The sequence below is a fragment of the Pelodiscus sinensis genome, chromosome 5, assembly GCF_052426305.1.
Source record: "Pelodiscus sinensis isolate ZL-2025 chromosome 5, ASM5242630v1, whole genome shotgun sequence".
NCBI lineage: Eukaryota > Metazoa > Chordata > Testudines > Trionychidae > Pelodiscus > Pelodiscus sinensis.
Genome location: NC_143056.1, coordinates 38,804,221 through 38,948,399, shown reverse-complemented (window position 1 = coordinate 38,948,399; position 144,179 = coordinate 38,804,221). Strand labels below are relative to the sequence as shown.

The window sequence follows — 144,179 nt, the reverse complement described above, 5'->3', positions numbered from 1 at the left end:
TAGTATTTAAAAAAGAGTTCCTGCTATATCCTGGCAATTACAGACTAGCAAGTCTAATGTCAGTAGCAGACAAATTAATTGAAACTATAGTGAAAAATAGAATTGTCAGACACATAGATGAACATAATTTGTTGGGAGAAGTCAACATGATTTATTTAAAGGGAAATCATGCCTTACTAATCTACTAGAGTTCTTTGAAGGGGTCAACAAACATGTGGACAAGGGGGATCCCTAGTTAAAAGGCAGGAAAAAAAGAGTAGGAATAAATGGTAAGGTTTCAGAATGGAGAGTGGTGTCCCCCCAAGGGTCCTTACTGGTATAAATCCTATTCAACATCTTTTTAAATGATCCAGAAAAAGCGGTAAACAGTGAGGGTATGTCTACTCTATCACCCTAGTTTGAACTAGGGTGGTAATGTAGGCAACCGGAGTTGCAAATGAAGCCCGGGATTTGAATTTCCCAGGCTTCATTTGCATCTCGCCGGGCGCCGCCATTTTTAAATGTCCGCTAGTGCGGACTCCGTGCCGCATGGCTACACGTGGCACGGACTAGGTAGTTCGGACTAGGTTTCCTATTCTGAACTACCATTACTCCTCGTTTCACGTATCACGAGGAGTAACGGTAGTTCGGAATAGAAAGCCTAGTCCGAACTACCTAGTCCGTGCCGTGTGTAGCCGCGTGGCACGGAGTCCGCACAAGCGGACATTTAAAAATGGCGGCGCCCGGCGAGATGCAAATGAAGCCCAGGAAATTCAAATCCCAGGCTTCATTTGCAACTCCGGTTGCCTACATTGCCACCCTAGTTCGAACTAGGGTGGTAGTGTAGACATACCCTGAGATGGCAAATTTTTCAGATGATACTAAACTGCTTAAGATAGTTAAAACTAAAGCAGACAGAGAAGAGCTTCGAAAGGATGTCACAAAACTAGGTGATTGGGCAACAAAATGGCAAATGAATTTTAATGTTGATAAATACAAAGTAATGTATATTGGAAAAAATAAACCCAGTATACATACTGTATGATGGGAACTAATTTAGCTACACCTGCTCAAGGAAATGTCTTGGAATCATTGTGGGTAATTCTCTGAAAACATCCACTCAATGTGCAGCAGCAGTCAAAAAAGCAAACAATGTTAGGAATAATTTAAAAAGGAATAGAGAATAACTTATTGCCCACATATAAATCTATGGTATGCCTACATCTTGAATACTGAGTACAGATGTAGTTACCTCATCTCAAAATGCTGGCAGTGAAAATGCTTAAAAAAAGGGCAACAAAATGATTAGGTTTTGGGACATGTGTTGTATGAAGAGAGATTGAAAAGACTGGGACTTTTCATCTTAGAAAAGAGGAGACTAAAGGGGGATATGATAGTTAATCATATATAATGATATAAAATGATATAAAATCAAGATATGTATGGAGAAAGTCAATAAGGAAAAGTTATTTACTTGTTCCCATAATATAAGAACTAGAGGCCACTAAATAAAATTAATAGGTAGCAGGTTTAAAACAAACAAAGAATTTTTTCTTCACGCAGTGCGCAGTCAACCTTGGAACTCCTTGCCAGAGGATGTTGTGAAGACCATGACTTTAACAGGGTTCAAAAAAGAACTAGATAAATTCATGGAGGTTAGTTCCATCAATGGCTATTAGCCAGGATGTGTTGGGTTTTGTCCCTGGCCTTTGTTTGTCAGGGGCTAGAAATGGATGACAGGAGAGGGATCACTTGATGACTGCCTGTTCTGTTCACTCCCTCTGCGGTATCTGGCATTGGCCACTTTTGGAACACAGGTCACTGGACTAGATGGACCTTTGGTCTGACCATTCTTATGTTCTAGAAGGTTGGTTTCAGTTGTTAATTGAGAATAAAGCAAGAATGCTTTTATCTTTGAAATAAAGTACATAAATGTCATACACATGAAAAAATGTACAACTCTAGCAAAATCATAAAACCGTTTAAACATTCTTATATGGCTAGCCAGTTTTGTAGAACTTGTAAACGTAAATTATTATTTCTGATAAATTTGGGAGTAGACTTTTGGGTGAGTTATTTTCAGTAGGCAGAAATACTTCCGTTGCAATTTCATGCAAGTTTTTTTTAATTTGTACTGTTCTATTGTCTATCCTGCTTTAGAAGAACAGCATATTGTCTCTTTTCAGTTTATATTTTAAACAACACATATACCTATAAGAAATTATAGAAAATGTTTATTTCAAAGCTCAGCTGATAGAACAGTCTCATGAAAACTAGCCAGCAAAACTTGCTTGTCATAAACTGTTTTTACTGTACTTATCTAAAGATGACTAGTGCATTTGCTTATCCAGAATGGACCACTACACAGCAGTTATTCACTCTGAGGGTATGTCTACACTACAGAGTTAGTTCGAACTAACGGACGTTAGTTCGAACTAACTTTAATAGGCGCTACACTAGCGCTCTGCTAGTTCGAATTTAATTCGAACTAGCGGAGCGCTTAGTTCGAACTAGGTAAACCTCATTTTACGAGGATTAAGCCTAGTTCGAACTAGCTAGTTCGAATTAAGGGGTGTGTAGACCCTTAATTCGAACTAGTGGGAGGCTAAGGCTTCCCAGGTTTCCCTGGTGGCCACTCTGGCCAACACCAGGGAAACTCTATGCCCCCCTCCCGGCCCCGGACCGCTTAAAGGGGCACGGGCTGGCTACGGTGCCCGTGCCAGGTGCAAGCCTGCCAGCACCCAGCCAGCAGACCCTGCACCTGGCACGGATCGAGCCAGCCACCCGATGCCCCCCAGCCCTCCCCCTCTTCCCGGGACCAGGCTGGCGGCTCCCGGGAGCTTGCCCAGGACCGCAAGAGGCGGGCACCCGCCTGGGCTAGTGCGGACATCGTGGACCTCGTCCACGATCTCCGCACTAGGCACAGGAAGGTGGCCGTCTATGCCTGGAGAGCTGCCATTCTGGCCACCCAGGAGCAGGAGTGCATGAAAATCAAGGTGGTCCACTGAGACCCCCGACCCTGAGCCCTGAGCTTACAATGGCCGTCCTGGGTCAGACCAAAGGTCCATCTAGCCCAGTAGCCTGTCTGCCGACAGCGGCCAACCCTAGGGATCCTGGAGGGGATGGACCGGAGACAGTGACCAAGCCATTTGTCTCGTGCCATCCCTCTCCAGCCTTCCACAACTTTGGGCAGGGACACCACTCCTACCCCCTGGCTAATACCACTCCATGGACCCAACCTCCATGACTTGATCTCACTTCCCTTTAAACTCTGTTCTAGTTCTAGCCTGCACAGCCTCCTGCAGCAAGGATTTCCACAGGTTGACTCTTTGCTTTGTGAAGAACAACTTTCTGTTACTAGTTTGAAGCCTGCTACCCATTCCTTTCCTTTGGTGTCCTCTAGTCCTTCTTTATGGGAACTAATGAAGAACTTTTCTGTATGCACCCTCTCCACCCAACTCCTGCTTTTAGAGCAATTAAATCGAAAGAACGCGGCTTTTCTTTTGACGGCGGTAAACCTCATTTCACGAGGAAGAACGCCTTCTTTCGAAAGTGCTTCTTTCGAAAGAAGGCGTTCTTGAATGTAAATAGGGCTTCTTCAAAAGAGAGCATCCAGACTCACTGGGTGCTTTCTTTCGAAAAAGCGGCTTGCTCTTTCGAAAGTTCCGCGTGCAGTCTAGACGCTCTCTTTCGAAAGAGGCTCTTTCGAAAGTATCTTTCAAAAGAGCCTCTTTCGAAAGAGGCTTGCAGTCTAGACATAGCCCAGGCGTCCCCAAGTCAGCTGTTGCTGAACCTGAGTAGCGGCTGATTCCAGGAAGCCCGGGTCAGCGATCTTCGGCGCTAATGGACCAACCCAGCAGCACCCAATCTGCTCTGCCCCAGGCGTCCAGATTCAGCCGCTGCTGAAACTGACCAGCAGCGGCTGAATCAGGACACCTGGGGCAGAGCAGCTGGGGTGCTGCCGGGTTGGTCCAGTAGCGCCCAGAGTGGCGCTACGGGACCAACCGGCAGCGCCCCAGCTGCTGTACAACAGGCGTCCGGAGCAAAGCCGCGGAGCACGGGGGCAGCGGGACAGGCCAGACGCGCCGCTGCTGTCCTGCTTCCCGCGTGCTCCACGGCTTTGCTCCCCGTCTCCCTGGTCTGCTGGTCTCCAGCGGACCAGTAGACCAGGGAGACAGGGAGCAAAGTGGAGCAAAGCCGCGGAGCACGCCGGCAGCGGGACAGCTGCGGCGCGTCTGGGCTGTCCGCTGCCCGCATGCTCTGTGGCTTTGCTCTGCATTGCTCCCCGTCTTCCTGCTCTGTGGGTCTCCAGCAGACTAGGGAGACTGGGAGCAAAGCTGCGGAACACGCCGGCAGCGGGACAGCCACGGCGCGTCTGGGCTGTCCGCTGCCCGCGTGCTCCGCGGCTTTGCTCCCCATCTCCCTGGTCTGCTGGAGACCAGCAGACCAGGGAGACGGGGAGCAAAGTGGAGCAAAGCCGCGGAGCATGCCGGCAGCAGGACAGCTGCGGCGCGTCTGGACTGTCCGCTGCCCGCATGCTCCGCGGCTTTGCTCTGCTTTGCTCCCCGTCTCCCTGGTCTGTTGGTCTCCAGCAGACCAGGGAGACGGGGAGCAAAGCCACGGAACATGCCGGCAGCGGGACAGCAGACCTGGGAGACCAGCAGACCAGGGAGACGGGGAGCAAAGCCTCTGAGGACGCCGGCAGCGGGACAGCCGCGGCGCGTCTGGGCTGTCCGCTGCTCGCGTGCTCCGCGGCTTTGCTCCCCGTCTCCCAGCTAAAAGTTCCCTAAAATTCCCTAAGGCTGTGTCTACATTGGCACCCTTTTCCGGAAAAGGGATGCTAATGAGACAAGTCATAATTGCAAATGCCACGGAGGATTTAAATATCCCCCGCGGCATTTGCATGAATATGGCTGCCGCTTTTTTCCGGCTCTGGGCTTTGCCGGAGAAAAGTGCCAGTCTAGATGGGATCTTTCAGAAAATAAAGCCTTTTCCGGAAGATCCCTTATTCCCGATTTTAAGAGGAATAAGGGATCTTCCGGAAAAGGCTTTATTTTCCAAAAGATCCCGTCTAGACTGGCGCTTTTCTCTGGCAAAGCCCCGAGCCAGAAAAAGCAGCAGCCATGTTCATGCAAATGCCACGGGGCATATTTAAATCCCCCGCGGCATTTGCAATTCTGACTTGTTCATGCAAATGCCGCGGGGGATATTTAAATCCCCCGTGGCATTTGTAATTCCAACTTGTCTCATTAGTATCCCTTTTCCGGAAAAGGGTGCCAATGTAGACACAGCCTAAAAGTATATCTCTTCTAAGTGTGCTCCATCTCAGGGCTGAAGGAACTGAGCAGGATTTCCCTCCAATGACTGCTCTGGACCACCAGAACTGAGAACAGGGAGACAATCAGTTCTACACTGCAGACTTACATGGTATAACTGTCTCACACCAGGGTGTGAAAAATCTACATGAGCGATGAAATTATACTAATCTAGCCCCCACTGTAGATGGGAGCAGTATGTTCATGGGAGCATTTTCCACATGGGTAAAAAGTAGATTAGCTATGCCAATGGCTAGTTAGCATAGTTGTGTCTTCACTAAAATGTAACAGTAGTGTAATTGTACCATTGCTGCTTTTTAAGTGTTGACCTGCCTGATATGTCTGTATTCTTTGAGCTGTAATGCTGACTTCAGGGTAATGTAGACGAAACTTGCAGCTTGACTCAAATGTAGAAGAAACAAGAGCTAGTCTGGTGAGAGATGGGCAGATTTGGATGAAGAACTGAGGAGATCAGGAAACTCTAGAAATTGGCAGGGAAAGGAGAAAAGTCTAAGGGCTTGTTTACACTTACCTATATCTACATTACAAAATTATATCAACTTATCTTGGCATGCAGCCACTATAGTTATTAAATTGCTTGTGCGAAAGTACATTTGGCTTCTGTGCCAACAGTGAGCATCCTCAGCAGGAGCACTTGTATTGATTGTATTTTCAGCTTGGGAGATTGTAGGATAGATCCCGAAAGCCAGTAATAGTTGATGTGAGTAATGCAGCATCTGCACTGTCCCTGTTGACCTAATTACATTGCCAGTTTAATAACATCACCTCCCTGAGCAGTATAGAGGGACACTTCAGTGGGAGCCAAATTTAAGTAAAGACACTTCCAAGGTAGGCTGAAGCAAGTCAGTTTACTCAACCCTGAAGCGTAGACCACGCCTTATAGTGCTGCATTGGCACAGCAGCAGCACTTAGTGAAGATACTACTTATGCCAATGAGAGAGCTTCTCTAGTTGGCATAATTCATCTTCCCAAGAGGCAATAGCTCTGTCAGTGGGAGAATCCCTCCTGTCAACATAGCACTGTCTACAGTGAGGGTTAGGTCACTCTGGCTGTGTCTCTTAGAGCCGTACTTAATGAGCAGCTATTCAATATTTCATTTATTTTCATCATCAGTGAGTGGTCCCATATTTTATTTACTTTAGATCTTTCAGAACCTATTAAGAATGTTCTTTGTATGGTGCTCATCACTATAATATCGGAGTGCGTCTCAAAAATTAATTTATCTGCATGAACTTTCCTATGAGATCCCCCATTTTAAAAATGAGGACTTGAGGTATTGAGAGAGTAAGGATATCCACAAGTCTTGAATGCTCAATTTGAAACACCTATGGTCTGTTGGTTTTTAAAGTATATTTAGTATTTTGTAGGTCTTTGTTATTTATATTACTCTAATGTAAGAGCCCTAGTCATGGATGAGGCACCTATTGTGCTATATAATGTACACACACATATGTTCAGAACACAGCTCCTGTTGACTTCAGTGATCATTGTTTCTGCAAATCAAGCTCCAGATAGCTGAAGCTGGGCATTGAGAAAATGACAAACATGCAAGTAGTGTCCTGTCCATCTTTGAAAAATTTGATTTTAAATTACTTTTAATATCTCATAAGAACTTTATAGCTAGGGCCCTACCAAATTCCTGGTCCATTTTGGTCAGTTTCATGGTCATAGAATTTCAAACATGGTAAATTTCATTATTTCATGTATTTAAATCTGAAATTTCAGATTGTTGTAATTGTAGGGGTGCTGGTTCATAAAGGAGTTGCATGGGGGTCACAAAGCTATTGTATGGGGGTTGTGGTATTATTACTCTTGCTTCTGCGCAGCTGCTGGCAGCAGAATTGCCTTCAGAGTTGGGCAGGTGGTAAGGGATTGGCTGCTGGCTAGGAATCCAGCTCTCAAGGCAGAACTATCACCAGCAGCAGTGCAGAAGTAAGGATGGCAGAGTATGTATTTCCACCCTTACTGTTGTGCTGCTGCCTGCAGAGCTGGGTTGTTAGCAGTTGAGACTGTCCAAGCAGTTCTGAAAGTAGTAGTGACATAGGGGAGACATGGGTATGGTATTCTCACCCTTACTTCTAGGCAGCTAGTGCTGGGGAGCTGCCTTCAGAGGCAGCTAGGCACACAGCAAGCATTACAACCATAATTCTTTAGTGAGGAAAGAGTCTGCTAGAAAGAGACAGTGGGAAAAGGAATGATGATAGTCTTTGGTACCTGGTTGGATGCTGTTTTTTCCATGAATCTTTTTGATTTTGGAATGTCCTATCTATTTTATTCCCCTCACCATTAGACACATATTGAAAGGAATACCCTTTCATCAGAGACAGTAGGATGCAACTCTTCCAGAGTTCAACATATCAGTTTCAGTCAACTATCAGGAAGCAGTTTCTCATATACACCACCCAGTTAGTTCATGCTGGCTTATGGAGGTTAAAATCATGCTGATCAGCTACAGTCCAGTCTCCTTTTTGGCAGCAACTGTCCACTACCTAGACTGCTGTGTTTCCTTTCCTATGCTAAATATATAGAAGGAGACAGCCCAGGAGACTCCATGAGAGTCACCGCAAAAATTTTACTTGGAACACTTTCCTTGGAACACCTGGAACGGTTACATTGCACATGCCTTTGTATAGAGTACATACACTATATGCAATGTGTAGAGTACATACATTATATTCTCCTCTTCAGTGGATATAAACAGCATTTTAGACAGCAAGTCACTATTTAGGTGAATTGAATAAAGATATCCCTGAACCCTGTGGGTATGTACCCTGTAGGGCTCTTTACTCACCCAAACAGTGCCTCCCATCTGCACTCCTATTTTTAGTACTCTCATGTTTCACTGCCTCCTTACTGATGGAGTCTTTGTGTTCCACAAAGAGCACCTCTAGCCATGGAGAAAGTGTCCAACAGCTAATAGAATTTTTCCTTTAGCTTTAGTGATAGAAGTCTGCATTTTGGCCGTGAAAGGACCAGAGTTTTAATCTTGTTTCCATGTATGTATGTAAAAGATAAATATAGTAATCATTGCGTTAGATGCAGGGATGGATTTGTTACTCATATACCGTGAGAATCTAGCAATACTAAATCTTTAATTGCACTAGTATCAATAATGGGGAGATTGTCGTGAAGAGTAATTGTCATTACTTTGTGGCCTAAGTTGTTCAGAACTACATTGTTGAGAAATAAAACATTATTATAATCTGGTTAGTGAGTATAATGTGCACTAATTTAGTTTTATTAAAAAAGCTCCTCCTACAAAAGATTTGGGAAACCAGGCATCAATTCAAATTGCAGAAATATATAACAAACATGCTATTTAGATATTCCAATTTACAGAAGCCAACAGGCTCCAGATATACACTCCAATGCCCTGCAATACTTCAGACATTATCCATCCTTTTGTACTCTAACTCTCTCCAAAATCCTGAGAAATTGTCAGCAAAAAGTAGACAGGGAACCACATACAAATCCTACCCCTCTCCTATGCTGATGACATGGACTTCTCTACTGTACTGTCAGTAGCTTGCATACTGGCAGTGTTTTTTTATTCAAGAAAATCAGACTGTTCATACTTATGAATTCAGTCTTTCAATTCCACTCTCCACTACAAATACTGAAGTACAGAGAAGTTAAATAACTTGCCCAGTCATTGTCAGAATTGAGAGTGTAGCCCTGGAATCTTGGCTTCCACTTCCCTATCCTTTCCACTTGACAACCCTGCTTTTTTGAGAGGCCTTTTCATATTTCCACTTGTACGTTATTGTTCCGCTGGCATCAAGCCGCATACTTTTTCCACCAAGCAGTGTCTACTGGGGCCATGAACCCCTTCCCCTTTCCTTCTCTGCAGAGAATTATGGGGAGTTACTTCAACCACTTCTCAATTCCCTTTTTAACAAAGAACGTGCAGCGAGCTCAGTATCATCACTATTTTCCTGATAGGTGTGTTTTGATTATGCCCTTTGGGAGCTATTTTCTTTTAAGCTTAATAGTATAAGTGTTTTTTGGTTGAAGCATAAAAAATAAATGTATGTTCACACTGCAATTTAATCCAGTTAACTTGAGTAACAATAGTAGTGAAGCCACAGCATGTATATGCCCACTTGAGACACTTGTACCTCCTGGAATGGCTAGCCTGTACTTCCACCGCTTCACTGCTGTAGTTGTTTGCACTACCATTTCTCAACCCGGGAGTCCTGATCCAACAGATCATAAGACTATTAGGGTAGGAGGTTGCAAGATCACACACAAAAATTGTAACAACCATAAGATCCTTTGCATTTCATTATAGTGCTTAAATAGTTAACTCAGATTACCATACTGGTTTCCCCAGACGTGATCTCTTTTTTGATCCTCCAATCTCTATTCGGTTGTATTTTTGAAATATGTATTTGTGATTACAAGCAGCTGCTGTTGGGCAGGCATCAAGTTCTGAAGGTGGTGCAGCCACCAGCAGCAGTGCAGAAGTAAAGGGGGCATGGTGTGGTATTTTTGGGGAAGAAGGGGTGTCGTCATAGCCTTCAGCATCATAGATCCTGTTGTATCATTTGATTAGATGGTCCTGTGCCCATTAGAAATAGAATTAATGTTACCAGAAAGTCAAAGTCATTTACATCTTGTGCTAAGGTTTCAATATCACTTACCTCAACTGGTCCAGCACCAGTATAAGTAGTGTTAAACCAGTACAAATCTGAAGAATTAAAACCATGCCCATTGGGTCTAGTGCCAATGATCTAGCATAACTTGAAGTGACTCTGCATAGTAAAAGTGGCATGAAGGTGGATCTTAATTGAAGTATCGCTATACCCAACTCAAGAGGCAATAGCAACCTTAGATTTGTCTGAGTCAATGTAATTCAGTGACAAGATCTAATATTATTAACTTTTGATGAAGTGATTTGGTGCTCAGTATCAGCAACACTCAAATATCCAGGTTTGAACAGGAGAACTGGGTCCCATGCTGGCATCATTCACTGCCTCTGAAATGCCACTTGCCAAACAAGTATTATATCCTACATAAGTGTCACCAGATTCTCTGATGTGTCACAGATTCAGGAGAATCTCGTATTGTGATGCTTTAGGTCAAGTATAAGTAGATGAGGATTGCAGGGTTGGAGCAGAAGGTTGGAATGCAGGTGCGAGAGCACCAACGGGAGGTGAAATTGGGGATGAGGGGCACCATTAGGGGGAGGTTGTTCTAGATTTGATTTTAACAGAGAGGATATGATTAAGAACTTTGGTGAAAAGGGATCATGAAATCATAGAGTTCATGATTCTAAAGAATGGTAGAAGGGAGACCAGCAACATAAGAGGTGTGCCTAACGTAGTGTGCCTAACGTAGTGAATACAAGCAGAGAGAGGGTAAGTTTAGAAGATAGGATACACAAAGAACAAGTTTAAAAATCACTTAGGAAAGTTAGATGTCAGCAAGTCACCAGGTCCTGACGAAATGCATCCCAGGATACTCAAGAAGCTGATAGAGGAGGTATCTGAGCCTTTAGCTATGATCTTTGAAAAATCATGGAAGACAGGGGAGATTCCAGAAGACTGGAAAAGGGCAAATATTGTGCCCATCTATAAAAAGGGGAATAAGAACAACCCAGGAAACTACAGACCGGTCAGTTTAACATTTGTCCCAGGGAAGATAATGGAGCAGGTAATTAAGGAAATCATATGCAAACACTTGGAAGGTAATAAAGTGATAGAGAATAGCCAGCATGGGTTTGTGAAGAACAAGTCATGCCAAACTAATCTGATAGCTTTCTTTGATAGGATAACGAGCCTTGTGGATAAGGGAGAAGCGGTGGATGTCATATACCTAGACTTTAGTAAGGCATTTGATACGGTCTCGCATGATATTCTTATTGATAAACTAGGCAAATATAACTTAGATAGGGCCATGATAAGGTGGGTGCATAATTGGCTGGATAACCGTAGTCAGAGAGTTGTTGTTAACGGTTCTAAATCCTGCTGGAAAGGGATAACAAGTGGAGTTCCTCAAGGGTCTGTTTTGGGACCCGTACTGTTCAATATCTTCATCAACGATGTAGATATTGGGATAGAGAGTACGCTTATTAAGTTTGCAGATGATACCAAACTGGGTGGGGTTGCAACTTCTTTGGAGGATAGGGACATAATTCAAAATGACCTTAGCAAGTTAGAGAAATGGTCAGAGGTAAACAGGATGAGGTTTAATAATGAGAAATGCAAAGTGCTCCACTTAGGAAGGAACAATCAGTTCCATACATACAAGATGGGAAGCGACTGTCTAGGAAGGAGCATGGCGGAAAGGGATCTAGGGGTCATAGTGGACCACAAGTTGAATATGAGTCAACAGTGTGATGCTGTTGCAAAAAAAGCAAATATGATTCTAGGTTGTATCAACAGGTGTGTTGTAAGCAAAACTCGTGAAGTCATTCTGCCGCTCTACTCTGCACTAGTTCGGCCTCAGCTGGAGTACTGTGTCCAGTTCTGGGCGCCACATTTCAAGAAAGATGTGGAGAAATTGGAAAGGGTACAGAGAAGAGCGACAAGAATGATTAAAGGTTTAGAGAACATGACCTATGAAGCCAGGCTTCATGAACTGGGCTTGTTTAGTTTGGAAAAAAGAAGATTAAGGGGGGACATGATAGCGGTTTTCAAATATCTAAAAGGGTGTCACAAGGAGGAAGGAGAAAATTTGTTCCTCTTGGTTTCTGAGGACAGGACAAGGAGTAATGGGCTTAAAGTACAGCAAGGGAGGTTTAGATTGGACATTAGGAAGAAATTCCTAACTGTCATGGTGGTCAAATATTTGAATAAATTGCCAAGGGAGGTGGTGGAATCTCCCTCTCTGGAGATATTTAAGAACAGGTTAGATAGATATCTGTCAGGGATGGTGTAGATGGAGCTTGGTCCTGCCTTGAGAGCGGGGGGCTGGACTCGATGACATCTTGAGGTCCCTTCCAGTCCTATTATTCTATGATTCTATGATAAAGAGAATGGATTTCAAGAAGCCTGACGTTAGTAAACTCATGGGAAGCAAGAATAAGAGGAAAAACAATTGAAGCCAACTGACAGTTTTTCAAAGGGATGTTATTAAGGGTGTAAGAGCCCACTATTCTACTCCATAGAAAAGATAGGCAAGAAACCACCCTGGCTTACCCAGAAGATTTTGAATGATCTAAAAATCAAAAAGGAGTCCTATAAAAGTGGAAACTAGGACAAAGTACATAGAGAATAACAAGAAAACATTCTACAAATATGTTGGAAGCAAGATGAAGACCCAGAACATGATAGGCCCATTGCTCAAAGAAGAGGGAGAAACAAAAACAGAAAGTATGGAAATGACTAAGTTGCTTAATGTCTTCTTTGTTTTCACTAAGAAAGTTGGTTGGTATTTTCATGCCTAAAACAATGAATACTGGTGAGAATGGGGTAGGTTTAGAAATTAAAAGAGGAAAATAGGAAAAGAACGAGTTAAAAATTACTTAGAAAATGTAGCTGTCTTTAAGTTAGCAGGTCTGATGAAATGAGTCCTAGAATATTCAAGAAGCTGATTGAGGAGGTATCTGAGCTATTAGTTATCGTCTTTGAAAAGTTAAGGAAAGATGGGAGAGACTCCAGAAGACTGGAAGTGGGCAAATTCAGTACATATCTATAAAATGAAATAAGGACAACCCAGGTCACTTTAGTGCCATTTTAACTTTAGTACCAGGGAAGATAATGGAGCAAATAAATAAGGAATCCATCTGCAAATATCTGGAATATAATAGGTTGATAATTAATAGAATACATTTGTAAAGAACTAATTATGTCTAACCAATCTGATAGCTTTCTTTGATGGGATAACAAGTCTTGTGGTTAAGGAGGAAATAGTAGATGTGGTATACCTAGACTTTAGTAAAGCATTTGATATTATCTTGCATGACCTTCTTATAAATAAATTAGGAAAATACAACCTAGATGAGGCTACTATAAGATGGGTGCATAACTGGTTGGATAACTGTTCTCAGACAGTAGTTATTAATGTTTCAAAATCATGCTGGAAGGGCATTACTAGTGAGGTTCTGCAGGGATCTGTTCTTGGACCATTTCTGTTCAATATCTTAATCAGTAATTTAGATGATGGCATAAAGACTACATTTATAAAGTTTGGAGATGACAAGCTGTGAGGGGTTGCAAGTAAGGATGTTAATAAACGAGTAATTTACTAGTTGATAGGCTCTTCTGCATTCCTCCTTTGAAATGAAGAATGTGGAACTCCGTGTGCAGCCTGGGGCCAGTGGGAAGTCCTGCTCACTCCAGGCTCCACGAGGGTACTTACCCTTTGAAATGCACAAGAGCTCCTGGGGATTCTTGTGCATTTCAAAGTGGAAGCACCCTTATGGGGTCTGGGGCTAGTGGGAGACTCAGAGTCCCCCACTGACCCCAGGCTCCATGCTGCGCTGCCTCTTTGAAATGCTGCACTAGAGCCTGGGATCAGCTGGGGAGTCCCCTGCTGACCCTGAGCTCCACGCGGCATTCCCCAGAACCCAGGGTCAGCTTGGGACTCTGCAGCTGACCCTGGGCTCAGTGCTTTGAAATGCCGCTCCGAAACCTGAGATCAGCTGGGGAATTCCCAGCTGATCCCGGGCTCCACTTGACATTTCAAAGCGGCGTTGCTGCATGGGGTTCAGGATCATCTGGGGTCTCCCTAGCTGACTCTGGGTTCTATGGAAATGCCACAGGGAGCCTGGGGTCAGTAGGGAGTCCACAGCTGCTGTGGCGTTTCAAAGGGGCAGCACTGCATGGAGCCCAGAGCCAGTTCTGTGTGGCATTGCCGCTTTGAAATGCCAAGGCGGTGTTTCCAAGGGGCAGAGCCGCACAGAGCCCAGGATCAGCAGTGCAGCGCTGCTGCTTTGAAGTATCCTCTCTTCTTCCCTCCCCCTTTGTTGCCTCTATCTGATAGTGACAGCAAGGGGAGGGATCAACTAATCAACTCAACTATCTGATAAGAATGATTTGCTTATCGGATAGTCGACTAGTCAACTAGTCCTTAACCTTCTTAGTTGCAAGTGCTTTGGGGGACAGAGTCATAATTCTAAATGATCTGGAAAAGCTGGAGAAATGGTCTGAGGTAAATAGGATGAAGTTCAATAAAAACAAATGCAAAGTACTCTACATAGGCTACATCTACAGTAGAAAAAAAAGTCAAAAAATACTCAAATTGCGAACCGCAATTTGCTTATTTTTTTCCGCTTTTCTTTCAAAAGTGGCTTTTCCAAAAATTGGCATGTCTACACGGTGCCAAATTTTGGAAAAACCTCCTCTTTCAACATCCCTTCTTCCTTATAAAACAAGGTTTACAGGGATGGTGAAAGAGCACATCTGCTTTTCTGAATTTTTTTTTGAAAAGCGGACACATTTTTTGGATGTGTCAGAGCTTTTCTGGGATACCAGAGGTATCCCGGAAAAAGAGCTGCAGTCTAAATGTAGCCTTAGGGAGGAACAACTGGTTTCACACATACAAAATGGGAAGTGACTGTCTATAAAGGAGTATTGCAGAAAGGGATCTAGGAGTCATAGTGGACCACAACTTAAATATAAGTCAATGGTATGACACTGTTGGAAAAAAAAAGCAAATATGATTTTGGGATGCAGTAACAGGAGTGTTGTGAGCAAGACATGAGAAATAATTCTTCCACTTTACTCTGCACTGCTTAGGCCTCAGCTGGAGTACTGGGTCCAGTTCTGGTTGGAGCACTGCAGAGCTTTTGGACTTTATCAGAGTGTGGGGTGAAGAATCAGTGCAATCACAACTGCAATTGACCTGTAGAAATGGACCCTACTAACTCTGCCCTTCTGACAGCACAAGTGTCTGGCTGTTCAAACTGTGCATCCAGCGCTCTCTCTCCTTTTTCCACCCATGGCCAAATGCTTCCCCCTACTCTCACACAAATGATGTAAGAAACAGCAACAGCCACCGCATTGGGGATATGATCCTCCAAAAGGTTCAGCCTGTTGTAGAGACACCTACTTTTCCCTATGACTCTGCCAAAGGCACATTCAGCAACCATGCAGCATTGGTTTAGCCTGTTGTTGAACCACTCCTTACTGTTGTCTGGGTGCCCCATGTAAGGCTTCATGAGCCAGTGCTATAAAGAGTAAGCTGTGTCATCTAGGATCAGTATGGGCATTTCCACATTCCCCATTATAACTTTCTGGTCTGGAAAGAAAGTCCTAGCATGCAGCTTCCTGAAGATGAATGCATCATGTACCTTTCCAAGCCACCCTGCATTTATGTCTGTGAAATGCACTTGCTGATCCACAAGGGCCTGAAGCACCATGGAGAAGTACCCCTTACAACTGATGTACTCTGAGTCATGTTGGGGGTAGTGCTACATTGGGAATATATGTGCCATTGATTGCCCTGCCACAGTTTAGAAAGCCCCAGTCAGCAAAGCAAGCCACTATGTGATCCACATTTCCCAGTCACAGTCCTATGCGGCAAAATGTGATTTATTGTCCTGCACATTTGCATAAGTGCTGCAGTGATGGTAGACTTCGCCACTCCAAATTGGTTTGCAACTGAACCATAGCAATCAGGAGTCTCCAGCTTCTACAAAGCAATGGCAACATGAGAGAGCAGCTCTCATTCAGGTGGTCTTGCACTGCAGTTTAGGGGCCAGGATGGCACACAGCTCCAGGAAGGTTGCTTTATGCATCCAAAAGTTCTGTTCCCACTAATCTTACATTCTACACCTGCATGACAAAGTGATCCCACCACTCAGTGCTGGTTTCCCTAGCTCAAAAGTGACACTCTACTGTGCACAGATGATCTGTGACAGCCCAATGCAATGCCAAATTCAGTGCTGTCTCTGTCACTCACATTGTCGTCCACAGACAAATCTTCATCCTCTGCTATTAATTGCATTAGTAGCTCTGCTGCAATGCCTGGTATCCTAAGCACATTGAACACAACATGGGAGAGAATTCTGGAATCCATGATTTCTCACAGATGATGCTGGAGTTCATAGAAAGGACTGCCATTCAAGTGGTGTGAAAGTAAGCTGGATGCCCAGGGAGGGCTGGGAAGAAAAGAATTGGCTGATGGGACATTTTTCACATTGCAAAAATGCCTAGCACTATGTTGTGTGTACCCACACTGCTTAGCGACTGAAGGTGACTCTTGGCACTGTGGGATGCTTACCCAAGCCACATTGCTTTAGTCTTTCTGTTGACATGAAATGTTGACAATAGGTGGTAGAAAAACAGGTTTGACAAGTTTTCAGTTTGGGTGACTTTTGCATGCCAACAGCACTTTCATCACAAAACCTTTCCAGTGTAGCCATAGCATAAAGTTCTAGCCATTCATTTTATTTGAGTCTTTCCAGATGAAATTAATAGCAACATTCAATGTTTCCAGGTCCAGATTCTGACACTGCCTGGAACTATGTTAATTAGCATTGAAACCCTTCAGAATTGGGTTACAGGTTTTCTCCAGGTCCTATGGATAGTGATTTCAGTTTCCACTCGTGCGTGCTTTTGTCAACACTCCCATTGCAATACTCTAGCATGTGTAGGGATTGCTCTGTGTACTACTAGAAATATTTAAGGGGACTGCTTTGCCATCATGGTGGTACCAAAGGAAACGATTTCCTTAAATTAGTATAATTGGTCATATTGTTAATCCAAGTCTTCATTCACCCACATTTATCAGAAAGTATTAAATTAAGCTGACAGCAGTCTCAATTACAAGACTTCTGTCTCTTTTGTAGAATTTGCAAAGTAGCTATTGGAGTATTTTTGTATGTGTTCTTCACTGACATCTGATGTGAAAGAGTGAAATTGTGATCACTTCAATAGACAGACCCTCTCACCTACAGCTTATGCTTGCTTAGGTAGTATTGTAGGTCTTGTTCACCTAGAGTACCTGCACCCACTTTCCTAGGGGTTTGTAGTACTTATTGATCTACCACAATGGGAATATGTAGAGGCACCCCAAAAGGAGAGGTTACTGTTGTTCTTTGAGAGAGTTATTCCTGTGTATTTATATTTCCCACATACCTTTCTAACTGCTATGCAGAATCAGGTACATAATTCCAAAATTCAGGAAGAAACTGGAGGGCAGTTGGTGTCACTCCCCCTTTTACACTCTGAGAATCTTCTGCAAGCTGAAGGGATACTTGGCCTTAATTGACACTGCTCACTAGAAGAATTCTGCAGCTTGATGCTAATAGTGAAATATCCCTCAAATGTGAGTATGAAGAAGCAGCACTGTCAAGGAGCACAGTATTTGTGAGTAAGCATGTTCTCATTCCTTGTGGTAAGTTTACATATACTGTTGGGTGAAAAGCTGAAAGAATGTTGTTGGCCTTCATCAGAGGCCTGTCACCAAATGCCTTTGGGAAGTGAGGATGAAGGTAAATTTGTTAGAGGGTGGTGTATTCTTTTTACTAATTTCATTTCCTTTACTGTATATGGAAATTACTGTACATAGACGCACTGTTGGAAAAACACCCTTATAATATACTGCATAAGCATAAAAAGGATCAATAAAACAAATTTTAGGCTGACCTTCTTTAGAACCTGGCCTTGTCACATACTGTTAAGATGTTTTTATCTTTATCCAATGTCCTTTTAGCACAATCTGAAAAAAATGTTATGTAAGCCATGAATGTTTCATCTACTAATGTCATTTAATAGTAACAAAAAGAACTAGTCAGCTTTCCAGCAACTATTTAAACATCAACAATGTACTTCTAGGTTGAAATTATGAGGATGGTTCTTCTTTTTTGCATCTTTGATAATTAATATGCTGTTTGGATGGCTATGTCCTTTATTTGATTTCTTGTTTGCAATAATACATTGTGATTATCTACTCTAACATCCTGCATAATACAGACCATAGAACTTATTTTAATTTAATTCCTGCTTCATGCCTAATAGCTAGGGCTAAACAAGAACAGTATTTTTTAGAAAAAACATTCAATCTTAATTTTAGCATTTCCTGTAATGGAGAATATTCTACAGCCATTGGTAAATTGTTGCAGTGATTAATTAGCCTCATTATTAAAAATGTGCCTTTATTTTTAGTTTGAATTTGTCTAAATTTAGCTTTGTCTATCAGATCTTGTTATTCCTTTATGTGCTAAAGAGACCTCTTATTATCACATTTATTTTCCCATTTAAGTGCTTACAGATCATAATCAGTTTGCTCTTGATCCTTTTCTTTGATGATCTAGGTGTATAATTGAGCTCCTTGAATCTCTTCCTGTAGGGGATGTTTTCCAATATTTTATTCATTCTTGTGGCTTTCTAAATTCTGTTGAATTTATTAACATCTTGCTTGAAAAGTTGATACCAGAACTGGACACAATATTCCTGTAACAGTTGCACCAGCATCAAATACAAAGATGAATACAGCCTCCTTAGTCCTACTTGAAATTCCCTTGAATATACATCTAGAAATAATTTTAGTCCATTTAGCCATAGCATCAGACTGTAAGTACATATTCAGTGGATTATTCACCATGTCCACCACGTCTTTTTTTTTTTAAAGACACTTGCTTCTTAGGATAGAATTCCTTGACCTGTAAGTATGGTTTTCATTTTTTGTTCCTAGATGGATAATTTTACATTTAGCTACATTGAAATGCTTTTCATTGTCTTGTATCTAGATTACCAAATGATCCAGATCACTTTCATAATGGCTGTCCTCTTTTATTTATCACTCCCTCAATCTTTGTTCTTCAGTACCAAGCTAAATACCTTATGGAAATCTGTTACATCAACATTAATGTCTTTATCAACCAATCTTGTAATCCCATGAAAATATATTGCATTACTTTGATATCTAGTTTTCCATAAACCCATGTAGATTGACATTTATTATATTATAAGGGCTTAATAAAGAATTAAAAGAAAGTATCAGTTCCATTATTTTGCCTGGGATTGAAGTCTGGCTGTATGTCAAAGAGGATATGACTGTGTCAAATAAAGATGTGAGTGGTTTAACATGACTTGCTGGAGGGCAGCCTATTGTAATATGGTTGTCTGAAATGGCTTACTCAGGAAAGGTGCTTGATACTTCATTGAAAGACTATCTTGAGGAATCTATTAAAATGGCAATCTAGGACTATTGGCTTTGAATGTTAATCAGCTTTTTAGATCCATGGATCCTACACATGCCTGTTACAGCATATGGTATACCTCATCCAGTTCACTAAATTTCCTAACAACAACTATGTGGGCAAAAAAGATAATTTTTATACTCTCTAATGAACTCTCACGGGAAAATGATAAAAAAAGAAAACACTCTATTAATGTTTTTCACAAAGCGATCCTTGTATATCTGACCTGTTAGTCCTCATGCTTAAAAGAAACCTGCACAACACTTTCAAAAGATGTCAGGGAGCTACTACTCCAGTAGACACTGAAAATCATGGACTGACCAGAGACTCTGGATTTATGGTTTATTATAACACTCTGTAACCCACTAACAACTCTTACTATGCTATGTATGGCTCAGAATTTTATCCCAAACTCTCATGTGTTACTGAGCCTAGGGTTGTCAAGTTTCTAATTCCAGAAAACTGAACACCTTTGCCCTGCTCAGTGCCTCACCCCTTCCCTTTCCTGTGGTACCACTCTTCCCCACCCCTTCCTGAGGCTTCACCTCCATTCCATTGCTTGTTTCCCCCGTGCCCTCATATGCTCGTTTTTGACTGCAAGGCCCAAAGATAATGATAAGATCAAGGTTTCATTCCTTACAAGATTCTAGATCTGGTAGCAAAATAGTTAAAAAAGAGTAATTTTTTAGAAAATGAAATTTTTCAAAGGTTTTCATGATTCTTTTCCTCCTTTCTTCCCATCTTTTGTAACCATCTCCATGATTTTTTTCTACTAAAGTTGTTGTAATTTTATATGCAAAATTAGGACTATACATGATCACAGCTTTAGGCCCACTCCTGAAGCCCAAATACAAATCTATAGAGAATAACCTCATAAATGCTCACCTGTCCAGATACCTATACAAATAAATCTGTAGAAAGTAACTCCCACACCTACATGCAAATAAACATATGTATTCATCTATATACATGTCGTGTGTACTAACACATGTTCTTCTACATTATTTAATATTATAATAATTGGTTAGTGCCTAGAGACCACAACTAAGATCAGGGTTCCAGTCTGCTAGGTGTGGGACATAACACATAAAAAAAGTCTGCAACAAATAGTTGATGATGTAGTTAGAGAGGGTGACCATATTTCCCTGTGCCAAATTTTACACCTGTTAAAATTGCTTTGATTTAAGCAAGTTAAATGGCAGTCAATCAGATCAATGAAGTACAAACATTCAAAAATCATTTAAACTGACTGAGCTCACATAAAAAAATACTGCATTATTATAACATTAGTAGGTAAATTAACAGTATATACTTACAATTAAGTAGTTAGTCATATTTAGAAGTGCCTGTCTTATCCTTATCTTGATTCCTCCATTGTGCAATGCTTCTTGTTGACTTAACCACATAAGTAATTTCAATTGTCATTAGGTTAGTATATACTGACTCATGTTGATATTGATTCAAAATAAAATTTAAATTGTCCTGACTTCTTGTATTTAATTTTATTTGTAAAACCCTTCCTGGGCTAGATCTCAGTGATTAACTGTAATGAATTGTGGAATGTTGGTTTTTATTTTTTAATTTTCCCACGTTCTTTTGCTTTTTGTCAAATCTCCAAATTAGTAAGTTTCAGGAGAGTGTCTTAAATTTTAATGTATTTTTCTGGTTTTAAAAGCCCTGGTAGTTTTCAGTGTTTCTCCTCTTCCCCATCCATTTTCTCAGCCCAAAAGTGCCCTTATTGTCTCAACAAAACCAGATGTTGCTAATTTTTACTTATTATACAATTACAGGATTTTTTAAAAGTTTACTTTAGAAATGTAAAGAACCTATTAACTAAAGCATTCTGCTCCCTAATACCTGCTTCCCCAGTCAAATCCCATCTGAATTCCCTACCTGTTCTCAAATAAGCCTACTTATACTTTTTTCCCTTTTGTAAGGATTTCTTAAAAGAGACATCATGCTAATGATCTGTGCACCAAATTTAACTTACTGTAACATTTTCAAAGTCTGGGGTAAAGGCCTGTGTATCATAAATATTTTTTGTTGTTTTAAATCCAACAATCTAGGGTAGAAAAATTAAGAAACAACAATAAAGTGAAAAGGGCTGCAGGGGAGGGTAATTGTGTTGGCACTAGAAATAAAATCTCTGCTAGATTCTTCCCCTCTTGGAGATGCTCTATATAGCACAAGATTTTACCATGTCTGAATGCATGACAAAAGGCAGACTGTGACTTGACAGTTAGTATAGACTAGGACAAATCATGGTAGTGGTGTGTCTGGTCTATGCTAAATTCAAAATTGTGGAAAATATTGTATCAGCTAACTTGATTCTGCACAGCCAGGTTTGGCCACAGTTAAATTTTGCAGCAAAGTGTATGAGAAATTCTTCTGAATTCTTTCATGAGGGAAAGGGGTTTGTCCCTTTCACCTTCATCCTTCAACTTTCCCTTCTGCCAAAGATGAACTAGGGAGTTTGATCCCCAAATCCTCTGGATGTATAAAGATTTTATGAATGTTGTGGAATTCTCTAGTGGTCCTTTGCCTCTCATCTGTCATCATAGATTCCTGTTCTTCATCCCAGTCTGTAGCTGACCCTATAAGACCACTGAAAAAGGAAGGGATTTCCATAACATAAAGATGCCGTGTAAGAAAATTATACTTAATACATATAGTCTCAGACCATATTACCTTTTGTGCAGATACCCTTGCCCAATAAAGTAGGGAGACAATGTGAATCCTCTAACCTACCACATCTCTAAACCCATAAAACTCTGTGTAGGAATTGTAATAGGTAGTATGGAGTGATATTTTGATGTGTCAGGCATATTGCTCTGGAAAAAACATAAGCCTAGACTACATTCCAGATGCATTCCTGATCCAGTGAAACAGAGAGCTGATGGATTCCTTTCTTCCATTAATTCTCAAAACAGCGTGGGTATGTCTACACTGCAACTTGACAGTTGCAGGAGGAGTAAGTGGAAGGAGAGAGGAATGAGGCACAAGCCCCCAGTGGGGCAGACCAGGGAGGCTCTTAGTGATCCTCAGAGTGGAAGCTGTCCTGCAGGGCCTCCTGGATCCTAACAGCCCCCCAATGGACCTCTGGAATGGCAGCCTGCAGAAAGTGCAGCCAGGCTCGCAGCAACGTGTCCACGAGAAGCACAGGGGCAGCTCCGTCTCCGTGTTGCCGAGTGCTGTGGTGTCCCGAGTGAGGGCAATCAGAGCACGCAGACACACAAATGCTTTGCTATCCCTCATCGAGGCAGGCAAGCAAGCAGGGACACCTGAGAACTGGCTTCCCGGGGGGGAGGGGAGATTGTTCCTTTTGTTAGTAACCAAGGGTATGTCTAGACAGCATCCCTCTGTCGGCAGAGGATGCAGATTAGGCAGGTCGACATTACAAATGAAGCAGGGATTTAAATGTCCTGTGTTTCATTTGCATAAAAATGGCTGACGCTTTTGCACTTTGTCGGCAAAAAGCGGCAGTCTAGAAGGGGATCTGTCGAGATAGAAAGCCTTTTTCGACAGATCCTATAAACCTCCTTGCAGCAGTCATAAGGGATCTGTCGAAGAAGGCTTTTTTTCTTGACAGATCCCCCTCTAGACGGCCGCTTTTTGCCGACAAAGTGCCACATCGCCAAAAAGCAGCAGCCATTTTTACGCAAATGAAGTGCAGGATATTTAAATCCCACTTCATTTGCAATGTTGACCTGCCTAATCTTCATCCTCTGAAATTGATATACCACAGCGTCTTGTATGTGGTAAGATTAGCAAGAGCTGCTCTCCTGTCGATGCTCGTTACTCTTCTCATCTTGGTGGAGTACCAGGGTTGATGGGAGCGTGCTCAGAGGCTGATTAATCATGGCTAAGTAGACACGATGAATCAATGGCTGGTGGATCGATCTATAACTCTTAAATATATACCATATGGATGTGGGATTTATAAGATCTTGATCCTATAAGATGATGAGAACACTGACCTTGGTCCAGCACAGTTTGTAAGCACACATTTAAAGAGCTTTGAAGGATTAGAGCCAGGGGACTACTCTGCACTATGTAGGACAAGTCCTCATTCCAGTATCTCTTTGAGATATCAGGCTTTGACAAGATCATACCTTTTATTACATGGGAAGAGTAGGTATTTCTCCAGTATCCTATGTAGCGAAGACTGATTCAGACATCATTTAGGTTTATATTTTTCATATTTAACCCCCTTTTTACTGTTTAGCAGCTTTGAGTACTTATTCTGCAGAATACATATTATTGTTCTAAAGTTATAAATCAATGTAGGTAAAAAGTCAGTGCCAGACAGGATTTGTGAAAAATTAACCTATTTTGTAACTTGTTTGTCATAATAAAAGGAATTTTTACTAGTTTTGTGAACCAAGTCCCACACTCACATCGAGCAGTGAAGTAATTATAGTATAGTACTCTGTAAACCACTTAGCTGTTTTTTCCTTTTTCATTCAATAAGCTCAGTGTAATAGACAGCTACTGTGTGTTCTTCTGAAGTGGAATGTGCTGGGAACTTTACTGTTTAAAGGGAACTTTATTGTTTAAAGCACAACAGGCTGCAGAAACAATTTAAGATGTAACAAACCAGAATTTTTACTGAATCCATCTGTTAAATTCACTGCTGAAGTCTTTGAAAAGAGACATCTCCCCCCTTACTATAGAGTAAAATTATTTTATTAGCTCAATCAAAGCTAATAATCTCTAACTGCACAGAAAAAAATTAAAATGTGTTTCTTCTGTCTGGTCACTGCTGTCTTTTAATGATAATACATGGTGCTTTGTTTATGTTCTTTGGTTGGGCATCTGCTAGCTATCTAGTTCTCTGTCACCCAGTGATTGTGTGTAATTAAATCATGCTATGGAAATACTGTTTATATCCACTATTATATGACAGCAAATAATGTTTTTTGTTTTTGTTTTAAATGTTCCCCGAATAATCATGTGTGAATTTGTAATCATAGTTAGCACATTTTGGTCCTCAGTGTATTATATCCTCTCTTTCTTTCCCCCTCCTCCACAATAATTCCTGTGTCTTCATTTGGTCACTAATTTGGCATTTATATTTCAGTGGTGTCATAGATATTTATTTACAAAGTGCTTTAAGATCCTGGAGACTGGTTTTTATTCCAAGCTCTGACAGTAGCTAGCCGTGACTCTGAAGAAGTCACTTCACCTCTCTAAGCTTAATTATCCCATCTGTAAAATACGAATAATGATACTGATCCATCTTTGTAAAACACTTTGAGGCCAATGGATAAAACATGGTATATTAAATGCTTTGTTATTGTGTGCCCTTATTTGCACTATGAGGTTAGGAAAAGAAAGTAACATTTTTCCCCCTTGAGTGTGGTTCCACTTCGAAAAAATCACTTGATAAAAGTGACAGTATAAGTTTTTAAATGCAGAATGAACTAAAAATAATTAAATAAAAATACAGATTTTTATACAGTGCAGCACTTCTAAGGTTGAAATGCTTATGAGATGAAGAAATAGTGCTTAATTATCTAAAAGACACATATAGTTTATAAACTTGGAAACCACACTAAGTTATTTTATGAAAGGCCAGTTAATCCTTGCCTACACTGTTGGGGTAAGTCAATCTCAATTATGTTACCCCAGCTTCATATGTAGTTGGAATCGATATAGCTTAGGTTGACTTATGACAGTGTTTACATCACACTGCATCAATGGGAGACACTCCTGTTGACTAACCTTATTCTTCTTGGTCTGATGGAATTGACCAAAGATAGCGCTGCAATCAATTGAATGAGTCTTCACTAGACCCTTTAAATCAATGCCTGCTGCACCAATTGCAGCAGCGTCAATCCTTGGTAAGTGTAGAGATGCCCTGAGATTGTTAGTTTTCAAAACAGTGAAAAAATATAAAACTGAAACTTAACATCAGTGATGTTTTGAATAATATAAACTAAATATTTAACAAATTTTAAAAAGGAAACTGTAATATTCCTAAATGAAAGAGGGAGGGAAATAGGTAAATAATCCAGTGCTGTGCTTTTGCTTATCTACAGAATAAGTATATGTTTTCAGTCTAAAGTGATCTCTACTTTAGATTAAAGAAAACAGCAAGAAAAGACAAAAGGAAAGCATTCAGTACAGGAGTTGTGTGTGTATGCCACCTCTGTAAAAGGTTACAGAAGACATGAGAATAAAATGATTGCTGTCTCCACACAGTCTGAATTAGGCTTTTAAAAGGTCCAATACATACAAAACAAAGCCATCACATTTCCATATCTCTAATACATTGAATATAGGTTGTTCAAACATTGTCAGTGATGAGGAACAGTCTTCCATTTCTGAGGAATGTGATTATGAAGGGGCCCTATTGCAGTGTTACATTTGAGACTTTGTGTATGTGGTTCCCTTTCATCTCTCTTTTAAGACATATGTATTTATCTAAGACTGATGAATACTGCCAGTTTTAATATTCTCTGATTTACGTTCTCAACTCAATTCCTATTTCCTTGAATTCATGCATAAACAGTAGTTTTGCACTGAGATCAGAGACAGCATAATGAACTCTAATTGGATAGTGAACTCAGTATTTGCCAAGGACTCTGAATTGCATCTTAATTGATGTGATCTGAAAAGTTTGAAGTAAGCTACCATAGTCTGGGTCCCTCTTACTATATGTGTCTAGGGCCTGGGAAGGACCTTTATTGAAGTATCTTTTAAAAATTGCAACTATTCTATGAATAATTGGCAATTTTCTTTACCATTTGAACATTTCAGGCTCTAATTATTTTTCAAGTGTCCTTTTCCGGGGAATAAACAGCACATCTGCAAAACAATGCAATCTTCCTATTTAATGTTTAGTAGTAATTAAATGAAGACAAGCCATGATGGGCAAAAGAATGTACATCTAAATAGCCTTTTGTAACAAGGTAGCTGTCCCATTAAATGAAACTGGGCTCAGCTCTATTTTGTTCAATGGGGCCAATTAATAGGGTGGAATAACAGCTGGGGTATGCCTATAATGCAGTTAGTCACCTGCGGCTGGCCTATGACAGCTGACTTGACCTAGCAAGACTCAGGATAATGGGCAATTTAACTGCAATATAGACATTCAGGATTGGGCTGCAACCTGAGCTCTAAGACCCTACTACCTTGCAGGCCCTACAATTTGGGGCACCAAAGCTGAATGTCCACAAAGCAGTTAAACAGCTTTTGAACCTGAGCCCGTTGAGCCTGAGTCAGATGGCACAGGTTAGCCACGAGTTTTTAATGGCAGAGTAGACAAACCTTTCTCCAGATTGGCCAGATCCCTTCCTCACCAGGCATCTTAGGGTAAGAAAAGAGAGCTACAACTGATAAACTGTGGTTTTTAAGAGAAGGTTAATGTCAGGAAAATAGAAAAAGGGGTTTGCTGTCTGGTGTTCCCCAAGTCGGAAAGTCAGAGCGAGAAAGAGCTGACACCAGGATGATCAGCAGAAGGAAGTTGCCTTCTTGTTGTAATCCAGTGAGCTGGAGCCTAGGGAGAGCTGAAAGAAGGGAGAGAAGAGTAGGTGCTTACCTTCAGACAAGTCCTTGCTAGAGAGCTGGGCCCCAAAGTAACACAGGCTACATCTAGACTGCAAGCTTCTTTCAGAAGAAGCTTTTCTGGAAGAGATATTCTGGAAACACTTTTTTTCAAAAGAGAGCGCCTATACAGCAAAAGCACAACGAAAAAGTGATCTGCTTTTTCGAAAGATAGTGTCCAAATTGATTGGATGCTTTCTCGCCTATAAGACCACCTGGAACCAGTTTAGGCAGGGCATTAGGTCAGCAGTTGCTTCCAAGTGCTGTTGCCTAAGGCTAGCTGAGACACAGACACATGCTTAAAGGGACCCCCCTGGACAACTCTTCCCAGGGCCTCCCCACTAGGTGCCTGTGCCTTGCTTCCCTATACCTTTCCCACCACAACCCCTCTCTTTCCCCTTTCCCTGTATTCTCAATGAACACACCTGTTTTAAGTTGAACAAAACAAATTTTGTATATATATAATAAATAAAAATAATAAAAGAAACTGGGGAGGAGGGGGGCCTAGAACCTGGATGGGAGAGGGAGGAAGGGGGCTCAGGACTGGGAGTGGCACATGGTGCAGCTGGAAGTGCCATCTCGTGTCTGGGGACCTCAGCAAACCTGAGGTTGGGTGGGGCCTGGGACAACAGGGAAATGAGCAGGAGGGGGGGCTGGACTGTAGTCAGGTATGAGGACAGGGGGAGGAGGCATGGGAATGGCAGGAGAAGGGGGCATGGGAATGGCAGGGGGCTGGAGTGGGGACAAGATATGGGTGTGCCATCACTTCCTAGACGGTGGCACACATGTTTTCGCCCTGCCGCACAAACTGATCCCACATATGGTTCCGTCACTCAGCATCATCCTGGACATTCTGGGCCAGGGTTTGCTGCATGTCATGCAGGACAGCCATGTGCTCCCTCATGAGGTCCTGGTGGACTCTCCTTTACTTGTGGCTTTCCCGGGGTCAGGTAGCTGCCTCTGATGGTGTGGATTGCCCCTCAGCGACATCTGGTCCGGCTGTGGAGAATAAAGAGGGAGAAGCAGTTAGTCATCCAGGCAGACACTGTCCCTGAGGCTGTGCCCTCCTATGTGAGCAGCGAGCAACAGTCCTCAGGCCAGAGGATGGTGATGTCCCGGGAGCAAGGCCATGTGAGGCCTGCACAGCGGGCCCTGTCTCACAGGGGCCCCAAGGTGCCCTGGGAACCATGCTTCCTGTCTCCCTCCTTCTACATCCCACGGACAAGCAAGCAAGGGACATGTCTGGCCACATTGAGATCCCATGGATGGGAGAGGGGCCTGGAGCAGCCTGGCCTTTCATGGAGCCTGCATACACACCTGCGGCTGGCAGCACTGTCCATGGGAGTGGGTGGGGCCTCGCACATGCAGGCATGCCCACACATGTGCTGTGTGAGGCACTCCTCAGTCTGTGTGGGGTCATATCTGTGCCCTTATGCCCAGCTTTCATCCAGCAGTGGCTGGTGCTGGGAGGGCATCCCTCGGTGGTCAGAAGTGTGTGTGGCCTCCCCTGAGCCTGTGAGCAGGAGCCCGGGGGTGCTCCGGGACTGTATCCTGAGGCTGTGTGGTGCAGACTGGCACTGCACGTGCGGCTGCATGCATGGACTGCAGCATAATGTCCAGGCCGAGCAGTCCAAGCGACGATCGCATCCCACCCCCTGTGTGCCACCCTTCCCCACCCTGTGTGTGTGACAAACTGAGAGCACTCACCTGATGATCCTTCCCCACTCTCAGAGGATGCCTGGGAGACATCCAGAGCCTGGGGTACCGGCTTCTGGGTCAGGGTGACCATATTGGCCATGTCCTCCTCCTCCTGCAGCTGCTCTTTGTCCTTCTCCTCCTCAGCAGGGAGCTCCAGGCAGGTGACAACTAGCGTCTCTAGCTCCGTGTCCACCCCCACGCACGGGGAAAGAGCTTCACCACCCCCAGGATTTGATGGAGCTCCTGGTAGTAGGGGCAGTGATATGGTCCTGCCCCAGAGCGAGACCTGTGCTACCTGGCCCTGGTGTAGCCATGCCGGAGCTCCTTGACCTTGCTCCTTACTTGGTTCACTTGATCTGGGGGTGGTGTTTCCTCACAGCCAGAGCCTTGACCATCCAGCTATAAATGTCTACTTTTCACCTGTGGTAGCGGAGATCCTGCAGGGTCTCCTTCTCCCCCGACAGCTTGAGGAGGGACAGGATCTCTGCCCCGGACCACAATGGTGCACGGTATTTGCTGCTCCTGCCTGGGTCCTGGAAGCCCTGGTAGTACTCCCTGTGAGGGCCAGGGGAATTTCAGGGGGCTTGTGGCTGGGCCATTGCTGCAAATGTGGGTGGCAAAGAGGTGCAGCTCCCAGGGCCGGCTTCTTGTCACAAGGGTTGTCCCAGGTGCCTGCAGCTTTAAGATCTGGCAGGAGATAGGAACTATAGAGTTTGGATGGAGTGGCCAGCATGGTACCTATGTTATTTCCTGGAAGCCTCTTCTTTCGAAAAAACTTCTTCTTCTGTGTCCATGTATGCCTTTTTCCAAAAAAGCTTTTTTCGGAAAAAGTTTTCTTCCTCGTAGAAAGAGGTTTACCGCCATCAGAAAAACCCCTCTGTTCTTTCGACTTTCTGTCAAAATAATGCAATAGCATTGTGGACATAAGTATTGTTTTTTCCAGAAAAATGCTGCAGTGTAGATGCACCCTGATAGACTCACCCATCAGAGAGGCTGATGAGAGTACAAACTGGGACAATCAGGGTTGTGCCCCAGAAGAAACGGTGAAGGTGGCTATCCTGACAGAGGAAAAGAGGAGGATTGATAAAAGGTCTGGGTGTGGTGGATAACACTAGCATGGTAAAGCAATGATTTCAAGGACTGCTTATACTGGAGTGATGTGGACTATGCTTTGGGACTTTTGCCTTGTGTTTTGTTAATAAATTATGCTGATAGCCTTAAGGTCATGTTTCCAAATAGTTATTGAGAACACAAAAGGGAAATTGAGGTGCGGATTGCCCTAAGACTATGAGGGGGAAGCTAGGTGGAGGCAATGCATTTAAGCTTTTAAGTATTAAATAGAAAAGTACTATGGTGAACTTGGTTTACCATGAAGTATGTGGAAGCTTTGCTACGGTGTAACAAAGCTCAATGATAAATTTTAATTTGGCATAGATTGACAGGCCACACAACTGCCATCTAAAAATCCTAGATCATGGTGTAAACACTTGACATTTTGGAGAGAAAAATAAAATTTTATTGGCTTGCTTTTCAGGTGTTTTGTATTTTTGGGGGTCATTTTTTGTAGTTGTATGACAGCTGGATATTTTTAAAACAATGAGTGATTCCATGATGGTTTAAGTACAGTAAATCCTTGCTAAGCTATGTTTAAAATCCAAACTTATTTGCCTTGGGGTGGGGGAGCGTGCTAAGCCTCCTAATGCCCTGCGAGGAGCACGTAGCACTTTGAAGTGCCACATGCGCCTCACATGGCGGGGGTAGGTCTGGAAGAGGCTTCGCATGCTCCCCCCCACCCCCTGGCCAATCAGGGCCTGGGGGTGGAGGAGCTGCACTAAGCTTCCTTCACTCTGCCCCGGCCCTGTGAGGAGTGTGCAGCACTTCAAAGTGCTACGTGCTCCTCACAGGGCATTAGGAGGATTTACATGCTCCCATGCCCCCAGACCCTGATTGGCCTGGGGGTGGGGGAGCATGTGAAGCCTCTTCCAGCCTTGCCAGGGGCATGGGTGCCTAGTGGGAAGGGGGGGACAAAGGGGCTCTTAACCCCCAGACTAATCATGATCTGGGGGTGGGGTAGCCCAGAAGCATCCTGGTCCCACCACTTCCAGTTTAGGCCCTGCCCCTTCTGGCCAAAAAATATTGTGCATCTCTGGTGTAGACACACTCTGAGAGTACGTCTACACTACAACGTTAATTCGAACTAACTTAGTTCGAATTAGTTAATTCAAACTAAGCCAATTCGAACTAACAGATCCAGACTAAAAAACTAGTTCGAATTAGCGTTTTGCTAATTCGAACTAGCATGTCCACATTAAGTGGACCCGGAACCAGGCTTAAGGATGGCCGGAAGCAGTGCTGGCAGGGCATCAGAGGAGGACTTAGAGCGTGGAGATGCTATCTCAGCCTAGCCGAGGGCTGTGCTTAAAGGGTCCTGACCCCCACCCCGGACAGACAGTTCTCAGGGGTGCCCCGATGGCAAAGCAGTCCTGGCTTGGATTGCCCGGAGTACCCACACTGGGCACATCACAGCACTCGGCCATCAGACTGGCTGCACTTGCCACAGGCTGCCATCTGGGAAGAGGGAGCAATTGGGGGGCTGCAGGAGAGCTTCCACCCCCAGAAGTCCACAGAGCCAGCCCAGTCCTCCCCATCGGGGGCGTGTACCCCATTCCTTCCTCACCTCCTTCCACTTACCCTTCCCTAGCCCTCTTCTTGATGTACAAAATAAAGGATAATTGTGTTCAAAAATGGAATCTGTCTTTATTGAACAAAACTGGGGGAGACTGGGAAAAGGAGGTGGGAGAGGGGAAGAGAGAGGGTGGGAGAGGGGAGGGCAACTAAAATGATCAGGGGTTGGGAACAGGTCCCATATGAAGAGAGGCTAAAGAGACTGGGACTTTTCAGCTTAGAAAAGAGGAGACGGAGGAGGGACAGGATAGAGGTCTCTAAAAGCAGGAGTTGAGTGGAGAGGGTGCATACAGAAAAGTTCTTCATTAGTTCCCATAAAGAAGGACTAGAGGACACCAAAGGAAAGGAAAGGAATGGGTAGCAGGCTTCAAACTAGTAATAGAAAGTTGTTCTTCACAAAGCAAAGAGTCAACCTGTGGAACTCCTTGCTGCAGGAGGCTGTGCAGGCTAGAACTAGAACAGAGTTTAAAGGGAAGTGAGATCAAGTCATGGAGGTTGGGTCCATGGAGTGCTATTAGCCAGGGGGTAGGAGTGGTGTCCCTGCCCAAGGCTTGTGGAAGGCTGGAGAGGGATGGCACGAGACAAATGGCTTGGTCACTGTCTTTGGTCCATCCCCTCCAGGGTCCCTAGAGTTGGCCGCTGTTGGCAGACAGGCTACTGGGCTAGATGGACCTTTGGTCTGACCCAGGACGGCCATTGTAAGCTCAGGGCCCAGGTCGGGGGTCTCAGTGGACCCCCTTGATTTTCATGCACACCTGCTCCTGGGTGGCCGGGCTCGCAGCTCTCCTGCCCTAGCCGGCCACTTTCCTGTGCCTAGTGCGGAGATCGTGGATGAGGTCCACGATGTCTGCACTAGCCCAGGAGGGTGCCCGCCTCTTGCGGTCCCAGTCAAGCTCCCGGGAGCCGCCAGCCTGGTCCCGGGAAGAGGGGGAGAGCTGGGGGGCATCGGGTGGGTGGCTCGATCCATGCCAGGTGCAGGGTCTGCTGGCTGGGTGCTGGCAGGCGTGCACCTGGCACGGGCACCGTAGCCAGCTCATGCCCCTTTAAGGGGTCCGGGTCCGAGAGGCGGGCAGAAGACTTTCCCTGGTGTTGGCCAGAGTGGCCACCAGGGAAACCTGGGGAGGGCTAGCCTCCCACTAGTTTGAATTAAGAGGCTACACTCCCCTTAATTCGAACTAGCTAGTTTGAACTAGGCTTAATCCTCATAAAATGAGGTTTACCTAGTTCGAACTAAGCGCTCCGTTAGTTCGATATAAATTCAAACTAGCGGAGCGCTAGTGTAGCGCCTATTACAGTTAGTTCGAACTAACGTCCGTTAGTTCGAACTAACTTTGTAGTGTAGACATACCCATAGAGACCCTCTGTTACCTTCCAGGACACAAGAATCAAGTCATCACCTTAAAAAAGGTGATTTTATTATCAACAAAAGAAAAAGATATACTTGATAAAGCATACTTGATTACTAGGTGTTATAGAGCAACTAAGAACAGATCAAAACACAAAGAACAATAGCTCTTTGGGCTGTAGCTTGAATATGGTGGTGAGGTAGGGGGTGGCATAGATTCAAACAGAAAAGTTTAACTGGACAACCAACACAAAGAAAAATACCCTGATCATGACTAAATACACATTTTGTCCCTTATTTACTCACAATCCCTTCATGGTTCTGTCCACTTCCATGCCCCAAATTGTTTAAATCATTCTCTGTCTCCCAACTCCTGGCTCAAACTCACACGCAAAGAGAGCAGGCAAGGTATCTATATTCAATACAAATTTCAGCCATTGGTTCTTCGGGCCCCTTGCCAACACCCTTAGTTACTTGAGTTTAGCCTATTAGTCGCCGAGTGCTAGCCAGCACTCCTCCTATCCATTACAACAATGCATGCTTTTTATTGCATATTTATTTACTAAATTTTGTAAATTAGCATTTTAGTTATAATAGGTCTCTTGGGCCCAAATATATCATGAGATTCTAGGAGCAGAGGGCGTCACAAGCCTTCTGTTCAAACCCTGTATGCAAAAGTAGGGAGTGATGGTTCTGTGTTCTCTCACACTTTTGGAATTTTCAGTCTGTCAAATAAGTTTGAATCCTAAAAAATACAGTCTGTTCACAACTGATTTCCAAACAAATATTCCGGCATCCAGTTGTACGGCACTCCCAATAGTCTAGCATCAAAATGGCAAGAGCCTAGTGAGTGAGCTTTGGCAAAAAACAAGTCACAAGGCAGCAGTGGCAGCAGCTGAACTGAGCGAAACCAGATGAGACTAAGTCAGTCTGTCACTGGCATTGTATGATGCTGGACAGTGCTTGTGCTACAATAAAAAGGGTTAAAACACTTTCTATACAGTATATACTGTATATATATATATATATATATATATATATATATATATATATATATATATATATATATATATATATATATAGCCATTTTATAGTACCTCCTGATCGTCCAGCATATTTGATAATCCGGCACCACGTAGGTCCCAAAGATTCCAGATTATTGGACATCTACTGTAGATGGTTTTCTGTGACTAGTTTATGCATCCTTATTTCTCAGTACAACTCCAGTCTTGCAAATAATTTAATCTAAATTAATGGTCTAATACCCTAATAAATCTGTTAGTCTTTAACATGTCACAGTACTCCTTGTTGTTTTTGCTGAAACAGACTAACACAGCTACCTCTCTGACACCTATATTAATGCTGTTAATCTGATTTCCACCAAAAAAATGTAGTTTGTACATTGAACATCAGGAGAGGTAATGTGTCTCTCATACAAACTGATGAAGATTGAGAATTCTTCTAGCTGTAAGGACTGTAGGTGCTATTTAAATTAGGGACGTAAGTGAGTACAGGCAGTCCCCGGGTTACGTACAAGATAGGGACTGTAGGTTTGTTCTTAAGTTGAATCTGTATGTAAGTCAGAACTGGCGTCCAGATTCAGCCGCTGCTGAAACTGACCAGCGGCTGACTACAGGAAACCGGAGGCAGAGTTGCTCTGCCCCGGGCTTCCTGGAATCAGCCTCTGATCAGTTTCAACAGGCTGAATCTGGACGCCAGTTCTGACTTACATACAGATTCAACTTAAGAACCACAGGCGTCCCCAAGTCAACTGCTGCTGAAACTGATCAGCGGCTGACTCCAGGAAGCCCGGGGCAGAGCAACTCTGCCTCGGGCTTCCTGTAGTCAGCCGCTGGTCAGTTTCAGCAGCGGCTGACTTGGGGATGCCTGGGGCAGAGCAGCTGGGGTTCTGCTGGGTTGCTCCAGTAGCGCCGCTCCTCGGCGCTACTGGACCAATCCACCAGCACCCCAGCTGCTCTGCCCCAGGCATCCTGATTCAGCCACTGCTGAAACTGACCAGCAGCGGCTGAATCAGGACGCCTGGGGCAGAGCAGCTGGGGTGCTTCTGGGACCAACCGGCAGCGCCCCAGCTGCTCTACCATAGGCGTCCGGAGAAAAGCCTGGACTGCTGGGAGGGAGGGGCGTACTAGCTGCGCCCCCCCCCCCCCCGCCGCCCCCAGCAGACCAGGAGACGCGGGCGGGGGACCGAGACGCACCGCGGTCCTGCCACCCGGGTCCTCCGTGGCTTTGCTCCGCGTCTCCCTGCTCTGCTGGTCTGCTGGAGACCGTCTCCAGCAGACCAGGGGCACCGGGCGGGTTCCCGCGCTTCTGAGTCTTTGCCAGAGCAAAGCCTCAGAAGCGCGGGAACCCGCCCGCTGCTGCCGCTTGAGTCCCGGTGCCTGTGGTCTGCTGGGGACGGTCCGGGGTGGGGGTCGGGACCCTTTAAGCACAGCCCTCGTCTAGCCTGAGACAGCATCTCCACGCCCTAAGTCCTCCTCTGATGCCCTGCCAGCACTGCTTCCGGCCATCCTTAAGCCTGGTTCAGGGTCCACTTAATGTGGACATGCTAGTTCGAATTAGCAAAACGCTAATTCGAACTAGTTTTTTAGTCTGGATCCGTTAGTTCAAATTAGCTTAGTTCGAATTAACTAATTCGAACTAAGTTAGTTCGAATTAACATTGTAGTGTAGACGTGCCCAGGCTTCTTACTCTGACATAAGTAAACTTCATTGTATGAGGAGTAAAGGAAGTCAAAGGAAGAGTGCTCTACACAAGAGTGCTTGTTTCGAAATAAGTGCTGTGTAGATGTGCTTGGATTTGAAATAAGCTATTTTGACTTAAGCTAATCAATTTGCATAACTCAAGTTGCATAACTTATTTCGAGTTTAGTCCTGCTGTTTAGACATACCCTTGCAGGTTACTGCATGGTGCTGTACCTGTAGAGCCCTGCTCAGACACAGACTTTGTATCTGCCTCTTTAAAAATGAGCCACAGATATCTGCAGATATAAAGTAGTTATTCACAAATTTGCAGGGTTCTAGATACAAAATTTGCATCCTCGCCTGTATCTGCAAAAATGAACTGTGGATGTCTTCAAATGTGGATATAAAACAGATATCTGCAGATATTCAGGGCTCTGTTTACGGGTGTGTCTACACTGCAGTGCTAGCTTGAAATAAGCTATACAATTTGAGCAATGCAAATTGTGTAGCTTATTTTGAGCTTCTTTCAAGATTGTCTGTTTTGAAATTTGGTGCTGTTTACACAGCACCAAATTTCAAAATAGACTGCTATTCTGACAGGTCCCTTAATCCTTATATAATGAGGTTTACTGAGAGGTCAGTATACCACGCCCATTATTTTGATTGCATTTTGAAATAACAGGCATGCTGTAAAGATGCAGAAAACACTAGAGGCAGTCCCCGACTTACGCAGATCTGACTTATGTCGGATCCACACTTACGAACGGGGCTTTTCTCGCCCCGGAGCTTGCGGGCAGTGGGACCGCCCAGAGCGCAGCGGTCCCGCCACCACGTCCTCCAGGGCGAGAAAAGCTGCTCCGGGTCTCCCTGGTGTGCTGGGGGGGACTCCCCAACACAGCAGGGAGACCCGAGCAAAGCCGCACAGGTGGCGGGACCCCGCTGCCCATGCGGCTTTGCTCCTTTGCCCCGGAGCAAAGCCGCACAGGCGGCGGGGTCCCCCGCCTGTGCAGCTTTGCTCGGGTCTCCCTGCTGTGCTGGGGGGGCTCCCCCAGCACAGCAGGGAGACAGGAGCAAAGCCGCAGAGGCGGCGGGATCTCTGTGCCTCCACGGCTTTGCTCAGGTCTCCCTGGTTTGCTGGGGGGGGAGGGGACACAGATAGTGCGCCCCCCCCCCCCAGCAGACCAGGCTTTTGTTGCGGGACGCCTGGGGTAGAGCAGCTGGGGTGCTGCCGGGTTGGTCCTGCGGGGACCTACCCGGCAGCGCCCCAGCTGTTCTGTCCCAGGAGTCCAGATTCAGCCGCTGTTGAAACTGATCAGCGGCTGATTCCAGGAAGCCGGGGGCAGAGCAACTCTGCCTAGGGCTTCCTGTAGTCAGCCGCTGATCAGTTTCGGCAGCGGCTGAATCTGGAGCCAGTTCCGACTTACATACAAATTCAACTTAAGAACAAACCTATAGTCCCTATCTTGTACGTAACCCGGGGACTGCCTGTATTTCGGAATACAGGCAGTCCCCAGGCTACGTACAAGATAGGGACCGTAGCTTTGTTCTTAAGTTGAATTTGTATGTAAGTCGGAACTGGTACATATTGTAGGGGAAACTCTAGCCAAACATTTCTCCAGAGCTCAGTTTTATTCTCCCACACCTCACTTCCTTCAGTCCTTTATTCTCAAGCTGAGGTGTCTGCTGACAAAAGCCGCGGAGGACACGGACGGCGGGACTGCGGCGCGTCTCGGCGGTCTGCTGGGGGGGGGCGCAGCTAGTGTGCGGTTGCCTCACCCCGTTTGTAAGTAGGGATCCGATGTAAGTCGGATCCATGTAACCCGGGAACTGCCTGTACTGTATATATCCCAAAATAGCGCCACAGTCTAGTTGTACCCTACCTGTTTCTAGAATCAGGATTTTTCTTGCTCATTCCACCTCATGGACACTGTTGCCACCTGCAGCACTGCTCAGGCTGGGATGAATGGAGAGAGATGGGAGAACTCTAATATAGATAGAAAGTTGAGTATAGTGGTAATGGGAGGATGCCGCAAGTGCAAAGAGCAAGGAAAACAGAGTACCTATAGCAGGAAAAAGAAAAGAATGCCAGGATGCTGAAGTGTGGGCTTTGCAGTAGCTTAATTAAAAACATTTTCTCTGGCATTTTAATATTTGAGGGTATTTGGGTTTTAAATAGTCCTAGTTATTGCTATAGTAATGTGACTGTTTTAAAACCAATCAGCCCTTAATATTTCTGAGCCTATGCATTAACAAAAATTAATGCTTTCCATTTGATGGTCAGAAATTATTGACTTTGGAATGCAAAAGAAACCACATTGTCTTATGTTACACAGAAGAATTTCAGTATGGAAGAGGGCGCTGGCAATTACATTCCTGGGAACCCTTGTTATTCTATATATTGTACTGAACAAACTATCCAACACTGTCAGAGGGTTTTCACTCAAAGTTATTAGCTCTACTGTAAATGATCCCAGATGGTAACTGAGACAGTTGCCAGGGAATCAGATTCAAGGGTTCAATACTATACCCACTATAATCCACTGTAAATTTCCTATTGACTTCAAAGAGAGCAGGATTTGACCTTCAGAGAAATTCATTTTAATGTCTCAATGGCTAAACAAGAAATCTGTCTTGTTTCAGTAGGATGCCTTACAAGTCTAAATGTGGTAACAGGTGAGAAAGAAATGATCCTCTCCAGCATTGTCTGGCTTCCCTACTCTGCTGAGATTGCTAATAGCATTGTTCACTACACTGCAGTTTTTTCTTACATCTTTTAAAGCAATTTATGAAATGGAGATGGATAACTCTGAGTACAGTGTGAAATTTAATTGGCACATTTAGAGACACAAACTACTGTGTCAGCAAACATGGTTTGATTTTGTGACTTCAGAAAATCTCTAAAATTTTATGAAGTGCATAGGAAGCTTCTTTGGGAATGCAGTTATGCACCATGGAGAGACACAGGTCCAGATTTTCAGAGGTATTCAGGTGCCTAAACTCCACAGCCTAAAACCCACTTTGAGGCTCCACTATGATCTACAAAACTCCCACCTAATCCTTTAGGTACCTAAACTAACTCTGCACTTAAAGTATTGGTGCAAAATTTTTCAAGGTGCCTGTGTTGCTACCTCTCAGCATGCACACTGATGCTTCACTTTAGGCTTCTGGATCACTATATCCTGCCTAAGCCTCGGAGCTATCTATGAACCAGGGGAACAATGGTGCTTGAACATCAAGGCTATGTCTACATTGGCACCCCTTTCCGGAAAAGGGATGCTAATGAGACCGCGGCATTTGCATTTACATGGCTGCCGCTTTTTTTCGGCTCGGGGTTTTGCTGGAGAAAAGCGCCAGTCTAGACGCGACTTTCCGGAAAATAAGCCCTTTTCCGGAAGATCCCTTATTCCTACTTGAAAGAGAGACTTGAAAGTAGGAATAAGGGATCTTCCGGAAAAGGGCTTATTTTCCGGAAAATCGCATCTAGACTGGCGCTTTTCTCTGGCAAAACACCGAGCCAGAAAAAAGCGGAAGCCATGTAAATGCAAAAGCTGCGGATGATATTTAAATTCCCCGCAGATTTGCAATTCCGACTGGTCTCATTAGCATCCCTTTTCCGGAAAGAGGTGCCAATGTAGACACAGCCCAAATGCAGAGCCTGATTCAGTAGATGTGTTCAGAAGTCACCTATCAGACTGGTTCCCATTCATGACCTGATTGGAAGAGGAGGAGGAGAACCTGACTTAATAACTTTCAGTCCAGTCACTTACCTGGGATGTGGGAAATCAGGTGTCAACCCTCACCCCTTTGTCTGCTTTGAACAGGGGCTTCCCACATCTCTCAGGGGAACTAGCTATGGTATATTGTGATGGATTCTCCCCCACACCTCATAGTCTCTCCTAAAGCTTTTCTGTTTTAGATAAATCCAGTCATTGGACCAGATAGACTGACTCTAGGTTGGCAGTTAGAACACCCTCAAGGGGCTGGGAGACCGAGGGCCAATCTTTCTGTTCCAGTGACTATATATTTATCCAAATATAAAGGGAAATGCTTCAAAATGAAAGATTGAGCAGGATTCGCAAGAGAACAATCCATAGCTCATTGGTTAGAATATTCTTCTGTGTGGTTGGAGGATTGAATGTAGGTCTCTTATAATCCAAGTGAGTGCTCTAATCACTGAGCTAAAAGTTATAATTTGAGCATTTGTTGCCACCTTCTCCAGCCATATTTTGAATGGAGCCCAGTCTGGCAGGTGACCTCAGAGCATGCCTACTGGATAAGATAAGCACTCCAGTCTATACTTTTAAAGGAACATTTCTGTAACAGTTGTGAGTCTAGATGCATCTCTAACCTTTTCTGGTCTTTTGAATGTACTACTGCTTGGTTCTTAGGCCTCAAGCCACCACCCTTCTCTCAGGTTGGAATTGTGTTAGGACACATCTCCACTTATGCGCTGGAGATTGATCTTCTGATGTTCAGTTTAGCAGATCTAGTTAAGACCTGCTAAATTGAATGCTGAAGGTGGCTCTGTTCAGCACTGGTACTCCTCACAGTCCTGAGGAGTAAGGGAAGCCAATGGGAGCATTTGCTCCTGTCAACCTGCCATTGTGAAGACAGCTCCAAGCTTGGTTAAGGTAAGATGACTCCAGCTATGTTTTTTATGTAGCTGGAATTGTGTACCTTAATCCGACCCTCCGGGTCTAGTGTAGACCTCACCTTAATCTCACACTCTCAGAGTGGGATTTGGTCTGCAGTCTCAGCTGTTAATTGAAATTACCTCAGCAGGACAGATTTATATTCAGTACCTGAAGTCTTGATTCCTCCAGGATCTAATGCAACTATAACCAGTGATCAGACAGTCTTCTTAAAGCAAAGTATTATATGTTAGCACAAAAACATTTAAGAAAAAAAACAGCTCTTAAAACAATAAAACCACTCTATATGCAGATCTGTTTACCCCAAGCTCACTATCTCCGGGTATGTCTACACTACCCTCCTAATTTGAACTAGGAGGGTAATGTAGGCATACCGCACTTGCAAACGAAGCCCGTGCCGGCTAATTCGAACCCCGCGGCTACACGCGGCATGGAGTAGCTAGTTCGGATTAGGCTTCTAATCCGAACTAGCTGTACTCCTCGTGGAATGAGGAGTACAGCTAGTTCGGATTAGGAAGTCTAATCCGAACTAGCTACTCCGTGCCGCGTGTAGCCGCGCGGCATGGGGTTCGAACTAGCCGGGATTTAAAAATGGCGGCGCCCGGCTTATGCAAATGAAGCCCGGGAAATTCAAATCCCGGGCTTCATTTGCAAGTGCGGTATACCTACATTACCCTGCTAGTTCGAACTAGCGGGGTAGTGTAGACATACCCTTTATGATTAAAAAATAAAAGCTATTACTGCTCCAACCTTCTCTCTTTCTAGCTCAACTTCTTCTTCAGAGCCTCTTTGTGTCTGTGTCTCTCTGTATCCCAGACCAATCTGGGCAATTGAATTTCTGCTCCTCTTCTTGGGGGGTGAATTTTAACAGTTTTATTGTCCTTTGATCTTGGGTCCCCAATCCTAGTGAAATAAGCATTTAACATTGCAGGAGCTGGACAAATGAGCACTTCCCAATTAATAGCCCAGCCCTTGTTCCCTCTTGAGATGGTTTCCCTGGATGTATCTGATCTCTGGTCAGTGCTTCATTTCTTTTTTCTTAATGGCCATAAGTCCTTGTAATAAGGCAGAAAACCTCCTATATAAGAAATGGACAATTATATATATGTATAAAAAACATCCTGTAAAGAAATGGGCAATTATATGTATTTCAATTGATACTTGCCCCCATTTTTCACAGTTTCCTTTTGGATGGTCACTTATGTTTTAATATTAATTCCAGTTGAAATTATATTTATAATAATATTTATATCCAGCTGCTTGTTCATTGGGGGTGTGTCTAGACTACACGCCTCCTTCGACGGAGGCATGTAGATTAGCCAGATCGGAAGAGGGAAATGAAGCCGCGATTAAAATAATCGCGGCTTCATTTAAATTTAAATGGCTGCCCCGATCTGCCGATCAGCTGTTTGTCGGCAGATCGGGAGAGTCTGGACGCGATGCCCCGACAAAGAAGCCTTTCTTCATCGACACAGGTAAGCCTCGTGAAACTAGGTTTACCTGTGTCGATGAAGAAAGGCTTCTTTGTCGGGGCATCGCGTCCAGACTCTCCCGATCTGCCGACAAACAGCTGATCGGCAGATCGGGGCAGCCATTTAAATTTAAATGAAGCCGCGATTATTTTAATCGCGGCTTCATTTCCCTCTTCCGATCTGGCTAATCTACATGCCTCCGTCGAAGGAGGCATGTAGTCTAGACACACCCTGGGAAAAGTAGAGGTGTATCAAAGTAGAGAAGTTCACCCAGAATTCTGAAGTCAATATCCAAGGTATTTAGGAGCACAGTCTTCATTTATTCTTGCATTTTGAACCGTCTTTAGGGACTGATTTGGGATTTGTGTGTTAAGTTTATTCCTGTTGAAGTCATCATGCTAGGGCACTTGCAACTTTTGTTTTCTGAAAGACCTAGAAAGGAGTCTTTCGTATTGGAAGTGTATACGTATTTTTGTGAGCTAACCAAAAGCTACACTTGAAAAAATACAATGCTTTAAGAACCTATAACATTGCCCTCCAAGGATGTGATGCACAGAGCATAACAGACATCTAGGAACTGCTGTACTACAACACTCATAGCAACACTTTCTGTGGACTGGGTTAGAATTCTTCTCTACCTTTGTAAAGCACTTTGAGTTCTGTGGGAGAAAAGTAATGTAAAACTGCTTATACTCATGTTATTGTCACTCTTACCCTATGAAGGTGGTGTTCTCCAAAAATAAATTATCCTCATTGTAATCTGAGTGTTCCCCCAGGGAAACAGGAAAAGCCAGCATAACCAAGTAGTAAATTCAGGTTTTTTGAGATGAAGTACATCCTGTTTTATGGGGGACTTAGACAGACAAAAAGGACAATTAGATACCTGACTCCTAATAGCTGCCCTTTTTGCGTCTAAATTCCTTAACTTTCATGACTGAGGTGTCACTGTGTAGTGAAAGGTTGTCTTGTTGTTTCTTTTAAACGGAAACTGAATATGTTTTTCATTTACATGGAGCTGCTCGTTTCCTAGAATCTCAAAGAATTTGAGTGTAAGGAACCCAAAAGGGGGGAGGGAATTCTCAATTTAGTCCTGAGTGGTGCGCAGGATCTGGTCCAAGAGGTAACTATAACAGGACCACTTGGAAATAGTGACCATAATATAATAACATTTAACATTTCTGTGGTGGGAAGAACACCTCAGCAGCCCAACACTGTGGCATTTAATTAAAAAAAGGGGAACTATGCAAAAATGAGAAGGTTAGTTAAACAGAAATTAAGAGGTACAGTGACTAAAGTAAAATCCCTACAAGCTGCATGGACATTTTTCAAAGACACCATAATAGAAGCCCAACTTAAATATATACCCCAAATTAAAAAACATAGTAGAACTAAAAAAGAGCCACCGTGGCTTAACAACCACTTAAGCAGTGAGAGATAAAAAGACATCTTTTAAAAAGTGGAAGTCATATCCTCGTGAGGTAAATAGAAAGGAGCATAAACACTGCCAAATTAAGTGTAAAAATGTAATAAGAAAAGCCAAAAAGGAGTTTGAAGAACAACTAGCCAAAAACTCAAAAGGTAATAATAAAATGATTTGTAAGTACATTAGGAACAGGAAGCCTGCTAAACAACTAGTGGGGACCCTGGATGATAAAGATATAAAAGGAGCAGTTAAAGGCAATAAAGTCATTGAAGAGAAACTAAATAAATTCTTTGTTTCAGTCTTCATGGCTGAGGATGTTAGGGAGATTCCCAAACCTGACTCATCCTTTGTAGGTGACAAATCTGAGGACTTGTCACAGATTGAAGTGTCATTAGAGGAGGTTTTGGAATCAATTGATAAACTTAACAGTAACAAATCACCGGGACCACATGGCATTCACCCAAGAGTTCTGAAAGAACTCAAATGTGAAATTGTGGAACTATTAACTATGGTTTCTAACCTATCCTTTAAATCAGCTTCTGTACCCAATGACTGGAAGATAGCTAATGTAATGCCAATATTTAAAAAGGGCTCTAGAGGTGATCCTTGCAATTACAGATTGTTAAGTCTAATGTTAGTACCGGGCAAATTAGTTGAAACAATAGTAAAGAATAAAATCGTGAGACACATAGAAGGACATAATTTGTTGGGAAAAAGTCAACATGGTTTCTATAAAGGGAAATCATGTCTTACTAATCTATTAGAGTTCTTTGAATGGGTTAACAAACATGTGGACAAGGGGGATCCAGTAGATATAGCGTACTTAGATTTCCAGAAAGCCTTTGACAAGGTCCCTCACCAAAGGCTCTTAGGTAAATTAAGATGTCATGGGATAAGAGGGAAAATCCTTTCATGGACTGGGAACTGGTTAAAAGACAGGAAACAAAGGGTAGGAATAAATGGTAAATTTTCAAAATGGAGAGGGGTAACTAGTGGTGTCCCCCAAGGGTCAGTCCTAGGACCAATCCTATTCAACTTGTTCGTAAATGATCTGAAGAAAGGGGTAAACAGTGAGGTGGAAAAGTTTGCAGATGATACAAAACTGCTCAAGGTAGTTAAGACCAAAGCAGACTGAAGAACTTCAAAAAGATCTCACAAAACCTAGTGATTGGGCAACAAAATGGCAAATGAAATTTAATGTGGATAAATGTAAAGTAATGCACATTGGAAAAAATAACCCCAACTATACATATAATATGATGGGGACTAATTTAGCTTCAACTAATCAGGAAAGAGCTCTTGGAGTCATTGTGGATAGTTCTCTGAAGACGTCTATGCAGTGTGCAGCGGCAGTCAAAAAAGCAAACAGGATATTAGGAATCATTTAAAAAAGAGATAGAGAATAAGACAGAGAATATCTTATTGCCCTTATATAAATCCATGGTATGCCCACATCTTGAATACTGCATATTGATGTGGTCTCCTCATCTCAAAAAAGATATACTGGCATTAGAAAAGGTTCAGAGAAGGACAACTAAAATGATTAGGAGTTTGGAACGGGTCCCATATGAGGAGAGATTAAAGAGACTAGGATTTTTCAGCTTGGAAAAGAGGAGACTACGGGGGGATATGATAGAGGTCTATAAAATCATGAGTGGTGTGAAGGAAGTGAATAAGGAAAAGCTATTTACTTGTTCCCATAATGTAAGATCTAGGGGCCACCAAATGAAACTAATGGGCAGCAGGTTTAAAACAAATAAAAGGAAGTTCTTCTTCACACAGTGCATAGTCAGTCTCTGGAACTCTTTGCCTGAGGAGGTTGTGAAGGGTAGGACTATGACAGGGTTTAAAAGAGAACTAGATACATTCATGTAGGTTAGATTCATAAAGGGCTATTAGCCAGTATGGGTAAGGAATGGGATCCCTAGCTTCTCTTTGTCAGAGGGTGGGGATGGATGGCAGGAGAGAGATCATTACCAGTTCAGTTCACTCCCTCTGGGACACCTGGCTTTGGCCACTGTCGGCAGACAGGATACTGGGCTGGATGGATCTTTGGTCTGACCCAGTATAGCCGTTCTTATGTTTACAGGTGAAGTTGACACCAAGGCTGTGTCCAGACTCAGGGTTTTTTTCGAAAAAAGTAGCCTTTTTTCGAAAAAACTTCCCCTGCGTCCAGACTCAAGCCGCGTTCTTTCGAAATTAATTCGAAAGAACGTGGCTTTTCTTTCGATGGCGGTAAACCTCAATTTACGAGGAAGAATGCCTTCTTTCGAAAGTTCCTCTTTCGAAAGAAGGCGTTCTTCAATGTAAATAGGGCTTCTTCGAAAGAGAGCATCCAGACTCACTGGATGCTTTCTTTCGAAAAAGCAAGCCGCTTTTTCGAAATTTCTCCGTGCAGTCTAGACGCTCTCTTTCGAAAGAGGCTCTTTCGAAAGATGCTTTCGAAAGAGGCTTGCAGTCTAGACATATCCCAAGTAATTCTTCCAATATATGTATTTTATTTTTAATATACATTTCCATTCTACAAAAATATACATTCACAATATATACAATAATATACATTTTCATTGTACAAAAAGCCAAATATAAAACCTCTCAATCAAGTAGTAGAGTTTACATAGCCTCTTTGTAGATTCAATATTTTTTAAACAGAAAATGATTTGCATTGCACAGCCAATATTGCATTCTATATTTTGTTATATTGTTACACAATTGTATATTATATTACGTTCTATGATTGTTTGCATATTTTCCATAAGGCTTATATCTGAAATATATAACTGAAATATAGCATCACATTCCCTCCATTCCAGGTTCTCCCCTCCCCCATATGTTACTTTTATGTGATCATAAATACTATATGTACATTGGATGTAACATTTGTTATTGCTTTATTTTTGTTTCCTTCTGCTTTTCTTCTAAATTACTTTATTACTGAAATAAAATGTTATATCTATACTGCATATATCTAACCCCTTCCAGCATAAGTATAGATAGCAGTCTAGAGAGTGAGGCGTGGCTTAGATGGGTAAAGACACATCTGAAGCCTGTGGCTAGATACTGTAACAGGGCTGGTGCTGGTGCCTCCTGCTGGCTGCCTTGAGGTTTAGCTTTGTGGATCGGTACACCCTTCCAGATGGTGTCTCATACCCTTTAACTGTGTCATGATCTGTGTTCCCCCTTCTGGGGGAGAGGAGTGAATGCTGCAGTACCAACTGTCTCAGCCACTTCCCTAGTGGCAATTTTGGGAAGATCCAGGCCCTCTCACTACTCCAGGTTCCCTTCCTTCCCCCCCCACACAATATAGAACAGAGGCTTAAAATTCAGATAGCCCATGAAAATGCAACATACAATTTGTTTCTGCTGTTAATCTAATTTCACATATTAAAGTAATAGGTACCTTAGAAATGCCCTAAATAGAAAATGACTAATTCTATATAGGCTGACATTGTTAGTACTATTAATTAATTCCCTAAGGGTATGTCTACACTACCCTCCTAGCTCGAACTAGCGGGGTAATGTAGGCATACCGCACTTGCAAATGAAGCCCGGGATTTGAATTTCCTGGGCTTCATTTGCATAAGCGGGGTGCCGCCATTTTTAAAACCCCGCTCGTTCGAACCCTCATTCCACGAGGAGTAACGGTAGTTCGAACTAGGAAGCCTAGTTTGAACTACCTAGTTCGTGCCCCGTGTAGCCGCGCTGCACGGGGTTCGAACAAGCGGGGTTTTAAAAATGGCGGCGCCCCGCTTATGCAAATGAAGCCCGGGAAATTCAAATCCCGGGCTTCATTTGCAAGTGCGGTATGCCTACATTACCCCGCTAGTTCGAACTAGCGGGGTAGTGTAGACATATCCCATGTGTTCAGAGATTACTATCTAGATGAATGATGCATGAGTTCTTCTTACTTAAAGATAGGAAAGTGAGCACCAAAACTAGCTGGAATAATTTACTACTTACTCATATATAAAGTAATTGACAAAAATGCACATTGGTTATCACTGTTAATTATTAATTTGTAAATTAATAATTAATACAATAGTCTTGTAAAGAAAAAAAAACATAATGTAAATCTCACTTGGCTTTTACATTGTCAGTTTGAATTATGAAATGGAGTAGTTACTAACTTGGACAATATGGCAGAGTTTTCAATTTGAATACCAGAACCACTGTGTTTGACTTTCTTTTTCTAATACTAATTTAATGTAAATACCTAGCAATATCTTATGGAATGCTTGTTTGTTTGTAATTAACTGCTGAGTCAGATAAGGATGATATCTGGTTAAATGCAGGAAAAATGACAGAACTTTAATTCTGAGAGTTTTGAGTTTCCATTCTGAATGGCATGTGTTTAGTAATACTGACTTTGGACAGCAGGTGGCAGCAGTCTTCTGAAACGTGTGTGTGTGTGTGTGTGTGTGTGTGTGTGTGTGTGTGTGTGTGTGTGTGTGTAAGACAGAGAGAGATTTCTGGGAGAATTCTGTGCAAAAATCATTTAAAATTTTGCACAAAATATGTTAAAATTTGGCATGTTATTTGTCAAAATGACACATCAATTTGTTATTTTCACAGTTTATTTCAAACTACTTGTCAGCAAGCAAATCTGTAACAATAAAGACCAAAAATAAATAAATAAAAATACCTCAGGAGTAGAGAGTTAAAGAAATTCCTTCAATAACCTATTTCCTGTTTCTGTTAATATTTTGTTGGATGCCTCAGTTTAGGTATGTAACACATGCCAGCTAGGCACATCTTGGGGGAAGTCTCAGACACCAACAACCCTCCACCCCCAAACCCAAAACTGGAGCATCCTTTGGAGCACCCCTGCTGTTCAGACACTGTATCCCCTAATTCACAGAGACCAGCCACAAGGCAGTCGTCCATACACTCGTACCTCTGACTGCAACAGCTCAGCTGCAGGACACCTCCCCATCCCAGCTCAGATGCCAATATGCTCATCTGTGGTGTGTAAGACCACCCTCGTGAATTTAACTGAATCAGCTTAATAAAGTAACATATTACTATATTTATCAGGGATCAAAGGCATATTGGTATTATTTGAGTACCCTCTAGTTTAGCTCAGGGTGAATTGTGTTGCATGATACACTGTCCATCAACAAATGTACTTAACTTTTCAGCAGCTGCTAGAAAATGAAGCTCCATTTTATTACTAATATGAAGTTACTAGACATCACTTATTGTTTCCCTTTTTAGGACTATGGGGTGCTCCTGTGTCTTAGGCTACGGCTACACTAGAGAGCTTACAGAATCACAGCTGCATCAGGGTAGGGGTGTGTCTCCTCCTTTCAGCTCCTTCCTCTCTCCCCCCCCCCCCCATGGAACTGCCCCGGTTAAGTTGCATTGTCTGGGAGCCTGTTTTCTGTCTGCTATGCAGAGTGCAGGTGAGGGGACTAATGTCGGGGGTCCCCTTCAACCCGGTTGACGCTAAGCTGGGCTTGAGGAACAGAAAAAGCTCATCTGCTGGCTCAGGAGGTGGGCTGACTTTAGGTGTGGGCTGGCTGGACCTCTGCCCAGAGTGCCGTGTTCGGGGGGGGGGGGGGGTAGATCTTGAGCAGGTGTCCTGCCTTGTCCTACTGCTCTGCTGCCATTGACAGCCACTTCTGCTTCACTCCCCCTCCCTTAGCCTTGGATGCACCCCTTGCTAAGCTTCTTAGAACCAGGAGCCTGTGCAGAATGATGGGAGGGGGATGATGTTGGGGTATCCCTATCTTTCCACCCATATACCCCTGGTTTCTCCTAAGCTGGTTTGGGATCACAGGGAGCTTGTCTGTGTTCCACTCCTCTGAGTCAGGAGTGGAAACAGCCTGTGACTGCTGCTTTCTGAACAAACATACAGGCTGGTGAGAGCTCCGCTTAAATAGATAGTGCATTCTGTCACACACACTCCCCCCCCCCCCCCACACACACACTCTAAAGCTTCCTCTCAAGAAACAGACACTTCTCACCAACATTCAAACATATTTAAATAATTGGTATTTTATTATTGTTTAACATTGTGGTTTAAAACTGCAATTAATCTCAAACATGCAAAATTATTACTAATTTTAAACAATTTGAACTTGTATCTAAGATATCTATTCTAAGGATGCTATACCTTGCCTGTAGATTTGAATGACCAAGGGGCAAAGCAGTGGGTGGGGGTGGAGAGATGCCAGTCCTTTGCCAAACAATTGCAGATTTTAGGTAGCAAATTCTACTCTAAACCAAACAGTACAGAGTTCGTTCAGTTGTCCCAGAACTGAATTGAGGAGACTTATTCATAATTTTTCTAACTTTATAATGCATATTGAATTAATGCAATAGTAATTATAAATAGTAATTTGAATGCTAATGATGTACTCCGCTCTCTACAGAACAGAAAGCAGATGAGGTCCCAGTTCTGGTGATTTTATAATGTAGTACAGTAAACTTCTGATAATCCGGCACCTTTGGGACCCAGGGGGAGCTGGATTATCGGATATGCTGGAGTATCAGGAGGTACTCCGGAAGGGGGGCTATGAAGGGTTTGGGGGGGGGAGGTGGCAGGGGAAGCCCCGTGCAGCCGCCGGTGACAGGTCAGCTGGGGCTGCAAGCGGCAGCGGCGATTTAGGGAAGCGCCGGGGCAGAGCAGCTGGGGTGCTGCTGGGTTGGTCCAATTGTCCGGCTGGCCAGAGCACTTCCGGGTTCCAGTTGGTGCTGGACTATCAAGAGTGCCGGACCATTGGATGCCGGACAATTGGAGTTTTACTGTATATGGAAAAACATGCTTAGGATTGCTAACATTCATAGTTTAAATTAAATATTCTTCTTAAAATACTCCATTTTCAATGAAAATTTCATAAACAACTTTACTTTCTTGATTTTTTTCTGCTGACAGTTTTAACTGAGTCATATGGAGGGGTTTTCAAAAGCAATGTTTTAAAATTATTTACATTTTTAAAATGATTTGCAAAATAAAAAATATATAAATATTCTGTTGAAAATGGCAAAAAACCTGAAATTCAATAAAAAAAAATCCCTAGCAGACTAATTAAAAAAAATGTTTGCCAATATTTTTAAACCATCCCTGTCATTCATTATTTTTAAAGTGCTGTAGTGCACCTTACTTTTCTAATTGATAAGGCTATGTCTACACAGCAGCATTATTTCGGAATAAATGATATTATTCCAAAATAACAAAAAGCATGTCTACACGGCAAGCCATTATTTCGAAATAGTGGCGAGCTGGAGAACTTCTTACTCCGACTCCTGTAACTCTCATTTTATGAAGGGTAAGAGAAGACGAAGGAAGAGTGTTCTTCCATAGACTTCCTGCTGCGTAGTGATGAAGCTCCTATGAAAACTCGGTGAGTCCTGTGCTTCTTGGAAGATTTTTCTTGTTCAGAGGCTCACAGCAGCCCATAGTTTTAGGCACGATGCCTGGGGCTTTAGTTTGCTGTTTGTTGAGCTCTTTTCATCATTGGCCAGCATATTGTAAAATAGAGAATAAACTCCACAGTCATTTTTCTTGAATGGAAATGGGGTGGTGGGTGTTGGCAGGGGGGAGCCTGGCCCACTGTCTACTCCATGTTCCAGCTTAGGGCCCTATAAATAGTAGCTGCCTGTGTGAATCCCCAACACCTGCTATAACACAGCTCCAAGACCCCTGGGCTACTTGCCCATACCTTCCTTCTTTCCAGTTCATCCTCCTAGTGTTCAGTTGTTGTCTCCTTTCCTCTTACTCCCAGTGGCATGCTCTTTCATCCTCTCAGATACACATGCACCCCAGCTGTAGACAAAGCTTCTTTTATAGCCAGTCTGAACTGGTTTTCTTAATTACCCCAGGTATCCTAATTAACCTAGCCTATTCCACTGCCACTGATTGCCTCTGCTGGTTCTAAACCCACTCCTCCCTGTTACTCTGGGAACAGAGATCTCCTCAGTCTGAGGCTTATCTATTTCACCTCTGCTACTTTTTATAGCCTTTTGTTCTGACCCGGTCAGAGTAGACAGCACCAAAAGCTGAATTAAGCTATTTCAACGTAAGCTACGCAGTTGACATAACTCAAGTTGCGTACTTTAATTAGACTTTTACCCTGCTATGTAGACATGTCCTAAATGATTAATTCTAGTTGCCTTGACCCCAAATTCTCCTCACGTGGAATTTATGTTTTATTATAGTAATAGTGAGAAATAGAATTGCAATGGGTGATTGAATAAAATTGACAGGCTTTACAAAATATAATTATTTATTAGTTTTAATCATAGATAAATGTGTGTAAGGTTCCTCCCTGAACCAAACTAAGACACAATCCTTGCTTGAAATGCCCTGCAAATATGTAAAAAGACACTAACAAAGGCTTGTAGAGAGAGCATGGAAGCAACACAAATACTGATTATGGAAGTGAGTTGCAGGATGAATGGTGTAGTTTACACTGATAAAATGAGGATAATGCACGGGAAGTAGTGCCAAGATGCCACCCAAAGAGTTAAAATTTTGCCCCTATTAAGTTTAAGTTGATCGGTTGATGGTAAAACAATCAGGAGCAGATTTCATGGACACAAGCTGAGGTATAGGATTGAATCAAGGGAAACAATTTGGGAATGCTGTGGGAGATTTGCCAGTTTGCTGTTTAGAAAACAGTAGTTAAAACTATGTGATTAGATGAGCTGGTTGCCCGAAGATAAATTAGACAATCTCATAACTATCACCATTACATGCAGAAATGCTTATTTGTGTACTCCACCCTGAAAATATCATTTGCTGAATACCTAACAATTAGGGCTCTTGATTAATCCCTGTTAACTCATGCATTTAACTAAAAAAATTAAACATGATTAATCACAGTTTTATCACACTGTTAAATAATAGATTACCAATTGAAATTCATTAAATACTAGAAGACTTACCCGATGTTGCTCAGGTCCATAACTTAATTCATTTTTGTTTTTTGGAAAAATGTACATGCTTCATTTAATCATTGCTCGGGGTGGGGCTGGGGATGTGGGGTTCCATATGCAGGCTTCCCTTGGAGAAAGGACTACCGAAGCCCATTCTCACCGCATCTTGGGGCCAGGTGAGAAGTGCTTCTCCATGGTCACTGCAGCTCCAGCGAGCACAGCCAGAGGAGGGGTGCATGTCCCCCAGCTGGGGTAGGTCTATGTTCATTTGTGCCCTGCGCTCCCCAGCCAGAGTGAGGAATGCAGCAAACTGTGCACTTTCTCCTTGCTCCCCGACAAAGGGGAACAGCCAACAATGTTCCTGTATGAATTGGAGGGGGAAGGAGAGCTTCAGCCCCCCCCAGGGCACCTGGGGGTGGGTGGCTTGAGGCTGGGGCAGTTCTGGAAAGGGGGAGCACACCCCCAGCCATCTCCTTTCATCTACCTGGTGATCCTGTCTCTTTTTTGTATGGCTGTCTAGGAAACAATCCCATTCCAAGAACATCCTAGTTTCCTGACACAATCAAACCTTTACCTTACTTTAAGTTATAAGAGGAAGCTGTATACAAATTTGGTGGTCCTAGCCCTTACAGTTTATGAGGAGTCCTTGAACAAACAGACACACACGCACAAACTCTCTCAGATATACAGTAGATTTTTATTACAAATATCTTCACTGTAAAATGATAAACAAAAGTAATACCATCTTTCAATTCACCTCATACAAAAAGTATAGTGCAATCTCTTTATTATGAAGGTGCAAGTTACAAATGTAGGTTTTGTTTTGGTTACATAACTCCACACAAAACAAAACAGCCTACAAATCTACTCTGTCCTACCTCTTGTTCAGTAAATCACTAAGACAAACAAGTTGTATACATTTAGGAGAGAATATCCTGTCTGCTTTTTATTTACAATAACACCTGAATGTGAGAACAGGTGTTCGCATGTCACTTTTGTAGCCAACATTGCTATGTTTTTACACACCAGATACGCTAAACATTCATATGCCTTTTTATACTTCAGCTACCCTGCTTCCATGTTGATTACACTTTTTAAAAAAAAAATCCATTAATTAAATTAGTGACTGAATTCCTCAGGGTAGAATTGTATGCCTCCTAAACTGTTTTACCCTCATTCTGCCATGTGTTTCATGTAATAGCTGTCTCAGATTTTGACCCAGCACATGTTCATTTAAAAACACTTTTACTGCAGATTTGACAAAGTGCAAAGAAGGTACCAATGAGAGATTCCTAAAGATATCTACAGCATTTGACTAAAGATTTAAGAATATGAAGTGACATCCAAAATCTGAGAAGGACAAAGTGTGGAGTATACTTTTAGAAGTCTCTAAAGAGTAACTCTTGAATGGGGAAACTACAGAATCTGAGCCATCAGAAAAAGAAAATCCCCATCTTCTGCTGTTGGCATCTGACTCAGATGATAAAAATGAGCGTGCATTTGTCCACACTATTTTGGATTGTTGTTGAACACAAACTATCATCATCATGGACACATGTCCTCTGGAATGGTAGCTGAAGCATGAATAGGCATATGATTCTTGGCTCATGTAGCATGTAAATATCATGTGATGCCGGCTTCAACAGTGCCATGCAAATGCTTGTTCTCACTTTCAGGTGACATGTAAATAAGAAGTCGACAGCATTATCTCCTGCAAATGTAAAGAAACTTGTTTGCCTGAGTGATTGGCTGAACAAGAAGGCCTGAATGAGCTTATAGGCGCTAAAGTTTTCCATTGTTTTACTTTTGAATGCAAGTGTTTTTTAACATAATTTTACATTTATAAGTTGAATTTCATGGTAAAGAGATTGCTGTACAGTACTTGTAATGGAGGAACTGAAAATACTATTGATTTTGTTTTTTAGAGTACAATTATTTGTAATAAAAATAAATGTAAAGTGAGCACTGTACATTTTGTGTACTGTGATATAATATAAATCAATATATTTGAACATGTAGAAAACACCCACAAATATTTAAATAAATGTTAGTCAATTCTTGTTTAACAGTTCAATTAATCCCATGATTAATCACCATTAATTTTTAATTGCTTGACAGCCGTATTAGCCATTCTTAAATTTCACAGGCTTTCTGCAATTCCACTGTGATGGAATTATTTAGTATAGAGTTTTGTGGAAGAGTGGGAAATTGTATCTCATTTGTAGTTAATTACAAGGGATCTTTATGACTGAGTACTATCTCTGCTTATAAATGGATTTAGCTCAAAGGTACGATCCTGTATAGTTCATTAAATTTTGCTACAATACATTGGTGTCAACCTCAACCTCAAGTGATAGTTCATCAAGAAGAACAAATTAACCCTTTAAATAATCCACTGAAATTAAGCAGAAAGTCCTGACTTCTGTATTCTGATGAGGCTGTAGTCTGTAGACTAAGATATAAGTGTTAAGTTTGTTCTCACTTTACCAGTATTTAGACTACGCAACACAAATTTGATTAGTGTCCATTGTGGAATAATTTGAGGGAGTTTATACATGAGTGAACACAGATGTCTCTGTATAAAATCCCTTTTATTTATATATATGTGTGTGTGTGTGTGTGTGTGTATATATATATATATATATATATATATAAAGGAATAGAGTCTGGCACTCTAACATGAGTAGTAGCAATGAGATAGTTTAACACAGGCAAGCAGGTGCAGCACATGCTAACTACACACTATTCTGCCAGTGCATCTTCATTGTGAAAAGCCCATCTTGCTATTTTCATTTCTCTTGGCTTTGCTACTAAAAGTGTCAATGTTACCCAATTATTTTGCGTTCATGCGTGTGTGTGTGTGAGAGAGAGAGATGATACCAAACTCTCACTTGTGAGAGCAAAAGCATATTTGTGTCCATCTTTCCAGTATAATGCTTTGAGTAGCAAACTGAACACTTATTTTCTAAATCATGGACCATATTCTGCTCTCAGACTCTGTGTCAGTCTGTATGTGGTGTATACAGTTCCCTATGAGGGTGTGTCTAAACTACATGACTCCATTGATGGAGCCATGTAGATTAGGCTGATTGGCAAAGGGAAATGAAGCCGCGATTTAAATAATCGCGGCTTCATTTAAATTTAAATGGCTGCTGTGCTGAGCCGACAAACAGCTGGACAATAAAATATTTCAAAGGGGCAATGCTGCATGGAGCAGGGGATCAACTGGGGACTCCACAGCTGACCCCGGGCTCCATGCGGCGCTGCTGCTTTGAAATACTGTGGTGGCGTTTCAAAGGGATAGTGCCACACAGCCGATCCTGGGCTTAGCACTGCACAGAACCTGGGGGCAGCTAGAAACAGGTTAGTCGACTAGTCACTTCTCTCTCCCTTGCTGCCTCTATTCGATAAAGGCAGCAAGGGGGAGAAAGAGGGAAATACTTCAAAGCGGCAGTGCCGCAGGGAGCCCAGAATAATCTGTGCGGTGCTGCCCCTTTGAAATGCCATCACGGCAAACCACACAGCGAAGGCTCCCTGGGTGGGTGATGAGCTGCCCCAGTCCCTGCTGGTTAATCAAAACTGGTAAGCCTCACCCACTAAGGTCGTTCATCCTACCCTTTGGCTTCATTCTGGGAAGGAAGCAAAATGGAAGGATGCTTGAATTATGGAGCAGATGGCAGAGATACCACCAGGATATGATTGCTTGGGACACTGATCAAGGTATTCCCTAGTTTGAAGTAAATTTCCATTGTCACGTATAAGATTGTTTCTCAGTCCCCGTTCATGAAGATTGGTGCATCTGCTATGTGATCTGCGGATGCAATTCAGAGAAGATGTATTTTTCATGGAATTGAAAAGCTCCTGGTTTCTTTGGTTGGTTCCTTGTTGAGGTGCATGCTTGGGATGTTATCGTCCTTCCAACTTGCCATTGATAGGTTAGAGTACGTCTACACTAGCCCCCTAGTTCAAACTAGGGAGGATAATGAGGGCAACTAAAATTGCTAATGAAGCGCAGGATTTAAATATCCCGCGCTTGATTAGCATAATCCTGGCCGGTCGCCATTTTGGAAGCTGACTAGCCCAAAGTAACTGCCCATGTCTACACGTAGCAGAGAAGCGGGATTCCGAGATAAACCCCTTAGTTCGAATTAACGGTTACTCCTCGTCGAATAAGGTTTATATTGGCAACTCCATCTATTATTTAGGTCTTCATTTATTGGAAGAAACTTGTATCTTTGAATATGATGGAACTCCTGAAGGATTTTTTCTCGTCATAATAAATTTGGGATGAATATCTGTGGACCAGCTTGGGAAGCACGCTTGTGGTGTTTTATTGTACCTGTAATAATCTACATAATGGTGTTAAGAATCTACAAGTGATGTATAGGAACTGTGTTACCATATGGTTGAACAGTATTATGCTGTAGAGCAGAAAGCCGGTGAGAATGTCTTGTAGAGTTTTTGCACTGACATCAAACATAGATCCTCAAGTTTCCAGAATGAGATCTTTGTTTTGTTTTCGATTTTTTAGCTGTTGGTAGTATGTGAGTCTTCAGTCTACTGTCAGATGAAGATATTTTTGGGTGGGATCATATGTTCTCTGCTTACCCCAAAAGCCCACATGAAGTTTTGTTCAAGCCCTTTGACTTTTTAGAGATGAAATGCTGACATGTGACACAATTATTGGGGTTTTATTTTAGCTGCCAATATAAGAAATGTTCTCCCATGATTTTAAAGGTCCTTAGAATTTGTACTACAGTAAATAAATTCTGTACCTGTGTGATGAGAGCAATGTCATCAGTACAAACAAATTTCCATGATGTTTGGGGAAGATTACTAGTCTAAATATTAAACAGAATCATGCTGAGACTTACCTCTGTGGTAGGCTCCGCATTTAAGAATGCACAACCGCTGACCTGGAAAATGCAAAATCTGGAATTGGTCAAAACATCTCAGAAGAGAGTTTGGGTGTGTTTTGCACGGGATAATATTGCTGGCTTTCAGAAAGAGGCTGTCCATCTGCATATTTTGTTAGTCTTTAATGTGCTGCTAGACTATTTGTGGTTTTTTAAGTTTTTCCAGTTACAGACTAAATCAGCTACCCCTCTGAAGCCTCCACAGATGTAAGATATCAGATGTAAGAAAGCTGCTCCATTCTTAAATCTTAAGAATATTCTTCCATCTCAGTGTATGTTTAAAGCTAAGAGGCAGCTGCATTCATTTCTGAAATCCACTCTTCAGTCAGTAATTTTGCTTCTACAAGCAACATTCTTACTAGTAATACTGTATCTAATCCATAAGCTTGTTTGATATGCAGAGGAATAATATGGGCTGGTACAAAGAGGGATAAGTAGTTAGCTTCTCATTTGAGCAATAGCAATAACCATAGTCTTGTGTCAGTACGTTGGGACGAACCCAGGGGAATGGATCTTGGATATCAGTGCTGTTAGCCATTTCCATCCCGTGGCCCTGAGATTTTTAAGAAATTCTGGGAATACATTATCACATCCTACAGCTTTCTTGGATTTAGTGAATGAAAGAGCCTTATTTGTCTCTTCAACAGTGAAGTGCAATCATGCGGAGGGGATGAGATCCATATTCAGATGACTGTAGGAGCTCTGAACACTTTGCATTTAGTAGACTTGTACCCTGGTGCTTGACTTGTTGCCCTTGTAAAATAGCTAATTAGCTATCAGTGTCATTGATGAACTAATTCATAACAATTGTCTAAAACAAATTGAATTTGATTTCAAAATAACGCAAATCATAGAGTATTAATTTTACTAATTGAAGTATTATCCTTGATACATAATTAAGGTCTAGTAAGTTAAGGAACATATATTATAACTAGCACCCTAGGTTTGCAGTCAGGAGAAACCTTTAAGGTTATGTTATTGCTTCATACTTTAGAAAGGCTGTTGCCCTGGTTCTTGTTTTGGGTTTCATTGCTGCAGCAGGTGACAGAATATTCCCTTCCCTAGAGTACTGCTGTTAGCCTCAGACACTATTAATAGCTCCAGATGGCTTTTTAATTAGAAGCAGAGATGTGTGTTTTTGATTGAAATTTATGGAGAAAGATTACCTATTGCATGTTTCACTTATCACAAATGATAGTAGTTAGTCACTCTTACTAGCTGAAACCCTGGAAGCAAAGAGCTGTCTAAGAGGTGAAGGCAAGGGTTTTTCCATTGATTTGTTCATTTGTTTTTGTTCCAGATGTTATCTGTTTTTTCTGACAATATTTTTCTCTGAAATGCAAGAATTAGACATCTTATCTTTATAGATGTCTTTATTTAAGGTTGGTGCTATGATATTTACCATGCCAATCCATTCTCTTTGCACTGTGTTTGACTCTGCCAAGAAATCGGAATGTGTTTTTGACAGAGTAGCTTGGTTTCGTAGTCTACAAACAGAAATGAGATTTAGGAGAATGCTGAGCAAGGGACGAACTGCTCAATTCAGTGTTACAGTACTAATCAGAAAGATGTCAACATTTTTCACTTCAGTATTTTTCAGAGACCCTTTAAAAGCTTTGCCTTTCTCCATTTAAGAAGGATAACTACAATCAAATGGCACCTTTTCTTCATGTCTTTGCTTCCTGTGAATTTTTGAGTCTCAGCTATTGACTTCATTAGCACAAATCAAGTTTATTGATTTGTGATGGAATCACAAATTGATGTCTCATATGGCATTGCAGGGCCAATACAGTCATAAGAGAGGAAATTAGTAATGGATTGGAGTGCATTATGCAATATGCATTATGACTATTATGGTGTTAGACTTGGTTTCATATTTTGCAATTGTGGCAAAGCTCTGGCCATGCCTTGTGGGCCTACTGGCCGATAGTATTAGCCTTGGAGGCTCTCTGTGGCCCTCCACACAGCCTCTTTCTCTTTACAAGAGGCAAATACCACAGCTTACTGAGCCACCCTCATAACAGGCTAGTTCATGGTTTCAGGCTGAAAACTTCTCTATAGTCCTGGTCTTCCTTCTTGGGGCAGTCTCTGTGTTGGCATGGGGGAGGTTTAGGGGGAATCTAGGCCCACCCACTACTCCAGGTTCCAGCGCAAAGTCCCTAAGGCAGCGACAACAGACAGGATTGTTTTGCTTCCAGTTTGGCAGCTTTTTTCCTGGGCCAATTTCCCAAATGATCCCCTCCAAGTGCTTTCCCTCTGGTACCTGCTAACCAGTCAGTCCTCAGCTCATCTACACACAGTCCTTCTGTACCGCACTTCCTCCTTCTGGTCCATCATTCTTTGTCTTCCCATCCTCCTCACCTGGGGGTAAACCTTTTAAAGCAGCCCCACTGGCTTTAATTGGGTGTTTAATTAGCTTGCTCCTTCACGCAAGTCATTAACTAGCCCAAGGTGTCTGCTTGCCTTCATTTCATGAAAGCAGTCTTTAGGAGCTTATTTGGGGAAGAGAAAGCTATTTACCCAGTGCCCTGTACACATACCCTCTATTAGGGTGTGTCTACACTACATGGCTCCATCAATGGAGCCATGTAGATTAGGCTGATCAGCAGAAGGAAATGAAGCTGTGATTTAAATAATCGCGGCTTCATTTAAATTTAAATGGCTGCCGTGCTGAGCCGACAAACAGCTGATCAGCTGTTTGTCGGCTCAGCGCGCTAGTCTGGAAGCTCCTGCGCCGACCTGAAAGCCCTTTATCGACCTCCCCGTTACGCCTCGTGGGATGAGGTTTACCGGGGAGGTCGATAAAGGGCTTTCATGTCGACAGGGGAGCATCCAGATTGCCCCTATCTGCCGACAAACAGCTGATCGGCAGAGCGGGGAAGCCTTTTAAATTTAAATGAAGCTGCGATTATTTAAATCGTGGCTTCATTTCCCTTTGCTGAACAAACAAATCTACATGGCTCCGTTGACGGAGCCATGTAGTCTAGATGTACCCTTAGAGTGCAGCAGCCTGCTGGTTTGGGTCTGTCACACAATGTAATAACATTTTCAGTGTCAGGCTTTAGTTTCAGTGGCAGGCTTTCCATATTTTTGTCATTCAGTCAGTTATTATGTTCCTGACATAGTGTAAAAGACAAAGGTCCTGTTTTAGAATGGAAGTGTATATATATCAAATAGAACAGAGAACAGTGCAAAGGGAGTCATGATGCAGAAGCAAACATTATGAGACTGAGAATACAAAGAAATGAGAGCAGAGTAGTAGGTAGAGTTGGAGTGATACAAGGCTTTGATACATTTCACTTCTCCTTGAAGGACATTAACTTACAGACATTTGTTTTTGTAGGAGGTTTATGGAGACTCATCTGAGAACAATTCCAAGTGAAGCATTTTCTAATCTCCCCAACATCTCCAGGATGTAAGTATTTAAGTTTTTATAATTTAATAAAACACTAAAAAGAACCACTTCTTTCCCTTCCCTCAAAAAATTCTTCTTGTATGTAACTTTCTCTCATATCAAGTTACAAAGGCTATACTTTAAGATAGTAGTCTCCAATCTTTTTATGTCCAAGATCATTTTTTAAATTTCTGCAACCCGGGATCTGCCCTGTCTTTTCCCTAAGGCTACACCCCTTCCCTGAGACCTCGCTCCATTCTCCCCTCTCTCCATCATTTGCTTTCCTCCACCCTCACTCACTTTCGATGGCCTGGGACTGGGAATTGGGCTCTGGGACAGGATTGAGGGATTTCGGTGTGGGAAGAGGTAAGAGGTGCAAGCTCTGGGAGGAAATTTGGTGGCAGGCTTGAACAGAGTATTGAGGAGTAGGAGAGTGTGCAAGGTGCTGGCTCTGGGATTGTGCTACAGGGTGGGGCACAGATTGGAGGTGCAGGTGGAGATGTGGCATGTTGACCAAGCATCCAGGCCAAGGAGAAAATCCCTGAATACTTGAGGGAAGCAGTGCTTTGCATTTGCCTCCTCAGCACCCCTTAGCATGCAGGAGAGCTGCCCCCAGGCTGGAGGCCCAAGCTAAAAGCCTGTATGGATGGGCATGCCACAGGGCTTGGTGGAGTTTTCTTGACCACACGCTTTCTAATGGGGTGGTTTGAGTTGTTGCCTAACTCCATCTGCACTGAGCTGAGGCAGCCCTTTCTCCTCAATACTCATAGGCACCAGCCCCAACTCCCTTGGCAGCTGGGTAGCTGATTTGTTATAACCCCTCACACCTGCCCTGAAACTCTCTGGTGAATGACTCTTCTTGCCTCTTCTCCTGAGACTGTGGGGCCATATTACTCAGAGAAATACCTTCTTGCTAGCCAGATCCAGCACTTGCCATAGCAGCTGGACAAACACTTTCTCATCAGATCCCAATTGAGCTCCCAAGCAACAGCAGTCTTCCTGAAGACGATCAGGAAGGAGGGTAGTCATGAGGAGAGGAGGCAGTGGCCAGAGGTGTTAGCAGCAGGAGGAGGAGGTAAACTGATGTTGGGTACATCAAAGAGTGGGAGGAAGCAACAGCAAAAGGGTGAAAAGGCAGGGAGTGGAGGCAGCAGCAGCAGGAAGGGTGAAAATGAAAGAGGTTCCAAGAAAAGGGGGGAGGAGAGCATGACAGAGGGCAATCACTGCTTCCCAGAGTGCTGACAATGCCACTGACACTCACCTTCTTGTTCTACTTTGGGGCTTCTCACCACCCTGTCCTGCTGGGACAGATCTCTTAGACTTCACCAGCCAAGGCACAGAGCTGAAATTACCTCCCACCCCCCAAAAAACCAATGCAGACACAGAATCCAGGAAACCAACCTCCAAATGGGATCAGAACCCCAAATAAATGTGTCTTTCACTGTGTGAGTATTTCGCATGTTGAAAGCACATTCAGGTAATCCCACTTTAGTAATGAAAGGAGGATGTGCACACTGGTTGCTCCCCCAGGTAACAATTATTTACACTAGGCTTGATAGTAAATACAAGTAATTTTATTAAGTACCAACAGTAGAATTTAAATGGTTGCAAATGAAAATGGATAAAGGAAAGTAAATTAGAAATTTAAAATAAAAGAAAATGTATAGTTAGTTCTAACACACTAAAGCTTATTGCAGACTTACCTTAAAACAGTTTTTATTTCGGCTAAACTTTCAATCCAGCAAAGATCTTTTTCTCTCTCTAGGATCCTTGGCTATTCCCTTGGGTGTGTCATGCCAACTAAAGACAAAAGGATGGATAGCTTCCCATTGTTTTATACATTCCACTTTGGGTGGGAACTTGTTCTCACTCCCAAGGTACATGGAAAATTACTTGGTCAGACCCTACTAGTTGAGGTGGTCACATGTCTTCCTAAGAATAACCACTTCATAGACTTACAAGACAAAAAGGCTGTTCTAAAGTCATTAAGTCCATCACCCAGTCATTAAGGTGTCCAAGCATTGGAAACACCCTTCATGGCTTTCATTTGCATATTTAAAAACATATACCATTCCATACCCCATGCTTCTAACTTTACATACAAGAATGATATGTACACCAAAATAAGATATACAAATCCAGAAGACAGTGACATTAAAATTGATAGGTTACATGAAGCATTTTGTCCAAAGAATCTTCAATTTATGCATATTTTATACATATGACAATCTCATACAGGAGGGAGGGAACCCTCACAGAAAGGAGAAGCAAAAACTGAGGAATAAGTGACTGAGAGATAGCAGGAGACAAAGGAGTAAAAAGCATGACAATGGGGCAGGAAAAGGCACTTCTAGCAGATGACAAAGTTGTCTATGAGATTACTGTATCTTCTAGTGCTCAAAAAGAGCTCAGCTGAAATTCTGGCTGTCCAGCCTCTAACTTGCTCTGCATGGTCATTGCAATGGCCCTCCCCCTGCTGGAGAAATGTGAATAGTTCTGACACCACTTTGTGATCACTAGAGTACCACTGCTGTTCTCTCCTGTTCTCTCTCTATGAAAGGACAAGGGAAGGATTCCTAGTTTGTCATGCAGAGGGAGTTTCAGAGAAACTCCTGCCATCTACCCACTACACTGAAGAAAAAAAAAAGACAGAAAAAAATCTCAGTACACCACATTTTAAATAAACCCAAATCAATTCCACAGGGAAATGGGTTCTGCTGAAGCTTTTTAGGAGGAGGTTACATGGAGAGTAGTGTTAGTGAAGGGTAGATGGATTTGGGAAAATGGGAAATGGGGAGCTAGGCTCCTGAGGAAGAGGAAAGAGATGATGAAGAGCAGGCAAGGTGAGTTCTGGGAGAGGAAGGGAAGCAGGTATCATGTGAAACAAGAGGAATAGGTGTGGGGCTGGGAGTGGAAGGAAGGCAAATGTGGGGTTTCACAATATAGCTTATTTGTCTGAGATATGCTGATAAAATACTGGTTGTGATGGCCCCATGGACAGATCACCATAGTAGTTCTGCCTGAATGGATTCCTCTGTCCACACAGAAGTCAGGTCTAGGATCTCCTGCACACTGCATGCTGGAGCTCACTTGTGACCCTGGGCATTCATGGTCAGCAGTGCTGGTTAGATGTGTTGCTTCCTTTCAGGTCTGCTCACCATGTTGGCCAAATGGGAAATGAAATTCAATTTTCCTGGGGCTTTTCCTGTGTACCTGGAGAGTAGCAGAGTTGAAAATCCTGGCCAGAGCATTCACATCTTGGCTCTGTGGGACACCTCGCAGAGGTCAAGAACATTAATTATCACAGCATTGCATCTGCACTACCCTAAAGTTGACCATGCAAGGTCAAATTTACCATTACTCTCTGAGAAAGACAGAAGTACTGAAATCAACTTTAACAGCCCTTAAGGTTGACAGAATGGGCTTGGTGTTGTGGATTCTTTAGAAAATTGACCTAATACGGCTAAATTCTGTCTAAACTCCCAGTGTAGTCCATGCCCCAGTGAATTTAAGAGCATTTGTGGCAGTGACAGCTCACAGGCTATCTTTGTTTCCTTAATCTCTATTGTTCCCAGACCAGCAAAAAATGTTTACTCTCTGTAAGAGCTAGGTCTCCCAAGAGAATTTCTTCATTGCCAAATGGATTTGGGAGAAAAGAACCTGAATTGGGGCTTATGCATCCTTGTCAAAGCTGTTCCCCATTCTGGCATGATAAATGCAGAAGTGGGGGCCCACAAGAGCACTCCAAAACCTTGCCTCGACAGGCTCTGGAACAAAAACTTCCCCCTAAAATCCTAATACCCAGATTTGGGGGAATCCGCTGCCACCACCCAAATAATTCCAAGAAAACCAGGGAAGAGATCACTTGGGAAATCTCCTCCCTAAGGTAAAACTCTCCCCCTGCCTCAACTTCCGTTTTGCTTGGAGTTGGGAAAAACAGAGGGAATTCACAGACAGCAATGAACTCTGTCCTTGTAACTAGGCACTGAGTCCTAAGCATACAACAATCACTCAATCCCGGTTAATTAGAAAAAAAAAATCTTTTATTTTCAGAACAAAACTACAGTTGCAAGCATAATAAAGTGGCTAGATGGAAAGAGCCACCAATTCATATAGATACTCAGGGAAAGTCGCTGGGCTAAAAACTTAGTTACAAAAAAGAAAAAAAACACTTAACAAGCTCAGACATTATTTCCACATCCCCAAACAAACAAACAAACAAAAACAATAAATCCTGATGGACTAGCTAAACTTTTCCCTACTTACACTGAGGGGGAAATCTCGCTCCCCTGGGGTACAGAGCCCCCAGAAGGGTCCGAGGCCGGAGGTCAAATCAGTGAGGCAGGAGAGAAACCTAAAAGAGAAAACTTTATGATGCATGCATGCAGGCTGTCACTTCCAAGAGTGAAGCAGCAGCCCTGACAGACAGATTCAGGTATCCTTTATACAGAATGCTTAGACAGCTCAGTTGTGGATTGTTCTTCTTTAACATATCAAAGTCTCAGCAGAAGTACTTTGAGACTTCTGTTCACCCCAGGAGTGCTAGAAGTAAGTTTTTACAGTACACAAAGCCACATGAGAACTTGAGTGGAGGAGTCTACAAGGCAAACTGTGACAAAGATAAGGGTTTACATGACAAATTGTGACAGACTAGGAGTATCCATGAATTTGAGATAGTCATTTGTAAGGGTCTTTGATTAGAGCTAATTTGATTTCTCTCTGTTACAAGGAGAGAGGCCTGGAAAACTTTTTAACCCTTACAGCAGTTTTCTTTTAGAAAGTTATGATTTCTGCACAGTCTCCCCTTAGACACAATTGGAGTTATTTGATTTTTCTCCCACAATTCCCCCCTTTAATACTCCTATTGGAGTATTACTCAAAGTTATTTTAGACATTCTTAAGTATTCTTCTTTTGCTAGGATGAATTCTTATCTTAGAGGGAGGTTTTCTTTATCAGTTGGGTAAATGATCCACTGCCCATTCACCCCCAGATCTTTACCAGTGCCAATATTGCTTTTAAAACATAAGGGAAACATAAGGGAAGCATTCCCTGATGGATGTAATGCTTGAGTAAGGGGAATCTCTGAGGCAATCAGATTTTTATGCCAAATCTGCCTGTCCCCCCCCATGACTATGTACTTCTGGCACAGTGTTATCATTCTGGGCATCTACCCACTCCCGCTCTCCTGCACAGTACTGACTACCAGTAGATCTGAATTTTAGGGGTCTGGCCCACAGGGAGGCAGGAGTTGGGATAAACTGTAATGGTAAAAGGCCTTCAGAGCCTTCTATAAGCTGTTCACATATCCAACAGTCACTTGTATCACTTGTATTGGTGAGGGACACAACCTTTTGCAGGGCTTCCCAATAAGGGTGGGGAAAGTTATATACTAAGGCTATTCTGACTACTAAAAGAAGGAAAACAATCCCCATCTTATTATAGTATCTTAAGTCTCTAAAGTAGAAAGGATAATAATAATAATAATAATATAGTAATTATCTAGCAACTAGCAAAGCAGTCTTTTAACTAAACTTAATCAGTTAGTATTGTTTGGCTTGCCTCTGCAGGCACTCTTCGAGATTTCGTAGTCTCTTAGTTCACTCAATACTGGAATGGATTTCCCTTTGTGAGAGCTACAGGGCTCCAGGCTCACCTGTAGGTCTTTGCTGGTACAGTCCTACCTCTCAGGTTGTACCTCGAAGCTCCTGGTGGAGGCCGGTTTGGTAACAGTCTGGTTTAAGTGTCTGCCGCCTCGGTCCGCTGAACCTCGTCCTCAGGTGATTCCTCCAGGGAGGGGTCCTGGGTGACGGGGTCAATCAGCTCTGTTGGATTTGCAGTTCGGCGTACATGACTTGCGTGGATCCACGAGCGGCGCTCCTTCACCTTTACTGCTGTGTGGGTGATGAGCAGCAATTGGAACGGTCCTTCCCACCGGGCTGTCAGGGAATTCTTTTTGCGATGTTCCTTCACGAACATGTAGTCGCCTGGTTGGATGTTGTGGCACGGCACATCAGTAGGTACTGGGAGGGCTTCCTTTACCTGCAGGTGCAAGCTCTCCTAACCGTCATTTTATGTCTAGGTTTTTTTCTTTCTGTGTGGCTGCTAGCGTGTGGGCCTCCTGCAACATTAAACTGCTTACAAATCACACATGAATTAGATATTCTTGAGACAGCTTCTAGGTGCACGCCTGGGGCGTACCCTTGTTTTGGGATTTGTGAGGCCACCCCCCTTTTGCTCATGTGTGTCATTTGATGAGACACCTGAGCAAGCTGCCGTGTGAGAGATTTTTGGGGCAACTGGGCAGCCATCAGGTGCACCCATTATCCCAGCTGGGGATAAGGAGCAGCCTGCTTTCTCCCAAAGGTTTTTCTCTGCAGGTTGAGCAGCTTGCTGTAGTTCTATCAGGTCCTGCAAAGAAACAGGGAGGGAAAGAGAGACCAGAATCTGAAAGGGAGCCAGAGGTCCATGTGCTGCTGCATGTCTGGCTGCTGCATCAGCACTCCCATTACCCAGAGAAACAGGATCAGTGGCACCTGTGTGGGCCGGGCAATGGGTAATAGAAAGGGATGTGGGTAGCTGAATAGCATCAAGGAGTTGGGAGATAAGGGGACCATGAGAGATAGCAGAGCCAGAAGGGGTAAGGAAACCTCGTTGTTTCCAAATTTGTCCTGTGGCATGATAGAGAAAGCATACTTTGAATCAGTATAAATGGCAGCAGACTGTCCGGAAGCTAAAAGGCAAGCACGAATTAAAGCGATGAGCTCAGCAGCCTGAGCTGATTTTGGTTCCTGGAAGAGACAAGGCCTCTAAAACATTATTATCTGAGACCACTGCATATCCAGCCTTTAGTTTACCAACTGAATTTCTTTTATATGAGCCATCAGTATACAATACAAGATTTGCATTTTCCAGCTGTTGATCAGACAAATCTTTGGGGAGGTTTTACACAGTGCTCAAGCAATTCTTCACAGTTATGGGTATGTGCTTTACCATTAGAGGGTAAAGGAGAAAAAGTAGCTGGGTTAAGTACATTACATCTTTCAATTACCACATTTGGGAAGAGAGGATAACATTCTTATACAGGGTTTGTCTCTGAACAGATAGGTGCTGAGTGCGGTGTCGCTGTAAGAGAGCAGAGACAGCATGAGGGACCTGTAAGATAATGCTGTGGCCTAATGTGACAGGTTGGGCCTTTTTAAAGTAATTCAGCAGTAGCTGCAACTGCCCTCAGACAAAGTGGGAACCCACGGGCTACTGAGTCCAGTGTTGCAGAAAAATAAGCTACTGGACGAGGTGTGTGTCCAAGGGGTTGACAGAGAACTCCAGCTGCAATTCCATCCTGTTCATGACAAAACAGAGTAAAAGGCTTGCTATAATTAGGTAAGCCTAGAACAGGTGGCTCTGAGAGAAGAGTTTTAAGGTAAAGGAAAGCAGATTCACATTCTGGGGACCAGGTCACTGGGTCAGGAGCTAAGATTAAGAGTAGAATAGTAAGGGGTTTGGTGAGTTCAGAAAAGTTAGGAATCCATTGTCTGCAATATCCTGCAGTACCCAGAAATTTGTATACCTGACTTTGGTGAAAGGGTGAGGAATGAAAAAAACTTGAGATTCGTTCAGGTGTTAACTGGCGGCCATCTCCTAAAAGTAAATGTTCCAAGTACTGAACTCTTTGTTTTACAAATTGCTATTTGGCTTTGGAAGCCTTGTGAGCCTTTTTAGCAAGACACTTTAACACATAGAGGTATCAGTTTTACATTTTTCCTCAGTTTTACTAGCAATTAGCACATCATCAACATACTGAACTAACACAGAACTGCAGGGAAGAGAGAGAGAGTTAAGGTCAGCTTTTTAAAAACTGAGAAAACAGAGTAGGGCTTTTACAATAACTTTACAAAAACATGTCCAGGTTAATTGATGACCCTGAAAGGAAAAGGCAAAGAGAAATTGGGAATTCTTATGCACTGGAATAGAAAAGAAGGCAGAACATAAATCTATTACAGAAAACCAGGTTAGGTACTACTGGAAATCTAGGGATTACAAACTTATTAATGGTTCTTAGGTCTTCTACACATCTATAGATTTGCTTTTTCACAGGTAGTATAGGTGTATTACATGGTGAAGTTGTATAAACAAGTATCCCTTGTTTAAGGAGGGAGAGATTACAGGCTTAATGCCCTCTTGTGCCTCCCTAGCCAATAGATACAGGGCTACCCTTGGGAAAGGCTTGTTGTGTCTGTATGTTATTTGCACTGGTGTTGCAGAGGCTAGCAACCCCACTTCATTCACATGGGCTGCCCACAATGTCTCTGGGACTTCTGAGACGTCCAGGAGGGGTGTATGTCCTGAGGTCTCATCAGATTCCTCTGAGAGTAGTAATGCCATCAAATTTGGGGTCTGATGGGGGGAAGGTCAACAAATATCCCTTCCTCTCTACAGAGAAGGTTTGCACCCAATTTACACAACAAGTCACGTCCCATAAGGTTTACAGGAGAACAGGGAGATAACAGGAAAGAATGTTCAGCTGACAAGGGTCCAAAGCGGGGTGGGGGTGCAGATGGCACATCTGGGGAATCAAGCTGTTTCTTTAGAGTAGCCAATTCTTGCTGCAGCTTTTCAATAGAATCTTTTTTGCTAGCCATAATGCTCTGATTATATTTTTTTTTTACTGCCACATCCTCCCAGAGGCACCAATATTCCATCTGGTTAGGATGTTTTTCCTCGAGGAAAACTCTAAGATAAGCAAGCTTTTGTAAGTCAAAGTTCTAGTTGCCATGTATTCTGGGAATTCCCCTGAGTATAGCCATTCCAAATGCTCAATAATTCCTTAAGTCTCCTTAGTTTCAAACCTGCAGGCAATACCTAGCTGACTGATCATCTGAGACAAGGGAGTCCCAGGCTGTGAGAAACCTTTCCCCTCAGTAGGAGACAGACTTGAGGGAGCAATCTTATCCATGTTAGCACTGTCCAATCAAAGGACAGCGCAGGAGCCCAACAGTACTACCCTCTCCAAGGATAGCACAGGCGTCCAGCAACACTACCCTCTCCAAGGATAGTGTGGGAGTCCACACAAACTGTCAGCTTCACTCACACTCCTTATGTGCCGGGGGAAACCGCCCTTGCTTTCAGCAGCTGTGCAGTGACACTGACAGCACTGGTGCGGCTGCGGTCCCCCTCCGGACTTCACTCACTCAAAACCATGTGCTTGGACTCGCCACCAATCAGTCAGCAACAACAACAACAACAACAAAATCCAACCCCTATTTGGCTATACCCAGTGTTTTCGTTTTAAGTTTCCCTCAAGCCTCTTAACAAAAAATTTTAAGTAAAAGATGACTCTTACCGCCAGCCGGTCCAGCTGGTGACGAGAACAGGGAGGCGGACCGGGGGATTTTAAATTGATCCCTTACCCTCCAGATGCGCGCTGTAGTCCGTTCCCATTCCCCGTCATCAGCCTTTCCAACTGGAGTTCCAAGCCATCCCACTTCTGACACCAAATTGAGGGGGAAATCTCGCTCCCCTGGGGTACAGAGCCCCCAGAAGGGTCCGAGGCCGGAGGTCAAATCAGTGAGGCAGGAGAGAAACCTAAAAGAGAAAACTTTATGATGCATGCATGCAGGCTGTCACTTCCAAGAGTGAAGCAGCAGCCCTGACAGACAGATTCAGGTATCCTTTATACAGAATGCTTAGACAGCTCAGTTGTGGATTGTTCTTCTTTAACATATCAAAGTCTCAGCAGAAGTACTTTGAGACTTCTGTTCACCCCAGGAGTGCTAGAAGTAAGTTTTTACAGTACACAAAGCCACATGAGAACTTGAGTGGAGGAGTCTACAAGGCAAACTGTGACAAAGATAAGGGTTTACATGACAAATTGTGACAGACTAGGAGTATCCATGAATTTGAGATAGTCATTTGTAAGGGTCTTTGATTAGAGCTAATTTGATTTCTCTCTGTTACAAGGAGAGAGGCCTGGAAAACTTTTTAACCCTTACAGCAGTTTTCTTTTAGAAAGTTATGATTTCTGCACAGTCTCCCCTTAGACACAATTGGAGTTATTTGATTTTTCTCCCACAACACCTTGTAAGAAGTCTGTTCTTGGAGAGAGAAGTGTCTCCCATCTCCTTCAGTACTTGGAAGAAACTGCTCTGAATTTCAAACAAAAAGCAGAGAGAGAAAACCCCTCTTTCCCAATTTGAAATACCTACCTGAATTTGTTATTGGCTGACCACCCCACTGCCTTGCTAGTTACAGAGTTAACCCCTTAGTCACCAGGTGCTGGTCAGCACTACTGATTATGACATCTCAACAAAGTGAACTCCAATTGATTCCCTGATGTATTCTTCATGTCTTTGTGATTTAACTATGTTGTATGAATTTGGGATCTAATCAGAATAAGGGATTTGTGCTTGATATTGTACAATGATTTACGACATTCCCTTAAAACAAACAGAGAGCTGAAGGGAATGGGGAGGAACAATAAAACAAGCACAATGAGCATTAGTCTTTGCTTACAATCTGTCTTTTTGTTTGACTTGTTTTTTTCTGTTTCCCTGATGTTTAGCTACATCTCCATAGATGCTACGTTACAAAGGCTGGAGAACCATTCCTTCTATAGTTTAAGCAAAGTCACTCATATGTAAGTACATTGGGAAAATAAGTGTATTTCCTTGAAAAATGAATGGAATAACAAGACTCTTTCAATATGTTTACATTCTCATCCTCTTCTATAAGGTGCTAAATGTTTAACTACTACTGTACCTGTTCTTCTGCTTCTTTCTCCTCCATACTCTACCCTCACCTTCTCTGTGTTTCATAGCATTTTCCTTCTGTACATCCATTGCATGGACTTATCTATTTTTATTCCTTGTTTTCTTTTGTTTGCATTGCCTCACTTTATTTTCTTTTTCAGTGATGTCTCCTTGTCTTTTTGTAAACAAAGTTCACTATGTGGTATTTCCTGCTTCTTCTTCTAGTGCTGTTCCTATAGGTGCTCCACTTTATGTGACGGTGCATCCCAGTGCTGTTGAATGGAGATTTTCTGTAGCAGTGCTTAGTTGCACTCTGTATGTGCAGTAGCTGGCTCACCCGCAATGGATATGACTCTGAGCATGCAGCCACGTCTGGTGCCGACCATGACTTTGGCACCATTGCCTTGCTCAGCACTGATGCCTTAATTGTCACTGACTGACAGAAAGGTATTACTGTTGCATTGGTGAATTAATCACCTCTTTTTTTGGCACAAACAGATTGTCTGCAAGGAGCATCCTTATTAGAGGCACCAACTTTGAAAAGTGCTGTAGGAAAGGTTGACCTCTGGCTTTGCCCCCACTCCACCCCTTTCCCTAAGGCTCCACTCCTACCCTACCCCTTCAAATTCCTGCTCCACCTTTACCCCACCTCTTCCTTCCCAGTTCCGCCTCTCCCCACAGCATACTGAGTCCTTGCTCCTTCCCCTTCCCCAGCCTCCAAAGCACTGCAAAACAGTCAATCATGACTGGTGGGAGTGCAGGGGAAAAGAATAAGGTGATCAGTGGGCAGGAAGCACTGGGAGAGGAAGGGAACTTATTGGCCACAGAACACCCATGGAGTCAGGGCTGATGGTCCTTATACAGCCTATGTGTCCCTCAGCACCGTCAATTTCCAGCAACAGTGATAATGAGGACCAGAAGGGAGTCTCCCCACAACACTCTCCCATGACTCCACACAGACCTGATGATTGATTTTTAATTATGATTTTAGTTATGGTAACTTATAATTAATCAAATTAAAATGTGTTCATTTTCCATCACAGAGTGTTTCAGTTTAAAAATAAGGTGTAAATAAATAGTCAAGGTTTAGATAAAAAAATCAGTTGATAGCTTTAAAAATACATACATTTAAAGCATCTCTTCACATATTCCAAAATCAATGTTTACTTTGTCCTCATCCTCAATATATAGATCAGAAACCACTCTTACATCTATAAATTCTACATCATGTACATTTTTATTATTCGGTACAAACTCTCTCTAGACAGGCCCCTATCACATATGACCCAACTCGTTTATAAAAATCTTACAGATCACCTGGCCCATTATTGGCCAGAAGCATCAACATTTTGCCTGCGACCCTCTCTACAGATACGAGTATAGCCTCTGTCATCCCCACCACTCACTATAGTCAAGAGACTAAAATGTATTTTCTCCATGTGCAGCCCAGATACATCAGATTTTCCCTACCAACGATTCCACTGTGAAGCAGAAAACTCATCTATTCTATCTTCTACCTTTATATAATGTACCAGTTCCAATATACACTCATGTATACTGTTCATGGTATAAATTAGAGATATCTCCTATATGCAGACCTCTTGTCTGCCTTCATCCAATCCACGCTATACAAACAGAATGCAGACCTCAAATCAGGATAGAACATTAGGCCTGACATGCAGGATTCACTTCTATTTAGATTCATCAGCTGTCTGATACTCTTTCTTTGAAAATCCATAACTTTTTAACCAGTTCTCCCTTTACATCCCATGTAAACATTCGATTGAGAGAGAATTAGTAGCGTCCTTCATGGGCAGCTGAGAGCTCTCTTCAGCTTGGCATATCTAAGTGTATGTCTAGACTACATCTCTCTGTTACCAGAGGGATGTAAATTAGACATACCAACATTGCAAATGAAGTAGGGATTTACATCTCCTGCGCTTCATTTGAATAAAAATGGCTGCCACGTTTTGCCGAGTCAGCAGTTTGTCTGCAAAAAATGTCTGTCAAGACGGGGATCAGGCGACAAAAAATGCCTTTGTCAGCCGATCCCTTAGTATCCTTTGTCGCCCGATCCCCATCTTGACAGCCACTTTTTGCCAACAAACTGCTGACTCTGCAAAACGTGGTGGCCATTTTTATTCAAATGAAGTGCGGGAGATTTAAATCCCTGCTTCATTTGCAATGTCGGTATGTCTAATTTGCATCCCTCTGTCACCATAGGGATGTAGTCTAGACATACCCTAACTGTTAAAATCCCTCAGCAGATCTGTGTAATCATAATTTGGCTGTTCTGATATGTCAGCTTAGTTTCTAGAAGGTCTAGACCAGGGGTGGTGAACCTTTTTTGGGTCAGAGGCTGCTGACACACAGAAAAATCAGTCGGGTGGGGGGCAGCAGGAGTTGGAGTGCCAGGACAGGCTCCCCAATGTTGGGGGAGGAGGAGTCCAGAGGCTGAGGGCTGGTTCAGTTTGTGTTGAAATATAAACTGATTTCAAAAAAACAGTTTCCCTTCTCGCTTCCATTCCTTAGGAAAATTGAGCAACACACCAAAGTAATAATTAAACTTGAAGATTTTAAGGCTGGGCCTATGCTACCACCAAAGCAGACGGTAGCAGGGTAGAGGAGAACATCCTTCTCACCTGGGGTACATGACTTTATTATCTTGTGCCCCATACAATCTCTTTTGAGTCATCATATACATCTATCTCCTAGAGCTGGAAGGGACTTTGAAAGGTCACCAAGTCTAGTCCCCTGCATTCACAGCAGGACCAAGTACCATCCCTGACAGATTTGCCCCAGATCCCTAAATGGCCCCCTCAAGGATTGAACTCACAATTCTAGGTTTAGTAGGCCAATGCTCAAACCACTGAGCATCCCTCCCCCATTCATATGGGAATGAAACTCCCCAGCTGCTGGGATAGAAGGGAGAAAGTTGGGCCAGACTGAGCTTCCCCTTAACCAGCACCTGAATACAATGGTCCCTCTCCATAAAGGGGTAATAGTCTTTTTCCTGTTGCTATCGTAAGATAGTTATTTCTGTTGTTCAAGGGGTAGCAAGCTGTACTGTAGGACTGAAGATTAATGATTTAAGTCCTACTTGATTATACATTATTTGTGTGTGTGGGAGTGTTACAATTATACATAATGAGACAGGGACTCTGTTCTCATATGTATGAGGTCCTGGGTTCATTCCCCAGCATCTTCAGTTTCTTTTAGGAGGTGATCCTAGGTCATAGTTGATTAAGTAGTCCCTTCTGACCTTGAACTCTAGTAATATTTTCTACTAAGTTTTTTTTTTGGGGGGGGGGGTCTTTAAAGAGAGCAGTCTAAGGCTGTGTCCAGACTCCATGCCTCCGTCGACGGAGGCATGTAGATTAGCGAGATCGGAAGAGGGAAATGAAGCCGCGATTAAAATAATCGCGGCTTCATTTAAATTTAAATGGCTGCCCCGATCTGCCGATCAGCTGTTTGTCGGCAGATCGGGAGAGTCTGGACGCGATGCCCCGACAAAGAAGCCTTTCTTCATCGACACAGGTAAGCCTCGTGAAACCAGGTTTACCTGTGTCGATGAAGAAAGGCTTCTTTGTCGGGGCATCGCGTCCAGACTCTCCCGATCTGCCGACAAACAGCTGATCGGCAGATCGGGGCAGCCATTTAAATTTAAATGAAGCCGCGATTATTTTAATCGCGGCTTCATTTCCCTCTTCCGATCTCGCTAATCTACATGCCTCCGTCGACGGAGGCATGGAGTCTGGACACAGCCTAAGGTATTAACATGCAGAAACAAACTTGAAAGGACATTATTATTTAGGTCACAAAGTCAATCATGAATCAGGAAATGCCAGATTTATAATAGTTTCTGGCCCTTCATGCATACACATTGTGACAGTTTAATTACAACATTTTCCTATGCCTTGTGTGTCCTTCCCTGCCTAATTTGGTGCACTAAACGGATACGCAAAAGGGAACAGAATTAGAGTTGCACAAGCAGTCATAAAGCTGGCTTTTACAAAGACCTAATTGTTTGATTTTTGCAAACAAAATATAATTATTTTGTGTGCAATATGTTAAGTTTCTTTAAAAACATGCACCTTCCATTTTTTTCTATGCAAATAGCTCCTATTTTCAGATTTTAAAAATACAAGATTTCTTTCCTAGTAAAATAAGAGCTGCAGTATACTTCTCCTGACAATGATCTAATTTATCAGAACTGGAGATTCTGTGCCTGTTTCTTATAAGGAATTTCTCATGGGAACTTCACTATCTACCACGAGAGCTATCTTTGATAGCATTCTCTTGAATGCACACCTTATGCAGCTCAACTACATAATGTTAGTTAAAAGTTGCTTGTGCAGAGTTTACAAAACTGCTTCATTTTAAATAGTAGATGTTAAAGAGTAAAGTGACGTTAGTAAACTTTTGTCCCACCCCAGACTTGATCAGAATTGTTTCCTACATTTTTTATTAGAGTGACTGCACATGTGCATTTTGCTCTTGATATGTGCACATTTTGTGCACAATCATGAAAAAAAAATCTTCAGTGGAACCATTGGGGGCCACATAATTACCCTCTGTTGCTGTGTGCTGCTCTCTATACATTCATGGAAACTCTCATCTTTTGCAAGTGATCTCAATGGAATGATTACTTTTGTATTTTGTTATAGAGTTTAACGTTTGTTGAGTTTATCTGATAAAGTTTTTACACCAACTGAAAGTTTTGATTGATTCCTGATGATTGAGGCATCTCTTTGCACTAGGCTTCAAGTTCTGAATGATTTTTACTTTAAATTTCAAATGTGAACATCAATATTTTGGTTTTTCGCTAATATCCTAATTTGAACTTTTTTTTAACAGAGAAATTCGCAATGCTAGAAATCTACATTACATAGATCCAGATGCCTTTAAGAACCTCCCACTGTTAAAATACCTGTAAGTATTTGACAATCTTCAGTGATTATTCTCAGTGTATACGTTGCCCTATTACAGTGTAACCATTTATTTTTTCCTTCAGAGCTGGATGGAAAATGAATTCCCTGTTGTCTTTTAATATAAGCATTCAGCTAAACTAAGGCCAGTTATAGGTTCGGTAAACTGTTTTATCAGGGAGTCCCAGGAATGCCTTATGTCCTCTTAGTTCTGTTTTTGGAGTAGGTGGTTGAATCAGGCTAGAATTAGATCAAGAGTCTGAGTGTCATTAGTCTCAAAACCCCAGCTCATCTCAGAACTTGGATAGCTAATTCTTTGGTATACTGTACTATTCATTTAAATAAATGTGTTCATTTTACACATTTTCTTTTTTACTATAGTAATTACACCAGAATAAACTTGGACTGCTCTTGATGAAAGGGTTAGATACCTGCACTTAATCAGCATCTTTATTTGTCATCTCATTGGAAAACTGACATTGCAAAATGTTGTAAAAGTGCCATGAAGGAAGGGTAGGGAACTTAGTTTGGGCTTTGTATTCCTTTTATTTACTGCTTGCTCTGTAATTTCAGTAATATCACAGATGTCAAATAGAGAACCATAAATTATTGGATATGATGCTTTAATTACTGAATGAAATTATGTGGCCTATGTTTTGTAGATTATTAGAATGGTCCCTTTCTAGGAATTGTCAGACTGAACAGTTGTTAGGGAGTGTTAGAATGCAGATATGTCAGCCTCAGAATGGTAAAGGTCCTTTTCCTCCCATGAACTGAAAAGGGATTATCTCAGTTCAGCCAGGATCATGTGAGTCCAGTTAAGGTTGAACAGGTTGCCTGTGACCTGTTCTGGTGAGGGAGACAGGAAACCAGAAGAGGCACATGACGTATGAGCAGAGGCTGAGGGAACTGGGCTATTTAGTCTTCAGAAGAGAAGAATGGGGGAGGGAAGTTTATAGCAGCCTTCAACTACAACTGAAGGGAGCTTCCAAAGAAAATGGAGCCAAGCCATTCTCAGTGGTGACACATGACAGAACAAGGAGCAATGGTCTCAAGTTGCAATGGAAAAGAGCTAAGTTGGATATTAGGAAAACTATTTCACTAGGTGGGGCTGAAGCACTGGAATGGGTTTCCTAGGAAAGTAGTGGAATCTCCATCTTTGTGTTTTTATGGTGAGGGAGTTGACAAAGTTCTGGCTGGAATGATTTAGTTGGGGTTGGTCCTGCTTTAAGCAGGGGCTGGACTAGATGGCCTCCTGAGGTCTCTTCCAACCCTATGATTCTATGATTCTGAGACAAGCTGCAGCAGGGAAAAAACGGTTTCTCATGAGTAGAAGACTGCTCTCCTTCCGTAGGAGAAGCAACCAAGCCCTTTAGCCAACATAACATAGCAACATTCCAGAGAGGTATTATGAATTTGTTTATTTGTAAAATATTGAAAAATAAAACTTGAGTGAGGAATAAAAGCTATCCAGAATGAGACTGACTTATTCCATGCACCCTTCTCTCCCCTCTGCCCACTACCACAGGGGAAAATGCTGAGCCTTAAGAAGTGAAGAAGGTGTGTTGCCACAGAATCTGTAGGAAAGATGAGAAGAGGGATATTATTAAAAAGACTGATATTTACTGAGCAACCCCTTCTGGCAAAGTATACCTTCTCAAGCTCTTTGTCTGTTTTCACTTTTTTCAGGGTCATTTAAGAACTCACAAATTCTTTCTTTTTCTGGTGCTGATTTAATACTGGCACCAGTTTACAAGAACCCAGTGTCTCCAAGTAAAGTCCATTCAAACAACACAAAGTAAAAGTCTATACTTAGCTCTTGGTATTTTCTTTCACTCCCAGGTCTTCTTCCATCCCAGCTCTTATATCCAGTCTCAAACTTAGTCATGGTTTCTTACTTCCTAGGATAGATCTTCTTGCTCATTAGACTTTATTTTCAAACTCTCTGGTGTAATGATCCTTTAGGAACCCTTTTCTTTCCTCCCTCTTGAGTATATCAGCGTGAATTGGGATTCCCCTTTACTGCAACTACCTTCCATTTTTTATAGGGAATTGCCTGATTCTCCTCAAATCTTATTCAGTAATCAGGGTTGTCTTGGCCCTAGACTCTCCAGTCCATGGATATAGATACAATACATATACAACAGAAATATGTGGTTTTTACTTTAATTAATTATATACACACACATATAACAACACAGAATAGCTGCATCTGACAAAGTTCACCATTAAGTTCCAATTTGCTGTAAATTCTATGACAGAAATGGGTCTTGAAAGTTCTCCATTTGTTCATGGAGTCCACTCCCCCAAAAAGGCAAGGTATATGAGATCCAAAATCACAATGAAAAAATATCAACAAAAAAACCTTTGTGATTTTGAGCAGGATAATTGAGAGTTTAGGAGGTTGAGGAAATGTTAGCCTCTGTTGATATACCATAGAGCTATAAAAATGGACACAAACACAATTTTGTCTCCATTGCAGGTCACTTATAAGCTCAGAGGGTATGTCTACACTACAACACTAATTCGTACTAACTTAATTCGAATTAGTTAATTTGAACTAAGCTAATTTGAATTAGTGCATCTAGACCTAAAAACTAATTCGAATTAGCGTTTTGCTAATTCAAGCTAGCATGTCCACATTGAGTGGACCTTGAACCCAAGTTAAGGCTGGCCGGAACCAGGACTTAGAGTGTGGATCTGCTGCCTCAGGCTAGCTGAGGGCTGTTCTTAAAGGGGCCCGACCCCCATCCCGGATAGACAGTTCTCAGGGTTCCCCGATTGCTTGTCTACCTCAATGAGGGACAGAAAAGCAGTCCTGACTTGGAGTGCCTTGAGTGCCCACACTCGGCAGATCACAGCACTCGGCCATCAGCCTGGCTGCACTTGCTGCAGGCTGCCATCCGGGGGGGCCAATCGGGGGGCTGTCAGGATCCAGGAGGCCCTGAAGGAGAGCTTCCATTCCGAGGAGCCCGCAGAGCCACCGCAGTCCTCCCGATCAGGGGCTTGTGCCCCATTCCTCCCTCACCTCCTTCCACTTACCCCTCCCTAGCCCCCCTTCCTGATGTAAAAAATAAAGGACACGTGTGTTCAAAAATAGAAACTCTCTTTATTTGACAAAACTGGGGGGGGAGGGATTAACCTCTGGGGAGACTGGGAAAAGGAGGTGGGAGAGGGGAAGAGAGAGGGTGGGAGAGGGGAGGGGGAAACCTGGTAGGAGGGAGCTGGAAGGGGGCAGCCAGGGGAAGAAGGAGGAGGGAAAGTATAAAACTATGGTACGCCATATCTTCAGTACTGTGTACAGACGTGGTCTCCTCACCTCAAAAAAGATGTTTTGGCCTTGGAAAGGGTTCAGAAAAGGGCAACTAAAATGATTAGGGGTTTGGAACATCTCCCATATGAAGAGAGGCTAAAGAACCTGGGACTTTTCAGCTTAGAAAAGAGAAGACTGAGGGGGGATAAATAGAGGTATATAAAATCATGAGTGGTGTGGAGAGGGTGAATAAAGAAAAGTTCTTCAGTAGTTCCCATAATATAAGGACTAGAGGACACCAAATGAAATTAATGGGTAGCAGGCTTCCAACTAATAAAAGAAAGTTCTTCTTCACAAAGCAAATAGTAAACCTGTGGAACTCCTTGCCACAGGAGGCTGTGAAGACTAGAGTTTAAAGAGAAGCTAGATAAAGTCATGTAGGTTGGGTCCATGGAGTGCTATTAGCCAGGGGGTAGGAACGGTGTCCCTGGCCTCTGTTTGTGGAAGGCTGGAGATGGATACCATGAGACAAATCGCTCTGTCATTGTCTTCGGTCCATCCCCTCCAGGGTAGCTGGTGTTGGCTGCTGTCGGCAGACAGGCTACTGGGCTAGATGGACCTTTGGTCTGACCCAGTACGGCTATTCTTATGTTCTTATGTTCTAAGCTCAGGGCTCAGGGTCAGGGGTCTCACTGGACCACCTTGATTTTCATGCAAACCTGCTCCTGGGTTTGCATGTGGCCTTTGGTGGCCAGGCTGGCAGCTATCCTGCCCTAGACGGCCACTTTCCTGTGCCTAGTGCGGAGGTCGTGGACATTGGAGGCATCCCCCCAAACATGGATGAGTTCCACGATCTCTGCACTAGACCAGGCGGGCGCCCGCCTCTTGCGACCCCGGACAGGCACCTGGGAGCTGCCAGCCTGGTCCCGGGAAGAGGCAGAGGGCTGGGTGGCAGTGGGTGGCTGGCTCATGCCGTGCCAGGTGCAGGGTCTGCTGGCTAGGTGCTGGCAGGCTTGCACCTGGCACAAGCACCATAGCCAGACCGTGCCCCTTTAAGGGCTCTGGGGCCGGGAGGGGGGCAGAAGAGTTTCCCTGGTTTGGCCCAGAATGGCCACCAGGGCAAGCTGGGAAGGGCTAGCCTCCCACTAGTTCGAATTAAGTGGCTACACAGCCCTTAATTCGAACTAGTTAATTCGAACTAGGCGTTAGTCCTCGTAGAATGAGGTTTACCTAGTTCGAATTAAGCGCTTTGCTAGTTCGAATTAAGTTCAAGCTAGCGGTTTGTATGTGTAGTGCCTATGAAAGTTAATTCGAACTAACGGCTGTTAGTTCGAATTAACTTTGTAGTGTAGACATACCCAGAGTATTTTCTTGCAGTCACTTTCTCTGTCAAGATCAGTGCTAAGAAAAAACAACTGCATTTCTGGAAAGCTGGGACAGACCTCATAAACTAGATGTTTTTCCTTCATAGCAGAACTTGAACAGTCTTACCCACAATGAATGGAAGAGTTCATAGCATCACCAGCTTACTATATGAAGAAGTTTACATAATTCAGACAAAGAAAATGTGGAGAACGTGTTTTTTCTCCCATACCCTGGGGTAGGAAAGTATATGTGTAGTTTAAAGATCACACAGTTTGTATAATTCAAAGATTCTTTCCCTAGGGCTTCCTCAGATAATGAATGACTGCCTTGTTGTTTCATTCTTTGTATTACAGTAGTGCCTACATGGGTTAGTGATAGAAATGTAGCCGTGTTAGTCTGGGGTAGCTGAAGCAAAATGCAGGACAATGTAGCACTTTGGTTGTGACTATTTTCTTCCACTATTGGATCTGAGGAAGTGGGTCTGGCCCACGAAAGCTCATCATCTAATAAACCATCTTGTTAGTCTTTAAAGTGCTACATTGTCCTACATGGGTTAGGTACTCTTCAAACATAACGAGCCCTACAGAGCTGTCATTGTCAGAGGACAAGTGACTAGTGTAAAAGGAGAGAGAAGAGAAAATAAATATCAACTACAGGTTGAACATCCATGGCCTGGCACCCTCAGGACCTAACCCTAACATTTGAGGGAATGTATAGGATCAGGAGGTCCCCTGCCAGTGTGTGTCCCCCCCCCCCCCGCAGCTGGCTCCATTTCCAGCCCCTGCCAGCGCCCTTCCTCCAGCCAGCTTTGCTACTGGCCATGGCTGGAGCCCCCTGCCGCAGGGCTTCCAAGAGTGCCATGGCATTCCCCAGGCTGCCAGCCCTCCCCCCCCGCCGTGGGGCTCCTGGCCTCACTACCAGCCTCCTCTGCCAAAGGGCTCTTTGCTACAGGAACATCCGTGATCCAGCAGGATGTTGCTAGGCCAGAGAGTCCCAGTTTATGGAGGTACAGTGTATACTCTTTAAGGATGCTACCTGGGGACACAAGTGACATTGACTCACAATATGGGGAAGCTTTGAAACAGAGCATTTTGATGAGGAATGAATATGAGCCTAAACTTGAGATCATTAAGAATTAATTATATGCTTGTGATTCATGAAATATAAAGTTATGGGGTGTTACAAACCTGCAAAATAAACACTAGTATTGTTTCTTCACTCTGTAGCCTGGCTTTCACTTGAACATGCCCTGTATCTGACCAATTGTGTCTGATTTTCCATTGTAGCACAAAACTGCCTTAACACCAGAGCAATTCCCTCACTACCACCGTCCCCTGGCACAAGGAGGCTGCCTGGCTGCCATAAAGCTGATGGAATGCTGGCTCCCTTTGCAGATTCTAGCATCAAGACATTTTGGACACAGGGCCAGGAGAGGATCAGTGTACCTACCCCTAAGAACTCTACAGAGCCCCCAAACCTATGGACAGACCCATAAGTTAGAGCAGTTCTGATACTTCTCTAATTTACACTGGGAACTTGGCCCAGAATACCAGAAGCAAAATGCAGGACAATGTAGCACTTTAAAGACTAACAAGATGGTTTATTAGATGATGAGCTTTCGTGGGCCAGACCCACTTCCTCAGATCAAATAGTGGAAGAAAGTAGTCACAACTATATATACCAAAGGATACAATTAAAAAAATGAACAAATATGAAAAGGACAAATCACATTGCAGAACAGAAGGGGCATGTGGGGGGGGGGGGGGGAAGGGGGAGGAAGGAAGGTAAGTGTCTGTGAATTGCTGATATTAAAGGTATACCATAAACTCACAAACATCCCACTCTCCCTACCTCTAATATCATCAATTCACAGACACTTACCTTCCTTCCTCCCCCTTCCCACCCCCCCGCATCCCCTTTCTGTTCTGCAATGTGATTTGTCCTTTTCATATTTGTTCATTTTTTTAATTGTATCCTTTGGTATATATGGTTGTGACTACTTTCTTCCACTATTTGATCTGAGGAAGTGGGTCTGGCCCACGAAAGCTCATCATCTAATAAACCATCTTGTTAGTCTTTAAAGTGCTACATTGTCCTGCATTTTGCTTCAACTACCCCAGACTAACACGGCTACATTTCTATCACAGAATACCAGGTGGTGCAAATGTGGCTAAGAACGGCATTTATTTTCCCTTCTCCTACCTGCCATTTTGTTGCACTGACTACATCTCAGCGGGAACAATGATTTGTCCCCTCAGTTCTCCATCTCCCAAAGCCTCATCTCTCTTAATCTCTTTCTGAACGTTGCCTCATTTTTTTTCTTTCAGAACATTCAATATCTTTCTCTCCCTTTTATGTCTGTGCTTCCCAAAAGCTTGAAGATCGTATACTCTTTGCGTGTGTCTAGACTGTAAGGATGTTGCCGACAGAGAAATGTAGCTTAGGCATGTCAAAATTGCTAATGAAGCCGGGATTTAAATATCCCGTGCCTCATTAGCATAAACATGGCCACTGCTTTTTTTTGAAATGGTGTTTTTTCAAAAAAAAACCCCAGCAGTCTAGATGCAGATCTGTCAAAAATAAAGCCTTTTTTGACAGATCCTGTAAACCTCATTTTTTGAGGAATATAGGATCTGTCAAAAAAAGGCTTTATTTTCAACAGATCAGTGTCTAGACTGCCATTTTTTTCAAAAAAACTGTTTCAAAAAGAGCGGTGGCCATGTTTATGCCAATGAGGCATGGGATATTTAAATCCTGGCTTCATTAGCAATTTCGACGTGCTCGATTTGCATCCCTCTGTCGACAGAGAGATGCAGTCTAGACATAGCCTTTGACTCCTTTCTCTACTCCTTTTTTCTTTCCACTCTCATAAGCTTGCTCTCTCTCTTTGTTCCAAGTCTCCACATTGCCTTTCTTCTTAAAGACTTTCTAAATTTCTCTATATCTTCCTGATAGTGACAGTCTTACTGCTGTATTCAAGCTTAATCATGCATCCATTGGCATCATGACTAAAATGATAGAATCATAGAATACTAGGACTGGAAGGGACCTCGAAAGGTCATCAAGGGTATGTCTAAACTACATGGCTCCGTCGTCGGAGCCATGTAGATGAGTTTACTAGACATAGGAAAATGAAGCAGCTATTTAAATAATCGCCACTTCATTTACATCAAAATGGCCGCCGCGCTGTGCCAATCAGCTGTTTGGCTGCACAGTGGGGCAGTCTGGACATGCCGCAGTCAACAAGAGAAGCCTTTGTCAACTGCTCTAGTAAACCTCATTTCACGAGGCATACCGGAGCGGTTGACAAAGGCTTCCCTTGTTGACCACAGAGCATCTAGACTGCCCTGCTATGCTACCAAACGGCTGATCAGCACAGCGCGGCAGCCATTTCGATATAAATGAAGCAGCGATTATTTAAATTGCCGCTTCATTTTCCTATGTCTAATAAATTCATCTACATGGCTCCGATGACAGAGCCATGTAGTCTAGACATACCCCGAGTCCAGTCCCCTACCCTCGCGGCAGGACCAAATACTGTCTAGACAATCCCTGACAGACATTTATCTAACCTACTCTTAAATATCTCCAGAGATGGGGATTCCACAATCTCCCTGGGCAATTTATTCCCGTGTTTGATTACCCTGGCAGTTAGGAACTTTTTCCTAATGTCCAACCTAAACCTCCCTTGCTGCAGTTGAAGCCCATTGCTTCTTGTTCTATTCTCAGAGGCCAAGATGAACAAGTTTTCTCCCTCCTACTTATGACACACTTTTAGATACCTGAAAACGGCTATCATGTTCCCCCTCAATCTTCTCTTTTCTAAACTAAACGAACCCAATTCTTTCAGCCTTCCTTCATAGGTCATCTTCACTAGACCTTTAATCATTCTTGTTGCTCTTCTCTGGACCCTCTCCAATTTCTCCACATTCTTCTTGAAATGCGATGCCCAGAACTGGACACAATACTCCAACTGAGACCTAACCAGCGCAGAGTAGAGCAGAATTACTTTCTCATGTCTTGCTCACAGCACACCTATTAATGCATCCCAGAATCATGTTTGCTTTTTTTGCAACAGCATCACACTGCTGACTCATATTCAGCTTGTGGTCCACTATAACCCCTAGATCCCTTTCTGCCGGACTCCTTCCTAGACAGTCGATTCCCATTCTGTATATGTGAAACTGATTGTTCATTTCTAAGTGGAGTACTTTGCATTAGTCTTTATTAAACTTCATCTTATTTACCTCAGACCATTTCTCCAATTTGTCCAGATCATTTTGAATTATGACCCTATCCTCCAGAGCAGTTGCAACCCCTCCCAGCTTGGTATAATCTGCAACCTTATTAAGCATACTTTCTAAGCCAATATCTAAATCGCTGATGAAGATATTGAACAGAGCCAGTCCCAAAACAGACCCCTGTGGAACCCCACTTGTTTATACCTCTCCAGCAGGATTGTGAACCATTAATAACTACTCTCTAAGTACGGTTATCCAGCCAGTTATGCACCTACCTTATAGTAGCCCCATCTAAGTTGAATTTGCCTAGTTTATTGATAAGAATATCATGCAAGACCGTATCAAACGCTTTACTAAAGTCTAGGTATACCACATCTACCGCTTCTCCCTTATCCACAAGACTCGTTATCCTATTAAAAAAAGCTATCAGATTGGTTTGACATGATTTGTTCTTTACAAATCCATGCTGGCTGTTCCCTATCACCTTGCCACCTTCCAAGTGTTTACAGATGATTTCCTTAATTACTTGCTCCATTATCTTCCCTGGCACAGAAGTTAAACTAACTGGTCTGTAGTTTCCTGGGTTGTTCTTATTTCCCTTTTTATAGATGTGCACTATATTTGCCCTTTTCCAGTCTTCTGGAATCTCTGGAAAATTAGGTTTGTTTCCTTACTACCCCACCTCTACCCATTTGCTAAAAGTGCTTCTTGACACTCTCATTGAGTTGGAGTGAGATAGAATGCAAATTTGAAAAAATGCTGATGTTGCCAAACAAAGCAAAGGAGCTACATAGTAAGCTACATAGTACAAAACCCATGTAGTCACAGAGTCTTGATAGTTAGAGATGGAAAAGTCTTTGCAGAATATCTCCACACTAATTTAGACCTCACATTGATTTAGGATGTATTCTCATACTCCTACATTTGGGCAGAAATAGTTCATGGTGAGTTGATAGGCAGTGAAGAGTATAAAATAACCATATTCTGTCCAGCTCTGTGTAATGGTCTGAATCTATAGCATCTTTTTTATAGTGATCCATTAAAATTAATTCTCTCTCATTATGTATTTTCTCCTGTGTTTTAGTGGAATTTTCAACACTGGAATTACAATATTTCCTGACCTCACCAAAATCTATTCAGCTGATGTGAACTTTTTACTGTAAGTGTCTACCCCACAGATCTGGTTAGAACAGTGCTACAGTCAGATCCCAAACAATTCCTCAGTGGTTGTTCTCATTTTAGAGAAGGGTACCAAATAATCACCAGAAGGAATTATCTCAGGAGTTTCTTTCCACTGTCATTTCTCTTCTGGTCTAGAGCACGCAAAATGCAAGAGGTGGAGATATGGAAAACACAACAAGAAAATGTTAGCATCTTCATATCTATAAACAAACAAATAAATAAATAAAATTTTTAACAAATAAAATAGAAGACTGGCCTCAGTTCACATTCTGAGTGAAGCTTTTAGTGCAGGGAGTTTATTTTATGGAGACTGGTTGCTCCACATTCACATTTTAATTTAGAAAAAGAACAAGATGGTTTTAAAAAGCAAAGAAAGCAAACTAGGAAAGAGGGTAGTGGTATTTGTAAGTTCCTTGTTCTGAAGAAATTTGATTTTATGCCTTATAATGGCAGCAGTCTTTAGTTTTTTCTGTGGGGCAGCTGTTCTAAATGAAAGTTTGCTGTCTTTTTTGGAATTACTCTTCTTGCTAAGCTAAATTGCTTTTGGTCGTATCCAGCATTCTGGAATGCTTTATTTGAAAGATCCACTGTGAAAAGTGTGTTTTAAAGTCTTGCCATAGATCCAGTGTTTACAATTCTGGGACACTTTGGATAAAATTTGTTTGTCAGAAATAAAATATTTTTTCCCATCTGACTAGAGCTGCATATTCAACAGAGCATATTCTTTCTGGGTTGTACATTACTATAATAAAACAATCTGCATTTGGAACTTAATAAATAATTTTGCAGATGCTAAACCAGATGGAATTGAATCTAGCTCACTCTTATGTACCTATATTGGTTCTGCAGGTCTAGCAGAAATTATTGGCACAAATGTGTAATTTTTAAAATATAGGCAGATGCAGTAAGACCATACAAGGTTCATCTGCTCTAAAGAATTGCATCAGTTGTACCATTACTCTATATTATAGTCTTGCTAAATGGAACAATTGATGTTAAATATAATTTGTTCTCTGTGAAGAGAAGAGAATAAGGAGTATATGGCTGCGTCTATACTACAGGTTTTCTCGGCAGAAAATATGCAAAGGAGGGACTCATTTGCATGAGTCGCAATCTCATTTGCATATTTTCTGCCAATCTGTTTTTGCGCAAAAACAAGCAGCGTGGATGTTTTCTTTTTGTGCAAAAAACCCTTTTCCCACAAAATTGGTATACCTCCCTTTTTGGAGCATAAGGACCTTGCAGAAAAAGGGTTTTTTGCACAAACCCTCCCTTCTGCCCCATCCACACTGCTTCTTTTTGCGCAAAAACCCCTTGCGCAAAAAGAAATGGCAGAAAATATGCTAATGAGATCACAACTCATGCTAATGAGCTTCTCATTAGCATATTTTCTGCCAGAAGAACTTGCAGTGAAGACGTAGCCTATGTATTGAGTAAAAGATGTCACTTTTACTTAGGCCTTGTATATACTGGCATATTTTGTTGTCAAATATTGTGCCCTAATAAATTTGTTAGTCTCTACACCCTAGTCTACACTAGGGAGTTATTTGGAAATAACTCCCCTTGTTTCGAAAAAATAAGCAGAACGTCCACATTACCAAGCCCATTATTTTGAAATAAGGAGCTGGTTATTTCAAAATAACCCTACTTTACTTGGGGAATAATCTTATTTCAAAATAGTTATTCCGGGAATTATTATTTCTAAATAGGTTATTTAGAAATAATTTGCTAGTGTAGGCATGCCCTAAAGTGCCACTAGATTTCTCATTGTTTTTGCAGATATAGACTAACATGGCTACTCCTCTGAGACTTTTCTTTTATCATATTCTTCACAAAAACTAGAATCTTACCTTAACTTAACAATGGGATGATTATTGTTATTTATTTCTCTGTTAAATCCCTGACTTGTGAAAGGAGCAATCTGGCTGTGCTATTATTCAAAAGAACAACACATGCTGAGCACATATTAAACAATAATATAAAGCCCATCTATTTTCTACAAACAATCAGGATACCTATACCTTTTTGGATGACTGAAGCATTTAGTCTTCCAGCACAGCTGTAATATATAACTTGTGGAACTATACCCTCTGCTTATGTACGTTTTGCATTTTATTGTGCTGTATGTCAGAAAATCAGTAACTGGAAGATTCAAACTAGGTCTGTTCTTTTATGTAGATGTTTTGTAGCAATGTCAAGTCTTTTGTCTCCTTTTGCAGTGAAATTGCAGACAATCCTTATGTGACTTCAGTGCCTGCAAATGCATTCCATGGGCTGTGTAATGAATCCCTTACACTGTAAGTCCTACCAGTTTAACTCACATGACTGTTACCTTCCCTGTCTGTGAAGCAAATCACTGTGTCTTGTAAAATAACAATTCAGCTCTAATATATATATTGGTTTGTAAAAGAGAGGCAGATGTTATTCATGGTCTTGTTCATATAGTTTCCTGCTGTCTTCTTTTTAAAATGACCCTGCCAAAATATTTTAATAGCAAAAATAACAAGAAGAAAGTGCTTAAACAGACAGTGTGCACTGAGAAGTTATGCGGGATATGAACTGTAGAAAGAAGCACAGATAGAAAGGATTTGTGGTACTACTTCTATAAAACTGTAATACAGGTATAGTCAAGGGTATGTGACACACTTGAAGCCAGGAATACTATTTCCAGCTAGTGTATACATACTCACATTAGCTTTCATTGAGCTAGCACAGTGTGTGTAGCTGGGGTGGCATGAGCAACTTCAAGCAGTGGTGCTGGATAGATAGGCAAAATACAAATCTGCCTGATCCCTTTGGGTTTGAATTCAGCAAGGCTAGCCAATCCACTGCTTGCTGTTGCCAATGCTACTATTTTAAGTGTACTAGCTTGATGAGAGCTAATATAAGTATGCCTAAAAGAGCTGGCAATCACATCCTTACTCCAAGTGTAGATATAGCCTCAGATCATCTACTCACCTTTGCCTTATGGTAAGATTGCCTAAGCTCCTTGATCTTTACTCAGCACAAGTGGGCATCCCCGGAATATACTTTAGCCACTAGGCAGCTTGAGATTTTGCCATAAATGTTGACATTCCTCTTGCTGGTTTGAAGCTCTGACAGGATGGATACATCTCCCCAAGCCTCAGTGAGGTCCAAGATCTCTTGGACACTCCATGCTGGCGCTCTTCTGCACCACTGGGAACTGGCACCTGTGGGAGCATAAGTATTGGAAGTTGTCACAGTGTGTGTTGGAATATTGTGACTCATCTCTATGTGTGCCATGGTGTGCTGCTTGCAAGGAATGGGCTCACAATGCTGACCACACAGGAAATGCCATTCTGATTTCCTCGGGGCTTTTTGAGCTCTCCAGGAGAGCAATAGAGATGCAAGTGCTGGCCAGAGCATTCAGAGTGTGGGTGGGATCTTAGAGGTCAATAGCCTTGACTTTCGTCCAATGCTGCATCTACACTACTGTAAATTTGACCATGAAAGGTTGAGAATAGCATTACTCCTCGTGAAAATCAGGAGTACTGAAATAGACTTCAGCAGCCCTTAGGGTTGATGCGACAGGCTTGGTAGTGTGGATGCATCACTTAGGGTATGTCTATACAGCAGCGTTATTTTGGAATAACTGACATTATTCCGAAATAACATAGTGCGTGTCTACACTACAAGCCTTTATTTCGAAATAATGTTGAGCTGGACGACTTCTTACTCCAACTCCTCTAGCCCTCATTTCACAAGGAGTAAGGGAAGTCAAAGGAAGAGTGTTCCTCCTTCGACTTCCTGCTGTGTAGACAGCGCCAAAAGCCTAATTATTTTGACTTCAGTTACACAATTGATGTTGCTGATGTTGCATAGCTTAATTCAAGTTTTGCCCTGCTGTGTAGACGTAGAAAAATCAACCACAGGTGGCTAAATTCAATGTAAGTCTAGTGCAGACCAGGCCTGAAGGTGGTTAGGGTGGTGCTGTTCCATAAAGTCTAGGGAGGTCCTATGCCCATGAAGCACCATCCCTATCCTTCTATGGGTACTGTTAAGCATATTCTCCAGCTCAGGTGTTCCCCATGCACATGCACCTAAGTGGAATACACATCTGAATGTCATGAATGATTTGAGAAACCGTGGGTGCTCATTTGTTACTTCTGGGCATGTCTGAGCTGGGTGATAGAATTACCTTTCCTTTCTTGGGAAGAAAGTAAAAATATAAATTGCAAATGCTGCCTGGCCTTCTTCTATGCTCAGTACTCAAGAATGCTGCTGAGGATTCATTAACCCTTACATTATGTTATACCTCCAAGAGATTAAAATTAGTCCATCTGGTAAACTGCTGGCTGCGGAAAGATAAAGCATAGTTCTCCAGGAATCTTGCTAGTATTGCATTGTTAAAACTACTAATCTTGTTTGTTTGCAGCAAACTCTACAATAATGGCTTCACTAGGGTCCAAGGCCTTGCTTTCAATGGGACGAAGCTGGATGCTGTGTAAGTAACAGCTTTGAGTTTTCTGCCTAGGCACATGACTGGAGGCTAAAATTCTCAGCTTGGATTCAGTCTCTTTCTCTATGGCTTTCCTGAACAGACTGGGAGATTAAGATATATACAAGAAGGGTACGTCTAAACTACATGCCTCTGTCGGCAGAGGCATGTAGATTTGTTTGTTCAGCAAAGGCAAATGAAGCCGCGATTTAAATGATCGCGGCTTCATTTACATTTACATGGCTGCCGCGCTGAGCCGACAAACAGCTGATCAGCTGTTTGTCGGCTCGCGCGCTAGTCTGGATGTTCCCCCTGTCGACATCAAAGCCCTTTGTCGGCAGCCCCGGTAAACCTCACTCCACAAGGAATAACGGGGCTGCCGACAAAGGGCTTTGATGTCGACAGGGGGAACATCCAGACTAGTGCGCGAGCCGACAAACAGCTGATCAGCTGTTTGTCGGCTCAGCACGGCAGCCATGTAAATGTAAATGAAGCCGCAATCATTTAAATCGCGGCTTCATTTGCCTTTGCTGATCTGTCTAATCTACATGCCTCTGCCGACAGAGGCATGTAGTCTAGACACAGCCGAAGATAGTAAATACACCCTCTTTCTCTCAGGAAATTACAGTACAGGGAACAGAGGTGAAAAGTTAAGCCAGTGTGGGTACGTCTAGACTACCAGGTTTTGTCGACAGAAGTTTTGTCGACAGTATCTGTCGACAAAACTTCTGTCGACAAAGAGCGTCCAGACACATTGAGTTCTGTCGACAAAGCAAGCTGCTTTGTCGACAGAACCCTGTAGTCTAGATGCAACCCTACAGGCAATAACACCTTCTGTCTACAGAACTCTGTCGAAAGAAGGTGTTATGCCTCGTAAAATGAGGTATACCAGCGTCGACAAAACTGCTGAGTTCTGTCGACGTTATGTCGACAGAACTCAGCGGTAGTGTAGACGCTGGTATAGTTTTGTCGACAAAAGTCCACTTTTGTCGACAAAACTCAGTAGTCTAGACACACCCTGTGTGTTGGTGTGTCATTCTTATAAGAACCAGATGGGGAGCGCCGCTTCAGGAGTAATGGAGGTGCACTCTCAGCTGGGCTCTTGGGGCTCCCCTACAGGCTGCTATGCTTGCCTTCACATTCCTATCGAGACTACTTGTTGCTTGCTGTTCACTGTCCTTCCATCATTGTTAGGGAGTGAGAGGAAAGAGCACAGTTTGCCTGCCTTCCTCTTCCTCCTGGCTGCCGAGGGCAGGGGTCAGAGGAATGAGAGACCTATGCTGTGTGCTTTCCCCTCACTCCCTGATAGTGAGAGAAGAAGAGCAAGCAACAAGCAGTAGGAATTGGGTCCCCCACTTCCTCCATAAAGGGTTCCACTGTCCCCCTTCACTCTCCTCTACAAACACTGACCCCATGCCCTGAGCCCCCCCATGCCACCAGTCCCTAGCTCCAATTCCTACACACCTCCAAACACACCTCAACCCTCTACCCTGATCCCCTCCTCACATCCTCCAACACTGACTACTGAACAGCTCCCGGCCCTAACTCCTGCACCCCCATGTCCCCACCCTCTGAACTGAGGTACCCCCACACTCCCCTCTAAGTTACTTTCACCCCGACGGGGAACTCAAAAGGATGCTTGAGAAGATGCCAAAACAGAATGAAGTGAGAGTCAATACATCATCAGGGCATGGAGGAAGGAATTGCATCTTTAAAGTGCCAGAGTAAAAATATCCTGTTCTTTCTATAACAATATTGTCCAAAAAAAAAAAAAAAATCAGGAATAGGAAACAGTTGATACTGACTCACACCCTTCCAGCTCCTCTCCCCTTCCCTTCTCTGTGCAGCTGCAGATGTTATGGGATATGTTTCCATAGGCAGTAATTATATGGGATGTTGGAATATGCATCCTGACACTTAGCATTCAAACAAAAGCATCAGTGGATTTGGTAGGTCACAGGGACTGGAAATGAAGTAGAAATTTTTATTATGTCTACCAGGAGTGCTACCGGTCCTCAAGACAAGTGATTAATTTCAGCTTAGTTTCCATCTCTCCCAGCACAGCATATTAGCGGAAAGACAATGAGCCCTGGTCCACACGTCTTTCGAAAGAAGATGCAGGAGGCCCACACTACCACACCCATTATTTTGAAATAACAGTCTGGTTATTAACTCCTGCTTTCCATGAGGAATAATGCTTATTTCAAAATTATTATTTCGAAATAGCATGAGTGTGGACACTCAGCTGCTGCTATTTTGAAATAATTGACCTCCAGAGGCCTCTCACAGCTGCACATGTGGCCACTCTGGCCACACCTTACATCTCCAATGCTCCCCTTGTCCTGCAGAGCTTAAAGCAGCAGGCTGAAGGAAAAGGACTTGTGGCACTTTTCACAGCCGTGTGACACACAGCACCATCCCAGGAGCCATGCTGGACCTCAGCACTCCCTCTAAGCCCTGCCCCATTGGCTGCCAGCACTTCTGCAGTACCCTCGGTTGCTCCTGGCCAGAGATGAAAGAGGGCACTGGCCTGGACTGGAGCAGAGATTCTGGACCTCATTGAGGTTAGGGGCAAGGAGACCAACCTCAGGATCTTCACAAGAGGAGGAGGAATGCTGATGTCTACTGCCGGATGGCTGCCAGCCTGGCTGAAAAAGGACACATGCGGACCCTCCACCAGGTCCGCATGAAAATTAAAGAGCTTTAGCAGGCCTACAATAAGGTCAGAAAGCAGAGTGGATGCTCTGGTTCCTCACATGGTCACTTTTCCCCCTTCCCTCCCCATTGTCATCGAGTCCGTACAGGACACACCCAGCATCAACCTCCATGAGGATGGGGTTGTGGAGGATGAGGACAAGGAGGAGGCCAGCCAGGCCACCATGCCCGACATACAAGAGCTGCTCCTCACCCTGGAGCCAGTCCCCCCTTCCCCCAGGATATCTCCCAGGCCTCAGACGATCATGCCACTCACATACAACTCTCCCAACACACACGCGCACACATCCTCCAGCTGGCAGAGATAGAAGTTCTGTGGAATGCTGTCAGTGCTGGACACAGCGTGTGTGGGACACAGAAGACAGTGGAGCCACCCTTTCCCCACTTGCTATCCGCAGGCTCTTGGCCTGGCCAGCACTTTCCCATGCTTGCTTGTCCCAGGGCCATAGGTGCAGCGATGCTCCCCTGGAATGTCTGTGTCCCTACAGCAAAGTGCCTGATGTCTAGGCAACAAATGGCTTTGCTTGAAGCACATTGTCATCATCTGAACCAAGACCTTTGCTGTCAGCTCAGATTAGGGCTAGGCTTCATGCACAGTGTCTTCTGGGATGACTACTATTATAACTTTTCTAACAGCTGGGTTAGCTGCGAGTACGGTGCTTTCATCACCTCCCACACCACCTTCCTGAGGAGGAAGTGAACCCAGAAAGACCTGTTGCGGGGCCACTTGGCCTGCCTTCAGTCCCTTGTCTGGGGACTCAACAAGGAGCACCAGGAGTGGACTGCTGACTGGGAGGAGCACTGGGCTGACTGAGAGCAGCAGAAGGCCATCTGGGACCAGCTGGCACACGAGCATGAAGCCATGTGATCTTTGCTCACCTAAGTGATGGAGTGCATGGCCACGTGCATGAAGCAGGCCCCCAGCCACTTTCCCACCCCCATCTTTGCAAGTCCCTACCCCTGCCCCCTCAACTCCCAGCTCCCGCCCACCCCCTTGACTTCCCCTCCTAGGCCCCCCAGGGGCCGCTGGGGTCTCTGAACATGTGGAGATGGGACCTCTTGTGCAGCCAAAGCCTCCCAAGCTACCCGTGGCAGGCAACAGTCCCAGCCCCACCCCTAAATCCCTTTTTCCCCTTTTCTCCTCTGCTCCATTCCAGGTTCTTTCCCCAATTTCTCCCCTGTTGTATAGTCCCAAAATAAACAGACTTGTTTGTTAAAAAAGACTTTTTTATTTGCTCTGAAGGAGATGGGGGAAGGTGGGAAGAGAGGGCGGGGGAGGGAGTGGTTGGAGAGCAAAGGCACACAGAGGAAATGCAGGAGCCTCTTGTGGAGAGGCCCCAGGGGAGTCTCACAGCTGGCCTTGGCTGAAACTCTCCCTCAAGGCCTCCCAGATGAGCACAGCCCCTTGATATGGTCATCAATTGCAACTGATGTCTGGCTGCTCATAAGTGCTGGCCAGCCTTTCAGCCTCTGCCCCCCACCCTGGCAGGAATGTCTCCCCCTTGCTTTCACATAGGTTGTGGAGCACACAGCAGGCCACCACCACTTCGGGGAAGTTGCGCTCGCACTTGTCCAGGTGGTTGAGGAGACTCTGGAGCCTCCTGTTTAGGTGGCCAAAAGCACACTCCACAGACATGTTGCATCTGCTCAGCCTGGAGTTGAAGTTCTTTTTGGTGGGGTCCAAGCTGCCCATAAGCCAGGGGAGCAAGAGGTAGGCTGAGTCGCCCAGGATGCACATGGGCATGTCCATGTCCTTGACCCTGATGGTGCAGTCAGGGAAAAAATGCTAGCGTGTATCTTTCAGAAAAGGCAGGAGTTCTGGAAGGTGCGGGCATTGTGTGCCTTACTCAACCAGCTGACATTAATGTCTATGAACTGCCCCTTGTGGCCCACCAGGGCCTGCAGCACCATAGATAAGTATCCCTTTCTGTTTTTATAGTCCGAGGCACGGTGGTCAGGGGCCAGGATGGGGATATGAATGGAGCCGCTGCCGATTGTCCCATCACTGCAGGAGGAAGTGGTCCCACCAGTCTGAACTGGTCTCCCTCCACCAGGAGCAGTGTTTGGCTGTGTCCAAGGGATTGAGGGTCATTTGATACAGCAGGACTACCAGGACCTGGGTGAAGGGTCCTCCGGTTCAGGCTGCTCGTCATCATGCTAAAGCAGCACGTGGACACTTTGGATGAACTGTGCCATGAGGTGCAGTATGAGGCCCATGAGCCTAGCACGGCTTTGCAGCAGCTCTGGCTCCACAATGTCAGTGCTGTGGTGTCTGCAAGGGCAACCAGAGCTCGCAGCATGAGTTTGGTGTCCCATGAGGAGGTAGGCAGTGGAGGAGTAGTATGTGAGACGAGGCTCATGGGGCCCCTGTAACCATGTGTCTCAGCTAGCCTTAGCAAGCAGCCACAGGAAGTGTCCATCCTCCTAGAGCCCTCTCTGGAGTGCTTCTGGGGGCATTAAAGCTGAGGCAGGTTTCAGTCTGCGGGGAAGTGCTATTTTGTAATAATTCTGAGCTATTTCAATGCTCTCCTGTAGTGTGGAGTCGTATTTCAATTTTGTTATTTTGGGGGTTATTATTTTGATGTTACTTATTTTGAAATTATTTCCTAGTATAGATATGTCTGAGTGGCCATTCAGAAGACAGAAGAGAGAAATTAGCTTTTAGAAGTTAGATACAGAAAAGACTTATTAGGTTATCTAATTAATCCCAAAAGGAATTCAGAATTGCTTCCTATAGAATTTTTCTAGTGTTTTGTCTAGGTTATGTAACTCGCACCATTTCTCCTTGTAGGCTTTTCTATTGCTTGATTTCACAGTGAGGTAGGTAGTACCAGTTGCAACTGCGTGTTTGGTGATGTGGACTAGGAACTGGACTCAGGCCAGCCACTGATTTCTCAATTGCACAGAGCCAATAGCAAAAAGGTTCTTTACTCTTAAACTGAATCATTTTTGGCTGCTATGACAAGCTACATAAACTTCTATCAGTCACCATTGAGACATCCTTTAGTTTGTATCCTGTGATGGAGTGTACCAATCCTGCACTGGCCCAGGAAGGGTTAACCAGGTCTGCTTAGCTGAGAGGTCCCCTCCCCCGCAGCGTTGCTGGGCATGCTCCAACTGCAGGCCCAGTATAAGGGTATGTCTAGACTACATGGCTCTGTCGCCAGAGCCATGTAGATTAGTTTACTAAACATACCCAAATGAAACGGCGATTTAAATAATGCCGCTTCATTTAAATTAAAATGGCTGCCATGCTGAGCTGATCAGCTGTTTGTCGGCTCAATGCGCTAGTCTGGAAGCTCCGCCGTCGACATCAAAGGCATTTGTCGACCACCCCGGTAAACCTCATCCCACGAGGCATAACGGGGTGGTCGACAAATGCCTTTGATGTCGACCGTGGAGCGTCCAGACTAGCGCGCTGAGCCAACAAACAGCTGATCGGCTCAGCTCAGCAGCCATTTTAATTTAAATGAAATGCCGATTATTTAAATCGCTGCTTCGTTTAGGTATGTCTAGTAAACTAATCTACATGGCTCTGGTGACAGAGTCATGTAGTCTAGACATACCCTAAAAGCCAGGTGAGGGCTGACCATGGAAGGGAAGCAGCTCCTGCCAGAGCCCAGGAGCAGCAGCAGCAGCAACCACTACTGCAACCGCAGCAGCACCCACAACAGCTGCAGCAGAGCAGTTACCGCAGCCAGCAGACATCATGGCAGAGGCCCGCCAGCAGGGACAGAACGGGAGGCATGACTAGCCCAGAGGACACAGGTGGGGAAGATGCCGGCCATCAGACAGGGTAGGAAGTAGCGCAGGGTGGGGAGCCAGAAAGGCCCCATGAGCTCAGAGTTACCAATGGTTATCTTAAAAGTCTCTGGTGCACATCCTATGTTAGGATGGATCCACAATCCTTCCTGGCTCTCTGTCCCTTGCAAGGCTGCATCTAGGATCAGTAGCAGAATTGAAGACAAAATGGAATCCGCCTCATGGCACTTATATATCCATTCCTGGTGTCTCCCAAGCTGGAGTGGGTCACATGGTCAAGTGATCTGTCTGTGTTTCACATGCTGGCAGCCATTATGCCCTGATTAGTTGCATGTTTCCAGATGCATTCCTAAGGTGTGTATGGGCCACCTTGAGAGACATTATCCTTGGGGCTGTGCTAATTAGCATAGTCATCAACTGAACAAACCTTCTTTACAACAGGCAGCCCAGGTCCATTGCTCTGCCTCAGGCAGAGAACGTTCAGAGTACCAGCACAGAGTCCATATTCATAACTCCACATATAAGTACATGAGTAGCATATATAGAATCAATAGAACATAAACTTTCATTTGACACCTCACATGGCCCCCTTTGGATAGACTTTGGGGCAAATACCCCCCCATGGTCGCAGCAGTGATCTGTCTGCTCACCTTAAAATCCAATAATGTGACACTCCCCACTGACTGGGGTCATTACTCACTAGGCTGCTGGGCTTTACTGCCCCACTGACAGTGGCAATAAATGGTTGGAATGAATACAGAGTGGAGCAACCCAGACAAGACCCAAGATCTGCCATGTCGCCCCTCACCTCCCATGATAACTGGAAGAGAATGTGGACATTTAGAGAGATTCCGTCCCTGTTATAAGGGGAAGTGCAGAGGGACAGAAGGGGGCCCCAAGAGGTTGTAGAGAAGAAGGGTGAGAAAAGGGAGAGATAGAAAAAGGGGGAGTTTGCAGTTAGCAAAATCTGGTAGATGTGATGGATCCCAGCAAGCTGTTCGAGTGGTTGTTGGACAACCAGCAGAAGGAGGCAGCACAACAGCAGCAGCAGCAGAACCAACTACTCCAACAGATGGTAAGCCAACAATTGCAGGTTATCCAACACCAGGAGCAGCTAAAGCGGGAGTCAGGGGTGGCATCTCAGGGTAGTCCATATGACTTACAAAGATGGGGCCCCATGATGATCTGGAAGCCTACCTAGTGACATTTGAATGAGTTGGGACACACTACAGGCACCCTACCTGACCAGGCTGGCTCAGATGGCTTACCAAAATTTGGACCCCCCCATAAGGCACTGGAATACCCATATTAGACCAAGCTGGGTAAGCCCAGAGATGTACTGCCAGCAGCTGTGCCAAGAATGGTACCCAACAGAGCCAGGCCCTGGGTGGTGGCCCAGTGAATCTCCTTGACAGAGGATTATATAGCAATGGAGGAGCCACCAAAGCCAGAACAGAAACCACATAGCCCAAGAATGCCAGGCAAAGGACAGAACCGGTGGCCCTGGAGTGCAATTGGAGGGACACCGATGCCCCCCCTTGGGGGCACCTCTACAACCCAGGGTAAGCATGCCAAAGGAGATCTTCGGGGACACCCCAGCATGGGGCAGGGCTGACTTGTCCCAGGAGCAAAGAACTCCTCCCCCAGTATCCCCACCTATGGGACAAAGTGCTGCAGCTGAGGGAACTCTTAGGGAGTCAGGCTAGCTAGCAAGAGAATTTGCAGAGAGCCCGGGAAGAACAAACAAGGCAATACAACAACAGGGCAAATGTGAGGACCTTTTATGCCAGGAGACTGAGTGTTGCTTTTGTAACCATCGGCAGAGTCCAAGTTACCAGCAAAGTGGCAGGGCCCTGTTGAGGTGACATAAAGAGTAGGACCGGTGGATTATGAGATACAGCTGCTGAGGCATTGGAAGGAGATCCAGATATATCATGTAAACCTCCTAAAGGCCTGGAAGGATCGAGAAGCCATGATGATTGCTCTGTACCCTTCGGAGCCAGAGCTAAGGCCACAGGCCAGAGACTCACAGTAACACCACTTGGTAGGCATCAGACAAGTCCTTTGACCTGAACAATGGGAACAGCTAAGGGAGCTAATTGCCAAGTCTATGCATGTCCTATTGGCCAAACCTGGGAGGACCATGGCTTACAAGTCATTACATTGCCACCAACCCAGGCTAAAAGGTGAGGGACAACAAATGCCCGCTCCCCAGGAAGATGTGCGACACGGCGCGGGAAGAGCTGGGCCAGATGCTAATGCTGGGGGTGCTGGAAGAGTATCGGAGTGAGTGGCTTAGATCAGTCATGTTAGTTCCTAAATCGGATGGGACGGTTAGATTCTGCATGGACTTCCGCTATGGTGAATGCCATCTCTAGGTTTGATACTTACCCCATGCCCCACATCAGTGCTAATTAATTCCTCCCTCCCCCTTCCTCACACATCTAATTAATGGATTAAAATAGGCTGGGAAGAATTCAAAGAGTCCATTAACATAGAGGCTAAAAGAAGGACACGCCAGTTTTCTCCAGGTACAAAAAAGATTTTTACAAATTGTTATCCTTAACCTCTAAGGATAGGACAAGGTGCAATGGGCCTAAATTGCAGCAAGTGAAGTTTAGGCTGGACATTAGAAAAAAACTAGCTAGGTATCAGAGTAGTTAAGTAGAACAAATCGCCAAGGGAGGTTGTGGAATCCCTGTCATTGGAAATATTAAAGTACAGGTTAGACTAGGGCTACTCAACATGTGGCCCATGTGTGGCCCGGAGCCCGTTTGTCTGCAGCCCGCAATGCAGTTTGGATTTATGCGTGGCTCAACCTGTTACCTGTGGGTGGGAGCCAAAACAAAAAAGTAATCAATATAATGGACTTCTGTTGATATGGGTTTCAGTAGTTAAATTCCTGGACTGTCATTGCTCATTAAAAGTGCTGTCATATGGGTGGAAATTAGGTAAATATTGCATTTTATTAATATCATCAGAACTGACTTAAATGGGGCCTGTGTGTTGTGTAGTCTTGCCTTAATCTTTGTACTCATGCCCATCGTGTGAAAGAAGCTATTTGCATATATTTGCATGTATATTTGCATGTATATCCAACCACACTTAAGTTGCGGCCCTTCTGAGCATCATTGTGGCCCCCAGAGCTTCCAAAGTTGAGTAGCCCTGGGTTAGACAAGCAGCTGTCAAGAATGATCTAATTCAGGGGATCTTAAACCAGGATTGAGGTTACAAGGCCTTTATGTGGGCATTGCAAGCACATTCACAAAACACAGTTCAACTGCTATAAAATATATAATCTAAATCTAATGTTTTAGAAAATTACACACCTCTCTCTATTGCAATATAGTGTATTTACTTTTTTAAAGTATTGTAAAACATAATGCAGCGAATTGTTGTTCCTAAACAAAAGTACTGTATTTGTATTAAAGATGTTAAGGACTAGTTGCCAATCCGATAAGCAAATACTTTTTGGATAGTTGACAGGATAGTCAACTAGTCATTTCCCCCCCCCTCTTGCTGCCTCTATCAGATAGAGGCAGCGGGGGGGGGGGGGGAGGGAGGAGGGTACTTCAAAGCAGCAGCACCGCACATAGTCTGGGGTTCTGGGCTCCATGTGGCGCTGCCACTTTGAAACGCTGCGACAGTGTTTCAAAGGACTGCTGCCACATAGCTGATCCCGGGCTGCATGTGCCACTGCGTCTTTCAACGCCGCAGTGTGGAGCCCGGGGTCAATTGGGGAGTCTCACGCTAACTGTGGGCTCCAGGCAGCATTGCCCCTTTGAAATGCCATGCCAGCGTTTTAAAGGGGCAGCGCCTCATGGAGCCTGGAGTCAGCTGGAGTTCCCAGCTGACCCCAGGTTCTGTGCAGCATTGCCACTTTGAAATGCGGCCACGGTGTTTCAAAAGGACAGTACCTCACGGAGCCCAGGATCAGCTGTGCAGCACTGCCCCTTTGAAACACCACAGCGGCATTTAAAAAGGGCAGTGCTGCCCTAGCCAATCATCGAATAGTCAATGCAAAAATGCATCGACTATTCGATTAGTGAATTATATGATACTTAACATCCTTAATTTATATTATCACGATTTTAATAAATTGGACTCTGAGAATTATAGTATCACAGGCTCACGTTTGCTGTTTTTAGTCTAAAATGTGGGCCTCATACAACATTAGAGGTCTTGATCAGCAGCTGAAGAGCTACATTACATTTCAGACCAATCAGAACATTAGAATAGGCAAATAAAAAGTAGTTTATAATTTAACAGTCACACACACGCAGGAGCATCACTGAAAAAAGGGGCTTTTGAGAGCTATAGCTATGCCAAAATATGCCTTAGCTCCCTTGTAACTATCCCTCCCAGAGCAGTGTTTAACTCAGAGCAAAGGTCAAATGTGACACTGAAGAAATGGTGGCAGGTATTGCATCACCTCACTTACTTCTGAAGTTCTTCACTGCTACTGGCAGTGGCGCTGCCTTCACAGCTGGGCACCCACTCAGCATTGGTCTCTGGCTACCCTGCTCTGAAAGCAGCATCTGTTGCCAGCAGCAGTGCGAACCTAGAGGTGGTGATCTAATGAAGCCTGCTTTGAAAATTGATACTTGTATAATTCTTAATATTACTTTTCACAGCAGTTTTCTATTGCTACCTTTACTTATGCACTGTTGAGTGGGGACTGCACTTAGGACTGTGGGGAGGGGCAGGAGCAGGGTCAGAAAGCATAGTCATGGGAACTACTGCACGCTGCAGCACTCCCACATTTTACTTGGGTTCCCAGCTGCCAGGACTGCAGCTGCACGGGCCTCCACTGCTGGCCTCTGCACCTAGCCAAGGTCCTGGATGCCACATGTGCCTCCACACTAGCCTCACACCCAGCCAAAGCCTTGGCTACTGCCTAGGTCTCTGCCACCACTCCTGCACTCAGCCTAAGTGCTGCCCAGGCCTCCACTGCTAACCCTGCGTCTTGGGTCCCAGGTACTGCCCCAGGGCTCTGCCGCTGGCCCTGGGCCCAGGGTCTTCATACGCAGCATGCAGGTTTTTCAAGCACCACTAAATTTGGGGCACCAGTTGCTCCAAATTTAATAGTGCTCTAGACAGCTGCATATTCTGCATACGCCCAAGGACTGGCCTGCCAGACATGGTCACCCAAATATCCTTGCCTGCATAGTAGGTGTTACTACAGTGGCTTCAGAGTCAGATATGAAGAAGAAACTAGAAATGCTTTTGAATTCCTACACTGACGCTATGTCTAGACTACAGGCTTCCTTCAGAAGAAGCTTTTCCAGAAGAGATCTTCAAAAAAACTTCTTCCAAAAGAGAGCGTCCACACTGCCAAAGCATATCAAAAAAGCCATCTGCTTTTTCAAAAGATAGCAGTTCAGTCTGGATGCTATCTTGCATGTAAGCTGTGATTACTACGGGAGAAGGCCCACCAGGGCACCTGTGCTTTTTCCTCTTTCCTCTTCTTGCAAAAGAAGTCCCTCTTCCCTGTCTACACATGCATTTTTCCAGAAGAGCTCTTTCGGAAAAAGGCTTCTTCCTCATAGAAGGAGGTTTACCAATGTTGGAAAAACCCTTCTGTTCTTTCAATTTTTTTCGAAAGAACACAATTGCAGTGTGAACATGTGACAGTATTAAGGGTGCGACCACCCCCTCCCACCCGGAAGGGGGGTTCAGCGGACCCACTGCCAGACTTGGGTCTGTTTCTTAGGTCCTCTGCCCTTCGGGACAGGTCCTCAGGTGCGATCTCCCTCTCCCGGATCGGGAGGGGGGTTCAGCCAACCCGTGAGTCCCCCTATCAAAGGGTTGAGTAGGGTCCACCACCCTGAAGTCTAGTCCGTACCCTGGGCGAGGTCCAGAAAAAGTATGTAGTAGCTGAGTTGAGTTTCCAGCTCACTGGCGTGGCCGTGAACCCTTGGGATAGGAGCGTGTGGGGGAAGGGGGACCTGGGCCTGCCCTCTCCACCGGGACCCAGCCCGGGGCCCTAAGTGCAGAAGGTGATGCTCCCCTTGCACGACAGATGGGGGTTAATCCTGAAACTCCTCTGTCCACGGGCACCAGAGGCGCGCCATCCCGGGATGCTTCCTATCCCCCTCCTGAGTGGCCTGGCCCAAAAACCCGCCGCGGGACCTTATCCTGCTTGATCCGCCTCCGGTCTTTCTTGGTGCTCCGGGGGCCCGCGGGTCCTGCTTACGTTCCTCCAGCGCGGGGGCAGGTCTTCCCTCCTTCGGCCAGGACGGGGCCACCTCCTCCGTGCATCCCCCCGCTAACTCTGGCCTGGCCACTTTTCAAACAGCCTGGGGATGGATGCTGAGCGCCAGCGCCCAGCCCCCTCTGTGCTGTCCCGTTCCGGGATGTCAGGCGGAGCGTTGGGAACCCTGCCTCCTGAGCTTCCTGGTGCTCGCTTGCCCGTGCGCTCTCCTGGCATCCCGCCGGGGAGTGTTAGCGTGGTTCGGCCCCGCCTCCTGTGTGGCAGGGCTGCGCTGCTTCTCTGCTTGGCCTCGCTGAGCCGGAGACCAAGACTGCCTCAACCGGCTGCAGTGACGGCTCGATTTCCCTGCTGCAGGGGGGCGGAGCCTCCCCCTTGGCAGTGCGGACCCCCGCGGGTCCGTCACAGGACATAACTGAAGTTTTTTCAGAAAAATGGCCATTTAAAAAAAACAAAAACCGTCTGTAGTATAGACATACCCTGACTCTGATTCTTTGAGTGCAGCTTCTGGTCTGGGTCTTGACAGAGTAGTCAATAATGGTGCTGAGATGCATGGCACTTAGACATTTTTAAGAAATGGAGAAAAATGAGCATTTAGTGAGACAGACTATAAAAAACATTGTTTAGTAGTCATGATTTTTTTTCTGATAGTTTTGTATGAGACATGAGTCTAAAGAGAAATGTAAGAAAACCCATTAGGAAAAGCAACCTTTCATATCTGATTGACTCTAAAATGATTACACAGGATCACACCCTCTCTTTCCTTTCAGAAAAATAAGGTATTTAAATCCCTTAAGGTATTTAAATCCTGTGCTTGATTTGCAACTTCGGTGTGCTTCATTTGCCTCCCTGGTTCGAACTAGGGGGCAAGTGTAGACATGCCCTAAGGGAAGTTGGAGGAAGAGTGTTCTATTTTGAAATAAGTGCTGTGTACACAGCATCAAAACTTGAAATAAGCTATTTCAAAATAAGCTATGCAATTGATATAGCTCAATTTGCATAGCTTATTTCAAGTTAAGCCCTGCTGCGTAGATGCGCCCTTTGGGACTATTGATGGGTAATACCAGAGCATTCCCAGACTATTGGTGCATCTCCACTACACTGTAGGTTGAAATAAGATATGTAATTTGAACTACACAAACTGCATATCTTATTTCGATGTTATTTTGAAATCACTTATTTTGAAATTTGATGCTGTCTACACAGCACTTACTCCTCATGGAATGTCCCTTACTCCTCATGGAGTGAGGTTTACAGAGATGTCAGAATAGCGAGCCCATTGTATTTCAAAATAATAGACACGCTCAAAAGATGTGAAATAGCTATTCAGGATACCTCCCAAATAGTATCCCAAAATAGTACTGCAGTGTAGACGTAGCCTATGTGTCAGTGTTCACAGAAATCCCAAGAAGTGACATGTGTTTATAAATCCTGAGGAAATTATCTTCTAGACTGTGAGCTTTCATCTTTCCAAATACTTTCATCTTTCCAAAAACTAGTATATACATTCTGAATGAAAGTTTTTAGTCATTATATTTGTCTTAATGTTGAATTATTTTGATAAAATATAATTTGAGGATTTTTTTGAGGATTTACTAGTCTTGCTAATCTCAGTTTCTGTGTGTTAGAACTGCTGGCCATATTAGAATTTACTATCATATAAAAGAAACAAGTTTTCAATCTTAGTTCACCCTAATTTGGAGTTCTAAACATGTGTTGAATTAAGCTGTTATGATGTGAACCAGCAGAATACCTTCACCTGTATTCATTTTTTAAGAAGTCTGTAATCTCTATTGTTATAAATGAAACTTTCCACACATGACCTAGAACAGAATTGTCTGTAAACAGTCAGGGTATGTCTACACTAGCTCGTTAGTTCGAGCTAGGTAGGGTAATGAGGGCAAGCGGAGTTGCAAATGAAGCCCGGGATTTAAATATCCTGGGCTTCACTTGCATGTTCCTGGGCGCTGCCATTTTAAAATTCCCCTTAGTCCGAACTCCGTGCCCGCAACTACACGCGGCACGGAGTAGGTAGTTCTAATTAAAGATCCTAATTTGAACTACCATTACTCCTCATGGAATTAGGATCTTTAATTCGATCTACCTACTCCGTGCCGCGGGCACGGAGTTCAGACTAAGAGGGATTTAAAAATGGCGGCGCCCGGGAACATGCAAGTGAAGCCCGGGATATTTAAATCCCGGACTTCATTTGCAACTCTGCTTGCCCTCATTACCCTACCTAGCTCGAACTAACAAGCTAGTTTAGACGTACCCTCAGAAATAATAACTCTGCATTCTTCTCAATAAAATGTAGATTCTGAAGACATGGATTCCAAATGTAATGCCAATATGATGTTGACTTTGAAACCTAAAGATGTGAAGTGTAATGTTGTTTTACTTCAGACACTTTAGCACAAAGATCCAGCTACTTTCATATTGGGAGGTGCAATTTGTAGTATCATCACTTTTTTCTTCTGACTCTGACCTCTGGAGATAAAGATCTGGCTGTGGGAGGTGGGTTCTTGTCAGCTTTCAAAATAACACAATTCAACTTAAACTTCTTTCTGAATTTAGTGCTGTTGAAAGGTGTCAGACTGATAAAGACTGAAGTCCCTTATGCACAAATTCAGCAGAAGACAGGCAAGCTTCTCTCACATTCTCTAGCCCTCCCTATTGGCTGTACTCCAGGAGGGGTTCTTTCGAAAAAGGGTTTGTTTTCCAAAAGAACCCCGTCTAGACTGCACTCTCACTTTCGAAAGATCCTTTTTGGAAAAAGTGCTTAGATGCAACTATGCAAATGAAGTGCAGGATATTTAAATCTGCACTTCATTTGCACTTTCGATTTGCAGTAGTCTAGACATAGCCTTAGTGACCACCCTTGTAATGCACAGAACATCCTGGCTCTATCTCTCCGCTTTTCCTAAAGTGATATAAACAACTATGAAAGATCTCCCTTTTGAAGGACAGAAGTGTTTCCCTGAAAATAACCATACATCTCTACACACTCTTAAAGATTCCAGGGCGACACTCAAAACACCAGGCATGTATGTACTGAAGCCCAGAAAGAATCAAGGCCATTATCATACCCAGCTGTTCCTCCCAGCACCCTATTCCCAGCAGCAATGAACCTATGATCAGAGACTTAGGCAGAAAAAACATCACAGGAGACAAAATCAAGATCAGCCTGTAACATCTCAACTCTCCACATCTTACTAGTTATTTTGAGATTTTGGTTGAGGGTTCAATATCTCCTCCTCAACAGGAATGCCAACACTACCACTCCATTTTTACACACTGCCTCCTTCCATACTACCTGTCCTGGGAACATATTACGACAAAGGGATCTACACAGAATAACTATAGTACATGCAGTGGCAAGGCAAGTTTCCTCCATTCTGCTTAGCCAGTGTGCTTCAACCCTACTCTGGAAGGACAATTCTTAAAGTTTAGGTAGGATGTTCATTATACATAACTTATTCTGTCTTGTTTGCCTCTACTCAGTTTGTGACTGAAGTAGTTCTTGTGATGTGGACACTTGTACCATTAGCAATTGGACTGACAGTTACCAAATAAATTTCATGTGGGCAGTTGTTGGCTCTCTGTCAAGTTTATTTAAAGCATTAAAAAAATAAAAGGTCCATGTTGTAACTCTGGGTTCGTGCAGCTTCTAGTTCTTGTTCTTTTTCACCAGGGTGTTCATATTTTTATTTCCTTTTAACATATGGTAGTTCATGGGAGATATATAATTTTATCACCAGATAATTGTGCATTTTTTCTTTGCAGCTACCTGCACAAGAACACATACCTGAAAGTTATTGAAGAAGATGCATTTTGGGGAGTGCACAGTGGACCAACCCTGCTGTGAGTAGGAGAAAAGTGGGGAGATGATTTTAAAAGTGGTTGTTCATTAGCACTGCATCATCCTTAGGACTACTCACAGAAAACAAAAGAGTAGGGGTGATATGCTCGCAGAATAACATTAGTGATAAAAGTTGTTACTCTGGAGCTATTTCCTCACTTTGGGCATGTCTACTGTAGGGAGTTATTTCGAAATAATTCCTCTCATTTCAAAATAAGAAGGCAAGTGTCCACAATATGGGTACACCTACACATCAGCGTTATTTTGGAATAATTGATGTTATTTCAAAATAGCGAAGTGCATGTCTACACAGTAAGCCATTATTTTGAAACTAGCCAATAGCCCGTCATAAGACAGGATTTTCGGGTCTCTGCTCCATGTCCATCTCTCTCTCTCTCTCTCAGCTCTCCTCTGCCTCCTGCCTCTCTCTCTATCTCTCTCTTTCTCTTCTCCCCCCCCCCCCTCCTGCCTCTCACTCAGGGGACCACGAAGCCCAAAAGGTCACTTGCGCCACTTTCTCCCACACGGCGGCCTAGCTGAGTGGCGCAGAAGTCAGCCGAGCACCACTGTGGGAGGTGAAGGGAGGAGGGGGGGTGCGAAGGGGGGCAGGGCGGTGACGTACATGTCCAGGCCCTGTCCCCTGGCCATGTACGTCACTGCCCCGCCCCCCTTCCCCTCCCACCGTGGCACTCGGCTGACTTCTGTGCCACTCAGCCAGGCTGTCACGGGGTAGCAAGTGGCGCAAGTGGCCATTTGGGCCCCGTGCTCCTCATGCAGCAGGGGGGTAGAAGTCAGTCGAGCACCACTGTGGGAGGTGAAGGATATGACTCAGGCAACAGCACCGCCAAGGGCAACAGCCAGCATTTCAGCATTACAGAGTCACAAACATTGGGCTACTATATATATATATATGACTAGCCAATTAGCCCATCATAAGACGGGATTTTCAGGTCTTCTCTCCTGAGCTCTCTCACTCCATCTCCCTCTCTCTCTCTCTCCTCCTACTGCCTCCCCCCTCTCTCTTAGCTCTCCTCCGCCTCCTGCCTCTCTCTCTGTCTCTTTCTTTCTCTTTTCCCCCTCTGCCTCTCACTCTCCCTTTCTCTTCTTCTCCTCCTCCTGCTTCTCTCTCCCCTCTGTCTCTCCCTGCCCCCATTCCCCTTCTCCTTCCCCTCCCACTGTGGTGCTTGGCTGAGTGCTGCCTGCTCAGCTGGACTGCCAGGAGGGAGCGGGGCAGGGCAGTGATGTACACGGCTAGGGGCGGGGCCGTGTACGTCACCGCCTCCCCCTTCCTCTCCCCCACGGTGGCCCCGCTAAGGGGCGCAGCACTCAGCACCATGTCGGGAGGGGAAGGAGGGTCGGTGATGTACACGGCCACGCCCCCGGCTGTGTACGTCAACGCCCCACCGCTCTTCCCCTCGCGCTGGGGCCCAGCTTAGCAGCGCTCATGCTGCGCCACTCAGCTGGACCCCAGCGGGAGGGGAAGGGGGCCGCTGATGTACACAGCTGGGGGCATGGCCGTGTACATCAGCATTACAGACTCTCAGTCACTGGGCTACTATATATATGATAATGTCAAGATGGAGGACTTCTTGCTCCAACTCCTGCAACTTTCATTTTACGAGGAGTAAAGGAAATTGAAGGAAGAGTGTTCCTCCTTTGACTTTCTGCTGTGTAGACAGTGCCAAAAGCTGAATTATTTTGACTTCAGCTGCGCACATGATGTAGCAGAAGTGATGTATCTTAATTCAACTTTTGCCCTGCTGTGTAGACATACCATAACAAGGCTGTTATTTTGAAATAATGGCATGTCTACACAGTAGGGCTAAAGCCGAAATAAGCTATGCAACTTGAGCTATGTCAATTGCATAGCTTAAGTCAAAATAACTTATTTTGGCTTTTGGCTCTGTCTACACAGCAGGAAGTCCAAGAAAGAGCACTCTTCCTCCAACTTTCCTTATTCCTTGTAAAATGAGGAGTTGGAGTAAGAAGTCCTCCAGCTTGACATTATTTTGACATTATGTTGAAATAACTGCTTGTAGTGTAGACGCACATTGTTATTTCAGAATAACGTCAGTTGTTTTAAAATAACACTGCTGTGTAGATGTACCCTAACGGGGCTTGTTATTTCAAAATAATAACTCTTGCTTGTGAAGAGGAATAAGCATATTTTGAAATAGTTATTTCAGGAGTTATTATTTCAAAATACCTAATTTCAAAATAACCTGGCAGTATAGACATAGGCTTTATTACCTAAAATGTTCTGTACTGCAAGATACTTACTTAGGATTGGGTTTGAAATACAGCTCAAATATTCCTTGAGCTGAATAAAAGTAAATAGGAAATAGTTGAGTTTGTGCCTTTTAGATGTGTATTTATTTATGCTATTTTATAATGATTAAAGAAGGGGTAAAAAAAGTTTTAGAAGTACTTAGTATTTTACATTAGAAATACAGATCCACATTATTCTGTTTCTCCCAAAAGAGTAACTGGAGAACTAGTAAGACTGTAGAAGCAAAATTAATAAGGAAATGGAAACTGAAATAGAAAGGGATTTTTAGTCAACTCTTAAAATTATTTTGTTGCTGCTGCTATTTTTGTTTCCCCCTGTATAATTTGGCTCCCCGTCCTGTTTTCTAATCCTTCAAATAGACTGCCATAAAAATCAAGGAAGACAAGATGTCATTTTCTTGCTATTTCTAAAGTTTGAAACAAGAAGGACAAAAGTTTGAAGACTCTAGGATACATTTTTTTTTGGACAGAAACCTAGTTGTTTGTTTTCTCTATAGCTTAGGTTTAAGGGGAATGGATAGATTCAGATGGGAATCTGTCCAGGCTTAATGTAGACCAGGGGTTGGGGAACCTCAAGCCCGAGGGCCAGATGCAGCCCCTGGCTTGCCTGGATCTGGCTCCCGAGAGTCAGGGACCCCCCAGAACTGGGGAGCCTGTGGTGACACTCCAGCCCCCGCCCAAATGCCTCATCCCAGGGCTGGGGCACACAAAATCGAATTGGTTGGATTCCCCTCGGCTCTGGTGTGCATGGGAAATGTGGGGAGTGTCTTTCTCCTTCTCATTCGGGGGCCACTCCCAGGGGAGGTTTATTTGTTTGTTTTGCTTCTCACTTGTGTACAGCACCTGACTGATTTTTCCTGGGTCAGTGGCCCCGAACCCAAAAAAGGTTCTCCACCTGTGATGTAGAAGATGGATGCTATGCAAGAGAGAATGTGGTGCTGAGAAATGCTGAAAGAATAGGGCAGGAGGCTGACTTTAAAAAGCCTCTCATTTACTTGTAGGAGATTCTGAAATTCCTTCCTCCTGGTATAGTCGCTGAATTGCAGGGTGTATCCTGTTGGTAATCATGGCAGTGATGCCAGCTGCACAGATCACTACAAATGACGTTGCCAGATTCACTTTGTCTGACAGGACAACTTGTGTTGTCATATTCAGTGTCATTGCATCAACATGATGTGTGGGTTACAGGTTTACTTAAGGACCATCAAGTATCCTCCAAACTAGACTAGGTAATGAAAGTTGTAGGAGGCATGATCTTCCTCTCTGAATGTGACTGATGCCAGAAAAACAGGCAGATGACAGCTTTGCAGGAAAAAAATCCACACATGTTGCCTCAATCCTATATTAGAAAGTCCTTGCTGGTGACCAGGAGTTCAGGATGGGAGGTGGAATATGAGACAGGGAAATCAAGGCAAAAAGCCAGAGAGCAAATCAATTTAATAATATTCCAGTTATAGTTTAACACTTTTGGGTATTTATTCTTTAATTTTACAGTTTCATTATTACAGCAGAATTGATTTTAGCCTTAATACTGAAATCTATTAGGTAGTGGGTCTCTCTAACTGTCTGCCTGTATTGTTTCCCTCTTTTTGCCCACTACTTATGGAACATAAAACCTATATGAAAACTGAAAGCCGAAAGAGACCCTCCTTTGTCTCAAATGGCGCAAGACTGTTTTTCTTTGCTAACTTTCTTAAAGTCTTTTCTCACTGCTGCAGCTTGCAATGGCAGTGACTGTGCATCTAGAAATCTATCCCTTTAAATCAGTGGTCCCCAACCATTTGAGGTTGCCGGGCACCAGGGGGCGTGGCCGATCGCCCGCCGGGCGCCAGGGGGCGGGGACACTTGCGCGCCCGGGGGCGCCCCCTCCCATAGCCGCATGCCCGGGGGTGGTCCCCCCCATAGCCGCATGCCTGGGGGCAGGGCCCCCCCATAGCCACGCGCCCGGGGCCGGTGCCCCCTCCAAGGGCTGCGTGCCCGGGGCCGGTGCCCCCTCCAAGGGCTGCGTGCCCAGGGCTGGCGGCCCCACCCTCAAGCGCCGCGCCCCCTGCAAGCGCCCCGCGCCCAGAGCGCGGGCGGCCAATCCGCGCGCTCCCGGGGACGGCGCTCACTGTGCGCCATGTGCCCAGGGCCAGGCCAGCCCTGAGCACTTGGCGGGTGCATACAAATGCCCCTGTGGGTGCCATGGCGCCCGCGGGCGCCATGGCGGGGACCACAGCTTTAAATGCTCCAGGTTTCCCAAATACCTTTATAGGACAGAAGATTATTTACAAAATGGTTTCATTGTCAGAGAAGGGAATATTAGGCAAAATATTTTGTGTGTATGTAATAAACATCTAAAGATATTGATAATACATGAAAATACATAACTATATAAATAGTCAAAATCTCTGAGGCTGCAGATAGATCAGGGTTTATTATTTAGAGTTGTGGTAACCAAAAGTGGAGAACTGGAATTCAAGGCATATAAAGAGAGATTTCTTCTCCTCCTGTTTTTGCAGGTTAGATTTGTGCCTCAAAGTCAAGGGTGGGGAAACTTCAGGATGCATGCATTTTGTCAAGAGTTAGCTGCTGGCCGGCCTCCAGACACTTTGTTTACCTGAGTGTCCACAGGCATGGGGCCCTGCAGCTCCCACATGGTTCATAATGGCTATTAACAAATATCTCTAACAGCCAGAAATGTACTCTGTGGGTATGTCTGCACTACGGGATAAGATTGAATTAAAATACGCAACTTCAGCTACATTAATTGCATAGCTGAAGTCGAAGTACCTTAAACTCAACTTTTGGCATTGTCCATACTGAAGGAAGTCGAAGTGAGAACACTCTCCCTTTGACTTCCATTATTCCTCATGGGAGCAGAACTACCAGCATCAACCGGAGTGTCCCTCTGAGTTCCAATTAGTGTGTCTTCACTAGACCCACGAATTCGAACCCCAGAAGATTGACAGCGGCAACTTTGATCTTCTCTGTAGGGTAGACGTACCCTAAGTGGGGAAGACTCTACATTACTAGAGACAGTTCTTTTCCCAGTGTCTGGCTGATGGGTCTTGTCAACATGCTCAGAGTCTAGATGATCACCATATTTGGGGTCATGAAGGAATTTTCCTCTGAGTCAGATTGGCATAGACCCTTCGGGGGGGAGGGGATTAATCTTCCTCTGCAGTGTGAGACAATTGAATTACAGTAAATGGAGGATTCTCTGCAGCCTCAAACTTCAGAAAGTTAGACACAGGTTATAAGCATATTATAGGAGTGGGTAGGTGAGGCCTGCAAAGTGCAGGAAATCAGACTATAATCACAAAGGTCCCTTCTGGCCTTAAATCTATAACGGACATTATTACATTATTCTGAAATAACTATGCAAGTGTCTACACAGCAATTCTGTTATTTCAAAATAATTTTGAAATAATGGGCAGCTTATTTTGGCATTTATAAACCTCATTCCATGAGGAAGAACGCCTCTTCTGAAATAGTGCCTGTGTAGATAGGGCAGCTGAAGTTATTTTGGAATAAGTGGCCTCCAGCCCTTCTAATGGGCTCTGCTGACAGCTCTGTTTACACTCAACCAAACTCTATATTCCCCCTTCCCCTGGAGCCCTTAAAGCTTAAAGTGTCAGACAGAAGGCCCTGACAACCCTGAGCCACCCAGCAGCTGCTGCTGACTTGGATTTTGGCAACAATGAGTGACTCTGTTGCTCCCGCCCAGCCCTCCACAGCTCCCAGGGAGCAGTCAGACAGCTCACAAGAGCCTGCCCAGGCCTGAAAGAAACTTGCACCTTCCTGGTCTGGGGCGGAGATCCTGGATGTTACTGAGGTTTGGGGCGATGAGACCAACCTCCGCACCAGATGCAGGAATGCCAATGTCTAAGGCCGCATGACTGAGAACCTGGCCACCAAGGGGCACATCCACACTCAGGAGCAGGTGTGGATGAAAGTTAAAGAGCTCCACCTGGCGTATGCCAGAGCCCAGGAGTACAGCTCCCATGCCAGGGCATAACCCCACACTTACCCCTACTATTCAGACTTGCACAACATCCTAGGGAACAGGGCAGGCTCTCCCCTCTCCCACCTAGTAGTGGACTCAGGACTTGAGATGCCCGTTGTCATCCTCATGGGGGACAGAGCTGGTGAGGAAGAGGAGGAGCTGGACAAGGCCAGCACTGTCACCCTTCTGAACTTGGAGCTAGTACCCGTGCTCTGGATGTGTCCCAGGCATCACTTGAGGCTGGGGAAGGCACATCAGGTGAGTACCATCACATTCCTTACACACACAGGGTGGAGGTGGTGGGTGGCAAGGGCTGCCCAGCAGCCTGTGCATGTGGGAGCACATGGAGTGCCAGTCTGGAGGACACAGCCCAAGCAAGCTGCACCAGAGAACCTTTGTGCTATTGGCCACAGGGTATCTGGAGAGGCCTGCCATACTCCTGACATAGGGGTGGGACACCCTCCGTCCAAAAGCAACCACTAGAAGGAAGCTGGGGACATGGAGATACACACACACTCATACTCCACAGTCCCACACATGGGCATGTCCACACTCAGGGCAGCATCCACTTCCGGGGACATTGCTCCGAGGCGCAGGAGTGTCTGCCGCTCACACACAACACCCCCACAACACCCTAACCCCCTCTCCTTCAGCTGGCATGGATAGAAGTTTTCCTCCTATGAGACACCACCACTGCTGGACCCAGCGTACGCATGGCATGGAGGGAAGCCCAGCCACCCCATGGCCCCCCACTCGCCTGCAGGATCTCTGTCCTGCTGACACCTTCACATGCCTGCTTGTCCCCGGGACATGGGTGTCGTGAAATTCACTCCTTGGACATCTGGGTCCTACAGGAAAGTGCCCACTGGCTAGAGCACACATGGCCTTGCTCCAAGCATATCCCCTTCGTCTGAGCCAAGAACTGTCACTCTTGGCTCAGAGGTGTGGGCTAGGCTTCAGGCAGTGTCTCCTGGGATGACTGACCATCTCTCTGTTCTCCAGAGCTGGATCAGCTGCGAGAGGTGGGTGGTCAACACCACCCAGGGCAGTCTCCTGACTCCGAAGGATCTGCAGGCATAGGAGACCCATAAACAACTTCCAGAGGGATACTTCGTGGCACTCCAATCCCTGGAGCAGACCCTGGACTACAGACTGCAGGAAGAAATCTAGCTGTGGCGAGACACCTGGTGGGATATGCTGAAGCAGGGCCGCACCATGTGCATAGCAGTTCAATCTCTGCTCAACAGCATGCTCCCTGATCCTGTGCCTGCTCCTGCTCCTCCCACTTCTCCTCCAAACCTCCCCACCCCTTGGCCACTGAGGCCCCAACATTGGTAGTGGTGGGATCACTGGTGCCAGGTGCTGCTCCCAGTTCCAGCCCTGAGCCCCTCTTTACCTCTTCTCCCCTTCCAGCTCCCTCCTCCCCACTCCAAGATTCACATCTCCCCTCTTTCCCCTCCCCTCTCTCTTCTCTTCTCTCCCAGGTTCTTTCTCTAGTCCCTTCCCAGTTACTTTGATCCCAAATAAAAAAGTTTATTTTTTTCCAAAACTGTTTTATTGTCTCTGCGGGGGGAGCAGGGCAGGAAGGGAGGGGTATTGGAGGAAAGGCAGTGAGGGGTGATGCACAGGCCCCTAGTGGGGAGAACCAGGGGAGAATGTCAATGGGGTCTTTAGGAGGAACTCTCCCTCAGGGCCTCCTGGATATGCAGGGCTCCCTGACGTGCCTGCCAGATGGCAGCCATGCATGGCTGCTCGAAGGCCCTGCTGATCCAGTCAGCCTCTGCCTCCCCCACCCCAACGTAGCAGGAATGCCTCGCCTTCTTCTTACAAATATTTTGAAGCACACAACTTGTGGCCATCACATGCGGGATGTTCTCGATGTCCACCTGGGTGAGGAGGCGTTGGAACTGCGCCCTCAGGCACCTGAAAATGCTCTCAACAACCATGCAGGCCCTGCTGAGCCTGGTGTTGAACCGTTCCCTGGAATAGTCAAGGTGGCGCCTCATGATCTAGGGAGAAGAGGGTAGGCTGCATCCCCCACCATGCACGTTGGCATATCCAAGTCCTGGACCCTGATGGTGCAGTTGGGGAAAAAATTTCCAGCATGCAGCTTCTCAATCATGAGTTGTGGAAGATGCAGGCATTGTGCGCTTTCCCTGACCACCCAACGTATATATCTGTGAACTGGCCACGGCTGTCCATGGCGGCCTGTAGGACTATTGAGAAATACCTCTTCTGGTTTATATACACAGATACCCGGTGATCAGGGGCCAGGATGGGGATGTTAGTGCTGTCAATACTCCCCCTCCCCTGCAGTTGGGGATGACCATGTCGGCAAAGCCAGTAATGATGGCATCCATGGCACCAAGGTTGATAACCCTGCGCAGCAGGATGGTTGTTGATGGCCTACAACACCTGTAGAAGGAGACAAACAGAGAATTGCAGGGGTGCCAGGGCTCTTGGGAGGTCACCAAGCACATCCCCTCTTCCTCCACAGCAGGAAAACCCCCCCATTTACCCCATCCCCTGGCAGGGCTTTGAGAGGGTGGGACTGAAAAATGTCCTGGGGAGGGGGTTTCCACCACCACCTCCCCCACTTTCCATGGAGAATCCCATTCCAGCAGTCCACCCCCCCCTCCTGGGACAATAGCCCAAGAGCACCATACCTGCATGACCAGGGCCTCAATGATCAATCTCCCAACCCCAAACTGGTTCCTGACAGATTGGTAGCTGTCCAATGTGGCGAGCTTCCATAGGGCTATGGCAACCGGCTTCTGGAGGGGGTTGGCAGGTCTCATGTGAGTGTCCCATTACCTGAGGGCAGGGTGAGCCACTCACGGAGCTCCAGAAAGGTCTCCTTCCTCATCTGCAAATTCTGGAGCCACTGCTGGTTGTCCCACCACTCCATGATGAGCCAAACACACCAGTCAGCACAGGTGTCTAGATGCCAGAAGCAGCGATGCACTGTGTGCAGGGGAGGGCTGGTGGAATCCAGTAGCATGAACCCCGCCCACAGAGAGCTGATGAGGGCCTCCAAGACTATCAGAGGGTTGGATTCCTTCAGGGCCTGAGCGGCAGCCTGCAGAAACTGCTGCATGAGGTGCGGCACAAGCTGCAATGGCCATCGACTGCTGAGCGGCAGCTCCAGCTCCATAGCTGGCTTTCTGAGGTATCCACAAGGGCAACCACAGCAGGCAGAGAAAAGGCTTTGATGTCCCCAGGAGGGAGGCAAAGGAGAAGAATCTAAGACATGGCTGTATAGGGGGTCCCTTTAAGCTCAGGACTCAAGTAGCCTCAGGCAGCAGCTCCAGGAAGAGAGTGCTGTCCTGATGACCTGCCTGAAGTGCTTCCAGATGGCCTTAAATGCGATTCAGCATCCAATGAGTATGGACACTCTATTTCAAAATACTCAGTGCTATTTTGATGGGCATTTGTTGTGTAGATGTGCTATTTCAAAATAAGCTAGTATGGATTCTTTCTTCCGGAATAGCTTTTTTCGAAATAAGTGTGCAGTGTAGATGTAGCCTAAGTGCATAAATGAAGGGCAAAAATGGGGTGACACAAATTGAGTATTTTCCCATGGACTATCAGAATATCTGATTTGTAGATATAAACTATATTTTAATGGAAACAAATCGAATCAGTAGCAGCAGTCTCATCTCATTGCCTATCTAGACATTGTCAGCAATGTAATACCAATCAGTTTCTAAAATATTTTTGTAGCAGTTTGTGAAATCAGGATTGGGCAATAATGAAAAAGGATGAAGCCCATCATCCTGCCTTCTGTATATCCTATCAGGAAGATCACTATACATTTACTATGAAAATTCTGTAATGTTAGCCTTTAGAATTAGGTGTTTGGCATAAGTTTTTTGCTGGTGAAAAATGGTAGATTGATAGACCTGGAGAATGAAGACACCTCTTTAGCCACAAAACAAGTACAGAATAAGCAGTATAGGCTTCCCTATATTTCCTGGCCTTTATGCTGCAACTCTGAACCTAGAAATAACACCTCTTGAGAGTTCAGGAAAAATAGGTTTTATTCTACTTCTTATGTACCAGATCCAGTATTTGCAGTGAAAGCAGCTTTATGGCAAACCATAACATTTTAGATAATACAAACTATTTCAGTTTTAATGTGGCTTTCATTATTTGGCTAAAGTAACTGAATCCCAGCTGTGCTTTAATCCAACAAAAATGCTTTGACATTGTCTAACCTTCATCATGTGTAAAAATGTGCTCTAAGGTCAATGAAGGAAACAAAGTCTAATTTAAAGCAGATGGAAAAGCTAAGTAATAAAGAATGAAAAACTAATTTTCCCGATTAAATGAAAAGATGCACATATTTGATTTGAGTTTGATGCTTTCCTATACCTCCTTCATTTTATGGTCTTACAGGAAGAAATTGTACCACTCTAGTGGCACACTTGAGGCCTCAGACGGACTACAGTATACAGTTCTTGGTACCGCTTGTTTGGAAAAGATGTGGACAAATTGGAGAGTCCAGAGGAGAGCAACAAAAAATTATAAAAGGCTTAGAAAACCAGATCTATAAGGAAAGGTTTAAAAAACTGGGCATGCGTAGTCTTGAGAAAAGAAGACTTGGGGGAACCTGATAAATCTTCAGATATATTAAGGGCTGTTGTAAAGAGGACTCTGATTCATTATCCTCCAGGTTCACTGAAAGTAGGACAAGAAGTAATGTGCTTTAACTGCAGTAAGGGAGATTTAGTTTAGATATTAGATGAAGGTTTTTAACTATGAGGGTTAAATTTTGGAATAGGCTTCCAAAGGAGGTGGTTGAATCCCTATCATTGGCATTTTTTAAGAACAGGTTGAATACCAGTTAGGGATGATGTGGGTACTTGGTCCTGCCTCAGCAAAGGGGACAGAACTGTATGGCTTCTTGAGGTCTCTTCTAGCCCTATGTTTCAGTGATTGTATTGTTGGTGCTTTTAAAATCTCATTTTTAATTTTATTTAGTTTTATTTACTTTCTTGCCCTTTGGTGTTCTAGTCTTCTCTTTTGCATTTTTTTGTTTTATTTTTTTTAGGGAGATGCTTCTTACTTGATTTAAGCATATACAGACAAATGTATTCATATATAATTACTTTCACAATTACCTTACATTATCAAACTCCAAACACAAATACATTATATTGGCTGGAATTTTCAATTTTTAATAGAAAATCATTATGCCTTGGTTTGAAAACAGATAATGGATCTTGGGATACGTTGCCCTTGGCCACAGGGCATTATTCTCCCAACTACCTTCCTCATCTCATTATATTGTTCTTGGAGACAGAGATCAGATCCCAAAGGGCCGGAAATCCCATGAGAGTCCACTTTGATGAGCTTGCCAGCCCAATATTGCAAACTCAGGTTCGGATGCTTCTAATTTTTGGTGGGGAGCCACTCCAAGATTTTGGAAAGTGGTCATGAGCCGTGTTTTTCTGTGGAGGAGATGTGGGGTCTAGGGTGGAGGTTGGGTGCAGAAGGGCACACGGGGTAAGGGACTGGGATGCAGGAGATGGTGTGAGGTCTGACAGGGCATTTGGGTGAAGGAAGGAGTTGTGATCTGGGTCAAGGGATTTAGGTGTAGGGTGCAGGAGAGAACTCTGGCTTGAGGGAGGGTCTCTAGGAAGAAGTGCAAAGTCTGGGAATTGCGAGATAATTGTGACCTGGGAGAAGGGGAAAACGGAGAGCAGACTGCAGAGGGCTTAGGTGGTGACCTGGGGCAGGAGAATGGGATGCAGGATCTGGGAGGGTGTTTGGGTACAGGAGAGGATCCTGTCCTGGAGGAAGAGTGAAGGTATGAGTACAGAGTCTGGGAGGGAACTGTGACCTGGGGTAGGGAGGGTGCAGAGGATTTGGATGGTGACTTGGGGGAGGGAGTTGGGATGCGGGAGGGGCAGGAATGCCAGAGGCAGGCTCTGGCTGGGAGGTGCTTACCTAAGCCTGTGGCAGCCTCAAGGCAGATTGGGCTCACTGTCTGCTGAAGCTCCAGATCACTTTAAACTGCAGGATTGTTCCCTCCATGTGGCTCTCAGCTCCAGGAAGGGAAAGAGGCTTTTGCTGTCCTCATCCCCAAAGCCAATCTCTCAGCTCCTATTGGCTGGTTGTTTCCAGCCATTAGGAGTTGAGAGATTGGCAGGGGTCAATTCTTATTGGCCAGTTGTTTCGAGCCTATAGGAACAGAGAATTGGGCTGGTGGCCAGTAGATCACTCAAAGTCTCCCGTTTCCTGCAGAGCAGAGAGCCGCATGGACTGCGCTTTAAACCATGGCAGGTGCCTGCCTGAGGCTCCTGGCAGGGTAGTCCACAGGCTGGATCCAGTGGTCTGGTGAGCTTGATCCAGTCCCTGAGTTGTATTTTGCCCAGCTCTGCTCTGGGGATTACAGTGATTCTCTAGTAGTTTTGTTGTTCTGTTTGAAAAAAAAAAAGTTACTTTGTTCCCATGAGATAACATTCACAATTAAAATTTTTGTTTTCCTATACATAATCTCGTGAAGTTTTCTCCCCCTTTTTTGTAATGATTTCCTTTTTCTGTTTCCAGTAATAGAAAAACATTGCTTAGTGTGGTGAAAAATAACATTTAGACAGAACATAGTGAGATGTATTAAGATGCAGAATATTTTCCTAAGGAGATTGGGAGAATTCCCATTAGATTAAGCAATAGAAAATGTCTTGTAAAAAACAAGCCTGCATTTCTCCTGAACATTTGTGTAATATGTTCATATCTGACTGGAATAGAGTTGAGAGCAGAACTTGGTAGAAATGTGTCTGAAGAAACCTTGGATCCAAACATCCTCAAATTTTGGCAAAGTTCACATATGGATCTTAATCCAGATCTTTCTGACTCAGAGTCAGATAGGCTGGATCCTACTGATGGGACTAACTAATGGGAAAAAAAACTTGCTTGGTGTAAGAGTTTCTCATCAGGGAAATTTAACATGCCCAGTGATGGAGAGCCTAGAAGAAAAGAAACCAGTAGTCCAAGAAAACCTGCAGGAAAGATGTTACATTAAACTAGCAGGTGGTGTAAAGGTCTAGTTGAATGGTGGATGACAGTGCAGAGAGAATCTCTTAAAGGAATCATAAATGTAGGTAAGGTGGGGAGAATTTGAATGTGAGAATAAAGCGTCACACCTAAAGATGCAGATCTATGGGTATGTCTACACTACCCCCCTAGTTCGAACTAGGGGGGTAATGTAGTCATACGAAGTTGCAAATGAAGCCCGGGATTTGAATTTCCCGGGCTTCATTTGCATAAAGCCGGCCGGCGCCATTTTTAAATGCCGGCTAGGTCGGACCCCGTGCCGCGCTGCTACACGCGGCACAGACTAGCTAGTTCGGATTAGGCTTCCTAATCCGAACTAGCTGTACTCCTCGTTCCACGTATAATCAGAATTAATACTACACAAAAATCAGCAAAGAAGTTCACACCCCTCAATTATTGTTTCAGACTGTTTGTAGACAGGAAGACATCACTGCATTGGTTTACTTTTAGTAAGTTTTCTTTGCAAAAGGAATTGATATGGACTTTTTAAAATAATGAAAGCTTAGATTCTGGAGCAGAATTCCGCAGCAGAGGATGCAAACTGCCACAAATTCCACTTCTGTGGAATCATGGAATGCATGGGGGCCTGATTATTACAAAATATCAGTCAAAAAACCATTTTATTTTAGCTGTGCCTTCAGTTCTGATTTCTTTTCTGCAGATGGCATTCCTAGAGCCAGCCTAGCCACAGTTGTAACAGATACTCAAGAGCTGAATACATCCTTTTTGTATTACCTCATCTGATTTGCTCAGTCTAGTCACTAATCCCAGTGAGGTTATGTTACTTTCTCATATAGTTAAAATACCTGGGAAAAATGACTTGAAAATTCAGTACCCTTCTGAAACCAGTGGAATTTCCTAATCACACTAGCTGTGCAGGATTATACTCTTACTGATGTGGGGCATCTTAAAGGACTTACAAAAATATTTTTACATCAATCAGTGCCTAGAGGATGATGTAATTTTATTCCATTTTGGTTGTTAAAAATAATTCAAAGGAACATAATGAGATTAGAAGAACAGGCAGAAGGTTATAGAGTGTGGTTCTGTTTGATAAAATTCAAATAATACAGAAGAAAAAACATAATCTGATCCCCAGGTACTCAGTGGGAGGGACAAAGTTGGGAAGCAAGAACATCTTTGGGGTGGTGATAAAGATCTGTGAATTAGACAAAAGCTGACAGTATGGTATAACTGGCTAAGAGGTCACTGGGAATATGGACTGCATGTGCAAAGGCTTCACGTCAGCATAAAGACGCAGTAGCCTCTCTTTGAAGCTGAAGTGTGACCTTATCTGGGTAATGGCATTTAGTTCTGGACTCTACAGTATCAAAGAGACAATGTCAAACTGAAAGGCATTAGAAAAAGAAGAACAAAAGTAAATAAGTGAGGTGGACCTTGTGATCTGATCTTTTATATTGCCAGCCATCACTATAGTATCTCAGTCTATTAGATTTCCTGGAATTTCTGGCTCCTTTTCCTACTCAGAGTAAAAAATTCTGCTAACGGCAATGCAATTGTTTTATTTTGTTATTTTTAGTTAGTTTCTGTTTTTTAGAAGGAGATGTGCTTGGGTAGAGAAGGGTGTCACTGTTAGGTGTCATTTTTTTATACATAGGAAATTTTTTCAAAGAGGATGTTTTCACAGCCCTGCCTGGAAACTTTCAGACTCTAGATTTGCCTGCTCACCTCTAAGAGTTTGTTGCAAAATCAGATCTCCTTGACCAAGAATGCTTTGACTCCCCAGCTCTCCCATGTTCTATCTGCTAACTTCTTCTAGCCCACAGAGCAGAGCAGTTTCTCCATCCTGTCTCAGGAATCTTCCTGTGGTAGAAGGCTGCAAAATTCGAGTAGGAGCTTGTCCACACTTCTGTGCAGCAGTACTCTCTTTTTTGGGAGAGCAGCTCTACAGTTCTTAGTCAGCTGAGTTAGCCTCTGCCTCCCTGTATTTTTGTATGTTAGCATGGCTTGTGAGACCCCCCACGAATGGAAAAAGAAGTTACTTATCTATAACTCAAATTCTTCAAGTTGGTTACTCTTTATCTTCACTTGTTTGGAGCTAAAAAGATTCTGAGGAGGTGGCAAGGAAGACATGCAACCCATGGTTCAAGAGAGAGGTTGTATGGCTCCTCAGTGGTTAGACCTTTTCATATAGTTACTGGTTTGTGTGGCGTGAGCAGGTACATCCTAAGAGTGTGATTCTTTTACTGATAACTGCAATCCAAAAAGGAGAAATAAAGAAGGTTTTTCTTCCCAATGGAGAGCCACTTGCACAGGTATATGCCAGATGGGAATGGGTTGGCATGCCTTTCCATTCACTCGTCTCCCATTGACATTTGCACAAATCTTTCATGAGGGCTCGTGGCACACGTTTTTGCTGAAAGAGTAAGAGATGCATTCTGCTTTGTTGCTTTGCTGCTTTGATGTCTTTTCTGAAAGCTTATTATTAGCACTTTACCTGTGAATTAAGGGACACTGCACAGAAAAAACACTTTTGTTTACATTCTTTGAATCGTGTTCTTTGTCAATAAAGCTCTTAAAACAGCAACACTTGACAGTTCCCATCTTTTTAAATATAGTACATGTTTAGTATGAGCTGATGTTGAGCTTGTGAGGAACACTGCTGTAGCTATGTGAGTGTAAATTATCATATGGCTCAAGAAGCATGGCTAGAAGCCAGAGGACGAATAACAGAAGGAGAAACTTTGAGTGTGTTTAAATTTACATTTTCATTTAATTTTCGTGTGTTTTGAACTGTGAGCCTTAAAAGCCTGTTTTAAAAGGTTTGGGTGTTTTCTGTAATTCATAGTTTACTCAAGGAGATGGTCAAATGATCAGTTTTAAAACCTTAAGGGTGAAAAATGTATATAGATGTGCTAAAGGGAGCAGGGAGAAGATAATTTCCTACTCAAATTCAGATCATAGCTGTATAGTTAGCTAACTCATTAGCAATTGCAACAAATTATGACATCAAATCTGCAAATAGGGCCAGGAGCGTAAAGTTATGCAAGATCAGGGCCTTTGTGAATTAGATGAGCAAATGATACTATTATATCATTAGGTTGTTATTATATATTAGGTTGGATAGACATCTGTCAGGGATGGTGTAGACGGAGCTTGGTCCTGCCTTGAGGGCGGGGGGCTGGACTCGATGACCTCTTGAGGTCCCTTCCAGTCCTATTATTCTATGATTCTATGATATCTGCCATGGATTCTGTTTTCAGTTGTCTCTCCCAAATAAGCATGTTCTCAGAGAAATATGAAATGTTCTCTCAGATGATCTGTGAGCATGTTCTTACAGATGTATTAAACTGAACTCTGCCTCTGCGGCAAGGCCTATGAGGAGCTTAGCTGATGGCCACCAATAGCAATCACAACGCCATCTACGTAAAAATGGGTTTGAAATGGAAAACTAGTTTTAAAATTACTTGAGAGGCCACATTGACTTCCTCTTTCAAAGTTGTAGCAATTTTTCAGGTTTGTAAACTAAAGAGCAAATTAAAAAGAGTGTTACTATCTCAAACAACTTGAACCCAGTGCCTCTGTGCAATTGTAAATTAAAATAAACAACAAAAAATAATGATCTGGGCTGTGTGCTGGCAGTGATTCCATCATTGTGCATTCAGGCAGCCAATTTGTCTTCTGAATGCTGTTTGATGGTAACCAGTTGGTACATTCCAAGGCGAATATGTGGAGGCAGTATGCCAACTCCTCTCCTCACCTCCTTCATGCATTTTTGTTGGTTTTGTTTTAGTTTTAGATTGGGGGGGGAGGGGCAGTTTGAGCTGCAGCTTTCTGTGCAACTTCTAAAGTGCGTTAATGTTTCCAATACTTTCATTTGCTGAGGTTTTATTCTTTCTCTATCTAGTGATGTCTCCCGAACCAGTGTTGCTGCCCTTCCAACCAAAGGACTGGAAAGCCTTAAAGAACTGATGGCTAAAAATACTTGGACACTTAAGAAACTACCTCCTGTAAAGACTTTTCTTCATCTAATGAGAGCTGACCTGTCCTATCCAAGCCACTGCTGTGCTTTCAAGAACTGGAAGAAAACCAAAGGGTGAGTGTTGGCAACTTTGATTAAATCAGAAATAATCAATTATAGAAGAAGTAATTGGTATTTTGTTATATAATAAATAATTTAATAATTCTAGTTAATTAGTTTTGACACCATTTTAAATGATATAGTAGTGCAAAGGGGCAGGTTTTAAAATAATACAAATAAATGCTTTTTTCACTCCATACATGGTTAGCTTGTAGAACTCATTGCCACAAGATATTTTTGAGTCCAGGAGTTGAGCAGTATTCAACAAAGGATAAGATGTTTATATAGATAAAGCAATATCCAGAGTTTGGTATACCAAAGATTTAAATATAACCAAAACTTTTGGAAGGGACATAAAACCTTTTGCTTCCGCCAGCCTGTATCTAAAAGGGCAAAAGGACATTTTGTTGTGGTCAGGTTATTCCAAAATTATCTTCTGCAAGGTTTCTTGTCTGTTCTTCTAAAACAACAGGTGCTGGCCACATTTGGAGATAGGATACAGAAGTAGATGGACTGTAGGTCTGATCCAGTCTCCTAAACCAATGTTCCTATTAGTACAATTTAAACTTTATTGTAATTAGAGAGAGATTGTTATTGCAGAGTTCAAGTTTAGATTTAAATGCCAACTTTTCCGAAGTTCAGGGCCAGTGGTCTTGCTTAGGCAAATTTCTGACACTTGAAAAAAATATCCATCTATAATATTTATAGGATGCCAATCATATTTATTGATTGCTGTGAATGAGGGGTGGGCAAGACCCTGTCAGCAGGCCAGATCTGGCCTGCCTACCTCTATGTAGTCTGGGAGCTGGGAATGCATGAGCCCTTTCAACTGCTTTATTTAGAGGGCTCATGCCTTAGCAGCAGCTTGGAAGGCAGCTTTAAACAGAAGCAGTTGAAAGTGCTCACAGTTCCCAGCTTTGCTGCTAGCATATGCCTGGGAGCCACTGGGGAGGTGGGAGCCCTTTCACTTTCTTCTATTTAAAGGGTTTGTGCCTGCCAGTAGGCTGCCAGGAAATGTGTTAGCAGCCACTGGGAAGGCGCAAGCCCTTTAAATAGAAGCATTTGAAAGGGCTTGTGCCTCCCCTGCAGCTCGCAGGCAATGCATTACGGGAGCTGGGAGCTGCAAGCCCTTTCAACTGCTTCTATTAAAAGGGCTTGCGCCTTCCCAGTGGCTGCTAAGGTCTGATAAATAGAAGCAATTGAAACAGCTCTCAGCTCCTGGCCCTGCTGCATTGTCTGGCAGCCATAGGGGAGGTATGAGCCCTTTCACTTGTTTCTATTTAAAGGCCCTGTCCCTTCTGCCCGAAACCCTCACCCCTTCTGCCTGAGGCCCTAAACCTTCTGGGGTGGGCCCCCTTCAAAAGTTATTGCCCACCCTTCTGTGGATAGTATATTAATGGAATTCACAGATGGTATTAGGTCATGAAGAAGTTTCAAATATCTCTGAGGACAAAGAACTACCACAAAAGGTTGTACAGAGATTAGAAACATGAGCAGAAAGAAACAAAATTATATTCCCCGTTGTGAAACACAGCTTCAGTACATCTAGTGAAAGTCTGAAAGACACAGACAGTGAATGGGAGGGAAACACCTGGGTGAAAAATGCTGAAGGAAGCATAGGGTGAGAGCAATCAGCAAATTCATTACAAAGTGTTACTGTAGTCAAAACATTGCTAATACTATTTGGGGCTACAAGCATAGAGGCATTGCATACTGGAGCAAGGTAATAGCTAGAAACCCATGTTTTTTTGCAGCTACAGAATAAGACAATAGGACTAGAAACAACATATAAAATGAAAAAAAAAAAACAACCCCAAACCCTGCAGTAACCACTCCTATGGCTCTTGTCCTGCAGGGCTCAGCCTCTCTCTCCACACCATTTTTTCTGATCTGGAACATGAGATGGCAGCACCACACACATATGGGCTGGTCTTTCCTCCATCATCATGACATGGGACAGTCAGACTAGATTTCAGTGAGTGTTGCAAGTTGAAGCACAAGGTCATTCATTCTGATTCGACCCAACTGCCCCTCCATCATCATGACAGATGGACTAAGTCTAACCAGCAGGGTGTTGGACCGAGGCTTACAGGATAGGAGCTATTACTACAGGGTAGGTTTAGGTCAGACTCACTCTGCAAACTTTGCCCCCAAAGGCCTCTGACACCACCCCATCCTGGGAGCAGGACCAGACACCTCCCATGCCTCCTCACTCCACATGGATAAAGCAAAATAAATAAAATTATTGAAAAATAAAACAAAAAATTATAAAAACAAAATTAATGGGGCTCTAGTAATTTCTCAGTTGCTATGTACACCATATGTGGCATATCATGTTGAGCTCTGGGCACAATAGTATCAGTAAACTGTGGAAGAACAAATTGGAAGAAATAGAGAGAAGAGCCACAAAAATTATTAGAGAGCTGGAGAGAACTGATTTGTGCAGAAAGAAGAAAAGAATACAATGCTGTGTGTGTTGGTTAAACAATTGTAAAGAGCAGGTGTAAGAAATCAATGAATTTTTGAAGGAAGTTATCCCTGAGGAGGAAGAGAAAATATTTATAGTGGCACAATCAACAACCACTAAGAATAACTGAATGAAATTAAGAAAGAAAAACTTAGTCCAAAACCTCCAGATAGAGACGTGAATTAGGCTGTGGAATAGCAATTCCTGGAAAGTGATAAAGGCCCCATCACTTGGGATTTGTAAGGAGCAAGATGGAATTGTTGTTATTATAAGCATCTCAAAGAACTGAAAAGTCAGAAGCAGATGATTGCAGCATTGTATATGGTCTGCCAACATACAAAAAAACTCAGGTAGGTATGCTCTACATTCACCACATGGTCTTTTACTAACAAAAATATGTCAGAGTGATATTCTTGTTCATAGGTATTTTAATTCAGATATTAATAATTAAAAAGTGTTTTCCTTGCCATACCTGTTGTATACAAATAAAACTGCAAATACCAGTGGTGATTTCGTCCCTATGCTCTTTCAGAATTCTGGAATACATGATGTGTAACCAGACCAGCACTCACAGCTTTCGTAAGAAAAGATCCATCGGTACCTTCAATGGCCCTTTTTACCAAGATTATGCAGAAGAAGATGCAGATCACACTGATACAGTTTATGCTGAAAACTCCAAATTCAGAGATTTTCATGGCAACTCCCACTACTATGTTTTCTTTGAAGAACAGGGGGATGGAGATGTTGGGTTTGGCCAAGAGCTCAAGAACGCTCAAGAGGAAAACATTCAGGGATTTGACAGCCATTATGACTATACTGTCTGTGGTGGCAGTGAAGACATTGTGTGCACTCCAGAGCCTGATGAATTTAATCCCTGTGAAGACATTATGGGCTATAAATTTCTAAGGATTGTGGTATGGTTTGTGAACCTGCTAGCTATCCTGGGTAATATTTTTGTCCTCTTCATACTTCTCACCAGTCATTACAAGTTGACTGTCCCACGGTTTCTGATGTGCAACCTGGCCTTTGCTGATTTCTGCATGGGACTGTATCTTCTCCTCATTGCTTCGGTGGATCTCTACACTAGGTCAGAATACTACAACTATGCCATAGACTGGCAGACTGGGCCTGGCTGCAGCTCAGCTGGCTTTTTCACTGTCTTTGCCAGTGAGCTTTCTGTATACACACTGACTGTGATCACCCTGGAGCGCTGGTATGCCATCACCTTTGCTATGCGCCTGGATAGGAAGCTTCGCCTTCGGCATGCTTTGGTCATCATGCTGGGTGGTTGGCTATCATGCTTTCTTCTCGCCCTCTTGCCATTGGTTGGGGTCAGCAGCTATATCAAAGTCAGCATCTGCTTGCCCATGGATATCGACACACCATTGGCTCAAGCCTACGTTGTCTTTGTTTTAATGCTGAACATCATTGCCTTTATCATCATATGTGCCTGCTACATAAAAATCTATATAACAGTGCGAAACCCTGAGTACAAGTCGGGAGACAAAGACACCAAAATTGCTAAAAGGATGGCTGTGTTGATTTTCACTGACTTTCTATGCATGGCCCCTATCTCATTCTATGCTTTGTCTGCCATTATGAACAAGCCCTTGATAACAGTCAGTAATTCCAAGATCCTTCTAGTGCTGTTCTACCCACTCAATTCTTGTGCCAACCCATTCCTCTATGCTATTTTCACCAAGGCTTTCCGAAGAGATGTCTTCATTCTGCTCAGCAAATTTGGTGTATGTGAGCATCAGGCTCAAATCTACAGGGGCCAGACAGTCTCAGCTAAAAACAGCAGTGGTTCTTATGGCCAGAAAGGCAGCCGAGGGACAGGTCAAGACAACCATGACCCACTTGATGACTATCACCCTGCAATTGCAATGCAAGAGCAAATTGTTGTGGAAGACTGTATGCTGACTGTGTTATAGCGCCTGAAAGCATTGAAAGTGCAGTGCGATCAATCAGATGGTAATTTAGGACCAAAAAAATTCAGTGTCAAGACAAAGTTTTTGCTAGTTGTTTCTGAGGTACATCTGTAATGATTTTTCTTTTGAGTGAGCCATTAACTGACTCTCGAATTTTTTACCACTGTCAGCGTAAAGAGAGATGGTACTAAGTATGATGTCAGTACTATAAGCATATATAAAAACTCAATGTAAATCAGAAAGGCTGTGTCTAGACTGGCCAGTGTAGACGTAGCCCTGGTGTGTGTGTGTGTGTGTGTGTGTGTGTGTGTATATATATATAAAATTTGCCAGCTGTCTACACTGGCTGCTTGAATTTCCACAAAAGCACTGACGATCCCATGTAAGATTGTCAGTGCTTTTGCGGAAATACTATGCTGCTCCCGTTCGGGCAAAAGTCTTTTTCCAAAAAACTTTTGCGCAAAAGGGCCAGTGTAGACAGCAGAGATTTGTTTTCCGCAAAAAAGCCCGATCGCGAAAATGGCGATCGGGGCTTTTTTGTGGAAAAGCGCGTCTAGATTGGCTACGGACACTTTTCCGCAAAAAGTGCTTTTGCGGAAAAGCGTCCTGCCAATCTAGACACGCTTTTCCGAAAATGCTTTTAACGGAAAACTCTTCCATTAAAAGCATTTCCGGAAAATCATGCCAGTGTAGACGTAGCCCTGGTGTGTGTGTGTGTATATGTGTGTGTGTGTGTGTGTGTGTGTGTGTGTGTGTGTATATATATATATATATATATATATATATGGAATTTTAAACATTCATTTTTGAATTTATAATTAAAGTGGAGTTAATAAAAATAAAAATTACATTATGAATTTTTCAAGTTCTAGGTCAGATTGGTCAGGCTGGTTCACTTGCTTTTTTTCTTTTAAATAAAAAAAAATGGTTTATAGAACCATAGAATCATAGAATAATAGGACTGGAAGGGACCTCGAGAGGTCATCGAGTCCAGCCCCCCGCCCTCAAGGCAGGACCAAGCTCCGTCTACACCATCCCTGACAGATGTCTATCTAACCTGGTTTTAAATATCTCCAGAGAGGGAGATTCTACCACCTCCCTTGGCAATTTATTCCAATATTTGACCACCCTGACAGTTAGGAATTTTTTCCTAATGTCCAATCTAAACCTCCCCTGCTGCACTTTAAGCCCATTACTCCTTGTCCTGTCCTCAGAAACCAAGAGGAACAAATTTTCTCCTTCCTCCTTGTGACACCCTTTTAGATATTTGAAAACCGCTATCATGTCCCCCCTTAATCTTCTTTTTTCCAAACTAAACAAACTCAGTTCATGAAGCCTGGCTTCATAGGTCATGTTCTCTAAACCTTTAATCATTCTTGTCGCTCTTCTCTGTACCCTTTCCAATTTCTCCACATCTTTCTTGAAATGTGGCGCCCAGAACTGGACACAGTACTCCAGCTGAGGCCTAACTAGTGCAGAGTAGAGCAGCAGAATGACTTCACGAGTTTTGCTTACAACACACCTGTTGATACAACCTAGAATCATATTTGCTTTTTTTGCAACAGCATCACACTGTTGACTCATATTCAACTTGTGGTCCACTATGACCCCTAGATCCCTTTCCGCCATGCTCCTTCCTAGACAGTCGCTTCCCATCTTGTATGTATGGAACTGATTGTTCCTTCCTAAGGGGAGCACTTCGCATTTCTCTTTATTAAACCTCATCCTGTTTACCTCTGACCATTTCTCTAACTTGCTAAGTCATTTTGAATTATGTCCCTATCCTCCAAAGAAGTTGCAACCCCACCCAGTTTGGTATCATCTGCAAACTTAATAAGCGTACTCTCTATCCCAATATCTACATCATTGATGAAGATATTGAACAGTACGGGTCCCAAAACAGACCCTTGAGGAACTCCACTTGTTATCCCTTTCCAGCAGGATTTAGCACCGTTAACAACAACTCTCTGACTATGGTTATACAGCCAATTATGCACCCACCTTATCATGGCCCTATCTAAGTTATATTTGCCTAGTTTATCAATAAGAATATCATGCGAGACCATATCAAATGCCTTACTAAAGTCTAGGTATATGATATCCACCGCTTCTCCCTTATCCACAAGGCTCGTTATCCTATCAAAGAAAGCTATCAGATTAGTTTGGCATGACTTGTTCTTGTTTTTTAATTAGTAGCTTATGAACTGGATTCTTTCTGCTCCTATTATCATCACTCATAAGTAATACAAACTCTGCAGTTGGAATTTAGTTCATGGTTTTTAAAAATAGAATCCACTATTGATGTTGCCTCTGTAGGCCAAACAACAGTAACAATACTTTTTGTTAATAAATCAACAAAGAGCAGATATCAAGGCTTTGACTTCTTTTTTTCTTTGTGGGTGGAGAAAAACTTCCTGACTTTCTTTTAAATTATTGTTTTAGGTGAGTTTAAGGGGAGATTTATTTTGAATTTCTTTCTGAAAACCTGTCTGTCCAAATTAATGGGTTCAGATCCCAGTTTTACTGATGGTGATGATGATTATTGCTTTCATAGCTGAAAGAAACTCAAATGAAATTTTGATACTAAAAATTAAGCAATTTGTTTGGCTTGATGTTGGCTTTTACCTCATCATCTGAGTATAGATAAGTGTTTAGCACTTTAAGATAGGTCTACACTACAGGGTGAAGATGTAACTATAGCACTGGTAGGCATATGTGTTAGCTTTAATCTAGCCAGCATAGGTGAAAATAGCAGACTTGGCATCAGTATGGCTGTGTCCAGACTCCATGCCTCCGTCGACGGAGGCATGTAGATTAGCCAGATCGGAAGAGGGAAATGAAGCCGCGATTAAAATAATCGCGGCTTCATTTAAATTTAAATGGCTGCCCCGATCTGCCGATCAGCTGTTTGTCGGCAGATCGGGAGAGTCTGGACGCGATGCCCCGACAAAGAAGCCTTTCTTCATCGACACAGGTAAGCCTCGTGAAACCAGGTTTACCTGTGTCGATGAAGAAAGGCTTCTTTGTCGGGGCATCGCGTCCAGACTCTCCCGATCTGCCGACAAACAGCTGATCGGCAGATCGGGGCAGCTATTTAAATTTAAATGAAGCCGCGATTATTTTAATCGCGGCTTCATTTCCCTCTTCCGATCTGGCTAATCTACATGCCTCCGTCGAAGGAGGCATGTAGTCTAGACACACCCTATGTGCTAGCAACCAGAGGAGAAGTCCTCCAGCAGAACAGGATAGAACAGTGTGACCATGATAGCCACTCTCTGACTCCTATTTCCAAGCCATGGGTTGAGCCCACCTGCACTATGGAAAGAAAATCAAGATATATGGGATCTTTAAAAAATTGTACAGTCCTTAATGTTGCACAACCACGTTAAAGAGAAATGTGCAAAAGGAAAAGGTTTTTTTGCCCCCTTTTGTTGCTTCTTTATGGCATACAGTCACACAACTGCTAAGTATTTTGCTTATCACAGATGAGAAAAGAACCCTCCCATTTGTTGACAAGCCGCGTAAACCTAATTTTTTAATGAAAAGTGGTTTGTTGACAAACTGGAGGGTTCGCCAATAAAACCATGGAATTTGCATATCCTCTTTTGAAAGTCTAGCATGGTCTAGATATGCCCTAAGGGAATGAGTTTGGATGGAGGAATAGCTGCAGTTTTCTAGCTGCAACTTCATTGCATGTGCCTGTCCCCTTTTCACTCACAAGGGAACAAGCAGAGGAAGAAACTGGTGTTCCAGGGCCCAGTGAAGACCTTCTCCTGGCCTCTGATTGCCGTTCCCTCCCTGCTGCTAAGGATTCCATTGTCCCAGACCCTGCCCTAAGAGTTCCTAACCCCTTCAAATGCTTCAAACCCCTCAGAACTCATGTTGCCCCAGTCTCTGAAGTTCTCCTCTCCCAGCTTCCCAAGATTTCTGACATGTCCCAGCCTGTCCAGGCTAATAATATGCCCCAATTCACCTCAAGACTCATTTTTGGAGTGATATGAGGGAGCCTGGTGGTCTTTTCCCTCCCTTCTCTTCCTTGTGTATTGGGAGTGACCAGCATTTTATTTTCAAAGGTGGGGGTCATTACTCCTCCCTGTTGCTGGACAACCCTTATTGGCTCTGACCTGGAGTATCTTGCCTTTTATAGAGAAGTTGTCCTGCTAAGAGAAGTCTAAACTTGGAAGGTTTCCTCTGCCTGCTGTGAAAAGGACCTGCCTTCCAAGCCCCCTGACTATCAAAAGAGGCACCCAGCCCTTTTGGCTCTACCTATTCCCTACCTAGAGCAGAATTGAGCCACTGTTTGTTCCCCCCCTTATGTCTTTCGTCTGCTTGAGGGTATTCCTGATATTCTCCTGACCACGTTACCTTATCTCATTTTTTGGATGACACTTTAACTTTATCACCAAAAGCTTTATGCTTCTCTTGTGGTGGTTTTATGGTGTTAGCAAAATAGCAGAGTTTTGTTGCCAAAAGTAACTTTCTAGTGTATGCACCTCTCCTGTTTTGTCTGCAAAAGAAAACTTTGTAGCCTAGGCAAGGTCTTAGCGTGGCTAGGGTTGCCAGATGGTTTAACCAAAAATACTGAACATCTCCCCACTCCTTCTGTCCCCACCCCAAAAAAAACAGGGAAAAAAATATGTTGGGGGAGACCAAAGTTGTTGAGAAAAAAAAGGACCCTGAGAGGTGTTGAGCAAAAAAATAAATAAATAATTTTTTTTTTAAACCTAGCGTGGTCCCTTTTTTGAGGCTTTTTGGTCCTAACAGGCTGTCAGTGGCCTTCCGCCATCTTGTCTCCCTGCTCCAGGCCAGACAGCTGCCCTGTGGAAGCCGGTAAGCACCTGGGATTTGCGCCTCATGGCCAGGAAAAAATCAGAAAATACCCAGACATTTTAGACAATGTCCAGTATTTTCTGAATTTTTTTTACCAGACAGGAGGCAAAAATACTGGACAGTCCGGTTCTATGCCAGGCGGGGGGGGGGGGGGGGGGGGGGGGGGGGGGGGTGGGCGGGGTACGGTGGGAGGGTGCCATCAGGCACAGCTCTCACTGCTTAAGGGTGCCACCTGGGGGAAATAGGTGACCTTTTTCTCATTGGTTAGAACTGTTACAGAACTAAACAAAACATGACAATACAAAATGTACAGGTAAGGAAGGAGCTGTTTGGCAAAGGTGGGCATTTTTGCCTCCAGCCTGTTGTTTAGTGCCACACTGTGCAGTCATGTGCATGTGGTGGCACAAGAGCTTCCCTAGCCTATGCTTTAGGTAAACAGCAGAAGTCACTGTGCAGATGGTTGCTTATTTTATCCTTTACCTCCTCTCCTTAGTTTCCTTAAGTGTGCTGTGGTGATGTGGGACCAGAGAACAATACTGTGACTGAGCCAGCTATGCTGCCAAAATTGGGAGGGATGATACAACAATGTGAGACATCTATTGGGTTTGGAGCCAGATTTCCCATAGGCTACTGGGTTTCATATAATTGCAAAGTTACATCCTTCTACAAAATGGGAGAACAAAGGGTGGCCTGTGCCCTCAGCTGGGTATATTTAAAGTCAGTTTTTCCCTTTCTGGGCATTTCTGTAGAACTTCCCAAAGTGATTTATCTGAGGAATGATAATTCAGTCTAGGAGACATAAGTAGGGCTCCTAACAGTGAAAGCAAGGTAATAGAATGCAACTCAAATAGATAAGGGAAAGTTCCCACTACTGTGACTGTTCAGTTCTCAAGGAGCATTGCCACAGTTGTAATTATTCAGGTATAAAATTCTGTATGTATCCTTATTCCATTCCAGTCTCAGTATTTTGGATAATTCTATAATCCTGATTATAAAACCATGGCTGCCTTGGCAGGCAGATACAGTGACCTGCAGTCACCAGCTTTGTGACATGTAGGCAAAGAGGTCTTTGTAATATTGTGCTCAGAACTCTGATGTAACTCCATGAAAACCAACAGTGCTGCCCAGAGATGAATCTGGCTTCTTGTTTTGTTTTTGTTTTTATTCACTCTGATGCTTATCGGTGTCACCCAAGCTTAGAAACTAGAACTGCTGCCATACTGAAAGAAAGGTGGTTTATAGTGTCCTCCTTGCTCCTCTAGTTCCTGGGCTTTCCCTGATCTAATTTAGAGCAGACTAAAGGCTGTTTTATATTGTGCCTGTTAATATAGTTCCCTGGGGGCAGCTCCTCTGGGGATTTCTGAGTGCAAAATGTTCAAGCCACATCTGGGAATGCAGTGTGGAGCAGGTAACATGCAATAGACTATGTCAGTTTTATCCTACCTGGGAAATCATCTAGGTCAGGGGATTGTTTTTCACCTTCGTGCAACCAAAGTCTCACATATGTGGTGGTGTTGGCTCCCAGACAAATCTTTGTGTGTATGTATGTGTGTGTTAGCTAACTAGAAGATAAGACAATCCAGTCCAAAGGGAAATACTACATATTTGTAATATATGGAGATGTTCTTATGTGGATTTGTAAATATAAATCACGATCTCAAGTCATATTCATCTTCAACAAGAAAAGGAAAACAAAAGTCAACATTTATTTTAAAATATATTTAGATACCAAAGATCAGATAATTTCAAATGTCTTGCTATCTTAAACAAGATACATAACTTGATCTACAGGAAAATACTACAAAAGCTTCAGAGGGGTAGCTGAGTTAGTCTGTAACAAAAACAATAAATAGTGTAGTAACACCTTAAACACCATCTACATGTTTTGTTAGTCTTGAAGGAAAATACTAGTTCATTGAAGAGTGCCACATACAGTCTAGATTGTAGGCCTGAAGACAGTAGTTCTGTTAGTCAATATGCTGTAAATTCCTTTGCAGTCACTAGTATAGGGTATGTTTCTGTGTCATTGTACTGATTTTTTGATCTCATTTCCTTCCTAATAGACAAACATATATGTAAAATCTCCTTCATAAAGGATACCTGACAGGTATTGTTCATTCTGACACCTATTTTTGTCCAGTATAAGTGGATCTGTGATACTGCCTTATTGTGCATGCAAAGCCTGATGTTTCTGCTTTTTATTTCTTAAATAAGTTGGTTAATTTGGTGAAAGATATTTAAAGGCATAGGAGAACATCTATGCTATGGATTTTAGATGATAGCTTGAACAACTGGTTGTTGTGAAAGCTCATGCAATTTCAGATATCTTCTGCCATTCTTCTTCGGTTACTGATGTAGTCAGTCCTCCTTTGCCATTTTTAGTTCAGTGTATGTTCTAATTTAATAACTGCTCTTTAAAATGTAACAAGCTATATTTCCCATACCATACCATTTTCCTTAGTAGAGTTTCTGTGGGATTTTTATTATAAAAACAGTGTTTGTTTCCCAATAAAATACTTTGTTCCTAAATGACTGAGTGCATTATTTAAACAACTTTCTAATGAGTAGCTTAAGGGTTTATGTTTTTCCCTGTCAAAAAATCTTTACACTTCAGTTAACCCTTTTGTCCCCATCCCTAATGTACATAACTTTCCATTCCTATAGGGAGATTGGTCATGTAATTGTTATAGTGCTGAGGTTTATCAAACTTCTAAGGAAATAGTAACTTGACGGATGTACCATGGCTTGAAGTCAAATGCTGATGAAGACACTTTAGATGCTTGGCCCTGTAGCTCTCTCTGTTACCCCACATAGGTTCCTTTAAACTATTCTGAGTATCTGGTAAGTAATTAATACTTGTAGCTAGGTTGAATGCCTCCTGGCTTGCTTTTCACTCTTGGTCAGAAATTGCCAGTCTGTTTCTTCAGTTTCTACTCTTTCCAGTTCTTTTATCACTAACTGTGGCAACCCTGGGATCAGTCAACTGCTGCCACCACCAAACTTCTCACTTGTAAATGTTACAGTGTGTCAGCCCTTACTCTGTTCCTTTATTCCAAGGATGTTGCCCCAGAAGGAGGGTGCTTGCTGATAAATGTCTTCCTTTTCTCTGATTTGACACAGTGTTGAAACTTGCACTTTCAGACCATGTATCATCATCTCCACAGTGGCTACCAGCTTTACATTTCAAACACCAGAAATGTCTTTGGTCTTCCAGCTACAAGGAGCACATACAACATCCAAGGCAGTTCACTGCAGTTGTTTGTTCATCCTCCATATCCACCCCCAGTGCAGAGCCGTACCTAAACAAAAGGAACCGAAACTCTCTCTGGCTGCTCCTGTTCTCCTGCTAAGGAGTTAGCTTGGCAACCGGTTTATATATTAAGCCTCACTGCTTAGCACCACACCCTTGAAAAGGAGGGACTGGCTTCCCAGATTTCAAAACTCAATCCCAATTAGGCATTGGAAGAAGAGATACCAGTGCAAATAATGCCACACACATGTAAATTTGCAGATGACACAAAGCTGGGAGGTATTGCCGATATGGAGAAGAACCAGAAGATCTGGAGGACTATGAAAACTGGAGTAGTAACAATGGGATGAAATTGAATAGTGCAAAGTCCTACACATAGGAAATAAGAATTTCTGCTATAAGATGGGGCCTTATTAGTAGGGATGCAAAAAAAAGTACTGGGTACTGTATACTATTTAATCACAAGACGATGATAAACTGCCAATGTGATGCAGTTGTGAAAAAGGCTGATGCAACCTGAGGATGCAGCAGGCAAGTATTTCCAGCAGTGATAGGGAAGTATCATGATGCAAAGCACTGGTGAGACTGCATCTGAAATACTGTGTGCAATTCTCAGCTCCCATATTTACAAAATATGAATTCACACTGGAACTGGTCAAGAAAAGGGTTACTAGGATGAGCAGAGGACTTGAAAAACCTTGCTTATGAAAGTAGCCTCAAAGATCTTGGCTTGTTTAGCCTAATCAGATGAAGAATAAGGGATGATATGATGCCTCTCTATAAAAATACTAGAAGAATACATATCAGGACAGGTGTTAGTGAACTTAAGTGTCAAGAACAAATGGTGTAAACAGGTTGTCAAGTTTAGGCTTGACATTGGACAAAGGTTCCTAACCATCAGTGGCATGAAATTCTGAAACAGCTTTCTGGAGGGAGGGAGGGAGGGCAAAAAACTAACGGGCTTCATGACTGAGTGTCATGGGCAGCAGATGAACCCTCCCTTTGAGGAGCCTAGCTCAGCAGCCCCACCCCCCTCTACCTGAGGTCCTGAATTCTGGTGCCAAGAGCCAGCCTCCCCTGTGACTGGAGGTGCAGGGAGACTCCCTCAGTCACAAGTGAGCTGACACACGGTTCCCAGCTGCACTAGCCAACTGCACCACCCCAAGTGCTGGGCTAGGTGCAGAGCCAAGACAAGCAGCTGGCTCCTTCAACCATAGGGCTGGCCTTAGAGCCATGCTGAGTCATCATCCTTTCCCACAAGCACTGCCCTGGGTTATTGGCCTCCTGCACCAGGCTAGCCCTCAAGCACTGGGGTGACCCCAGTGCTGTCCCAGGCCACTGGCCCAATCTCTCACCAAAACCGGGCCTGCCTTCCCCAGACATCCTTGGCCACTGATGGGCCTGAACTCCAGGCCGCTGGGTGGAGCTGAACACCCCCTACTGGCTTAAGGGTAGAGGGGAGGGGGAGAGAGACTTTGGGTGAAGAGTGGGTGGGGGGGGCCATGCCTGGGTCAGAGAAGGCTTAACCTGGCCTGGGCCTTGCTACTTGATAAGTTTATGATGGGCTTAGTATGATGGAACTGCCTACAGTGGCAGGTAGCCAGTGTGTGACAGCTAGTAGTAAATATTCCCAATGTCCAGTGGTGAGACACTAGATGGAAAGCTACTATAGAGAATGTTTTCCTATTTGTTTGGTTATTGGGTCTTAACTAAAATGCTCAGCACCCCACTGACCACCATATCTGGGAGTGGAATTTTCCTCTCGCCCCCAAGTCAGACTGGCATATAACCCAGTAACATTTTGCTTTCCTCTGTAGAGGACGTGTAAAATAGAGTAAATGGTGGCTTCTCTGTAACTTGAAGTCTTGAAATCATGAGTTGAGGACTTCAGTAACAACTACAGGTTAAGGCTTTATTTTAGGAACGGGTGGGTGAAGTTCTGTGGCCTGCAACACGTAGATGATCAAACTAGATGTTCTCTAAAGTCTGTGAGCATCTTACAGCACAAAAAGGAGCGTCACTTGGAGCACTAAAATTGTTTCACCTCTTACCTATGCCTAATTCTCTATATTTGTGCTTTTGTGTGTTTCTGACATGTCCGTCTTCCACTGACATGGCAGTCTACTACATTCTTGTAGATGTCGAATAGCTTTCCCAAGAGACCTCATGATTTTTTTAAATGTCTTTTTTCCTCTGCCATTTTTGCTGAATTGCTATCGTGCTCTTAGGAAATTCTTATTTTCTGCCGCTTGTTCATAGTTACATTGCTCCTCTCTTTAGTCTTGGAAACCTGGAAAATGGATAGGAAAATTAATTGCTATCTCTTTATGGTTCACCACTGCACCAATCACTATTTTTGTCATGTTCCTAAAGGACGTGAGACTCATCTCTTCTAGTTTCAGGTTTTTTTCTTCTTTGTTACTAACTTGTTCCAGCTGCTTTCATTTGAGGTAATAGAATCTAACATGTTTGAGATGAAACTGTATATGATAGTTTGTTTTGTTTATTCCCTTATCTGCTCCCTGCACCAGGGCCAGCTCACAACATTTTGGCACCTGAGGCAGGGAGCTCAATTGATGCCCCCATGTCCCCTCACTTGGACCAAAACTTTGAAAGGTCTCAATTCTCTGTGTCCGAGTGGCACCCCCCTCCCCCTAGAGTCTTGTAGCTGAGGTGGCCGCCTCAGTTGGCCTCATGGTAAGGCCAGCCCTGCCCCTCACCCAAGTATATCAACTAGTACTTTGTCTATTTAAGTTTAAAATATCTCAAGCAATGGTGCTTCTAGTGTTACTCAAGACAACAAGCTCATGTTTCACATTGCTCAGCCTACATTTTCCTTCTTTTAATTGTACCCTATGGTATTCCATCACATTAGTATTTCCTGGCTACTATCGAGGACAATTGGTGGCTGTTGCTACTAGTCCTGTGATTTGGGTAAGGCATCAAGAGGATGTAAAAAAACCCAAATCAAACAAAAAAAAGTAAGCAAGCCATCATATAAGACAAGTGAACCAATTACCTCTCTCTCCCCCCTGGGATAACGAGCTCAAACTGAATTTGGTAAGTCCTCATTTGAAGAAATAGAGGAGGTGTAGGCTAATGCAGAACTGTATGATGGATAGAAGTTGTCAGCAGGGAAACAAAAATGCTTCTTGGTAGCAGATCACAGAGACACTTACAGCTTATGGCATGTGGCAGGCCCGTTAAAACAGTTTACAATTGTTGAATAAGCAGGTTAAAATGACATTTTACTGACATGATCAACAGTGAACATGACTACAAATTAAATTGCCTTATTTAACTTTCAGAGTTAGCACCCCAAATGAGTATTTTAGAATGGCTGAACCCAAGGACATTTTCAAATTGCACACCCTGAGTATTGTAGCCATCCTTTGTCTGTTGGTATTGGAAGCTGAGAAGTCATGTTGTCTTTTGTAATTGTAAGGCAGCTAGAATAATGGGGCACTGATTCTGATTTGGGCCTTATGAGAGTGCCATACTATAAACAGTAATACAACAGAGTTTGGGAACCAAGGTGTAAAAGGCAGTATTCTCTGTAAGCTGTGCACTTATGTGACCACTCAAGAGAGATTCAAATGTCACCCAGCTGATTAGCAGAGCACCCACAGTTAGGTTTTTTTGCTTCTGCTGGTGGTGCTCATTCACTCATGCCTTGGTGCATATGAAAAAAAATATTCTGCTTCACGTGGATGAAAAAGATTAGAGGGAACATTGGTACATAGGTATCTCACACTAAAGCATCTCTGCTCCTTTCTCTGATGACCTGACCTGCCTTATCTTCTGTAGACCAGAAACCACCTTCTTCGTAGTAGAGCAGTCACAGAAAAATTGGCATTGTGGCTGAGAGCCACATGTGAGCTAACAAGTTTCCTAGTGCTCAGCCTGCAAAATAGACAAGCTTTTTCATTGTCTATGAAGCACTTTTTGACGAGTCCTCATTCAAAGCACTGCTACAGCAGCTCTTAAAGTCATCAGATGTGAAATAAAAGAGGGGATTTTTTTCCAGCACACTTGACTTGTGAGGAGGTTTACGGAGTAGAAACAGGATCCCATTGAACACTTATGGCAGTGGAAAAAGGGAAATATAGTTTAGTGGTCCTTAAGGAAGTGGACATTGCAGTTGATGGTTGTGATGAATGGGGCACGGAAACAGTGTGGGCTTTTGAATTGGAAGTAGTGACCTTCCTGTTCACGTTGTGTAATTAGAGAGCAGCCTTGGAGGACATGAACTAAGCCAGGGAACCAGGCATGGAGAATCCAGCGACATCCATGCCTAGAAAAGGAGGCAGTTTAGTCAGATGCAATCAGATTATTTTATTTTGGGGTTTGTTGGACTTCTCTATACTGAGCACATAAAACTACCCCTTTACACTGCAGTTTTCCAAACTGAATCCCAGGGAAGCAATTCTCTATATCTTAATCCTTAAAAAAACAACAACAGCAAGGAGTCCTGTGGAACCTTAAAGACTTAAAGATGTATTTAGACATAAGCAGTATGTTTTTACTGCTATCCCTCAGCCTTTTTTTTTAGTTGCTCTATAATACTTAGCAACCAACCAATGTTTCACCAAGTGTGTTCTCTTTTTTTTTGTATTTAACAAAAATCACCCTTTTAAGACCATAATCTTATTCCTGTATCCTAGAAGGCAAGAGATTCTGTTTGCCTAAGACTGCAAAGCTAAACTACTAAGAGAACTTAGAGTTTCAAACTCTCTCAAGAAGAAGGGTTAAAAGAGCTTGAGGGTACTTCTGGGACAGGGGCCCAGAAGAGACTTTAAAAATACCTTAGGACTAAAGGCTTGTATTAAAACTTTCCAAGTTCACAGATTCCCTGGCCTTGGACTGATATGGCTGCAACCAAATAACTGCAAAACCCCTCTGAGAACCCAGGAATGGAATTCCTTCCTGTGGAGTACCTGTTCTACTTACATATGTGTAGTTTCAAGACTTAGTCCTTCCCTAGGCATGGATGTGGTTGGATTCTCATACCTGCTTTCCTGGTATATTTCATGTCTTCCGAGGTTGCTCAACCAGATGAAGAAAGGGGGAGTACATTTAACAAGTTCAGCAACAGAAATGAGAGATTATTGCTGCATATTGCATTCCAATCCTAAAAACAGCTGCTGGACTTTGTACCTGATCCCACTCCTGAACCCCCTTCTTCCCCCAGTTTGTGGATACAGAAAGCAGCTCAAGTTAAAGTTAGGGCTTAATGCTTATTTGGAACTATGATGGTGCATCTGCCTCACACTGGTCTAAGAAGGGTTAACTCCAGCCCTGGGAGAGGGTTGGGGCTGTGGAGAAAGCAGCTGTGGAACATAATCAGCCAATGTTGCTTTGCAAAGAGGGGCAGCTAACAAGGCCTATGTCTACACTCGCGGCTTCTTGCGCAAGTACGGCCGTTCTTGCGCAAGAATCTGCAGAGCATCCACACTGCCTGCCCACACTTGCGCAAGTATATTTACAGTACGGCGTGGTAAGAGAGGGCTCCTTGCGCAAGAGCTACGCTCTTTTTTAACAGGTGTAAGCCCTCTTAAACAGGAGCTCTTGCGCAAGAGGGCAGTGTGGACACTTGGCAGGGATTTCTTGTACAAGAAAGCCCTATGGCTAAAATGGCCATCAGAGCTTTCTTGCACAAGAGAGCGTCCGCATTGCCATGGGCGCTCTTGCGCAAAAGCACAGCTCGCACATGACAGTGTGGATGTTTGCTTGCGCAAGACTTCTTGCACAAGAACACTTGCACAAGATGTTCTTATGCAAGAAGCCACCAGTGTAGACATAGCCAGGGAGTTTCGAGAGGGAGTTCTGAAGGAGAGTTAGAGGGGGGTGAGGTACACTTGCCATTCTTTAAAACTTTTACATTAAACTAAAACCAAAACTTCCTGATTTAAATAAAAACCCTATCAATCACCTAAGCAGCTATGGGGAGAATGCAGGCAGAAGCCCATCAGCAGAGTGTGGGCTATCCTGTTTATTAGACTTAATGTAGCATATATGATTACCTGCCCTGTGGGCAGGTGGCGTATGTATGCATTCGGTACAAGGAGCTCCTGGCCCTGAGACACCACGTATGGGCTTTGGAGGCCAGGGTGGCTGAACTGGAGGAGCTGAGGGAGGCCACGAGGTACGTAGATGAGGCTTTCCGGGACTCTGTAGAACTATCCCATCTCCAGTCAGACAGCCCCTGTGCTGTTAAGGAGGATGAAAGGCTCAGGGAAGGAAAACATTCAACAGGAGCAGAGGGAAATGATCCCATAGTTGGGACCCAGAGGATGTTATGGTATCCTCTTGCACTGAGAATACATCTTTGGGGGAGGGAGCTCCAGTGGTTAGGAAAAGGCAGGTGTTAGTAATGTGGGATTCTATCATTAGAAACATAGATAGCTGGGTTTGTGATGACCAGGAGAACTGTATGGTGACTTGCCCGCCTGGTGCGAAGGTTGTGGATCTCTCAAGACATCTAGATTGATTTATGTGTAGTGCTGGGGAGGAGCTGGTGGCCGTGGTACATGTAGGTACCAATGACATTGGGAAGGGTAGGAGAGAGGCTCTGGAGGCCAAATTCAGGCTGCTAGGAAAGAGATTGAAATCCAGGACCTCAATGGTAGCATTCTCCAAAATGCTTCCAGTACCACACACTGGGCCAGGTAGGCAGGCAGAGCGTCAGAGTCTCAATGGATGAGATGATGTTGTAGGAAGGAGAGGTTTCGAATTTATTAGGAACTGGGGAAACTTTTGGGATAGGAGAAGCCTATAGGATGGGCTCCACCTAAATCAAAATAGAACCAGACTGCTGGCCCTTAGTCTAAAAACTGCTCTACAACCTTTTTAATGTTAAGGGCTGGGGGAAAGCCGACAGGTGCGGAGGAGCACATGGATTGGACAGAGACATTTATTGGGGAGGTTCTATTAATAAAGATGCTCTATGTTCTAGTCAGAAGGGGTACATCTAGACTACAGGCTATCAACAGAAGTTTTGTCGACAGATATTGTCGACAAAACTTCTGTTGACAAAGAGCGGGTAGACTACATCCAGTTCTGTTGACAAAGCAAGCCGCTTTGTCAAGATGACAGTGCAGACGCAAAGGACAGTGTAGATGCAATAACACCTTCTGTCAACAGAACTCTGTCGACAAAAGGCGTTATTCCTTGTAGAATGAGGTTTATAGCCGTCGACAAAACTGCTGAGCTCTGTCGACGTTATGTCGACAGAACTCAGCAGCAGTGAAGACACAGGTATAGTTTTGTTGACAAAAGTCCACTTTTGTTGACAAAACCCTGTAGGCTAGACACACCCGAGGAGAGGATAGAAGTATTGTTGGATCAGATGAGACACAATAAAAAGAAAAAGAGTCTAACACATCAAGAAATGGCAGACAGATAAATAGTGACAAATTATTAAAGTGCTTATACACATATGCTAGAAGTCTAAATAGTAAAATGGGTGAACTAGAGTGCC

General features: G+C 43.7%; 1 protein-coding gene across 1 annotated transcript; it reads left to right on the top strand.

The window, feature by feature from the left end:
• Positions 1–54,083: 54,083 nt before the first annotated feature.
• TSHR (thyroid stimulating hormone receptor) lies at positions 54,084–128,861 on the top strand. The gene is made up of 10 exons (XM_089778258.1): positions 54,084–54,100; positions 60,072–60,143; positions 70,682–70,756; positions 75,726–75,800; positions 85,740–85,814; positions 88,057–88,134; positions 90,234–90,302; positions 106,768–106,845; positions 124,048–124,236; positions 127,221–128,861. The coding sequence occupies exons 1-10, from the start codon at positions 54,084–54,086 to the stop codon at positions 128,620–128,622; spliced, it is 2,130 nt and encodes a 709-aa protein (XP_089634384.1). The 3' UTR covers positions 128,623–128,861.
• Positions 128,862–144,179: the final 15,318 nt, after the last annotated feature.

Bases quoted from the DNA above. Each gene is read 5' to 3' on its own strand.
- TSHR (XM_089778258.1), top strand. The intron at 85,815-88,056 runs GTAAGTGTCTAC...CTCCTTTTGCAG, and splicing joins GCTGATGTGAACTTTTTACT to TGAAATTGCAGACAATCCTT. The intron at 124,237-127,220 runs GTGAGTGTTGGC...ATGCTCTTTCAG, and splicing joins AACTGGAAGAAAACCAAAGG to AATTCTGGAATACATGATGT.